Below are 111,177 nucleotides of genomic sequence, written 5' to 3'. Positions count from 1 at the left end.
TGCGGGTGAACAGCTCAGGCTGCACGTTGGCGCAGCAGGTAGTGCGCGTGCCTCACAGCAAGAAGGTCACAGGTTCGATTCCCGGGTCGGGCCCTTCTGTGTGAAGTTTGCATGTTCCTCCCGTGCATGCGTGGGTTCTCTCCGGGTACTCTGGCTTCCTCCCACAGACCAAAAACATGCTCATTAGGTTAATTGGTGACTCTAAATTGCCCCTAGGTGTGAGTGTGTATATATTGCCCCGGCGACCAGTCCAGGGTGTACCCCGCCTCTGCCTCTCGTCCGTTGACAGCTGGGATAGGCTCCAGCCCCCCCGCGACCCCAAAGGGGATAAGCGGCATAGAAAATGGATTGGATGATGGATGATGAACAGCTCAAATATTAACAGTAATGGACACTGGCTAATGGTTAAAATAGCTCAAATCAACAGATAAGCAGTGAGGTAAAATAAAAAACACTGGATCAACTGTTGTTATGTTATGTTATGTTATGTTATGTTGAAAAATAAAGGCATTTCAAAGGTGATCATCTTGTCTGTTCAAAAGCAGAGCAGCAGATATTAATATATGTTTCCTCAGTGGATGTAAAATAAAAGTATGGAGTGAAACACTTGCATTGTGCTTGATATGATGCTGTCTGGTATCTGGCCCTGAAACGCTTCCACATATGAGCAAAAGGGGGAGCAGTGAGCAGCTGTAAAACACACCATGCCCTGTGCTCAGGGAGAACTTCCAACACACACTGATGCCCTGAAATCTGAAGTGACAGCTGCTTTCAAAGCGAACAGGATGGGAGTTCAACTTCCACCGAGAAAGTTTTTATTGGATTTTGTGACGAGCTGACATGTCGATGCAGTGGCCTGCTCGTTCTCCTGCTTATATTTTCACATCAGCTGAACAGGTACGTGGTGAAATGCGCCTAATCGCCTGAAGAGCTGGGCGCTCAGTAGCCAAGTGAACGATTGGCACGGACTTCAGACGCTGTCCTACTCTCTTACTCTGCTGTCCAATAAAGCAGAAATGTCCAAGACCATTAAAATCTTTGAAAATCCCTGAAGAGCTGCTTCCAAAGACTGGTGATGATTAATTATTCATCTCACTTCGTGTGTGTTTTGAGTTCAGCGCGTTATTTATTCATATCCCAGGTGAAGTGTCAAATCCCTTGTTTGTGTATACTTGTCAGTTAAGTGGATGCATCTTATTCAGCCGAATGTTTTGACTGAACACAGCTCCATCTTGTTTCTTTCTGGTCAGAAAGGGTTAAAAACTCACACAAAACTTTGGCAGGAAAATATTTCATAATCAGTATATCTTGCCATATCCCTATATTTAATTTGGCACACTTTCCTCCAGAGAGAGCTTTTTAAACACTGAGGTGAAAAAATACCATTGGCATTTAATACATGAGTCATTTAATCTCACAAAATAGCCATACGGGCATGCAGGTTGAAACAGCCAGCCTCCATTTCTCAGGGCTCTTCTCAAACAGGCCACACCTGGAACACTTTATTTGTCGGTGTATACTGTTCACACCTCCTACAAAGAGCACAGATACATCTTGAGGAAGTAACCCAACCCTCAAAGAATCTGCTCCTCCTTTAACTACAGGCCTTTAATATTGCTCAAGCACACCAGGGCCCTGTACTACACACACACATACACACACCCGCACACAACTATAGTATATTCTCATTCTAGTGTGTGCTCTGAATGGATGGTGCGAGTCATTCAAATGACTGCAAAGCTGACTTTTCCTACCTGTATTGGTCTATTAACTGCTAAAAGTCAAAGCTGGAGTTTTCCATATTTAGAGCCATTCATCAGCCCACTGTAAGAGTCAGTAGGTGTATACCTGTAAATACATGCAGGGACAAAGGAGAGAGAGAGAGAGAGTGAGAGAGAGTGAGAAAGACTGGAACATGTACGTGCTTGTGCGTATGCAAAGAAGTAAATGCATGCACTTCTGCAGGCTAGCAAGACACTTAGCAACCGTATTGTTAAATTGAAATGTTTGAATCTTAAGTGACACTACAGGAAGCACAACATTGACTCTCAGTATCAAACAGCATGCATATAGCCTATAGTCCAATAAGTGGCTGTGAATTGAAACGCTCCATTTGCGTCTCCATTCAAATATCAAAGTCCATTCACCACCAGACGCTGTCTCTTCATTTCTATGCATCCAGGCCATGAATGTAATGCAAGCCTCCTGGCACACAGGGCAGCCTACCTCTCTGTCTCTTTGTTTGGTACGCATGTGACAAGGGCACAATAGGGTGCTGGACAATAGGCCACTTATTGAGTGACTGGCAGGGAGTGGGATACATCCCAGATCGTCTGTCACTCTGCAGCCTCGTGCAGCCTACGGCTCATGGTCAGTGTCAGGTTGCGCTCTCCTGTGACGAAGGGGCAAAGGCCCTTGCTGCCATGTTGGAAATCTGGGAGAGGTCACAGAGGTTAAGATTATAAAGAAATACATACATACTGAAAATAGATGGGAGGGGTTAACTAGGTATTTACATGCTTTTCTAATGTTGACTTTATGAGATGATTTTAATACTTTTACTTTTAAGCAACAATATCTCGAGTTTATCTTTGACTGATTTTACGGTTCCTCTGAGTTTCGGTTCACACAGTAATGACACGTCGTGTCGAGAAAACTGTTAAAGCTCCCAGGTTTTTTAAAACTGACAACTATGTGACGGAGCCAATTGAATTTGTCAGCTTTAAGTGAATTAGCAATAAGTGAATCACGTCATGAGTAAAGAAATGCCATCAACATGTTTCCTAGTATTACTCTGTGATTGTGTGTGTGTGTGTGTGTGTGTGTGAGTGAAAACAGTTGCTATCGGCAGCAGAGATTTTCCACCTTGTCACCGTCAGCTGACTGTCAGTCATTGCCTTAAGCTGAGCTGATTTTCTCTGAGATCGCGAAGTCTCTGCGTCGAATGGCTGCCATGACCTTCTGGTCTGCTGACAGCAGCTCTCGAAGAAAAATCAGAGGGTTAATTTACAATCAAATGCAAATATGGCATGGTATGCCCGCCATGTGATATTAAACATAAGACCGAACTCATGGAATAAACAATAGCCACCAGTGTTTCAAAAATGATATGAATGCAGACTGTATTAATTTTGTTCATCTCATAGAGTCAGCTTTGTTTTCCACGGTCGAAAATTGCTGTGTAATTGTGATATTTTAGAAGACAGTTTATGGTACATTTTTAAGTGTATATAATAGTATTCTGTCTTTTTAAGGTTACTTATACTTGCCTCTTCGCTTTACCCTTTTACTAGCTATGACTTTATTACGACAGGCCTGAAAATTTTGGTGCTCTGCACTGCTGCACTTCTTTTAAAATGTCGTATTTTACTTTGTGCATTCTAAATACTATATTTTTAACTTAATTTTACTACTATTATTAAGTGGGTTTTATTTCCTCTTTTATGTTTTGCCTTCTTTCTATTCTATATTCACCCCTCATCTTATTTTTCTTATTATTGTTAAGTGGGTTTTATTCTCCTTCTTATTTCACATTAATTTTCTCTCCCAGTTTTTACATTTAGTCTGTCTTTTTTAAATGTGAGGCACTTGCTGCGTGTGATTTCTTTGCAATATGAGCTGCATTCCCGGGCATGACAGGTGCTACACAAATAAAGCTTATTATCACTATTATTTTATTATGACTGCTGGGTAGTTTAATGTATAGTATTACATCACATTGTCTAAACTGATCATATGTTCTGCATGTAAAATCTTGACCTACAATGACAGACGCACCGCTGCACTCTATAGCTGCTGTTTGGGCTACTTTTTGAATGAGGTTTGGTTATGAAACCTCTATGGATATCTTGATTAAAATTATAAATAAAAAAATATATTATTTAAACAGGCCTTTTATTCCTCTCTTTCTGCCTCTCTCTCTCTCTCTCTCTCTCTCTCTCTCTCTCTCTCTCTCTCTCTCTCTCTCTCTCTCACACACACACACACACACACACACACACACACACACACACACACACACACACACACACACACACCTCTGGAATTTGCTGTGCTTTGGATATATCCAAACACACTTGAACTAATGACAGCATGTAGCGCAGCGCACTGTGTATTCTCACGCCCCGGCACTGTCAATGAACTTCCCTTGTAATTCTGTCTCTGTGTGCTCTGCTCCTCTCATATTTTTGCATGAGTAGCTTACAAACTGCTCCATTTTTGAACTTCTCTCTCTCTCTCTCTCTCTCTCTCTCTCTCTCTCTCTCTCCCCCTCTCCCTCTCTCTGAAGGTGGGGGCAGAGAGCTGTTAGCTGTGCGCTGCGAACATCATCGGGAGGGGAGACGCTTTCCACCGTCAGCGCCGGAGCAGAGCAGGGGAGCCCTGGCAACAAGGAGAGACACAAACTCAGCAGCCCGTTACACCCAACAGTAAGTCACACAAAACTGTTCATTCAATACCCGTTTGGCCAACCTGTCATTGCTTCCACCGTGCCACTTTTCTCCTCGGGAGCCGTGAGGAGAAAATGGCTGGAAGAACTGGGCAGGGTGGCGCTGACGCTCCGGTTTACTTCAAAGGCTTGGAAAATGTTTACTTCGCCCTCTGACCCATTTTTAAGTGACCGAACAGCGCGGGGTCGTGTGGGGTTTGAGTGCGTACACTTGTCATTTCGGGACGTAAATGCAAAGTAGTGTTTAAGTGCGGCGAAAGAGAGCGGAGGTTCGGCCGGAATGTGACCGAGCGAGGAGCGCGTCCGCCGGCGGAGCTGGTGTCGGGCAGGCGCTGCACTTCCACTAACTGCGCCACTCGACCTCGGCTCCAACATTTGCTGTTTGCACACTATTTCTCAGCGCCTAACATTAACACACACTGCAAAATAACGTCGCTTCAAGCCGTACGTGCTTTCTTTTCAACTCTTTTCTTACTGACAAGGACTGTCAAAGGCAAGCGTTACATTTTTATCTACGCTTCACCATCGCGGAAGTATTTTCTCTACACGAAAAGAGACGAAGAACAACTAAGCACAGTCCACATAATTTGTCCAGTGTTTGCGAAGACGTGCTTACACCTATTTTCCATGTTCCGACCGTGTATTGAAAAGTGTTGCGTATGTATTATGTTACTACACAGTGTTTTACATCGCCAGCTGGTTGTAAAGGACATAGGGTTTGTGATTGCTGGACTACCCGTGATGTCATTCATCCGAGCTTGGACCATTATATAACGGGACTGTAGGGAAGCCTGTGATAGCAGGCTATTTTTACTCTGTTTACACCTCGGAGTTGCACTCTGGGTAGGCTTTGCGTCCCAAGTGGTAGCCTGTGCTTTTCCCCTCACACTATGAATTGAACATGGCATCCAAATGACACCAAGTGTATGGACAGATGCATGTGATAGAGGTGAAAAGCCGCAGCAGCACCCCCCCAACCCCCCAGCTGCACTGATGCTTTCAAGTGTTCCCCTTTTCTGCTCGTGTCAGTGTAATTATTTGCAATTTGAACTCCAAACTCGCCCAGTTTTACTTGTTGATTTTGTGTCTTCTCATGTTTGAGGTGTGTCCCGTAGTGTACTGAGTTGACTAGCTTTAAGCAATGAATGAACTTCTCATCTTGTACAAATACCTCATCAAAAGCTATGCTCACACTCATGACAGTATATGATAGTAATATATCTGAATATATTAAGATCGTTGCTTACCATTGGATAGAATAAACAGCCCACAGGGAGATGTTTAACTGACAGAGGTTTATAGTTAATAAGAGGATTTGATTGATACTTTTGGTATCAGCTTCTCACCTTTTATCTGCTGCTGCACAAACCAGTTGGTAAAAACTTTTAAAATTTCCTGTGCCACATATTTCAACTCTCAGGTGCTGCTTGTGCCTTAAACACATGTAATTTTGCCAAGATATTGCTTTAAACCATTGTTGACCAGTCATATTTGATCATATTTATTCAGCAGAATTTTGGTAAAACATTTAAGACCTAATGAGCATAAATATCAATATGTTTTTGATGATGCTGTTGGAGTAATTTCATAAGGTTTTGCACATTAACAAACACCTTTTTTTTTTTAACCCCAATCCTCATCCAGTTCTTTTAGAATTGAGTGTCTGCCAAGACAGTATTTATGCAATACATTATACTTGAAACAAGTGGCTCTTCTCGCTGATTGCTGACATATTCAGGCTGTTCAGATATTAAAAGATACTGCGAGTTGCTGTTTGTTTGTTCCTCCTGCTTTGTGACATAATTGTGAATTATAGGGAACATTTGCAGCGTTTGAACATGCATTGGAGCACTTTTTCTATAGCCTGCTGCTCAGTTATGAAAAGCCTTGATCAGCTTCACCTTCAGCTTTCATGTTTAGGTTTTGGAAATGTCTGTTTTTGAATGGGTCACCAGTCAGTATCACGATAACAGGAATGGATACCGCTTTAAGGTTATGGGAGTAACTTATGAATTGACTTGGTTACTTGCTTGGCTCTATCCTGTAAACACAATGTTTTATGATAATCAGTGTTTGACATGACGATAACATTTTTTTGTGAAGGAGTGTGTGGGTGATGACGGTGTAGTTTGCTGCATGTATTATTTGCCATAGGTCTTGTGCACTTCTTTGGATGAGTTTTCGTGCGTAGGTCTGTTTGGCAGAAGAAATCCTCACTCATTTCATTTCATACAGCCTCCTGAATAGTTTAATAGTATAGTGTGTTTTGTATGAGCTGACCAAAAATGTAAAGATGTGTATGAATAATTTCATTTAGATCACAGCGATGGATGATCTTTCATGTTTAATCGTATGCCTGATCTTTAATGTTTAAAGATATTCATGGCCTATATATTGCAAATGCAGAAAAGCATTGCTTCTGTCTTTCCACCTCAATGTACTATATCTACATGGTCCAAGGTGAGTGCAGAATTTGTAGTGATTATATACCACAGCGTGAGAACATCAATAACAACAACAACAATGGGGAGGGGCGCAAGTCCATGGAGTCTTTTTAATTCTATATTACAGTGACAAGTGACAAGGAGGTGACTGTTAAGGGTTGGGTGATATAATGGCGTATATGATGTGACGGCACAAATGTGTCCACCGATAGAAACCTGGCAATAGCCTTTAAACTGCAGGGGCTATCCTTTAGCGTCTCTACTATATATCCGAGGCAGGCTTTGCAAATCGGGGCTGGATTCTCAGGTGATCTTGCGTGATTTGGGCAACAGGACTGCTTTCCATGTTCTCATGTGCAACAGTTGGTGGTGGTAATGCACTTCTGAGCTGGTTTGCCAATCACTGCAGAAGAGGAGAATGACAAGAAAACATGGAGGAGTAGACTGAAATTGTAAGAACAGGGAAGGTGGCGTCCCAACCAACCCAAGACGAGGAATCCATCGCTTACTACCATGAGATAAAATTACATATACCGTGATAGAAGATTTTAGCCGTAACGCCCACTCCTATGGCTGTTGTTGAGTATTTTTCTGATAACCTGGTGCATGGAAGCAGAGAGGGAACTGTGAGCAGCTGTGAGAGATATTCAAATCATGGTATTTGTTATAGTATATAGTATACTATAACAAATACCATACTAGTAGTTATATTTGGGGAATATTTGAAGAATTTCAGTTGGGTTTCTGTTTCGTTTACATAGACTTTGGCGCATTTGCTTCTTTGTGTTGTAGATTCATGTAATTTACAATGTGCAATATTGGTATTTCCTCTGTTCCATGGTGTAAACTTGAAAACCCTATATACAATATATATAGTGTTACCACTCCCATATTTTACATTTCCCCACATTAGATTGCTAGTTTCTGTATTTCCACTTGCTTAAATTGTTCATATTTTTCAGTATTCCTTGTTTATATTGCTTGTTTGCTATTTAATGTCTTTTTACTGACGCTCTCTATTTTTTGCTATCCACTTTGCTGCTGTAGTACTGGAAATTTCCCCACTGTGGGACTAATAACGGAATATCTTATCTTATCTTATCTTATCTTATCTTATCTTATCTTATCTTATCTTATCTGGTTGGAGAAAGAAGAGAGGTTGTAATCAAAGGGTTAAATAGTTAATAATAAGTTATAGCTGAGCATCAAATTTGTAACCGGGGGTTCCTTGGGGAGGTGGTAGATGATAAAGCGAAGGGCACCCAGTGTTAATCCCTGTGGAACACCATGAGGAGGTCTTTGAGATCTTGGTCTTAATGGAGACAAACTCATCTTCTTAATTGAACAACCAAAGATGTGCAACATTGGTTGACTTAATGAGATGCCATATTAAAAGCTTGTAGTATTATACATCAAGTGGTTATTGCCTCGCAGGTCTGAGTTAAGCTGAGTGGAAAAAGTACATTCCAGGACTGATTTTAGAAAAGAATTTCAGGGTTGGGATGGAACAAAAGTTAAACTCAGTTGTTCCGGATGGGGGTTGACAGCTAAAGCCTGCAAGTCTTAAGGGTGGTGAATACATGGCAAGAGGAGAGTTGTAATACAAAGGGCGGAGAGTGAAAGCAGACATGCTTGTACACGGTAGGTAAACAGAGGGTCTAGTAGGGATTTAGGTAGTGAGGTAAGGATTAACCAGATGCTGAGCTTGTCCAAAACTGACATGAAGAAATGCTAAAATGCATTCTAGCTGTTCAGGGAACAGTAGAGGGAGTAGTTGTAGTTGGTCACCAGTTGAGAGTCCAAGGAGTTTCAGATTGGAGCAGAGAAGGATTTGATTATGTCTGGCAGAGTAGCAGGTTCAGTATTCTTCAGGTTTGTTAAGGCTTTGTGATAGGGAAACACCAAACTATAGTGCTCTATTGTGCAGATGCCACTGTGAAGCAGGCGTGCTGTTCCACCCACATAAACCCCCCTGCCACAGACACACTCACACTCACACACACACACGCACAAACACACACATACTTACCACTGCCACCATAGCCTTTGATTCCAGCCGCCACTCACTTTCAAATGGTAATGAGAGGCAATTAGAAGCCAATGTGTCCTAATCACAAGCCATTTAAGTGAGCTTGGCTCATTTGTCAGGGCCATATGTGCGCACCGACCCACACACCCAAACACACATGAGCACACACATCTGCTAGATCATGCTAGACGTCCTGGCTTTGTCTGTAATATGCTGTATTTGAGAGGGAAAAGATGAAAATTGTGTGTTGGTGAGTGTGTGTGTTTGAGAGAGGCAGCGAGAGATTTCCAGGTAATGATTGGGCGGAGGTTTCACAGCTGAGTGAATAAGTGACAGAAATGGCTCTATGCTCCACCCGACACATACAGGAAGAGTGAATGATGGGGAGGTGGGGCAAATGGATTGACCAATGGCTGAAACAGGTGTTTGTGGAAATAAGTTAGAACAGCAGTACTTGCTCTCATCATTTCTTTACAGAATAACTTTGACAAGTTACACATGACGGGAAGAGGTGCAGTGAAGTGTGAACACGCAAGCGGAAAATCCTGAAATAGCATTTACCCATATCCCGTGATTACTCGCCGTTCTGGCATGCGTTGTGCTCTGCCAGATCGTGGTGTCTTCACGTAAGCATAGATAATAACAAAGAAGCTTTAGGTGGTATTGGGGCAGGGCAATCAGGCATCCAAATGTATGTAAATCATGCTGCAACAAATATAATGTGTTGAATAGAACTTCAATAAGAAGCTTTCAGCTCTTATGTGCAGCCAAAGTTTTCTCCATGTACCATTTGCCCGTACTGCCCTGGCTGCAAACTCTCTGTGCTGCAAGCAGTCACAACAAACATAAGCACTTGTTATAATAATGTAAACATACACAGCAAAATATTTACCTGCTCTGTCTTCACAAGAGGTCTGTGCGCTGAAAAGAGACAAAGCAATTCAGTCAAACAAACTGAACACAAATTATAGGGCAAGCCACGATGTTCAGCATATTGATTAGATATTGTTCTGTTTCCTTCCTCCCTTCTGTTCTTAATATCTCTTTATACCGTTGTCACACACAAAAGCATTGTACTTGATGCAGGATGCTGAAAATGATGTCAACCCCTGTTTGCTGCATTCACTCCAGACTGCTGTCACAGGTTAATCCCTGGTCGTCTCCTTTTACACAAGAAGCTACATGAGCTGCACAGCAGTGTAGGTAGGAGCGGATCGAAGTGGGAGGAAAAGCAGAGAGAGTGTGTGTGTGTGTGTGTGTGTGTGTGTGTGTGTGTGTGTGTGTGTGTGTGTGTGTGTGTGTGTGTGTGTGTGTGTGTGTGTGTGTGTGTGAGAAAAATGATTTGGGAAAAAAATAAAGAGTGGTGGGCGTGGGTGGGGGCAGATCAAGAGATTGAGCTGTCTGGTTGAACCATGCAGTGCGCTCAGACCTTTTCAGCTTTTCCTTTCATCCTCCTCTATTCATGAGCGCACCGAGTATACGTGCATGCACACAAGAGAAAGGACACACTCGCACAGAGAATACTGCTTTTAAAGTGGATCAATGAGAGGTTTTTTTTGTTGGATTTTGTGTGAAAGAACATTCCACCGTTTGCTATCGTGTGTGGCTTTATTGCGTAGTGCGCAGTCTTGTGTTTCTTAGAGTGCTGTCTGTATGGGACAGCAATAGCAATTCAGTCAAAGTGCATTACAATTCACCTAGTCAGAGTGAAAACATGTCACTGGTAATATAGGGGTCAATGAGAACACTTGTTGAAGCTCTTAACCTTGTTTAAATGTATGCGTCAATCAAAACATGCATTATAATATTCAGAGGAGGTTGTTGTTCTGTTGCGGATTTATACTTTGTGTGCGAACATTAGAGTGCCTGTATGAATTTGCAGCCTTTATGACCCCGTTTTCTTGCTTACCATCTTTATTTTGAAGTGGAAATCTAATCAATAGCAATCTTCTGAATGGCCAAGGTAATCCCATTGTTTGAATGAGAGAGAGAGCGACAGAGGGTGAGAGGACTGAAGCCATCCGACAAACTTGTGTTACAGTGTCGGGTCGATAAGCCACTGCATGGCTCAATAACCATGTGAAAAAGGGAAGCTGGCTTTGGGACTCAGTTCAGCCATGTGTTGGCTTTGGCTCTGTAATGGCTGCCACTGTGGCTGACATGATATACAGTCGTCTATATACCAGACTAGTAGCTGCAAAAGGCTAACCTGGGCTGAACTACAGAGTGTATAGTGTCTAAGTGACAAAAAATGTTTAGGCTACAAATTTAAGTTCCTGTAACAATTCTAGTCATCAAAATCAGTTAAAATCCTCAGAGCAGCTTCATAAACTCTCTCTAGAATACTATACATCAAATGAGATGTCTCATGTAAGTCATCATGCAATATTTGATTCGGAGTGTTGCTCTTTTGATTTTCTCTGCCTTGATTCATATTTGATCCTACTCTAAGCAGAACCTTGGTGAGAGGAAATGGTTTTAAGCACTGGCCTTGTGAGGGCCAAGTTAAATGAGGGAAAACTTAACTGATAACAGCTCACTCTTTATAGGACATCCAAATGTGGTTGGAGTTATTTTCTCTATGTATAATGGCATTATACATCACAGAGCAATGGCTCTAAGCTCTTTCAGCTGTGGCTCACTCAATGACAAAGCCACAAAACTTTTTTTTCAGGGGAGGTTGAATCTGGGGTTGTTGCTTAAATGGTTATTCTTCAAGTCCCTTTTCTAAATAATATGTCCACTCATCACATCCCAAACCCCCCCTATTGTCTCATTTAACCTCAGCCTCTGTCTTCCACGTCTCTGTGTCTTCTTGCAGCATTTTACATGCTCTTCTCTTCTCTTCTCTTCTCTTCTCTTCTCTTCTCTTCTCTTCTCTTCTCTTCTCTTCTCTTCTCTTCTCTTCTCTTCTCTTCTCTTCTCTTCTCTTCTCTTCTGCTAGCCTAGTCTTCTCTGCCTTATCCTTATCGGAGGCAGTAGAGGATTACAGTGGGGAGTTGACACTGACTGGCAGTCAGACAGCTCCTGCAGACTCTTCTCTCCCCCATAGAGCTCTAGGCCTGGGACTGGGATAAGCTGACAACCTGGGACACAGCCAGATAGATAGTGATGAAGAAGCGAGATGAAAGAAGAATGCTTGGAATTGGGGTCATGTACGTATATTGGAGCACAAATGTAATGATTTCTATTACCCGAACATTAGCATCACATTTACAGGTTTTGAAATAAAAGTGCGGCTAATTAATTTTCCCACTGATTCAAACTGTAAATGTATTAATTGAATAATGGTTGCATTTGAAAGCTGACCTTAAACAGACAATCTTGATCTAAAATGGATCACATTAGGCATTTTAGTAATATTTATTCCACATGAGCATTTAAGTCCAAAACTCTCTATAGTCTTAATCATGTTTAGCCCAAACAGGCAAAGGAAGTGTGAATTGCACCATGCCATCCATACTCATCATAAACTTAAGCTTTAAGTTGGATCAAAATGTTTTCATGGGGACTGAAGAGGCTAAATCTGGAAAAAATAAAATCTACATTCAGTTAAAAATATAGTCTTCATGTACCTGCACCTGTTTTTTTGTCGGTGCTTCTACCTCAGTTGTTGGGAGAGAAGCCTCCAGCCCTTCAGCTGCAAGGTGGGTGTGTAGGTATCAACAATGACTCAAGTCTGAGCCAGGAGGATATGCATTTAGAGAGAGGAATTCAATAACAGGAAAATGGCCAGTGATAGAAACAATCCCTGGAATACCAAAACCCACCCTTCACCAGTGCTGTTCTTGGCACAAGCTTGCTTTCCATTACTACTGTTTACTCCCCAGGATGCTGATGCCAAGTACAAAGCATCCTCAAACATCTAATTTCATTGATGGTTTCATGATGTGGCATGTGCAGCGAAGTCCTGAATTCCAGTCTGTCTACGGCCAGTTGTTATCATCGTCTCCCTCTTGCTGACATTGCATCGGCGTATGAAAACACTGGACTGGGGTCTCCATATGGTAAGGGGCACATATGGGTGGGCACTGGAGGACAGGTTTTGACAAGCCTGTGCTACCAAACCACAGGCAGTATTTAAAACAGTGTCTGTAAGGCTGAAACTATTTCCTCTCGGACAGAGCTGTGGTGTGGTTTGAAGAGAGCAAGTTGCTGGATTGCCGGCTTTCTCTGCCTGTCTGTCTGTCTGTCCTGCTGGCCGGCCGGCTGGTAGTTATGGCTTGGCCAGTTCATCTTTTTTACTGGATGGCCGTGGATCAGCCTCATCTGGCTGGACATTTGACTGGATGCTTGGCTGCAGGATAGCTAGCTGACAAGCTTTCTGGATACCCGTCTGGATGACTGACTCGCTGGCTGCCTGACTGACTGGCTGTTATTTCTGGCCCTTCCTTTAGCAATGTAGTAAGCTCATGACACTGGAACAGGGACATTTGGCTATGACAGTCAGGGAGGTGTGCTAAAACACTGCTGACAGAGATAAGACCTAGTGAGCCAGGATGTTCCCTGCCTACCCATGAGCCCCATGAGTCCATCACCAATTACAGTATCAGGACCTCTTTAGAGACTATCCCTTTCTCTATTTTTCTTTCAGCATCCATGACTCGAATCTTTGAAAATATTATATTTTCAAATTTCTCCAGTGGCCTGCTGCTACTGCGTGATGAGCTCCAAAGCATCCCTTGAAGGTAACAGGATTATATACATTGTTGGCTGAGGAGAGCCAACTTAATTGGAGCTATAAATTACACAGACATGTTCTAAGATTGCGGCATTACTCCTGCTTTGAGCGTAGTGACAAAAGCAGAGAGAAAGACAAATACGGCCGTATATGGAAGTCATTTTTGTAGTGTTGTGCATTGTACTGGACTGATAACATAAAGAAAAAAACAGGATTGTCCTGCGCTTTAATAGTTGAAGGCAAAAATGTAGGATGCTATTTCACACATTTCATTAGCTGCATAGGATTGCTTGAAGCCAGAACTTGTGTTGAGGGATAGGAAAGCTGGTCTTAACTACGCACGCACATGTGTGCAGCATGTGTTTGTGTTTGCATCTGTCTATGACTGTGTGTAGCTGTGTGTGTGTGTGTGTGCATTAAATCAGGCATTTTATTTTGTGTGTGCATGCATGTGTTTTTGCCAGTGTGTTCATCAGAGAGTGAGCGTGTAGCAGGGTCAGGTGACGAGCTACGGCACGGATAAATGAGGTTAATGTGGGGTTTCGCTGCAGCCTGGGCAGGTCTGCTTTCCTGACACTGTCATCTTCTATCAGCTGCTACAGTGGGAGAGGTAACTTGGCTGCAAAATGGCTCACTGTTGTGCCTGCCCTGGATGAGCCACATTTGTACACAGTCACGCACACATGCACAGCAGACAGACAACAAAAGAAATGTGTCCGTGTAGACTCTCACATTTGACATCAATCTCACACACGACTTACATAATATACAGACAGTCATAGCAGATATTGCCGTGGACGCACAACTCATAAACACACGCACTCGGTGCAGCTGTGCTTATGTTAGTGTACACACCCATTGCAGGGGCTTGCCCAGGGAAAATACCTGTGGTAGGAGAAGAAAGTTGACCTAATGGGAAATTACTAGGCATCCTCATCAGACCAAAATAATTCTTACATTCCATAACTTTAATAGCTGTGACGGGAAGTTTTAAACTTCAGATCTCATTGAGCCACAGTTTGAGTATCAGGTGATTTTGGAGTCATCGTCATCATAGAACAAACAGGCATCTTTTAAACATGTAACGACAGGAGAAACTGGAGGTCCAATGAAAGGAAGCGTATGACTGTGACTGCCAACAGTGTCCAAAACACGTTTTATACTGTATGTAATAAACACGCTTGCACTGTGTGCATTATGTTTGATTGATGGTCTGACAGCCTGCAGGGCGAACCACACCACATCTGATGATCACGATGTGTCACCCTTATTTATTCAAGCCATATCGAGGTTTTAATTCAGATGTTCTCAGCAGAAGGTCGAAGGTTTTAGATGCAGTTTCCATTTCGTAGCAGTGTGGATACTGAGAAGTGCAGTAAGACCATAATAGTGATTAAGGGCCCGACAAGTAAATTGACTGGACGTAACTTTTATTGTCAGTCGTTGAGGTTGCTTCTGCGCTCTCCACTGTTTTCCTCTGATAGCATGTCCCATAAATGTCACAGCAGTGCAGCTCAGATAAAAAGAAATTGTGAGTTCCCATGCCGCCTTTACTGCACTGTGTGATCGGTAATGTGTTCTGAAAGTGTAATATTTCCCACAGCACTTAAAGACATCCTGCACCAAGACAGATTTTCAATGGGCTCCTACTACGCCTGCCTGTCAGATGTGTAGCGTTAACCACTAACCTCAAAAAAAAAAAAAAAAAAAAAGCAGCAGAACTCTCCGCCTCCTATCAAGCCGCTCACCACCAATTAGCCTCAAAACCCAAGACAACAGACAACGTTTTTGAGTGAAGAGATGCTTTTCTCTCCCTTCCACTTTCAGGCCATTGCTTTTGTTTTTGAGGCGAGCACCCAGTCAGCTTGGTTTAATTCTACATAACGTGCCATTAGCTCTGCCAGCGCTTTGCCCCCACACTACCTCTAGCGTGGCTGCCTGAGATGGATAGCTGAGTGCATTTGCAACCTGACAGGACACGCTACCTAACTGCTGAAAGGGTCGGGGGGGGGGTGTTGTAGAGGTAGCATAACCCTTTTAGGAGGCACTTCATGGATACCATTTACACTTACTTAAGGCAAGAGGACGGGTGTTTGGGGAGGGAAGAGAGAATTTCTGTGTGCATGTGGGTCAAGGGTGGGGGACATTATGAGTACGAGCATCCAAAATTCATGTTGTTTCAGGGCATCAAACCTGGACAAAATGCACCTGTCATAACTGCAATCACTGATGAAGCACATGTAGACTCACTATATTTGAATTTTAGGGTATGCATATTTTGTGGAATTGTACTGTACTGAGATAACAAGCAAACTACATCATTCAGCTACCACATCAGTGACCCCAACAGCTGGTTGTGTGATTGTAGCTTAACTCTCAAGTACCTGCCCACTCTCTTCGTGATTGATCAGATGTGAAGGGGAAAGAATGTTTGCAGCACTAGTAGTAGTGGCTGAGACTAGATTGTATAAAGGCCTTGAATTTAATATTGTCTTAAAGACTTTCAAAAGGCACTTTTCTGAGACATCAACGTAGCAGGTGAATGGAAAGTTTGGTGGTTCGCTACCTCCACAATTGGATGCTGTTTAGTAGATTGCCTCGTTTAAGATCCGACATATTTTCTCCCGTGTCCATTCACCTTGATAAACTCAAGGTAAGGTAAATGAAATAGTTGTTTGCTTGGTTTGTAAGTGCTTTGGCTCCAACACTCGCACCACTTGAGATATTATCTTACCCACCAAACTGTAGAGAAACCCAATGTGCATCCTAGGTACAAGGCTCTCCATTTCGTTGAATAATGATAGTGAAACTTCAAGGCGACTTGCTGCAGCCACTCTATTCTTGGACATGAGACAATGCAAGTTCTTTCTACAGAAAAGGGCAAACCGGCTTTTCTTGGCTACTGGCAAAAACCCAGCGGCAACACACACACTCACAAACACACACACTGTTAGATTTGAGGTTTGGTCAAACTGACCTGAACTCCATGACCTTTGCCTCAGAGCCAGAGTGACCCTCAACCATGTGAGGGATGCTGTGATTCACTGTGACACTGAGCATCCGTTAGCGTCTGCTAATACCCTCCTGGTGGATTAAGAGCAGCATAAACTGTGGACTGGTTTGAACTCACCGCTGTTGATCATTCTGTTTCTAATGCAATCTTCAAGAACCATTCTGTGGATTAGGATCTGTTTTTTTAAAGCCAGATCCTCCACATGATTCAGGCCTAATAGGTTCACCCCTGTTTGTTTGCATTACACATTTTCTAGCGTGTGATGGCTGCTATGAATATGCACCTCTTTGTATGGCAGGACACGACAGACTCGTTGACATGTTAGCGACTGTGCGAGACGAACTGTCATGTCAATAGCAGATGTTGTCATTGCACATGAGCACAAGGCAGGTGTTTGTTTTGGAGGTGAGCTGTACATTTGCGTTTTAGTATGAGCTAGTTGATGCTGTTTTGCAGCTTGGTTACTAGTGTTGATATTGTTAATGACATAATTATAGATGTCATGCATACCTAAGAAAGAGGCTTGCAAAATACTATTCAGAGAGGGTGTGTCAGCCTGTGCCTTTAATTAGGTCTGAATGTATTAGAGACATGACTAAGTAAGAGTTTCAGTGTTTGCATTGCTTACTGCGTGTGCTTTTTTTGTAAAATGCAGGCATTGACAGGCATATTAGAATGTGTGCAAGTGTGACTGTGTTTGACTTCGTATCTGCTGACTTGCAACAAGTCTAGGCTTTATCAGCATGACCCACAGGCTATCTGCATTTCATAAAAGCTTCTCTTGGAAGTGATCATTTGCGGTGTGGCACTTTTTCTGTGTATCTGGTGGCGATGTTGTAACAGAAGCATCCCTTTTCAGCTAAATGATCAATCAAAAACTGGACGAATCCACAAGTTCAAAGATTCACGTTGCAAAAGTGTCCTTTCAACCCCCAAATCACAACAGAGAGACTCAAGTCCCCTCCACCACAAACACCCTGTGATCTGGTTCTGGGAAACCTTGCACAAGGCTGCTAAGAAGCTGCTGGATTTGCAGGTTTCTATTTGAACTTTTTGCAAAGGTTTTTCTCTGTCCTAAGTGTGTTTGCCAAGCGCAACACATGATTAGAGTCCACCAATAGTAATGCTGCTCAGTCCCCTCTGGTTCAGCTTTGGAGGAGAGATTTGTAGGGTTTATATTGTTGTTGTTTACTTCTAATCTTTGAAAACTGAGGCACAGTTTCATAATGCCTCGTAAAAGTAGTGAGCTTGTGTCCTGAACTGCTTTATACGATTTTTCTGTTCGTAAGCCCCACAAGACGTGAAAAGAGAGGTTTTTGACCAGATGTGGCTCAGCTCAGACTGTCTAGTTTTCTCTGAGAATTATCTTCTGCTGCGCACACAACTCATGTCAGTTCCTTTTAGGTGAACAGAGGGCGTTGTGTTTTGGTAAACTGACATATATGTTAAAGCTGTGAGCCATGTTTCTCCATTTCTGTTGTGGTACATGTGGAATTCATCATTTAGTGAAAACATGATGTAAATCCTACAGTACTTCTTAGACACCACTTCTTGTAAATCCATGTAACTGAACATAACCAAAGTCATTTCAGCCCTGTCTCCAGACCTGTGAGTCATGGTAGATTCCCAGCCTGATTCTCAACATTTGTGGATGACTCAGTGTGAGCTTGACCTGGCGAAAATATGTCTGTGTCTGACCATCTATAAGAGAGAGAGAGAGATCTGAGGTCCAGTTGAGGGTTGTTAAGTTTTGTACCTGCAGCTGATCAGTTTCTTTTATTAAAGACTGAGCAGCACAACACTTTAAAGGATCTCATGGGTATTTGCTTTGCCCTGTCAAGTGTGAAAGTAGAAACTGTTGACTGTTCACTCTTATCCAAATTTAAAAAAGTATGATCAGATAATCTGTTCGTGGTTACTGTGAATGCAAACTGTCATCTGAATTCTGAGAGCTCTTTTAGAGATGTTATTTCCTGTGAAAAATTAAGAGGTCACAAACTAAACATATGGATGATCCCTTAACAGCGAAGATTAAAAAGTCAAAAAAATCTCTTCTTGTTTGGAATATCGTAGCGGTGCACGTCCTCCTGCACCGTGTTCGTCCATGCTGTTTCCAAATAATATCTCAGGGAGCAGCATTTTTGTGTGCATCAACAGCAAGACAAGCATCATGACCACTGATTTGACTTTAATGAGGCCTTTCAATTCCCTGGGCTGTTTTTTTTAATCCTTTAAATTGATCGTTTAATTTGCGCTCAGCTGAAAAGCTTTCTGTAAGCCACTTTTGAAATATGCAATACTGTACAGTGAAGCCAGCTTCTATTCACAGCTAACTGCTTTAAATTAAAATCTGATATGCAGTTCACAAAGATTTCATAGACCCTATTCACATACTCTGAGGGACGTGAGGGCCTGTGCACTCCCGCTCAGTCCTTGGTGAGGAGCGTAATGTCTAATATGAGGACTGTTACAGAACGCTGTTATGAAATAATAATGTCCACCATCCTGTCAAGTGCATAACACCAGGAAAACATTAGCTCAGCAGGTAGATGAATGGAAGCGAATCACTGATATTTACAAAATCTTTTCATCTCTTGTTTGGCCTGCACCGATAACTGGGTGGCTCTTTGGCTCCCCTCTCCCCTGCTGCTTCATCGGGGGAATCACTCAATTATTGAACTAATGCTATGTAGGCTGTGTGAGTGTGTGCATGTAACCGTGCAAGCTTGCTGGACATAGAGCTTGTTGGATGTGTGTGTGTGTGTGTGTGTGTGTGTGTGTGTGTGTGTGTGTGTGTGTGCGTGTTTGAGGTGGGCTGAAAGGAACTGCAGTAATTTCACTAGAGCTGGAACTGTGTGCCTGCCCCACTTTCACTCTCTTAATCATGTATAGACACTCGGGGCACTCCTGTGTGTGTTTTTGTGTGTTTGTCCGTGTGCGCACGGGTGTGTGTGTGTGTACTGTATCCATGTTAATCCGTGAGTGTGAGAGAGGGTTTTGGTGTCAGAGGAGATTGCACTTAGAACTCCGTGACCGGAGACTGTGTGTGTGTGTGTGTGTGTGTGTGTGTGTGTGTGTGTGTGTGTGTGTGTGTGTGTGTGTGTGTGTGTGTGTGAGTCTGTGTGTGCTTTCTAATGCATATGTCTTTCCTTCTGTATAGAAAGTCAGAATTGGCCAGCACACTGTCCTGATTTCAACTTTTGGGCTGCAACCAGCTTTGTTGGCAGCGATTCATCGGATTGAACTTTGTTAAGATGACATTTATTTTTTGAGTTGTTGAAGTAAACGGGCAGAATATAAGAGCTAAGTGGGATATTTGTATGAGTTATTCAGTACATTCAGAATTCAGTATACATAATTTCTTAATTTCGGTATACTTAATTTATGTAAACAATTCAGTATACATAATTTCTTAATTTCAGTATACTTAATTTATGTAAACAATTCAGTATACATAATTTCTTAATTTCAGTATACTTAATTTATGTAAACAATTCAGTATACTTAATTTCCTGCTTCATATGTCATTTGGATTTGGAAATTTACATGTCAAATAAAATTATGTAGCAGCGGCCATCAGCAGCTAACTACCATCTCTCTGCGACAGCGTGTGTCTGTGTTTGTGTGAGTGCACGTTTGGTTTGCTGGAATGTAATCTCAGTATGACCTTGTAGCAGTTTGCAGCCCCTCGGTGCCCATCCCTGTGACTAACACCCAGTCTAACAAGCAGCCTCAAGCAACGGCGCTATTGTACTTGAAAAGAACACAATGTAATATATAGCTGGACGGCAAAGCTTCAGCAAACCTCCCCTTTGTGTGGAGCAGTGTGTTGGATTTAGTGATATATAGATAGGTGGCAGAAGTGCTTAATGCTTTGAATTAGATATTTTTACTTAAGAGTGATACAGTGTCTCAGTGCTCACCATTGTTGCCTGAAGGTAGCGATCATCTTTAAAAATAGAGCAGTATTTAGTCCTAAAGCCATGGAAGTGTTTTAGCCGTGGCAGAACAGTCGGCACTGAAAGATGAGTGAAGGACAGGGGGTAGTGCCTTGCAAGACACAATGCACTAAAATAAATAAATATTTAAATATTGTGTGTCGTTTGGCTCGGGGGGATCTTACTCTTACTGTTTCTCCCCTCATGTGCCATACAGTATAAACAAAGCATCTGTCCATCGGCTGATCATAGGAATAAAACAAAAAAATGCTAGAGGATGCAAAACATGGCTCAAACTTTATTGGCCTGATTTAATTAGGTTGTCAATTACTGTTTGTTTTCTCTCACTACAACCCGCCTGCCATATTTTTCCAGTGTCTTGTTGCTCTTTTTGTGACTGCAGGGAGAGGAGAGGTCACAGTCGACGTGTTCAGGCCTGGCCCGTGGAGCCAGGACAGCAGTGCTGTACATCTCCAGCCTGTCAAGTATTGACAGTGCAGCTCACTATGGAATGCTAACAGCCAGGCAGGGTGTGGCCACGCCGCTCTGACACTGTGACCTCGGTTATATAACTAATTGTCAGTCTTTCTGTAGGGGGGAGAGATAACAGCGCTTCCTGATGCGTTGTGCTGCTCACATGACTTGACACGACAGTGACGTAACCTGAAGTCACAAGAACCAGCTATGTTGACCTGAAGTGCCACATTGCTCTCTAAGTTATCTGAGTTTCACATTTCTGACAGTGCACACGTATTTTTTTTCTCCCCTGGCCTTGTTCTTTGATGATGTTGCAGATTTAAATGAGCACCTATGTTGTTACTTTGTCAAAGGCCGTCAAGGGCACGGTACAGGAACACACACATATGCACATAATACACACACAGCACTAGCAGTCAAGGTTAAACAAAGATAACTGGACTTTATTTGGGTTAAGGGCAGTGCAGCATGTTGGAAGTGAGCCTGACACACACACACATACTACACACACCTGTCAGTGTTGGCGTCTGCTCAGTCCTCTTTCTTGTAGTCTCTCTCTGTTCCTTCGTCCTCTCTGTCTTGGTCATCAGACCTTGTAGCGGGATCTCAAGGGACAGCTGGTGGGGCAGTGTGAGCACCTGCACGATGTGTGTGTGCATCTTTATGTGTGTGGTTATGTACATCAGTGGGGTTGGGAGGGGGGTACCTGCAGTGTTTTGGCCAAGTGTCTGTGTATGTGTGTGAGTGTGTGTTAAGTGTGTGCATGTGAGCACCTGTGCTGCCAGCAGGAACCTGCCACAGCCGTGGTGCTTCATGACGTATGCTGGTGACTTCCTAAGGTCGTGCTGTGAACCCCATAATAACTACTGTTTTCTTAAAGTCAACTGGCCTTAGTGTCCAGAGAAGGATGTGAAGGTATTACAGATACATGATCGATACAAATACGCACACAAAAGCACAAATCTTTGTAATCAGCGTTGTCAAACAGGGTTGTTTGTAATATTTAATTTCCTTTAAGGTTAATTATTCTCCCACCGTTCATTCCACCTTATCTACTCTAAACTGCCAAATATATTAGATTTGCCTTCAAACAAAGAAGAATTTTTTTGTGTTTCATTTTCAGTTTTTGAGTTTCCCCTCAGATCCAAAAATATACCGTATGCGTGTGGTTTCCCTTTGGTTTTTACATCGGTTTCACTTTTCTGGAAGGTGCCTCATCAAACCACGATTGCAGGACGTTTTCATTCCTTCACCTGTGAACTTGTAACTTTGATTTCTAGAAGCATTAAAGCCATCAAACAGAAAGAGCTCTCGCCACAGTGAAAAGCATGACAGGCAAGAAAAAGAGGGCAGGTTGACTTGTCATTCAGCACGTTCTGACACTAACGAAAGTATGGGGGCGAGTTAGACTAAAGGTTTGTGTCAAAGAGTAGAATGAGGTCTCATGAAACCTGCTCTTACAGCAGCAGCTTGTCTCCCGCTGCTGTAATACGGTGGTAGAGCGTCCGTAATCCGGCCATTATACCTGCCGTCTGCTTCACTGTCAGATTACTGCTGGAGTGCAGGCCTGCCGCATTAAGGACTGTTTGCTTTATATTTAAAACATTTTAATACCGATTTCTAATTGGATGGTTGGTTAATTTTACTTCTTGACTTCTTTGTGAGTGGAGTTGGGTTCACATGATGTTTTTGTTGGTGGGCTGCAAAGTATGCATGTTTGAGCGCATTGAAGAGAGAAGATTTGCTTTGTGGAAAGATGACATTAAGTGATATTAATGTTTTTTAGATTGGGTGCACGTGTGTGTGTTTGTGCTGCATGTACAGTTGTGAGTGATAGAGGGAGAAAGGGGCTTGGGAGAGGATCAAAAGCAGTGGGTTATTACTATGCATGCGTGGGCAGCATATATGTCTTTTGAATGTGTGGAAAGATGTAAGTTGAAGACCGCAGTTTGTGTGTGCATGTATACATCTTTGAAGATGTGATTGTGTGTGCGCGCGCGCATGTGTGTTCCCTGAAGGCCCCCCTCCCAGCACATTCCCCGTATCCCAGTGTTGGGATCTTAGGGGACCGATCAAAGCCGGGCTCCCTGCGACTCCCGCGTCTCCAGGCCCTCGGCGCTAACGCGGCTCGACTGAGGAATGCTGAGTAATTCCCTCAGGTGGCAGCTTGTGCTCTGATGTTCAGTGTTAGCACACTCTGTCAGTCTCACTTACACATGTTAGCTCCTCACACACGTGTGTGTTCAGTGGTGAATACTGTACACACCTGCACACATACAGAAGTAGCAATGGATTTCCACTTCATTTCCTGTTCACTTTTACTTTTCTCTTCTTTTTGTCTCTTTCACACACGTTGCACGCAGTGTGAAGCGTGTGTGTGTGTTACTGCTCTGTATTTTATTCCCCCTCGCTCACATCTCTGTCACGTGTCATGGTGATGTTGTTATGCTGTGATGCGTTGCCCTGGAGAATACTAGTGTCACAGAGGAGGGATGAGGAAATGAAAAGGAGGAGAGTAGAGATGTGAGACCTTAGGAGAGAAAAGAGGAAGGCAAAGGGAGAGAAGAAGAAACGAGAACGTTGGATTCGATTAAAACCTTGGTTAGCCTACATTAAAATCCTCTGGTTTAAGGGCGCAGCAGCAGATAAGAAATGCACTGCCACTTATAGCTCCTTTCTCACTGCTGAACTTCGCTCTGAATTTACTTCAACTCGAAGAGTGAAAGCCTTTCGCAACACAAAAAACACAACCTTGATAGTTTCGCGTCAAGCTGACCTTGTAAATTCCTGTGTGAAGTAATGCGATCACACCGTGGCATTACACAGCTGCTATTATATCATGAGAAGTTTAATGACATCAGAAGATGCTCAGTTAACATCCCCACCTGTGAAGGCCGAACAGAGGAGAGCGAGCGCATGCTCTCAGTCTGAACCTCTGCAGCAGTTCTTGATGATGTGTCAATACTGTGGTTTTATCTTCATGCTTCTCTGTACATTAGTCTGCCTTATCTAAGCCGTAGCCTACACAGCGTGTTTCTTGTCTATTTTTGCTGCACCACTATCTATACTATCTTAGTTGCAAGGCACAGCATTGCATTGTGCATGCAAGCATACTGCATGAATGACAGTAGAGACGTTTACTACCGTTTAGTTTATCAGCAGGACAAAGTGTGATCATCCGGTACACAGAAGCACATTTGTGCAGCTTTTAAAAGTGCTGAACTTTAACCTGCAGTGATAGTGCTGTGGCTCAGAGAGGGAGAGAGTTGCACAACTAAGAGGTAGTTCATGTTTCTGTCTGTGTCTCACTGTATGGGTCCGTCCTCTTTTCTCTCTTTACCTCTCACTGCTTTTCTCAATTTCAGTTTATTGAGCTTCACTGGTGTAATAGTTCACAAATGGTATTACCAAGCAGTTGCATATAATTGATAGAGATAATAACGAGGCCTGGTTTATGTTTGAACGTGTGTCTGCAAGAAAACTGAAGGAACAGATGAGAGAATGATCAAAACAGGAAACAGATATGCAGATGTTGAGAATTATTGCAAACAGTTTGTGTCATAATATTGAGTTATATCTTGCAACATTAAGCTTAGCTAGTTGAGGAGATGATTGTCTAATAGTGTGTTTCACACTTTGATCTGTGATACATTAACCACAGACAGTCATCATGGATGTGGAATATACTGTAGGTTTATTTCTTACTCATTTATGTGAATTGTTCTCATGTAAGCTAATGTATTATGATTAGTTGGTGCTTTATGGAAAGAGGTGCCTCAATGCTTGTATGTGTCTCTGGTAATTTGGGTGATAATTATTCCCCTTCACATACACAAAGCGATGTAAGATGGTGATGGGTTTTGTTCAGCTAAACAGCCTATTATTGCCCAGTTAGTTGCTTGTCTTGTTGTCTGCAGCCAGTGAACCAAGAGCCTGCAGTGCAATCCAAGAACTTTGCAATGCTGCACTTTCCTCAGTCCTTGGAAGCCAACACTTATGACGCATTTTAAACCAGAAAAACAGCTTGTTTGTTGCACTGTATCTTTTTGCAGACTAGCCAAGTAAAAGTCAGTTTCAGTGGAATTCCCTTCTGAGGCCAGTTGCCTTCTGGTGCGTTTGGTCTATTCCTTTTATTCGAAGGTTTATTAATTTTTTTTCATCTACATACAAAGATACAAATAAAGCACAAAGGCAGCATAAGGGAGGACATGCTTATGGAGCCAAACAAGCCCACAAGGGAGCATGGACTGTCCTCCACGCCTCCTGGGAAAGATTTGAATGAATTTAATCAGAGAATTAGGAGCAAGAAAAGAAGAACATGTGAAAACAGAAGCTGGTGTGACATGAAATGTGACCGAGGTGTATAAATAAAACTTTGATATCAAAGAAAAAGTGAAAGACATAATATACCGCGCTCTAAATAGCTGCAGAGTCGAGCTTCTGGTGTTCCTCTCTGTCGTGCAGACGTGTAGATGTTGTCGATTGTAACAGAAGCATTTGCTAGACAAGCTAGGTCAGGGTGTGATCCTGCAAGAGATACTGCTCTGCTCCTCATTACACACACACACACACACACACACACACACACACACACACACACACACACACACACACACACACACTCGCCCCACCTATGGCTCTGTGCTCTTTGTTGACAGCTGTGCTTGCTGCGTCTCTGGGTGTGTGCGTGTAATGTGTGTGTGGGTGCGTGCATATGTGTCCAACCCTGTGTGTGACAGAGGGACAGCAGGCAGGGGACCAATAGAAAAGCAGATTGAAAGGGGCAGGGCACGGTTTCATAGGTGCACATGGAGATGCGCACGCACACAGACAAACACACACATGCAGGCTGCCAGTATTGTTGAGTGTGTTGTGCGACAGGCAGGGAACTGAATCCTTGCCTGCTGAGTCGGAGAAAAAACTTGCAGTTTGCGTGTGTGTGTGTGTGTGTGTGTGTGTGTGTGTGTGTGTGTGTGCATGAGTGTGTGTGGACCACTCTTTTCCACGAAACAGATGAGGTGAATCCAGGTGAAAGCTCTGTCCCCATATCCTTTCTGCCCTGAAATCGATCAGATTTATATTGATTTATGGATTTCTAACACGGTGACACCAATGAAATATAACATGGAAAGAGAGAAGTAATAATTTTATTGGTGGTTGTAATTTTTTTAATGCGGTAAAATGTAATAATAAAGGTAATGACTTCCTGATTGGCTCGTTTCCAAGAAGCACATAGTTAATGTGCTTCACGTACGGTCATGTTCAGTGCTTTCTGTTGTAAAAAATTGGAGTTGTGTGTTTTCAAGCTCTCTACACATTTGTACCATTTGCTCCACGTCAGCTCTCGGGGTTGTGCCTGTATATGCGCTCACCTTCTACCTAACAAGCTAACAGCAGCTAGTAACTAGGCAAGGCAAGGCAAGGCAAATTTATTTGTATAATTCATACACTAGGCAATTGAAAGTGCTTTACAGAAGCATAAAATACATTAAAATCATACATTTCAAAGAAAGAAAGAAAGAGAGATTAGAAGAGAATAGAAAATAAAAATAAAATACAATTAAGGGAAAATTAATCTAGTAACCCGTAGATAGCTACAGCAAAGACAATAGTTTGCACTGCTACCCTGCTAAACCACAATGCTTTGTACCGTACTTTTCCACTCTTTTGTTGATATCGTGGTTACGATCAAATACATGTAGTATTGATATCAACGCAAAAACATCAACAGTCCTCGTCCTGCCCCCTTTACCCAAGCGCCACCCTTCGCGCAAACCCGTATAGAATATTTCCAGTAAGTCAGAACGTGTCAGATACAGACAGATGTGCTACATGTGAGACAACGCGACTCTGGACAATGTCTTGACCTTATTCTTTGGTCATTGTCCAGAGTTCATATGAGAAAGCAGCTTCTGTACGGTATATTCGGGGCGGGCAGCACGCTGCAGCTGTTCAGCTGGCAGAGCCACAGTCAGTGGTGAAAATGCACCTAATAATCAAATGTGATGACGTATGGCACTTTTTCGTTATTTTAAACCATTTCTCACTCAAATTTACATAACAGTAAGTACGGAAGTAAGCTGTTACTCTCGTGAAATGCTGCCCCCTGTTTGTTTGGAGGTGCTCTTGACAGGTGGCCAGTTCTTACACATTGCACCTTACATCAAAACTTGGATAATTTTAGAATATTTCAAGTCAAAGTTAAAGTAGATGATGTGTACCAGACAGCAGTGCTCTCAGCTTACTGTACATAGACTCTTCAATAACAGTATGTTCAACCATTAGTATGGTACCTTTGCTAAAGCTGGACTTTAGCAAGCTGGGTGTTTGTCTCTTGTACAAGTGTTTCTGGAGTTGTGGGTTTCTCAGTGTGGGTACGTGACTCTAAATATTGCATGTGTTTACTTTCATGTGTAAACCAGGTGTTTTACAGGTTTTACACGCCTGCATATTCCTGCGATTGTAAGTTTGTTGAGTTTGTGACAACTTAGCACAACCAAGAAAAACTGCTTTATTATCACTTTCTGTCCCCTGGGCCTCGCTGTCACATGATCGGCTGACCTGATTTTGCGTTGCCAAGGCGATGGCGTGTTTCAGGGTTCAACTTAACGCTGAGCTCCACCCCGTGACCTTGGGACATGTCTTTGTCGCCATGGTAACAGCCTCCAGGGTTACTGTAAATGAGACGGGCGTGCTGGATGGGTGCACAGAGTGTTTCTCTCTGTGCTCGTGCATCAAATTAGGCACTTTACTACGTTTACTGTCCCGGGGAAGATTAACTCTTTAACACTTTTCAGGAACACTCTGCAACACTTTCATAAAGCTGCATTCACACCTGGGTGAAACACAAGACAGTTGTAACAGTTGTTGACAGGGTGTAATTGTTGCATACATTACCGGGCACAAACGCATCACACTAATATGTTTATTATGGTGTCAAACATCTGTTTCTATGACGGAGCTTTAAGAAATCAGAGTGTATTCAGTCACATAAATATTTGTAGCATGAAATTATATTAACATTTTAACAACGCTATCAGGCTATGACCCAAACAATGAGACAACCAACAAACAAACAACATTATGTTTCCACAGAAGCACCAGTTTTATTATCAGCTCTCCATTTCATCATAATAGCGCCCGCTTTACCAGAGGCATTTGGTCAAAGTGAAACTTTGTCCACCACAAAGCGAGCCAAGCTCATGAAAGAGGCCTAAATGCCTCCAAATAACTGTGTTTTCATTTCAACAAAAAAAGGGAGGACACATGCCTCAAACCAGTGTCTCATGCGGGTAAACAAAGCGTGGTTGCCATGCCGATGGGGCGTCGGTGTATAAATAGCACGGGTGTTTGTTCTGAATACTCCTGAGAGAGAGCGAGAGGGAGACGGCGATAGCCAGCGTGTGAAAACACGAGCACAGATATTTACATATGCACATGGTCTGCAGTTTTGCAGATTTTTTGGCTCTAAAATACGGCAAATAACGCCACATAAATGTTGTTTTTATATCGCTTTTCAAGTTTTATTTTAGGACAATTTTGTTGATTGTGTTTTAGTAGTTTAAGTAAGTGCTGAAAGATTAGTTGGCTGTCTTGCTGACTTTGGAGAGCAAATCAGAAAGATCAATAAAATTGTGGATGCAAGCGTTTAAGTGAGCAAGTTGTTTGTAGTTAGAGTGTCCCGACGCCTCAGAAGCGTCGCTGAGTTTATCATCCTGCTCTGCAAAGCCGCCGTTACAAACTGAAAGCAAATCGTTTTGTGGAAATGAACACTGGGCTGAAAGGTTAAACTGATGATTGTAATTGCATAGCAGGTAATTTGGTGATTATGCAGTGATAATTGAGCTCGAACAAGAAATAATCATATCAGGAGAAATATCATTTCCTGCTGATGTGTAGAATGAGAATGAAGAACGCTTTGAAAGTGGCGTTAGCGCTCTCTCTGTGTGTCCCTGTAGGGAATGGTGACAGCACCTGCAGACAGACAGACGTGGACAGACGGCGCAGGCTCCCGGAACGCTTCCCTCCCATTGGTGGAGAGATCCAGACTTCACACCAGGAACTGTAGCTCCAGTCAGTCGTCAGCTCTCAACTGAGCAGACTCCACCCACTCTGCCCAAGTCGCTCTGCCTCCTCTGCTCAGGTAGGTCAGAGGTCAAACCAACTGCGCCAAAGAGAGAACAGATATGTGATTTTAGCATGAATTCAAACACCGAACTGCTGTTAAACCCATCGGGAGACTGTGAACTGTAGAACAAAACTGTTTTCCAGGCCTGGAAATGGTAGAATTCATATAATTGGAAAAGAATATTTTGAATATGCATGTTTTTGACAGCACATGTGGTACACATTGGTGCACACAACGGGTGGTGAGTAAAGTTAGCAAGCGCTAGCAATTTGCTCATCCGCAAAAATGCCTATTTACTGATGTATGGCTTTCGAATGACACATATAAGAGAGAGGCAACCAGCTGTGAAAGCAACCTAAGAGAGAAGCAGGCTTAACAAACTCTATTTCATGATAAGATAATGACAGTAATAATGTGTCGTTATGACGTTGTTATTGAAACTCTTGCATTGCATGCAATGCATTAGATTGGTGGTTCCCAACATTTTTGTCTTGTGATTCGTAACAAGTTACGTGAATATGAGTTGTGACCCGTTTCTAATCAGCTAATCAGCACTTTTCCCCTGCGTTTTGAGACATTTTTGGCCTCTTTGGTTGCAGAGAGTTGACGGGTAAGAGGGAATGAGAGGAGACCTCACTCACAGGTCTCTGACATTACATGGTCAGCGTCTCAAACCTCTACCCAACCAGGTTTAAAAAGCCCAAAAGTGTCAGAGAAAAGGCAGAAAAACAGACCTATGTGTGTGCAACAGAACTATATATTTTTCCTTTTTATACCTTTAATAATCTTGCTGCTCCTCACATTTATTTTGGGACCACTTTGGGACCTGGCTTGTGTTGCCCTCTGTTTGTTGCTGATAGAGTATTTTGTCAGTATTACAGTTGTAACATAGAACAGGCAGAAGATCTGATGTGCTTATGTGTGTTTGGGTTTATGTATATTTCTGTGACCCAGAGGATAAACTTTTCTGGGCCCCTCTGAGCTCCTATTCTCCTTCCTCCTTCCTCTCTCCTCTTCTCTTTGTGATATGTCTTTTGATTACAGTCTTTGCTTTCTTATTCTTCACAGTGACCCTCCCACTGATGTCTCTCGGCTCAGATTTGCCGTCTCCTCTCCCTCCCTCCTCTTTTTTCCTCTTTTCTGTGTCCTCGCCCTCCGCTGTATCTATTGAAGCCCCTCTGCTGGTCCTTTATCTGCGTCTCACCAGCTGTGTGTTGAAGCTCCATTCTCTCCTATGAGGGAGAGCCGAATGAATAGAAGGGCTTACAGTGAGAAAGCCAATCCCTGCCTTTGGTCTCATTGAACACATCTCTTTACTTCTCTCCTCTCCTCCGTCCTCTCCTGTCCTCTCCTCTGTCCTAAGACTCTGCTGTGACCAATCCCGTCTCCTCCGCCTCCTGCTGTTTGCTGCTTCCACTGTCTCAGTTGGGCTGTTATTTTTAAGGAACATGTGTTCCAGCACAGAAAGGGAGCACAACCAAAGTACAGACTGGATTATTTGGCACAATTTTCAATGAAACTACAAACAGTCAGAATTTTAATTAGGTGGAAAAAAAATCACAAAACCCAAAGAGAACTGCCTTCTGAGTCTCATCCCAGTGGCAGCATACCTCCTGACTTTTTACTAAACAGTTTTTTGTTTATCACCCTTCAGCGATATACAGTTATGCTTGACTCACCAACAGCATCATTAGATTTTGCTGTGAGGTACTTCGCGGTGCTTGGGGACTTGCTTCATAACTATACAAATATGTTTTGAAGTGCAGACTAATTAGTTTATTAATTTAACTTTGTACCAATTCAGAGAGGAGTAGCGAGGAGGGGGTAAAAGAAGTAGAGCTTCTGAGAGGAAAAAATATAAAGGAAAGGTAAGATTTAGATGAAACAGATGCAAGAAAAGCACATAATTAAACAAACTGCTGCCTATAAAGAAGTTGATTTTCTGTTTCTTTCTCACTCACAAAGATTCAACCTCTCCCTGCCCTTCGTTCCCTCCCTCTTCTCTCTCCTCCCTGTCTCCTCCTTTCTTTACCCATCAGTCTCGCTGAATGGAAATTACACATTTCACTCCCATGCTTCTTTCTGCTTCCTCTCTCTTTTGTAAACTCGCTGTTGACAGTTGCCTTTCTCCGAGCAGAAAGCCTCAGAAATGAGCAGATGGAGGGCTGACAGTCTAGAAGCTCAAACAATGACGCTGGGCGGCAAGTCGTGGTGATCAACACGTCAGAAAATAGCTGTTAATGGGGGAACCTTATACAGTCTGTCAGTCATCTGTATATAAGGGATGGACCCATTTTTGTCTTCCTGCCTGCTGAGGATGTCGAGTCCAATCACCTAAGACTTGACATGTGTGTTCAGATGTTTGACACGTGCCTTATGCTGCATCCTGCTTGGCTTACAGAGAGTTCAACGGTGGAGCAAGCTGATGTTACTAGACAGCTAACATTGCATGTCATGAATAATACACTTTTTATGGATGTGGGTTGTTAAGGTGGTGCTAATGAGGCTCCTGGTTTGCTTGTGAGTGCTAAGAATGTCTATTTTTTTGAGTTTATGTTGAGTCTGCTGCAGGTGTTTGGAAAAACGGGTGTGGAAAAGAAGACATGGGGTTGTTTTTGACAGATCTAAGCTATTTAATTTGTCTGTTTTTGAGAAAAAAAAAGACCATGTTAGTTTCTATTTAGAGCAGGGAGATATGAAAAACAAGATATCACATTAGCAGAAGAATTTCTAGCAATGTCTGTGTAGTTTTGGAGAATCACATGTCAGGGTGTATTATTGACTGCTGTTTTCTCCAGTTAGAGAATATCACTAGTTTAAGTATTTGAGGATACAGCAGTCAGTGTGCTACTGTAAGTCAGTACTCTGCTGCTGAGTAACAGGTTTGCTCAGACAGAATGGCCAGAAATAATGACGGAAATGTATATTTTATGGTAATGCCTTAACTTTCCTGGTAAATTCTTAATAATTTCTTTATAATTTCCTTGCAAGTTTCCTAGAAATAACAATACAATGTGGTACATAACCAATGAGTCTTTTAGTCAAGGCACAGTAGATCAGCAAAACATGCAAAAATATGAAATTTGTCTTCAGAAAACAGCTCGGTTCATATGAGAGATAATGTTTGTAACAATAATTGAATAAGGAATATATACTCATGTGGGTTTTTTCATACAGTTAGTCCCAGATTACATCGTTCTTTCAAGGAAACTTCCCTGGAATTTAAGATTACATTGCAGACATGTACAGGTGACTTGGTGACTGTGGCCCTGTACAGAATCCACAGACATCAGGAGCAAGATCAGCCTTTTCTCTGCCGTTACTGGAAGTGTCACATTGATCCACTCATTAAGTTTCTTACATTGCGGAAAGGCTGTAACTTTAAATCCAGATAATACCTGGGGCACTTTTGCAAATTATGCTTGGCTTTTACTTCAGCATTCAGCAGGGCCGTGCTGTGATATTTTATATGCCAAGAGAAAGCGTAAACTTCTCTTGCCGGGGCGATCTGATTGCTTTATATTAACTTTATATTTTCAGAGATTGATTTTTCTTTTCCATTTGAAACTGAAATGACTCCCACCCACTCTCTCATGGTTAGACTCAGTACAGCCTGCAGCAACAGCTCACAGTAATCTCAAAGACGTCAAATTACCAATTAACCCAGCAATGCTCCCTATAATAAAGCTTCAGAGGAGCCTCAAGATGTCCAGCAATGCCAGGGGTTATCAGTCCAAGTGCTGTGTATTAAGTGAACTGTTCTTGTTGTGTGACATTAGACTGCACAGGCAAGGGGGTTAAAGTATATATTGTTTGTTTTAGCCTGCTGAAGGTTAGCATAAATGCCATTTCAATGTCACATATGCAAGAAATTCAGTTTCCTGTTGTAAGAAACCTGTTACATTTTGTGCAGCCTGCTTCCTTCAGAGGGTTAAATAACCTGAGTAAATGGAGAGGTCCCCCCTTCGTCTCCCTGTGTGTGAGCATGGATTTCCCCTTCTCTGTTTTCTTGTAATAGCTGCGCTCTGCTTTATTTGATCTGGGCCCCCGCTTTCATAGTAGGATTGAATTGGGTCTGGAGAGCAAGGGAAACACACACTCGCATACACACACACCTGAGACTGCCAACTGCTACAGCAGCTGCCCCAGAATGAAGGAGGGAGAGAGATATAGAGGAGGGGGAAGGAGGGAGGGAGAGAGGGAGGTGGAGGAGGGCCAGCAGGAGAGTAGTAAGATACACAAGAATAGAAGAGGTGGTGAGAAAGGAAAGAAAGGGAGAGCCAGCTAATAAGAAGAAGAATGTGGATTGTTGGAATGAGCCATGCCAGAAAATTAGCATCTGAAAATGAAAGCATCATCCAATGTGGTGCAGGCCACAGACAAGCACAGGGAATTAATTAAATCAAGACACTTTTAATCTGTATCTCTCTTTCTTCCTTGTATCTTCTGTCCTCTACCACCGCTCGCCTCCCGACTGTCTCGCTCACACTCACTTTTGTCTCGCCGTGCCTCCCGTCTCCGCACACACGCTGTCCGATATACACGCATCCTGTGGCTGTCTCTGCACACTAAGCAATTAGTTAATTACCTCGCCCAGCGTTGCAGAGTCCGTCCACACTGATTTTTCTTTCTGAGTTACTAAGAGGAGAAGAGAGAGGAGAGGAGGCAGGCAAATGAGGAGTGGAGGAATGAATGAAAAGAGAGGCATTCTTAATGGGAAGGGCTGACCTGAGACTGACGATTGTGCAGGTACTAGAAACTCTTGGCAAGAGAGAAGACCACAATGAAGTGCTTTTGAACACAATTTGTTTGAAAGTATCAACCCATGCTCATAAAACCGTATCATATCTTTGTTAAGACACTTGTAAGAATATTTCCTTAAGAGTCGAGTTCTGCACAAGCCCACATGAAAACATCTGAAAGCACCTGACAGCACACTCAGATCTGCATGTGGAGAGAAAAGGCATGCATGATCCCTCTGTCTTGCTCTGCCCGACAGAGCCGTTATGTCACAGTATTGATAAAAATAGCCTTTTGTGCTCGGTGGATACAGTCATAAAAGGTAGTTTCAGGGAATGATATCTGCTCTTTCAGTTCTGAGAAGCACAAAATAAAAATCAATTGAAGCAGAATAGCTTCTGCAGCAGCTCCGTATGTTCCACACAGCCTGTTTGCAGAGCAGACATGTTGAGTCCGTGCTGGAGAAAGACCATTTTTCCATCTCTCCTCCTTCACAATGTGCTTACACCTTAGCCACATTAACCGTCCCTCTCGCTCCGTCCGTCTTCCTCTCGTCCTGTGCACCAGCACAAACGCCACCTGTTGCTGATTGGCTGGAATAGTGTTGTTCGTTGTTTGTTTCCCATTGACAGAGCCAGGGCTGTGTACAGAAACCGGATTTATTTTTCAGTGCACACACAGAACAGACAGACCATGAGGAGATATTCACTGAATCTCAAACTCACTGAATATCAACAATCCATAGGAGCTAATCAGCATGCGCTTGTCTGCTTGACTCGACCACCGTGTTCCATTACTCTGTCCTGATAAACATCACTGTGCCGCCTCTGCAAGCGTTCGTGATTCAGAGTGTTTGTTAATACGGCATATCTGCGTGTGCGTACACTGTGCGTGGATGTGCGTGCGCTGCGGACTCAGCCTTCAGTAGTTTGTGTTTGCAAACCACAACATGCTGAAACGCATGTGTAAGTGAAATGTGAAATGTCATGTGGACCTGTGGGGTATTGACTGGAATTCAGCCATCAGCATGGAAAAACATGTTGCTGTAGGTCGTTACTAATGAGCCATACATGAGCTGGAACATTATGTGTGTGTGTGTGTGTGTGTGTGTGTGTGTGTGTGTGTGTGTGTGTGTGTGTGTGTGTGTGTGTGTGTGTGGATGGGTGCGTGGGAATGGGGGTGGATGCCTGCGTCTGCATTTTTGTGGTGTGTACTGTATCTTTGTGACTTAGTACATCGAAGCATTTACTCTTAAATTCGTGTTTAGGAGGCAGACAAAGTGTGTGTTTTAAGAACTTAAGAATTGTGTGTGTGTGTGTGTGTGTGTGTGTGTGTGTGTGTGTAATTCCACTCTGTGTGGGTGCCATTATTCACAGAAGAGTGCTTGTCTGCCTTCGGCGTGATTAATCCACTGTCCTTCCTAACTCCGACCCACTTTTGTTGCTCTTTCCTTTGTTTGCTCTTGATTCCCTTCTGCTTTATAGCATTAAGCAATGAGTAATGATGACTGACATCATCTCTGGCTAGGCTAGTGCCGACTAATTGGCCAGAGCGATCTGATTGTATTAGATGTTATTCCTTTAGGGTATTCCCTGTCCTCCGCCCCCGCCTTGAAAGATATCCCTCATTGTTTGCATGGAGCCGCATATTGCTTTTGTGTGGCCTTTGTTTCGGTGTTATTGTATTAATAGTGGAAATGTATTAATTGTTTAAAAGGCTTTGTGCATTTAAAAGTGAATAATGTTAAAAGCTGTGATTTCTGACGAGCTTTGTCTGGTCTAGTTAATTGCCATCACTGACAATGCACAGTCTCAGGACACTTGAAGGATATTACAAACGCGCTACGGGGACAATAATATACCACTGGAATGTCTTTGGTTATTGTGTGGGTGCTCTGGGTGCTCATGTGAGAAAGCAATAAAGGTTGAAAAATGAAGTTGCGCCTAGATTTACTAACAGCCCTGAGAGGCTTTTTCCTCCACTCAGATCTCTCTCTTGTCTTCTCCGTCTTCTTCCTTTCACAGCAGCCGCTCTAAAAGCCACCTTTTCAAGAGAGGTAAAATGATTACAGTAATGGATGCCCCCCACTTCAACCTTTCTCTTGCTCTCCTTCACAGTCACTACTCTGTACATTCTGTTCTGTGCATTAGTGTGGCCCCGGGAATGCCCTTACTCTCCGCGGCTTAATGCAATCACACCTCCAGTGCGAGTGCACCGAGAGGGAGACGGTGGAGAGGAGAGATGAGAATATATAGGAGGACGCAGAAGGGGGACTGGCAGGTGGCGACAGGCAGGAGTGATCACATCAGAGGATGATAGTTACCTGGAGACAGGACAGAGAAGTCATGCAAATTAGATAATTTACAGGTTCTCCCGTCAGTCGAGTGCCTGTGTAGTTTCCTGGCATAAATGTCATCTGTACAATCATGGAACCACTAATTTGTGTCTAAGTTTTCAAGGCTGGAATGCAGGAACGTCTGTGAATACCAGTCATGAAGCGCTGCAATGGATGAGCTGAAACGGTGGTTTGAAATACCCAAGACAATTATTTCACTTTTTATTTTTTATTTTCGTTTGCCCTACAAATTCACTGAATCCATAAGAAAGCTTCATACAATCAAAGGAAAGTTCTGCATGAGATTGTGGAACTGTTTTGTGTATTTTCACATTAAAATGATGGGAGGATAAAAAGCAGCGCAGAAGAAAAAAAAGCACCTCAGAAGCAACAAATGAAATTGGTTCCCGGATGTTTTTATTCATTGTACGCCTGGATGTTCTGAAATAGTCAGGAGTTCATGATGACAAACACTTTTCCCCCAGGAGGAGTTGAGCTCGCTTCAGCAACTTCAGCTTTTAGTAAGATGAATGAGGATGGCCTTTGTGGTGCCTGTGAAGTCCTTATGCTGAGACCTATAGAGGACTTATTGCTTTTACAACCAGGCTTTATGATAAAGTGCCACCTCTCTGACCACCCACTCTCTCCCACCTACCGTTGGCTCTCCATATCTTGCTGTCTCTCTGTGTGTTACTCTGTCTGCGCACCTTGTTGCTTCTGTTGTCTTGTTCTTTTTTCATCCTCTCATTTTTCCCCCTTTCATCTCGCTGTGTGTCATTTCCCTGTCAGTTTCCCTCTTCTCTTCTCTCTATCTCCCTGTTGCTGACTTTGCCACCCTCTCCTCTTGCCCCCTCCCCTTGATAGTTAGCAGCCGCTCCTTTTTAATGTCATTTATGTCAGTTTCCTTTTTCTCAAGTGGTTGGCATGGCTGAGCAGACGCTGAGTGGTGTGTCTAATTGGCAAATTGGTCCATGTTCGTGATCTGATGATATGATACCTGAGCTGTTAGCTCCAATCACTGCCTCCCACCCTCGGTGATAATTACCTTGAGAAAACCAGTCAAGTTGGCATGACAGGAGCCGGGGAGGCAAAAAGACTGGGTTTGTGCCTGCTGGTGATGATGAAGATACCTTGTTTTACAGTTGTACACACAAACACATCAGCATTAATTCTTTAGAAGTATGTAATATGTCTGTGGTACTTTTCTTTTTAATTATCTATAAAACAAACATTTTGCGGTGGATTCTGGTTGCCAGTCTCAAAAAGTCACAGCATCATTCTTGTGCTGCGTTGTGCTGTATACACCAGACCTTCCTACCATCACACAGTTGTCAGCAGAGTCTGCACAGCAGAGTTGATGGATGGCCACTTACCAGTATCCCTATATACTATCCACTTATGCTCCTCTGCTCAATCCTTTTATGTGAGGAGAGGTGTGGGCTAATAGCCCATTGAGCTAAACTAGTTTTCCTTCACTCGGAGGAACAGAGTGAACTTTGGGCTAATGTAGAGCCCTGTGGTTTCCTCAGTGGTATAACAATGGCACTCGGCTTCGGTTGAGGGATTTTAATGAAACAGTCCAGGGTGATAGCCAGCAGACATTATTCAACGTGGACACCTGAGAGATTTTCAAAGTTGCAGTGTATGTTGGTACACCTCTAAAAAAAAAAAAAAACAATAAGTAGCCTCAGTAAAAGTGCTGCTTTCCATCAGAAACCTGTTTTTCTGCTTGTCACAGTCTTGAGTTTTTCTCAAGATGCTGTTTTCCATTTTCTTTTTTTCTTTTTTCAAGTCACGGCTTCATCCTTTGTGTTCAAAAATAAAATCCCAGAAAATAGGAAAGAAAATGCTGATCACAGTTTCCTGGAGCTCAAAGAGAGGCCTTCAAATTGCTTGTTTTGTCCAACTAACAGTCCAGTAAGTATGCTATCACACAGGACAAAGAAAATTTACTTGATTACCAAAATGGTTGCCAATTACTTTTGTGATGATGGACTAATTGATTAATTGAGTAACCGCTGTAGCTTTAGCTCCACTCCCTTCACATATCTATATGTAACATAAGTGCAGTGTCTCAACTCTGTTGGGACTTATTTGCTAGAATATATGATTTAGCCTCAATTCAGCCACATTCAACAACAGTAGATGAATTACAGTTGTGCATAAATCTTTCCAGGCCTGCACATATTTTCACCAGAAAAATGAATAAAATCACATTGTTGGACTGAATTCCCCTGATCATGAGTGCATTTGAACACCATGGCCCCTCTCAGGCAATAATCCAGTGGTGTGGTGCTACACTCTGGTGGGACTTCGTACAGTATTGTGATAGTCTTCCATAGGGAACGTGCTGTACGCATCACACAACAGCACAATGCCACTGTACATAACTGTAGGCTGTGTTGACTGTTGTGTGGGAGGTTACATAAACATACGCAGCGAGGGAGGGAAGAGCTGCCATAATGTCACATTCATGAATATGTGCAAAAAAAAGGCAAGTCTGTGTTTGAAAGAGGACATAAATCAAAAACATGTCTGAGTGAAGTTCTGTTTCTGGACTGCCGGGAGTATAATGGGGGGTCCTCACAGGTTTTTACTAAACATGATTTCTAAAAGCAGCCTAATGGTGAGCCTGTGCATTGCTCTGAGAAAGCTTCAGTGGATTTTGATTGATCCCTAAAAATCACTGAAGCACTATCACAAATGGTGACGTGAGCAGAGCAGACCTCAGACTTGAACCATTAATTAAGCTAGTTAGTTATTTACCTGCTGCAGGAGGGATGAACGCTCCGGTCTTGATTGTGCTGAGATAGCACGCAGGGTTTTCTCACCACGACTCGAGAATAACCTCTGAGCTGTTAGAAGGCGCTAGCAGGTGTGTGTGTGTGTGTGTGTGTGTGTGTGTGTGTGTGTGTGTGTGTACGTGTGTGTACAGTACACGTGTGTGCATGTGCGGAGGTGTGTGTGAATGCCTTTGACAGCAAGTATTACATAACAGAGATGCCTGCTGCTGCAGGTCACCGTGAATGACAGGAGCAGACACACACACACAGGCACACATGTAACTCATTACAAATACAAATGTGTCGTAGCTGCACACACACACAAAAACACACACACACACACACCTCCTCCTGTACGCCTTTAGTGTGTTTGCTCTCTCTCTTTCTCTTATCGTTCCATCTGGTCTATTTGATCTGGAGCCTGATTAGCTGAAAGATTTTTTTATATTCACTGTATATGAAGAAATCTTTATCCACAAAACAGTAAGATTCCTCTGCTTGACATCGTCAGCTGGTTTATCTTTCGAACAGTGGCTTTCAGAGAACTGCGTTTGTTTCCCTCCCAGTGTCTTTTTGCGTTTTGAAGTGAACCTGCGCAATTCCTGGACAGTGTGCACGCAAATGTGCATGAGCACACGTGCAGACATGCTTCTCAACTGCAGAGAGGCAAACACACACTCGCAAACAGACATACGCAGTCCACCTACACACACACAGGGATCCATCTGTCTGTTTCTATGTGTAGGACTATTGACTTATGTTGCTACTCACACACACACACACACACACACACACACACACACACACACACACACACACACACACACACACACACACACTGGAGCCATGGAGTTGCCAGCTTTGTGGAAGTATTTTTAGACTGTGTTGGTAGTAGTGTTTTTTGCACTCAGGCGCCGAACAAGCTGGACTCTGTAAACTTGAAAAAGACTCCTGATGTAAACATGTAATGCAGACCGTTCCTCAGCCCTCTCCTCCCACTGCACCAGCTGTACTAATGAATCTGCATTACTCCTTTAATAGAAACCCATGCCTGCAGAGCTGCCCTCATCCTTTTACAAGCCCTCTCACCAATGCACACGTACAGAAGAGGCACAGCATTTATGAGTGGATGACGTGCCATGTGTGCAGGACGCACGGGTCCGGTTTGGGCACTGATTCTATTCTAAATGAAGCAGGAGTTTGTGAATTATTGAAGCGCCTGTCCTCTTTCTCTGCTCCCTCTCCATCTCTTTCTCTCTTCTCTCCCTCTTTAGATCTAATTTTTCTCACACACACACACACACACACACACACTCTTATCTTCCCTTGCCCCTTCCTTCCTTCTATTTTCCTCTTTTAGTCTCCTCTATTAGATAAGCAGGAAGGAGGGTCAGCTTTATTTGTGAACCGGTAGTTCAGTATGTGTGTGTGTGTGTACATTTGTGTGATTTGAGTGATGTTGGTTAATCCAGTGTAGTCTTCGGGGACAGATTTGGCCCATATTACAGCCTGCTATTACTGCATCTAAAACCTCCTGTGCATTGAGACAGTCATTATTTACTGCCATGCGTCGCCCCAACTCCCTCACAAGCATTTTTCTTTCATAAGGCTCCACCCTGCTCTGCAACAGCAAATACAGCCAGACAGAGTTGAGATTTAATAAAAAATACTTTCACATTCAGTTACAGTACATTGGCGAAATGCCCACTCTATCAATACAAACCAATTCAGGCTATCATCATTATTTAAAGAGGAAATAGCACCTTCAACATAGTAAATCTTATTAAGTATTTATATCTTTTATTTTACAGCCTTTACACCACTCCTCGATGATAAATTGCCGGTTTTGCCTTCAGAAAAACGGAGCTTCTTCTTCTTTTTTTCCAATAGAAGAAACAAAAATAACTTAATTGCCTCCTTGTGGTTGTATCCCTCCCCCAAGCAGCCAAGTTGCAGTTACATCCATGTCTGTCCAGATACAGACAGAGACAGTGCAGTGAAGACCTTGAAGGAGTTCTTCAATGCAGCACACAAGATCTATTCAGTCACCACAGTTTCAAGATGGACATCCAAGATTAGTGTCACCAATTCAGGTTCTGACCAACTGTGTCCCCTACTGTTCCTGAGTTATGCCGTTGTGTTTTTGAACAACATTATGACGTCACAGTGAAGATGACCTTTGACCTTGTGTATTCTTGAGTTATGAGGTTACAGTCACCTTTGACCTTTGGCCATCAAACTCTAACAAGTTCATCCTGGAGTCCAAGTGGACGTTTGGGCCAGATTTGAAGAAATTCCCTCAAGATGTACTCGACCTTGGTGAGAATGGGACAGATGGACAACCTGAAACATAATGCCTCTGGACACAGCTGGCACTTTAAAGAGACTGAAAGTTCATTTTTGACCTTGAAATCAGCAGGTGACAAAATGAATCTCACCACGAGGTCCGTTTAAAAGCTGCTCATGACCAACAATCAAGAACACTACGCGCTATATACTGGCACAAAACACAAGCACAGGCTCATAAAACATGCTCAGCAGCATTTACCTCTGATGTAACGTTCTATGTGATTCATTACTATTACTGTTATTACTGTGTGGTTTGTTCAAGCACAGACAGAAAGAGAAAAAGGTGGTAATTAAAGACTGAGGGCATGATTAAACACAGTATTAACACTTATCTATGTAGTGTGACATGCACATGCAGTCCCACCATCAAACATTCAGAAGAGGTCAGATTACTACACCATGCACCACCCACTGATAATAACTGATCAGCAGTCACAGACATGTAGGAACCAGTGGGAAAATACTTGAACATATATACCCCTCTCACCCCTGTCGTTTATCACCCAGCGCTTATCGCTGACAGCGGCCGTGCCCTCTGCGCTCCCTCCCTGCTTCTCATACACACCTCCGGATAAGACAGAAGGTAGTTGTGCTTTCTCTTTGTATAGATTTGGTGTCGCGTATCAGTTGTTGGAAATGAATATTCATGTGGGGTAGCGCCGTGGCTCAGTGTTGGCAGGTCTCCATCCTGTTTTTATGACAGCCCTTGATGAATGGCGCACTAATAACCAGCACACTCCGCAGGGAACACATGCTACGTTGAGCATGTCAAATAGCTGCACTCGTGTCTTTTTTTGCTGATGTTTTATCTTAAAAGAAAGAGATGGCAGCCGGGGTGGATACAAAGGGAGGTTTGCACACAGACGTGCATGGGTGACCTTTTAAAGACTGTTTCATTACATTCTAGTCGCATTATAGGCTCTGCTACAAACGATGCATTCAAGGAAATCAGATTGTGTATCAACATATCCCAAATTTAGCACTTTGTTTAACGGCTGAATATTGATTTGCCATCAAACTAATGTGCTGGTTTCTGCAGGTCAGCGCGTAGACATCGAAGTACAATTGTCCTGTAATGTGGAGCTGAGATGATTGGTAGATCAATTGATTAATCAGCAGCAGTTTTGAGCAAACAATCAATCGATTAATCCAAAAATCTACCATCTAATGATTTGTGTCGGTATTCTTGAGTGTGTCTTTGGATTGCTGATATGGATTTCTCTCCCTCCACTCCATCTTTGTCCCTCAGTGTCTCTTCTGCCTCTCTTCCACTGCTTCCTCTGTCCTTCTCTGCTCTTCAGTATTGATATGAGCTGTCATTGGTCCAGTTATTTATGAGGCCCCTCCCTGGTATTTTTCCATTGGCTCGGGCTCTACAGTAAAATTCTTCTCTAGTCAAATCTAATCCAGAGCAGCCTGATCTTCACTTGTACAACACCCTGGCAGAGTCAGAAACAGAATGTGCCGTTCAGCGGATATGAAAAAAAATGACTGGTATGTTTTCAGCTCATGTACACGTATGAATGTTCCACAGCCTGTTTGCTCTCTATTTCTTGCTTTCTCTTGTTTTCTTCTCCTGCTCTTTCGCTCCTGCCCTCCCAGAATTGCAGCCAAAGACTCTTTCCCATAACCTTTTTGGACCTGTGTGTGTATGTCTGCGTGTGTTTCTGCACAGATCGAAACGCGTGCAGGCCTACACACACTCGTGTACAGTACAGGCCTCATTACACAGGCCTCAGGGATTTGTGTTATAGCTATTTCCTGTTTGGGGCTAGGGAGAAAGGGGAAGTAGTGAGGATGAAACATGACGTAACAACAGCGGTGGTCTTCCTGTGTGCTCTACTAGGACCTGGGTGTTACCCAGTGTTTAGTTTCATTAATTTCACCATGTGTGCAGCTGCCAGTAGCCCAGCAAAGTCAGCCATCCTTGGGCCTGTTCGACAAAAGCTATTTGAGCTTTTTGCAAAGTGTTACAGATGAATTTGGGAGTCCCGTTGCGTGCTCGAGCGTAACATTTTAATTAGCGAAACGTCTGAGTTTGAGCATAATGCAAATTGCGGCTTGCATGTTGCAAATGTGGTGAAACAGACCACAGGTCCACTGCATGTTATGAAGTTGGCCGGCTTGTTATGAAAAGGCTGAGAGGCCTAGTTGTTCTCAGCTCAAGACATGAGTGCACTCAATTTATTCAAATGTTAATATTCGTAGGCAGTGTTCATGTGACTCCTCCTGTATGACTGAATGTCAAAGTATCAACTAAAATGTGTCCATAGTTGAGATTTCAAAATAAAAGCTAGTCCTATTTGACAACATATAGAGTCTGATAAATGTGTTTACAGCCTTTTGCTTTTGTGTTATAATTTAGATATTGCCTGTTCTTTGTGCTGTTGTCTGCGGCTCTCCGAGGTTTGCATTTGTGCGTGTGTACATGTAAACACATGAAAACAGCTTTTTTGTGCTTCAGCATGTGAGGGCTTGAGAAAGGTAGTGAGGTGACACATTTCCTCTTTGTGGACTGCATAACTTCATGCTGAGGGCAATTATTTTTATTCATTATTTAAGTCCACATATTTCACACTTTTCCTGCTTTTCAGCACCGTGGGTGGTTCCTACCTGACATGCAGGAGAAATAAAATTAGCATCTCTAACACCTGAACCTTGGAACCTTGGACCCATTAGAGTCCGTGTTTTGATCCTTTTTGTGGTTTTCAAGCCAGCTGAAATCAGTTCTGCTTCATTCTGCTTATATTAAAATGCACTGTTTTTCAGCTGTCATTAAGACAGTTGTCCAGGGCCTTAACCACACTGGTTCCCATTGAAGGTTTAATGATGAAGCAGCTGCAAAAACAGTGTCACCTTGCAGCATAATATCCCTTGTGCAGTATTTTTGTAGACATCTGAAACTGAATAAATCAAATGAGTGTCAGTATTTTTTTAAACAACTATACACACATGTAAGATTACACCCAGACGTAAGAGTGTCAGAAAAAGTTAGAAATTCAGAAAATAATTATCAGCAATGGGGAAAAGCTGGGTTTCACAGTCGCAGCGTGCAGGATGTAAACTCCAATGACTTCCTCTTCGGGTGTGAAGTCATCTGCTAAAAACAGAGGCAATTTAACACCTTGCTTACGGCGTGGATCTTACACATTCACCTTGAAACAAAAAATACAGGAACACGCGCGCACTCGTGTGTGTGCACGTACGACGCTGCCGTCTGCAAAACCAAAGTGAACGAAAAGTTATCACAGACACCAGAGAGGTGCTTTTTAGCCTGAGTTGTACTGGGCATTATTATTACTTCTCAATAAAAGGTTTGATGTTTGAAAGGAGGCAGGAACAGCATGTGCATACTTCCCTAACCTGTAACGGAGACAAAAGTCATCTTATTGTGATCATATTTTAGCACATACTCTGGTCTAATTTGGACATGTTGCTTTTTGATTTGCAGTGAGATTTCTTGCTTTTTGCTGGACTTATTAGTAGCAGCAGGGAGGACGCATACTGTAAGCAAGCCTGGTAATTAAAAAGCACCTCACAGCTTCTGTATGGTGGAGTGGCAGTGCTTTCTATCATGGTGCATTTGACTCTGATATATGCAGTGAAAAAAAAAAAAAACAAGTAACACTGGTTACCTTAAAATAGACCGGAAAGCCATGCTTTTCCTCTCCATAGCAACAGTTCACTGTTGAGCCCTGACTTGGTGTTGATGGAGTGGATTCTCTCAGCACCTTATTTACTCTGTCTGCGTTGGTGTGTTCTCCTTTATGTGCATGCGTGTGTGTGTGTCTGTGTGTGCACTGTATGTCTTCCTCTGAGCGTGTCTTTGTTTATTTCTTTGACTTCCAAGACGTTGTTTGTTTGGTTGAGTCCATCTCTGAGGAAACCCAGAGCGAGAGAGGAGAGAAACAGCACTGGCAGACTTTGGCTCCAGCTAAGCCAGATAATGAAGTCGTCACTTTTTGTTGTCAAAACCCCCAGAAGACATGGCCACATAGGTATGATGATGAATTTATGTGTATACAACCGTCAATACATCTGTTTTTTTTGCAGTAATATATTTTGAACAGTTATCAAGATGAACAGTCTTGGTATGAAAAGCAAAACATGAACTCAGATACCTCCCTTTAATTCACCATGTACATGAACCCAGGAACCTAACTGCCGTAGAAGACGCTTTGTCTATTTGTAGCTGCAGGGTAGACACATGCACACACACACATGCGCACACAAACACACACACACACAGTGTGTAGTGTCAGGCACAGCAGGGGTTGCATCTCTCCAGATGGCGGAGCCGCCCACACACTGCCAGTTGTTATACAATATGTATTGTATAACAGCAGAGAGCAACAGGCCCCCTCCCGGTGCATGGAGAGGCAACACACACACACACACACACACACACACACACACACACACACACACACACACACACACACACACACACACACACACACACACACACACACAGTCATTCACTTACAGAGACAGGTGGTAAACACATAGCAGCAGTGTGGCTCTGTGCTCACACACGTACATAAAAACCTGGTATCCTCTTCAGAGACACTTTTCACAGTGTGCGCCATATTAGCCACCAGCCAAACAGCCTGTCAGCCACCAGGCATGTCAGTAATGCAGGCATTTAGTCGCTAGCACAGTCCTCTTGCTATGAAGTCATTCACATCTCCAGTCAGCAAACTTCCAGGCAGCCAGTTTCATCAGTCAGCAAGACAGCTGTTCAGTAAGCAGCCAGCCAGCCAGTGAGACGGATAATCAATTTGTCTGTTTGCCAGTCTTACAGCTGTGCAGCGAGTCAGCCAGCTGTTCAGATAACCAGGCCGTCAGCCTTTCAAACAGCTGTGCAGTCAGTTAGCCAGTCAGACACATATTCACTCACTTAGTAAGTATTATGTGTAACACTCGTTTGCAGTGTTAGAGAGTTAAGTGACTTTTTATGTTGGAGTATACTTCTTACTGACATTTATTAGCAAGCATTGGGCCTTTATTGCATTTCGGACCAGTGATTGACAGCATGTCCTCAGCATTGTTAAACGAGAGGAAGCATGAAAAGAGAAACTTTTGAGTCCAGTTGCTCTTGAATAGTAACTCAGGTCACTTATGAAATGTACACATTTCTATAGTGCTGTGTGGTTTTGCCAGTTCACCTGACAGCTGCACACACAGATATGGAGGAAACATGTTGTGAGCTGACTTTCTGTTGCTTTCGTCCGTCTTTCTGTCTGCCTTTGACTCAGCTTCACACACTGGCTCCTCTGCTTTATCTCAGCTTCACTTTGTTTTTTTCTGTCTGTGTCCCTTGTGTCTTTGAGTCACTATGCATTTCTCTCTTTCTGTCTGTCTGTCTGTCTGTCTGTCTGTCTGTCTGTCTGTCTGTCTGTCTGTCTGTCTGTCTGTCTGTCTGTCTGTCTTTCATTCATTCATCCATTACCGATTCAGCTTTTAGTTTGAGTACAATGGATGTATTGTTTTTATGTCACCTTCATCCTCTCTATCTAAGTCACTCCCTCTCTGTCCTCCTTTCTTTTACAAGCTTACTTTGTCTCTTTGTCTTACCTCCTCTTTAAATTCCCTCTTTCTCTCTCTCTTCCCTCCCTTCATCCATCTTTCTTTCTCCCGCCTTGTTCTCTCCTCCTCTTCTGTCTGCCGCTCCTCTTCCTCTTTTCAAGCGTTAACACAGTCGTATTGAAAAGGTATTATAAAAGCTCTTTGAGAGTCAACCAGTGTGCCCTTGCAATCACATGACTTCATTACAATATATCCACACTGACACATACACACAAACACACCCCCCCCCGTATTACCAACTTGCGTGTGTGTGTATGTGTGTGTGTGCGCCTTTGTGTGTGTCTTTTTGTGTGAGCAAGCCCAGAGTACCATGTGATGATGTAATGAGAAACTAAGCTGAGCAAGCTGTGGATTCCCCTACAACACACACGCATGCACACACACATGCACACATTTAAAGACACACATACTGAGGTTGTTATACTAAGAGTGAATGGAGCATATAGGGAAGTCCCTCTGGTCAAACACTGAGTTTTCTCATTGATTTACTGCAATGAATTCTTGTAGTGACTCCCCTCTGTGCTCCAGAGTTCAGCCCACACACACACACACACACACACACACACACACACACACACACACACACACACACACACACACACACACACACACACTGCTAACTCCCTCACATACACCCTGTGCATTATCTCTGGGTGTGTTTCTCCCCAGCACTATAAGCCTGAATGACAGCAGTGCTGGCTTTATGATCACACTGTTTATGCTCAAACAGAGTGTCTGTGTGTGTGGAGACTTTATGACAGTAACTGGGATTATCTCACCCACCTACTGAACGACACACAGCAAAGGAAATCGGGGTGGATGGAAGGTGTGAGGTGCAGCTACGGGGAGGTGAAGGACAGTCAGCAGATGGGGGAAGGGAGGGAGGGAAGAACGCAGGAAAAGGGACAAGCGGGGCTTTGAAAGGGGAGTGAATGGAGAGAGAGGGGAGCGAGAGGAAGGCAGATAGATATTTATGCTGAGACTGAGATAAGAGGAAGAATTTAGCAGGGGTTAAAAGGAGGGAGTCAAGGAGGAAGAAATGAGAAGATGACTATGTTCTCTCTCTGCCTGACATGAATCAGGAACATTTGTGTTGATTTAGGTGGTAAATTAGGTGTTATTATTGGTAAAGTAATATATTGCTGTATTTCCTAATCTGAGAGGTTGATATTGATTCATTTTTTGGCATGCAGTATGAAATTGAGTAGGTTGCAAGTAAACGGAAGAGGGTGTAAGAAAAAGGGGGATGGTTGGACAAAATCAAAGAGAGGAATCAGGAAGAGGCGCCTTCGTGACGTGTTGACTTTAATGCAGAGACTGTGTGGGTGTATGTTATGTTTATGAACTCAATAAAATACCCCGCTATCCCAATGAAGAGGCCAGAATACACACACGCGCACACACACACACACACACACACACACACACACACACACACACACACACACACACACACACACACACACACACACACACACGGTGGTGTTCACACTCACAAATGTCTCAAAGAGCTCATGGCAGCAAGCCATAATGACCTTCCACCGGCCAGCGCCCAGTCATAGTAATGATGTCATCCTCTCTCTCTCTCTCTCTCTCTCTCTCTCTCTCACACACACACACACACACACACACAGAAACCAAAGCGTTCTGTCTTTCACAACACTCCTCAGACATTTAACAGAACTGTGCACTATCCTTTGATAAACAAGGGATTAACTTTGCGAGAGCATCTTCACTGAAAGGTTTTACAAGGTCATTCTTATAATTGAAGTCACGCACAGTTGATGTGGCTTCAAATAGGGAATAGCTGGGATGTATATGTATGCATACAATTGTGCATGCATGCGGCAGACTTTTTGGCGTATGATCGAAGGAAAAGCAAACAGTATATCTGTAGGGATGAGCGATTTCATTCTAAGCTGCTCCACATAAGCTGACAAGTACATGCTGTATATGTGTTTTTTGTATGTATGAACATTATACTGTATAATACTCCTACACTGAACGCATAGAAATACATGTTGAACATGCAATCTAACAGGCTTTTTATCTGAGATTTTGACATGTCAAAGTCAAAAGCACTGGTGCACACAGTAAAATGAAAGGTGGCTGAATTCCATTTCGCTGCTACAGTTTCAAGGTCCTGGTGTTGTGCATGCTGGCTCACTGTCGCACTGTCATGGCTTACTGGGACATTTGAATAGAAGAGAGGCATCATCACTGTTAACACCTGTGCAAAAACCCCATCGTGCATGCTTGCTCACTAGCGTGACTTAATGTGGCGCTTAAAGTCAAAATGTGTGGCAAAAGGTGTAAAGTTTACTTTTACTTGCTATTTACTCTTTATCTTAGTGCACTAACGGCAGTTACAGACAAATATGTGTGCCTGAACATACCCTAAGTACGCACACACGCGCCTCTGAACTGCACTTTCATGTCAAGTAGCACCATACATTTACTGTCAGAGAGACGCCAAACCACACACACACGACCACATGCTGCAGAAAAAGCATGTCGGTATGAATCAGCGTGAGTGCCCGAATGCAAATGTGTGCGTGAGAATGCATACATGTGGACATCTATGGATGTGTGTGTATGCACAGCGCCCATGTAAATGTAGGCTCAAAGACAGCAGGGTTATAAATAGATGTGGCTCCGTGTGTGACTGCTGAAAAGAACCAACACTCTTAAAGGAATATGACGCCCATTCGCCCGCTTCTGTGCGCTCCTCTGCATTCAACCTTAACTGCAAAGTGCGACCAGAGTCAGATGCTGGTGGAGTTTCAGTAAGTTGAAAAACTCACACCTTATTTGTTTATGCTGGTTTGTCCTCATATCTGTTCCACCCTCTCTTTCCTTCTAGCTTCATCACCCTTATTTCTCTTTTGAATTTTTCCTCTTTCACCTACTTTTTACTGGAAAAAGTACCTTATTAAAGTCTAGTAGACCGGTTTATTTTTCCACTTTTTTTTTTTTTTTTTGCATATTCACAGGTACCAGAAATCTTTTGAAAACCTACTTTAAAATGATTGCGCTGCTACCCGAAAGTGAAACATCCTTGTAATGCAATGCAATAACCTCAGACTGTTATTGTATTTGTGCAGTAACTTAGAGCATTGTCACCATCAACATGCTGGTTCTCATCAAAACGCTCTGTCAGTTAACCAACCGAGCGTGGAATTGAGCTGTGTGTAAAACATCCTTCGAGTGCTGATTTGACAAGTGTGTTCAGCATGCCACAGGCCACACATGAGTAAACTGACTCAGGGGGCCACAGTATTGTGCAACCTGTATGTGTGGGGAGCGGAGGGTGAGGGAGAGACGAGAGCCGGAAGGTCAAATGAGGGAGAGTGAAATGTGCCTCCAGCCACAGTGAGGAACAAAGTGATAGAGTGTGAAAAACAACAATGAAAAAGGCGGCGAGGGAGACGGGAATTAGGCGTTTTGTGGAGAGAAAGACGGAGACAAAGAGAAACTGCGGGCGGTTGAGAGAGCTGAAGAGAAACAGAGTTAACAAGGCGTGCAAGAATATTATTTCCCCAGACCAGGCAGCCCCAGTAACAACCACAGCAAATAATGAGTCCGACTTTATCAGCCGTGCAGATTGGTGATAAAGCCATGTACAGCACACATTTTCACGCTGCACACTGTAAGACTCATCTTCTAAGCTGTGAGAGGAGAGACAGTGATGTCAGGTTAGGTTGAGAGTGATCTCCTGGGGCAGAGATGCAGATAAAAAGCAACCTATGACAGCTGTCTGGAGAAGGCAGACTTCTCTGTTTTATTGCTTTGATTCCTGTTATGTTTCAGTTGAAAATAACAGGAATTATTGTCATTATGAAAACAATGTCAGTAAAATTGTCATCGGCGCTAGCTTGTTGTTGCCATCATTCAACCATGTAGATGCATGTACCGATCAATCACTGGGGGCCACCAGATGAATTGAATTCTCTCGTTATAGCTTGGTTTTGGTCTCCACCAACTCCTGATGGAAATATCTGATTCTTTAGCTGCTAAATGCTCCATGATTTTCACCATTTTGCTGCTGAACGGGTCGTGTACAGAGACTTCTGTGCAGAAAACAGCAGCTTTAATTATTATCTTGATGATATGGTAATTAGGTCAGATCACATCATTTTTCAGTTTTTCCTGAATGCTCAAATGACAGTATTGTTTTCAATACATTTTGTCTAATTTCTTCCTCTTTCCTTTTTTCCCCTCTCTCACTCAGCCTCTTTTTCTCCCTTCATCTGTCTGTCTGAATTTCTAGTGTATCATTACTTTGGTTCAGAGGAGGGTAGCACAGAGCTTGTCTCCCAGCAGGGTGTACTGTGCGTGCGTGTGTGTGTGCGTGTGCATGTGTGTGTGTGTGTGTGTGTCACCAGTGTTGGTAGCAGTGTCTCAGGAGTGTTGCATTAGTCTTTGAACATCTTAGAAGGAAAGACAGAGAGAGACACACACGAGTTCCTCTTTCTTTTATTACGCTCAGCTCGGCTTCTTCGTTTCTTCTTTTGTGTTCCGTCTCCTCCTTTTGTTCATCCCCTCCGTTATCACCCCACACTCATCTGCTACTGCATTTTTCTTTTATTTTGTCTCCTTTTTTTTTTTTTTTTTTTTTGATCGTCTTGGGTTCAAAGATGCTCTGTTTTCATTCTGCAGCGGCGCAGTGTTTTTAAGTCTGGGTTTAACTGCTTTTGATAATCTCACTTCTTGCGCAGACAGAAAGCGACTTGGGCTGCCATCCACATTATTAAATACTCATTGATAAAATGCGACCCACCACACAGCCAGTAACCCTGCTTTACATTTTATCTGAAAAACAGTGTGACTTGCCTTAATGGAGCAGTGCTCTTTCACTGAAGGACACATTAACCTGTGACCCTCCCCTATGAGATGGTCAGACTAACCATGAGGCTGCACTGCTGCCCCATATATAAATTGGGCCACAATCAGCAAGAGGTTTCATACTATTACCTACTAGATTTTTCATCTTGTAATATGCGATCTCAGTGGAAATAAAACCCCCTAACCTTGGCGGTGAAATGTTTTATTCATTGAGCTATACAATGACTACCTGAGGCACACTACTGTAGACATATCTATCATTTTCTCAGCAGTGGTGCACAATTACAGCATTTTCTTTTCAGCCACATGCAACCAACCATCAGATCATTGTTGTCATCATCAAAACACCTTTTCTTGTTTCCCTGTTCTTCAAAGGCACAAATAAGACACGGAGCAGCATTCCTGTTGTAATCTGTTTAGAAAGCTAGCAGAGTTAGTGTGTGTGTTTACAGTATTGTTAATAGAGCTGCGGCATGAGAGGGCCTCCAGCTGTGGTGAGTGCTTCCCAACACTTGGTCGCTTTATATCTGGGCTCCAAATCCTCTAGAGGCTGAAATAACGCGTGTTTCCTCTTCTGCCATAGCCACGATAGAACAGATGTTTGCAGTTGGGATATAATGCGAGTTTTCTCTGATACATTTGATCTTATCAAAAGTGCTTGATTTTTTTGTAGCTCTTTTAGCTCCTGTATAATCATTGTTAGTTCCCGCTGAAGAGCCTGATAAGTTTCAGTGGCTCGGGTGACATCAGAGCAGCTCGAGCCACAATGTGATGTTAGTGTGTCTCCTCTGTTTGCTTCTCAATGAGCGGCCATCTGAGAAGGTGTGCATGCGTGTGACTGTGCGTGATTGGTAAACTGATAGCGCACATGTGAGAGGTTGAACGGGCTAAGTCCTTACAAGTCTGTCAAAGAAAAGTCCTCAGAAATGTGTCTGCAGACAGGAAGGTAACCGCCTGTATTGCAAATAGGAAAAGAGAGCTGTGAAATCCTGAAGCAACTTCTCCCAAAGTGATCCAGACTCTGACCCAAAGAGAGTTTTCATATGGAACAACATAACCCAGAGAGTGACCCGCTCCTTCAGCTGGCTCACAAAAACCAGCTCAACCTTTTTTCGCCACCCAAAGTCTCATAACCCAAAGAAGTGGACTTCAATATTAAACTGTTTGTTGATTTTAAATTGCTACCAGGAAGTCATGGCTGCAGACAAGAGAGGAGCAAAGGGTCAATTAGGACACGCATGCAACAAACAGCGTGTTTTTATACAACTGCGAAAATACACTTGATGCAATTACAGAAATACATTCGAGAATGTTAGTCTGGGCCATGCTTGTTGAAAGTACAGGCACGCCTATTTGCAGCCTCACCTGCCATCACCTCAGTGAGACAATAGCTCTGTATCCAATGCATAGTTCATCTTTCATCGTGTGTTTGCCTGTAGATGCATTCATTGTATGTATATCAGTATGTACAGTAAGTCTGTGCTGTGTATATAAGCATACAGAGGTTTCTGGATATTTTCCATTGGAGCTATTATTGTCATTTATCTATAGTTAGAATAATGAATGTTTTGACAGCATCCATCTTTCATTGCCACTTATGGTTATTGTTGTTATTGCTTTTGCAACATTTGCTAATAACCATTCATGCAAATAAAACTAATTTTAATTTGAGAGGGAAAAGAGAGACGAGAGGAAACACGGGGGAAACTGCAGCTAAAAATACCTCAAGAATTATGATGAATTAATCCTTCCTATTGAATACTTCACGCAACACACAATAATTGTGTGATAATCACACACTTTAGATAATCGCTGTTCTAATGCCAAATGTGTAAGACTAGTCAACTATGTTGCAGCATTAGAAGCAGTAATTAGGCAGCAGTGTCTGCTACTTAGTAGTCAAGATGAGAGCCAGACTGTCTAGTTACTTGTGTGTGTGTGTGTGTGTGTGTGTGTGTGTGTGTGTCATCTCTTTGATTATCTGTAAAGCAGAACAGAATGCGGATATCTACGTGTGTGGACTACAGTACATGTACACGTGTATCTGCATGGGACAAGTGTGTGTGTGTGTGCGTGTGTGTGTGTGTGTGTGTGTGTGTGTGTGTGTGTGTGTGTTGCTGTTATGTGTGTGCATTCGTTTTTCAGATCTCACACACACACACACACACACACACACACACACACACACACACACACACACACACACACACACACACACACACGGTGGCAAGGACCAATTGTCTGGTTGCTGGGCAATGAGCTCACGGCAGTCGACCATAACAACCTCTCTCTCCATCAATCAGCTATTGAGTGCTCTGCTCTAGTAATGATGTCATCACACACACACGCAAACACACACATGCGCATACACACACACACACACTTATCTCATCCTCTTTGTTTTGACCTTGGTTTGCTCCTAGATGTGTGTGTCTGTGCTTGTCTGAGTGTGTGTTAGTGTGAGCAGGGTGGTGATTGTAATTGCCTTGCAGAGGAGAGGAGAGGATTCAGTCTGTTTATGACACAAACACACCTTGTTGCACAGACTAGATGTTCCTCTGGAAATCAATTGCAAAGTCTTTTAAACTATAATCGAACCCTGAGCTCTGAAGTGTATTTTTTATTATTTATTTCTTTTGGTTAACCAAGATACTTTGCAGCACACTCATGTAGGAAATGTTGTGCTCTGTGCGAAATCACTAAAAAGATCAGATTAGAGTTACACACAGTGTCAGCCGCACAGTACTAGTGCACGACACTTGAGATGTTTTCTCAAACGACGAGACCCCAGTGTGTGACTTCATCCAGAGTTTGAGGAGTCTGACCATGAAGCTGAGCCTCCTTCTATTACACGCACGCAAACATGAGCAAAGGTGAAGTGTGTTTGTTGAAATGTCACCTTCCTCTCCCGACACACACATGCGCAGACACACTCACTCGTGAAACAAATTACTTCAGGATGTCACACACACTACCACACACTCATGCACACATTCTCCAGGTCCAGCTGTGTCTCTGCCAGGCTTAAGGGCAGGGGGCCAGCACGGTGAGGTGAAGAGAGTGGCAAGAACACTAACTGGTAAATCAGTGGCCAATTAAAAATGCTCAGCGCTGTGTGTGTGTGTGTGTGTGTGTGTGTGTGTGTGTGTGTGTGTGTGTGTGTGTGTGTGTGTGTGTGTGTGTGTGTGTGTGTGTGTGTGTGTGTGCGAGTGTGTGTGGGTGTGTGTGTGTGAGAGTGTCCTTGTTTGACTGCCAAGGAGAGGGTTGGCACAGAAAGCATGCTTCCTATTCTCTCAGCATGCCCTCTTAACGCAGAAGCCTACACACACACACACACACACACACACACACACAAACCGACAGCCTTGGATTTGTCCTACCGCATTGTCTTTATGTGGGACAAATGAATGCATGTCTATTCTCTATGTTTGTGTGTGTCATGGGTGTACAGTCTGTGGGGGGACTGTTGGTACGATCAGTGTAATGTTAGCTAGGAAGCTAGCTGAACTAGCGAGCTAGCTGCCCCTAAATACAGATCCAGATGAGGAAAACACAGCCTAATTACATTTTTACATTACATTTATTTTTACATTTTTGTCGATGGGTTGACCTTCCTTTTGTTTGAACAAAACTATGTGCAAGGAATCTGTCAAAGGACAACCTATAGTCCTAGCAGTCACCATGCACGACACTCACTCACTGAAGATGAGATGCAGTCTGGGAAATACAGTCCAATGTCAAGCAAATGTGTCAGGATGAAGCAAACCATCATTTCTCAAATTCCCACTTAGTTTAGTCTATGCAGTGGTATGAAAAAGCCCATAATAAGGTCAGTTATTTAAGAGGTCAGGTGAGGAGTATGACATCTATGAGTAAAACTACAGTATACTGTATGCAGTGCACCACTGGGCTGTAGATCTCTCACTTGAAATAGCAACATTCCTTGTTATGTTGTGGTTTAATTGCAATTAACCCCGACTGTCAATCGCATGAGTTTTTAGGATGGTTACGAAAGCGGGGGATGGCTATAGATGGCGTTTGATTGCAAAGTGGAGGGAGAAGGAGCAGGAGAGCATTGTAAACCTGGATATGCTGACCTTTCTTTTATGTTTGTCTTTGCTGAATGATTTGTGCTCGCTTCCTGGCTTGTGATCTTGCTTTCTTCTCTCCTTCCTTCCAACAGCCTTCCTTGTAAAACTGGATATTAAAAATAGTTCAGGTCGGCAAGAGGAATTTCTGTTATGGCTCTGAACCTCACACAGTTGCCACGTATGCACTTCCACCAACACAGCAAGAGAGTGCAGTAGATAAATGATGATGATAAGTGAAGGACACTGGTCTTTCCAGACATGTGTGCGCCCAAGATAACATTCCTCCCTGCTTGGAGCACCTTGAACCTTCACAGGGCTGATTCCTCACTTGTGGTGTGGCAGATATGTTAGAGTCTAGGAAAATGAGGTTGTGGTTGAGGAAGGCATTTCCCTTACATTACAGTGATGGTCAGTCACTTGCTCCACGCGCGAGCACACACTCACACACTCACACATGTGCACGCTCAAAAAGATCGCTGCATTCTTCTGCCTCAACCAACCAAACAGCTGTCAGACACTACGTCAGCTCCCAAAGTATTCGGTCTATGTGTGTGTGTGTGTTTCGGTGTGTCAGTGTGCGTGTGTGTTCCTGTGAGTGTGATTGTCATATTTATGATAAAGCATGAGCTGTGTACCACAGCACGTGTAGTTGGCCTCAGCAAGTGGAAAGAGAATCTGAAGGCTTCAGGCTCTGAGATGTTTCCACGTTCGTCTCTGTGAGCATTCATTTAGAAAAAGCTGAATTATTTAAAAAAATATATATATACAAACCTCAAGTCTCAAGCAGGGGCTGCACGGTGGCGCAGCAGGTAGTGTGCGTGCCTCACAGCAAGACGGTTGCTGGTTCGATCCCCGGGTCAGGCGGGGCCTTTCTGTGTGAAGTTTGCATGTTCTTCCCGTGCATGCGTGGGTTCTCTCCGGGTACTCCGGCTTCCTCCCACAGACCAAAAACATGCTCATTAGGTTAATTGATGACTCTAAATTGTCCGTAGGTGTGAGTGTGAATGGTTGTTTGTCCTTGCATGTGGCCCTGCAATCGGCTGGCGACCGGCTCAGGGTGTACCCCGCCTCTCGCCCATTGTAGCTGGGATAGGCTCCGGCCCCCCGCAACCCCGAAAGGGATAGGCGGTACAGATAATGGATGGATGGATGGAAGTCTCAAAAAGTGAAAGTGGTTCATTCATTATCACATTTCTGTAATCTGCAGTTTTAGCGTAACCTTTAACTTTACATTTATCCAGCAAGAGTTTAGCATTCAGCTCTGTGTTTAATGCAGCCTTCAGAGGCATTGTTGGATAAATCTTTTGCTGATGTGAGCCCTTGAACTCGGTGCTTGTGGTTCCAGTTTACAACCATGTAAAACATGCACAGTAGGCAAAGGATTTGGTGATTGTGGGTGGACAATGGACTTTTTTTTTTGGGGGGGGGCGACCACTCAAAACAGATGAAGTGATGGAGAGTGAGGGAGTGAGTGGATGTAAGTGCTCATGGTGTAATCACGGCAGCATGTAGTCAAGTACAGAGAAACACTCACACAGAGGACACTTGTCAGACATGTTGAGAATCGTCGCCTTTTGATCTGTTTCACCACAGACACACGCATAAACGACCAAAAACTGTGACAATATTTAGCCACTGTGGCAGAATGCAGCAGCGGGACATGCACACAAAAGGCTGCACTTTTGTCCTTTTGCCACTCATTCAGTCACTTGAACACTGCGTCCAACGTTCAGCTGCACTGGCGAAACACCCTGAGAAAGACACCAAACGCTCGCCTGTGAAGTCACTGTGAGTTCCTCTGTGGCCGGCAGATGCAGAAAACTCTTCTTTCCCCTCTTTGTTTCACGGAGTTAGGACAGAGAACATTTTCTGCCGCCCTGAACGTGCTCCTGGTTGTTTGTCTGGAGGTTGGATGCGCTTATTGTACATCACTTTGGACAGAAGCGTCTGCTAAATGAATGTAATGATATGTACTGACAAAACCTCAAAGCGTGCACACACACTCAGCTATCTGCAGGTCCCGGCTGCGTGTGTGCGTGCACACACACTCAGCTCTCTGCAGGTCCCGGCTGCTCCACTGTGCTTTGCAATTCAATCAGCCGTTCGCTTAATGTGGTTTACACTGAACCATTCCTGACTAATTTAGCCTGCCTGATCTCTGGATTGGACATGATGGATTGAGACAAAGTGTTGTGTGTGTGTGTGTGCGGGTGCGTGTGTGTGACAGGAAGTGTGCACTGTTGGCTGGTGTGTGTTTGATGTAAAGAAAGGCTTCTTATCAGGCTGAAAAGCACTTATATTGCATTAATATCAGGTCATGTCATTTTTACTGTACATTTTTCTTTGAAGCAAACAAAAGTAGCACAAGGCCTGGCTGTGCATGTTAAACCATGTATTTTACAATCCTCACAACATTACCTTCATGATAATAAAGACTTTTTTCTTTCATTATATTTGAAAAGAGCTGGAGGCTTGCTTATGTAAGACCTGCCCCATCCTGACAGTCTGGAGGCTCCCTCTCCCCTGGCACCACCTTGTGTTAAGTTTCTGATTTTCTGTACAGTTTATTTAGTTTCATCTCCGTTAGCCTGGCGGTGTGTTCCCCTGCTGCTCTCATTTGTTAGAATCAACATTTTTGTCGCGTTTGTTAGCTGAATTAACCTCGTCCTTTCAGTTAATCCCTCGCATGCGCTTCCTGTATTTGCCGTGATGCAGCCCAGAACAGGTGGCATAGTGAAACTTCTTTTTAAGACAGGTGTCGTTGTATTTTCCCTAAAAGTTGGTTTAGGTTTGGAATGGAGCCCTGCCTCTCCGTCCTGCTCTGCCCTCCCTCTCACTATCCTCCTCCTCCCTTTTCCGCTGACATTTTTCAGCTTTCCATACTCCCCGCTGAGCCTCGCTGGCTGTGCCAGTGTTGTCCTCCCAGTGAGTTTGTATCTGCCTCTTCTCTGTCGCCATCTGTTTCTCTCTCTTTCTCTCTCTCTCTCTGCCTTCCTATCTCTCTTTCTCTCTGTCTGCTTTACCTCATTGTCCTTTCTATTCTCTTCCATCTGTCTTCCTTCCTGTTGCCTCTGGATCTCTCCTACTTCTCTGCCTTTTTAAACTTTTGCCATTTCTCACTCTTTGTTGCGGTCTCCTCCTCTGTCTTCTTTGCCTTTTTAGTACCATATGATGGATTCCTTTGCCAGTTGGTGTCTGCTAACCCCTGCCCTCAGCCCACATCTATTTTTTCTTTCTGCCTTACATACACATATTACAAACATCGTTAGTGCACACAAACCCTACTGCCTTCTGTATGCGACCAGTTTAACGTGTGTTTGCTTAGATGCTCAACTTAAAGCTTAACACTATACTATTGCCCCCCGTGGAAGCCTATTGATTTTCCCATGTCTGCCATACCAGACATTCCTCTATTTCTTTGTCTCGTTATGCATCAGCCTCGCTGTCCCATTATCATATCTCATTTGCACTGTTTCTCTCAATTCCCTGTAGAATCGAGTCACTCTGCATAACATAAAAAGTGTGTATGGAATGATATACATAACCATTACTAATGTAAAGCACAAACAAAACCAGCCACATACTGTAATTCCCCTTTCTGTCATCCTGCAGTAAAACACTCTTCCACAGCAACACACACACAAACACACTCCTACCCACCTCTTTCGTTGTCTTTAGACATGTAAGAAGTGGGTCAGTAGGATGTTTGACGTCCCACACACTTTCATGTACACACACACACACACACCGCAGCTGACTAACAGCAGGGAACATGTCTCTCGCATCCCCGTAACATCCCCATCATTCCACCACAACCCTCCTAATTAGTCCCAGAGAGTGTGTGCGCACGCTGTCGACAATCAGCCAGTCTGTCTCTGATGCCGATGTGTGGGTGTCTGCTTAAGTCAGCTTGTTGCACATTAGATGTCTTTAAAGATGCACTGCAGTATTTTTTTCCCCCTCTATGAATATGTCAGGTCCTTTTTTATAATGATGACCTGTATTTGCATTGCTTTTTTTTAAGATAGTAAAACACTTTGCAAGAAAAGATGCAAGGGGGAAAATGTCAGACAAGAGCAAGGTTGTAAAGGGCTGAAACAGCATTTCACAGGAAGAATGAGCAGAATAAAAATAGATGTTTTCATTAGTCTTTCTCTAAATGTTTGAAGAACGTTTGTCCTCAAGCTGTGACCCATTTCATTTTACTGTGCACATGCACAGACATCTTTCATTCAGAGAAATTCTTTATGTATGGATTATTTATGTGCACGAAAGTCTTCTCTTCACTCATTCAGATTCACCACCACCACCACCACCACCACCATCATCATCATCATCAGTATGCGTCGTTGTAGTGCTTCTGTTGTGCTGCGAGACTGTTGGCATGTGAAAGACAAATGTTTTGCAGCCGCAGCTCTATTTGAAGTGAGATGTGAGAATCCTGTCTCTTTGTTTATGCTTAAGGATCAAAGTTACATGTGTTGCTGTGTTCGATCAACCTTGCAATGCATGATGAGTTGCGTATCCTGCTCGTGTTTGCAACACGGCGTATCGCGACGGGACAGTGTGTCCACGTTATAACGGAGACATGACGCTCAGAGATTGCCAGGAATGTAAAAAAGTCCTTTTGTTGTTTTCCTCCACCAGGGAGTGCTGAGTCCCTGAGTCGACACACTGCATTCTGGGATAGTCTGGAACCCTCTCCATGGGCTGTACCACCTGCTGACAAACCAGGGGGGTCTGGAGGAGCTGTGTTAAATGAGGTGAGACTGTCCCTGCTCTTAACATGTGCCATGCCTGCATCCTCACACTTCAATAAATTCATCTGTTTTTGCTACATAAGCTCATTTTGTTAATCAAACACTACCCAAGTCTTCCAACTGGGCTTGTGCTCAATAAGCTAGAAGACACTTTTTCACTGTGTCCACCCTAAAAGCTGGGAGTCTGACTGTCATGTTTAATTTGATGTCTTTGGTTGCGACATCAAGGACTTTCCAGCCCCGTGTTTTCTCCGTAGCCGAGAGCCTCGTTTTGCCGATAAACCTGTCACCCTGGTCGTAGCACAGATGCTGTAGAGTAAAGTAAAGTGCCTTTGGTTTGAATGTGAGCACGGAGGCAGCGCGTCACGTGCGCAGCTCGCAGTGAATGAACCGAGGTTTTCCTCTCTGTTGCTCTGAGCCAGGGCACGTTGCAAATGTATGGCTCGGTTCAAATCGGTGGCTTACTCTCTTAATCCTCCTCCTCTGTCATGCGGTATAATGAGTTTACCAAACCCATATGGTAGATGATTCCTCTGTGTAGAGGTTAAAGAACAGTCAGACAGATAAGAAGGCATCTTTCAGCTGCTGAAATGAAACCAGTGGGCCTCGGCTTGCTTAGTTTGCCTCCTGCCTACGTTGCCATTGGAGGAGAGGCATTTTGAGGGCAAGGTAAAGTAGTCTGCCTAGTGACAGTGTGTTTGGTTATGAGGCTGCATTTGAGTTCTCTGTTGGAGCAGCAGTGTATTTTCTTGCATAACACCGTCAGGAACCAGTTAGTGAGAGGTCTTCCTGTGAGGATGGAGGTCTTATTGGCAGTGCTGCGGGTGTGAGAAACACCCTATAATAATATCTCTGTGAGGCATCAGGAAGGAGGAATGTATTGTAGTTTATTGCTTTGTTTATGTTTATTACTTAGGTGTGTTTGGGTACGGCTTGTTCATTGATGAATGTCTATATGAACAATACATTCTTTGAATCACTATGAACCACAGGCTGTAACTGCCTTGCTTTTTCTGTGAATCACTCGCAGCTCAAATGCGGTCTTTTTTTGTGCTAATATTGATCCCCAGGGAAGAAATTCTCCTTTCACTTTCTCCCCTTCCACATAGGAAGTAAGACCACAGGGTCAGCTGCAGAATATCACCTTTGGAGCTGCTGGTGATTATCTGGCTCGCAGACATTTCAGCAGAGCAAATGCTTGAGGTCGAGGATTTGAACTCGGGCTTTCTGGTTGATGGATAGTCTCTGTACTTGCTATTTTTACATTTTTTTCCAGTGAGTCAAAGAAAATCAGTATGAAGAAACATTAAAGCAAAGTTTTGCAAGTTCTCTCACCCAGATTGCTTTGCAAGTTTGGAGATGAGTGTTATTTTCCACTCGCCTCTCCTTCCCTGAGGGATACTCTGCGTGTCTTTTTACTGCTGTCGTGAGCAATAAGCAATGGACACGGGTGACTTTAGTAACAAACACTAAGCGACCTCCACCAGGAGTCTGTGCACATAGTGGAAGATTAATGTTTGAATTTACAAGAGTGTCGGGATACTAATTGGCAGGTTAAGTCTCAAGGCAGCGCTGATCTGTCCAGCTATGAGCTAATAATATGCATCACAAACTAATTAAAAACATTTCATTATTGCACCGTACAGGCACCAACAGCGCAGACATTAAAAAGTAATACTGGACAGCCCTGAGTGTTCTGAGCTACAGCCTCAGCTGTGGAGAAAATCTACAGCACAAGGTCACTGCTAAAAGTTTTTTTTTTTTTTTTGCATCATTTGTTGCTTTAAGTCCTTTGAGATGCAGATTTCTGACAGAGAGATGAGTCATTCATACTTAAACCTGCAGTACACGACTTTTACATAGACATGAACGTCCTCTACATTCAAGCCAAAACAACACACGAACAACGCTGATAATCACCAACAGGCACATCTGCCTGTATTTCGCCGTGTATCAGAGCTTTTAAACCTGGAGTCTGCGATGACATCCCTGCACTGCTGCACCGATAGTGATGCATTTTATGTCAACCAGCAATTACTGGTTTGCCAGAGCTGAGAGGTGGAGCTGCCATAGCGACAGAGTAGGCTACAGCAGCGAGGAGAGTGGCGAAGCCTAGAAAGGTTTCTGATGGTCCAGATAAGAAAGAAACTATTGGTAGCAAGCCTACCTGTCGATATGCATCATAATCATGCATCAGCAGTGTTTGTGTAACTACTCTCACAGCCAGATGGGGGAGACAAACCTTCAGCACTGCAGGTTTAAACACTTTTTAAGATAAAAATTGTCTAAAACGTCCTCATTCTTTGTGGCGCAGAAAGTACTTCTTGTACAGTATTTCCACGCTCTTGGAATAGAAACCGTGTCGCTGCCTGTTGTTCTGTTGCCTCAACATCTGGCGACTCGCAGTGGGAGAATGAAGTGCACTCTGGTCTTCGTCTTAAACAGGCTTGCTTAAGTGTACACACACATACCCACATTCACAGAGAGAGAGAGCGAGCACTCTCATTTACCCCACAGGGAGCAGACAGTGTGGAGAGAGCTGCAGTTTCTCTGCTGGAATCTCTGTCTCTATGCTGTATGCTGATCTCTCCCTCTCTCACTGCCTCCATCTCTCCCTCTGAGTTCATTTCAGTTCAATTAAGTGGAGCTTTATTAGCGCGACATTTTGACCGAAAACATGCCACTAAAGCGCATGTTTGACCAGAGAGTCGTTCAGTGTTTCACTGTCTTCTCAAAGTCTCAAATGTCCTTTACTGGCATAAACATATGTAGAGTATTTCCAAAGCGTGCTGTACAAGCGTTCCAATGTTAGTATGATTCAGAAAATGAGCCTCTTTTTTCTCTTTCTGCCTCTTTCACTGTGCTGATTGAAGTGTGTGAGGCTGTGCTTCCCTCCTTCACACTATCACACTCTTTCTCGTTGAATCCAAAGAGCAAAGAGTGTGAGTGCTTGTGTGTGTCTGTGTGTGTGCGTGTGTGGGTGATACAGAGAGAGAGAGAGAGAGAGAGAGAGAGCGAGAGAGTCGGTGCTATTCTTGGCTGGTTGGGGAAGTCTTGGCTCTCTGGCGTATGGGAAAAGTGCTCTTGGCAAGTCTTGAACTGAGGCATTCCTTTATGCTGTCCTCTTGAAACAATCACACGCAGAGATAGATACACAAACTTGTTTTTGTCCCTCAGGAGGACATTGCGTTGACTTGTATTCTTCCCCTGGAGACTAAACCTAAACCTTACATTAACCAAAACCAAGACTTTACCCTCAAATTTAATGGTTTTCCTTGTGTGAGCAGGAGCCACAACATGAGCACACACACAGAGACACACATCAATGTCTGCATGCATGCTCACTCACACGCACACTGACAGGAGAAAGACTAAGTGCAGTCTCAAAAGAGAGACTTCTAGTAGTACTACATTATGCCCCAAGGCCCAAAGCCAGAGTTTCACTGTCACTCACTCTCATACACTCTCTCTCTCTCTCTCTCTCTCTCTCTCTCTCTCTCTCTCTCTCTCTCTCTCACACACACACACACACACACACACCACAGTATCCTTGAATCAATTGGAGGAGTGGGAGGTTGTCTGCATGGCTTCTATCAGCTAATAGATCTCCTACGCCTCTTTCTCGTTGTCCGTTTCTCTCTCTCTCTCTCTCTCTCTCTCTCTTTGTCCCGCTCACTGCGGTGCCACTACAGTGTGACATCACTGTCTCTCTCCATCTTTTTCCTGCTCCTCTGTCATCTTCTTGTTATTTTATCCTGCCCTTCCTCTCCTCCTCCTCCTCCTCCTCTCCTCATTCCTCTCCTCACTCCTCTCGTCTTTTCATCTGCCCCTCCCTCCTTTGTTCCTCACGCTTTTTTTTTTTTCCCTTTTCTCCTTTCCACTGCGAATTCTTACATAACCACCGTCAAACTATGAACACGCACAGTGTCAGTGGTCTTCAAGGCAGGAGTTGAGTTTGGCCATGAAATTGTGTCAGGGTCAGAGGGTTTGTGTGTTTGCAAGGATACATACAAGCAGTCTCAAGACAGCTGTGTGTGTGTGTGCGCGCGTGCTTGTGTGTGTGTGCTACTGCCACAGCTTTTAAAACATGTTATTTTCAGTTCATGAGACAGCTGCATGCATGCAGAAGAATTTTGCACATAAAAAAGCCTTTTTTTTGGTAACAGCATGTGGACACACACACACACGTGCGCGCACACACATGCACGCGCACACACACATACGCACACGCACACACAAAGCACTCACTGGTCCTTCCTTAGTTTGAAAAGGCCCACCCAGAGAATGTCACTGAGATGGAATTTCCTTTCATCTGTGTTTGTGTGTGCAATGTGTGTGTGTGTGTGTGTGTGTGTGTGTGTGTGTGTGTGTGTGTGTGCCTGCATGAAAACTACTGAAAATAATGCTGTTGAAAGAAAGTGAAAGACTAGTTGGAAAAGTGAGACAAGCAGTGCGACGCCTGTGCAGTTAGTCAGTCTGTCTCTCTGCAAACTCACTCAAATGCTGTGAAGCTGCTCTTCCTCCACTCTCGCGTGGCCAGTGTGAGTGTGTACTTGAAAACTTCAACAGTAGCCTCCAAATGTAAACTGGTTTGTTAAGTCAGGAGACTCTGGAAAGCACAAACGGAAACTTGAGATCAAGTTACTGACGGCATTGTGTAAATAAGATACAAATAATGAGAAGTATGGGTATTAGAGTCCAATCAACATTATATTGACAAAGAGGGGTATTCAGTTGGTTGCTGTCTGCAACCTCACTGCTAGATGCTCCTCACTCCTACACACTGGACCTTTAAGGCTCTTTCCCCACTTTGTTTTTATATGTTGTAAACATTGGTCCTTTGTTAACAGCACACACAAAACATACTTCACTCTGGAGAAATTGCCCAATTGACTAGAGCCATTTTCCCTTCTGGGAGTCTGACAGCAATCAGCAAAATTCTATACATTTGATTGTATAGAGTGAATGGACATGCATGGGTTTGTCTATTTAATCAAAGTCTATTGTTGTGTTCACCAGGCAGCTTTTGGCCTGAGGAGCAGATGCACTGCTGGGCAGCATGCAGATACCTGTGGAGTGTGTGTGCGTGTGTCTGCCTCTGGAGATTGTTCGTGTGGATGATGGCTGAGTTCTGTATGGCCACGGTGTGTACTGCACGTGTGTCCTGTTGAGTGTCAGGGGTGTTGGATGTGTGTTTGTGTTGAGCAGCCGAGGCCTTTGATGATCCGTGTGAGTGTGCATGCTCAACCAGCGCCGCTGCCTGTCTGACATTTTTGTGCGTACACCTTTTGAAAAGGTGGAACACATTATTCACCGACGAGGACACATGCCGAGCAGTCGCCCACCTCCTCTTCATCCACACAATGCCCGCTGCCATGCCCATTCATGCCAATTAGTGCCAGTCTGCCTGCCTATGCCCATTACAGCAGCGCAGTTCACTTTCAGCGCACACAACAGTAGGGTTCTCTGTCCTAGATGTGGACGCATGTGGACAAAAAAAAGTCTTTTTCTTCTGTTCTGATGTGCAGGTGTGCGTGTGTGCTGACAAGCAAATACAGCAGTGTTAGCCGACAGATGTGTGCATATTACCGTTTGCCCCCACAGGCGTCCTGTTTGGCGCCACGCTCCCTGCAGCCCCTCAGAGTCGCACATCCCACACCTGCCATCCTCAACCCGACTTCAGCTAAGAAGCGATCACACTCACGTCATCTGAGTCCGATTGGCCGCTTGCATTTCTCACCATGTCCCACTCACATGAATAGATCATGGGAGCACAAAGATGAGGTGTGATAAATGTTAAAGAGGATTTGCTTTAAATTAGCATTGCTAATTGACTTTTGGTGTGAATAGTGAAGAAGAAAAATCCATTACAAAAACAGTGTGCTCTGTCAGTAACTGACACGCTATGTATGAAATGTATGTGCGTGTTGCATATGGTGTATAATAAGGCTGCATTTTAAGATTCAAATGTGAGGCATATTTCCAAGGTAAGAGGTGTAGACTTAGAAAATTCCCAACTTTGCATGGTCGTATGAAGACAACAATGTGACCTGAGGACACTTAGATGATGAATAGGCTAAAAGTATAACTGAAACAGTTAGTCAACTACTTAAAAACAGAAACTTATTCAATAAATCAGTAATAGCTTCTTTTTTATTCCTCTGTGGAAATAAATTGAAGAACTTTTGGACTGTTGGTCGCACAAAACAACTGAAATGTGTCCCATTAGAGCAATAAATATATCAATACAATCAATCAATATTAAGTTCAACTTTTACTTTATTATCCAGAAAGGAAATTCATTCGTGCAGAATCTGTAAGATATTGAACTTCCTGTTTGGAGGCGTTTTGTGGTTAGTTTTCCATCTACTCTTACTTAAAATAACCAATGAAAAGCCAGATTAAGTCGATGTAGTAGTAGCCTGTTTACAGCTTCTTTAATGCTAATTGAGTTGTCGTAGTTCATAATAAAAACAGGCTTGAAAATCTCTATATTCCAGTTTCCAAAGTGAGCGACATTCTTTTTTAATATTTGTTCAGGTCTTGTGTTGAAGGGCCGGACAAAGGAGCGATCGTTGTGTGGGTAGAATGAATGAATGGATGGTGTGAGGATGAATGGAGTTTGAATTACATTTATCTGTCCCTTTTCTCTCAATCCTCTTTTCTGCCTTTTACTTTTCTCTTTTCTCTCTGCAACTGCCTCCCCTCCTACATTTCTCCCTTACTCTCTTTGTGCTGCAGCACACATTCTCTGAACAGGATTATGCATTGTCTCTGAAATCATATTTGGGTGTTTATGTCTGTGTTTGCCCTTGAATGAGTGTGTTGGACATTTGCCTGCATATCTGTGCGTCTGAGTGTCTGTGATGACTGCTACTGTTTGCGTGTGTGTGGGTGTGTGCAAATTTGTGCTTTGTGTGTGTGTGTGAGAATGAGAGAGCGAGGGAGCATCAGTTCATGTTTTGCGCATGTGCGCGTCTGAAGCTGAATGTTTTTCATATTTACGCATCTGTGCATCTGCGTGTGTGTGTGTGTGTGTGTGTGAGTGAGTGAGTGTACTCAGTGGGATTATACAGCAATAGAGGGGCTTAGCAGTGATTTGGCCATCCATTCCAGTCCCTCCCTAATCCTGCACGCACACACACACACGCCACATGCGTGCATGTGTGTGTGTGTGTGTGTGTGTGTGTGTGTGTGCGTGTGTGTGTGTGTGTGTGACAAGCAGGGATCTAATACAGTGTGGATTAGTAGGTTTGTGAATGGGATGTGGCTTGGGCTGAAGCAGCACACTACACTGCCAGCAAGTTAACACAGGACTGGCAGAGGGGTTGTGAGCAAGATGAAGGGATACGGAAAGTGAAAGATATTTGTAGAGTGTGTAGACGGCCCACAGTTCAGAGGGTTCGCTGTTAACATGGTTATGTAATGATTACAAAAGGTTACGAATAATAGATTATGAAGAGAACACTGGTATGATATGATTAAGATGTTGTAATAAGGGCGCGCCTTCATAAAGCCAGCCTCGCAGTGATCGTTTGTGTGTGTGTGCGCGTGTTTGGTGTGTGACCATTAGATGGCTCTGCACCTGCTGTCTCACAAGCTCTTGCGCACACACACACACACACACACACACACTCATACACACAGAGACAGATGGAAAGACATGGATAAACAAGAGAGTGTTCACCGACAGAGACTAAGGAGGGATGGATGGTTGAAGAGAGTGTAGGAAGTGTGTGTGTGTGTGTGTGTGTGTGTGTGTGTGTGTGTGTGTGTGTGTGTGTGTGTGTGTGTGTGTGTGTGTGTGTGAAGTTTGCGGGGGCGACTGACAGAGTAAGAGTCAGTATGTGTGGGTGACGGAGAGAGAGCAGGGACGTCTGTGATATGTATATACTGTAGGTGTGTGTGTGTGTGTGTGTGTGTGTGTGTGTGTGTGTGTGTGTGTGTGTGTGTGTGTGTGCGTGTGTATATATAGAAGCTTTTCATCAGTTTCCTTAGTGACTGGCTCTGACTGAGACTGTTCTCCACTCCACTGAAACACAGAAGAAATGAAAGAGCAGTAATATTTTACTGCACTTAACATTACATTGACTCTTATGATGAAGTGGTATTGACTGAGTTAGTTAGGAAGAATCCGTTGCCTGTGTCTTGATTCAAACTTTGCCTCAAAGGGACACTTCACCATGAAATCAATATTTTCTTTTCCTCCCACCTGTAGTGATATTTAACGCTGAGAGATATGGGCTGCAGAGATGTCTGCCTCCTCTGGACTATAATGAGACTGGATGACACTGTGCTTGTGCTGCTCAAAGTGTCCAAAAAAAAAAAAAAAAACTCAAAAGCAATCTCTCTTTCCAGAAATCACGACCCGTTGTCTCAAGATAATCCACAGACCTTGTCGTGAGCAGTTTCATGGAGGAACTATCTTCTTTCTACCGAGCTACACCTGCCAGCTGTATCACTGTGCAGAAGAAGGTGCAGTTACTCATGGCCTGAGGCTCGTGTTCGTGACAGTGCGGGATGGAAACATTAACAGCATCCTCCTCAGCTGAGCTGTAATGTTAGCTAGCAGTATCGATCGAGGGCCATCTAAGTTGCATCATATTCCAGAGGTGGCAGACATTTGTACAACAGTCTATATAAATAAACAGCACGACAGGTACAGTTAGAGAAAACATGTGTCTTTCATTTTGGGGTGAACTGTCCCTTTAATCAATCCTGACACATTCCAATAGTCAAGTTACTTCTAAAAATTAAGAGTCTAATGAAATCATAAAGGAAAAAATTACAGGTCAAGAGAACTGCGTGCTGCTTACTACAAGTGAATTTCAATTTGTATTTATGAAAAACAGAATAGAGTTGGAATGTCTGCGTGTTCAGAAACATTTTACAAGCTCCCCAGCTGTGTGAAATAGCTAAGAGACCTCAGTGATTTCATGTAATACCCATAAAATCCATCAGTCACAGAGTGGAGTTGTAAATTGCGAGGAGGTGACAGGTTTATGAAGAGATTTTTAAGCTCGGGGAAAATAAAACACGGATTCTGCCGAAGGAGAGACACTGGATATTAGCAAGTTATGATCAAGTGGTGATACTCTGGATATTTAGCGATGGTCTCCAGTTGTTGTTAACATCCAACCAAAACAGGCTTCCTGGTCAGTGGATGACGGAGAAAAATGAAATTTGAAGAAAATGGATATTTATGTGGGTCTAGAGGCTGGGTTTGGAGGTTTGTGTGTTCGAAGGCCGTTGGTGCGTGGCTGCGCTGTAGCTGACCAGCCGAACAAAGACTGAACTAAAAAACAAAAAGAGAGAGAAATCTCTCATGATTGATTCTCCGTTTCCCTTGGCAGCATATTGTACACAAACCCACACAAATGAATTATGATTAAAGGCAAAGAGGGTCCAATTAGCTGCCAAGGCAACAGGTGAGTTCAGCCGTGCCATTGAGGTCACCTGACAAAAGAGAAGGGACTCTGAGACAGACACAGTAAGTCTGGTTTCCTCTCAGTCTCTGCTGACTTGGCCTTCTGTCTGTGTCTCACTCTTATATATTTTTTCAGTCTCTCTTTATTTTCTTTACTGTTGTCCTTGTCATCCTGCTCTCTCACTGTGAGCTGTAACATTTTCTTCTGTCAGATTATTTTCTTTTAGAACTCAATAGTGATATTAAAGACGGCAGAGTGAAAACACACACTTTCATTATGTAAGAATTTCCAATGGTTCGCCAAAAAACCCCAAAAGTTCCAAAAGTAGGTGGTTTCATTTCAAAACAGGAAGGAAATTTTGCGATTTGTGGGCACTGGGTTATAACAAATCAGGAACTATATCTTAAACATGAGCAAAAACAACTAACAACCGAGCAAAAACTGAAGAGTATCTACAGAAAGTGCACAGCAGACTGAACCCCAGACGAAACATCATCAGCATCATTGCTTGATTGACACACAATGTCAAAAATAAATATAAAACATCATAGCTCTTAGTGCTTGTCACTAAAAATACACCCCAAAGTGAAATAAAAAAGAAATTTCAGATCACCACTTGTCAATCCGCTTACACAGCCGAGCCTCTCTGGGCACATCGTGTATGTTCTTTTAGTCCTCTTTCCCACATTAATAGTAATCTTTGACATGTCTGCCTTGCAATAGTTAAACACTCCATGAATATCCAATGTTAAACATTAGGATTGATATCAAGCTAACAGGAAGACCAACCAACACAAACAGGATGTGCTTTTTTGGTGCATGTTTAGACCCATTGAGTCTAGTGGGAATCATTACATTTCTGCTTGTGTGTGTGTGAGAGTGTGTGTGTGTTAATGTCTTATAAGTGAGTGCTCACTTCTCTCCTGTGCGTGCTACATCTCTTAGCATTGAGGAGCACATTTCATCTATATTTACTTTCAAATGGTCTTTTATCTAGGTCAGCTAACTAACCGAAATAGACTGCTGCACGCTGTCAGAGAGGTAATCAGGCATGACATCTAGTGGTGGAAAGAAGGAAGTGCAGCCTTTTGAGCTGAGCACAAAAACTACTGTATATTAGCAAATGTAGGAAAGTACAGAAGATGTTGCCTTCAGGTTTGAGCATTTAAATCACACGAGAGTGTATTTGTAAATGTTAGGCTGGATGATTTAGTGTATTTACCTGTATGTAGGTAAATATATCTTTGTCTATATATATATATATGTATACAAATGCATATATAAATGCACGTGTATTGATGACACCTCATTCTCAAAGGATTTGTCGATGAATTCTCTGCTTCCAGCTTCTCAAATGTGAGGATTTGCTGCTTTTCTCTGTTTTATATCATTTTAAATTGAATATCTGGCTTTTAGTGCTGTTTGCTGGATAAAAGAAACTTGAAAGCCTTCAATAAATGTAAGAGACAAACGGCGGATCAATCGTAGTCTCAGCCTGACATACATGCATATCTGTATGTGTACATGAGCTGTCCATGTGTCACTCTCTCATGTACTCTCTCGCTCTAATCTCTACTGCTCACTCCCTCCCTCCCACACTCCCCCCCTCTGCCCTTTTCACTGAAACAGCCTCCCACCCTCTCTCTCTCTCTCTCCCCCCCTCGTTCTCTTTCGCTGCTTGTAAGCGGTCTCTGGGCGTGCAGCCAGCTGGCGTGTGTGTGTTTTTTGAATGAATACCTGATGAAGTTGGCCGAGCGAACTGTGGGAGGGGCCCTATGTGTTTGTGTGTGTGTGTGTGTGTTTGTGTGTGTGTGTGTGTGTGTGTGTGTGTGTGTGTGTGTGTGTGTGTGTGTACGGCAGACAGTGTGAGAGCTCTGGCTCGCGTTCAGCCCCTTGCATAATACACGTTGGAGCTCTGTATGCGGGACTCCCTCCCTGTGGGCGTGTGCAAGTGTGTGCTACCAATTTTGTGTGTGCGTGAGTGTGTGTGTGTGAGATCACCTGAGTGCTGTGTATCAGTGGTAGTGAGGGAGCTTCCTGCCCCGCTGTCAAGATTTAGGAGAGGGCTGTTAGCTGTGTGTGTGTGTGTGTGTGTCTGCGGTGTGTGTGTTTGGGGGGGGTGAGAAAGGCCGAGAGCAGTTTGTAGCACAAGTGCGCTGAATCTGCTCGGGATTTTCAGCTTGAGGGGGAGAGAGAGAGAGACTCAAAGTGCTGTACGAGGGATACAGCAGAAGAGAGGAAGAGAAGAGAGAAGTTAAGGGAGGACAGGAATGAGAAGGGGGGAGAGAGAGCATGCTGCAGAAGTGGGCTACTCCTGCTAACCTGGTAAGTACACTTCACATAGTTTTGAGTTCGCTCTGAATGAAGAGTGCGTGTGTGTGTGTGTGTGTGTGTGTGTGTGTGTGTGTGTGTGTGTGTGTGTGTTAGAGAGTCAGCGTGTGTGTGTGTGTGTGTGTGTGTGTGTGTGTGTGTGTGTGTGTGTGTGTGTGTTCCGAACGCTTGTCTTGTTGTATCACAGTATGTCATTTGTAAGTGCGTACTGCGTCTGCCCTAGTTTTTCCTACAATCGACGTCGCTTCTGTCTCCCATTCGGCCGCCGTCCTGAAGTGTTTCCCCTCTTCTCTTCTCTTCTCTTCTCTTCTCTTCTCTTCTCTTCTCTTCTCTTCTCTTCTCTTCTCTTCTCTTCTCTTCTCTTCTCTTCCTCACTTCCCTCTGACTCTTTCCTTTCTCAGGCTCTCCCTGTCTGTCTACCCCTCACCAACCCCCCACCCCCCCCACCCTCTCAACCTCAGGGTTGTCGAGGGGTGAGAAAGTGCAAGTCATGCAACGCTGCCTGAGTGTTTGTTTTCTGAAAGAGGCTCTGTCTTTTTCTCACAGTCGTTTGTTTCTCTCCATCTCCGTCTCTCTTTGTTTGTGTAACTCTTAGCCACTCTTTCCCTCTCCCTCGCTCTTGCTTCTCTTTTTCTCCGTCACCCCCTCCCTCCTCTCCTCCCCTGCTTCTCTCTCTAACTCTGTCTCCATCTGTCCTCCATTACTCCCTCACTATCTGACCATACTCCTGTGTGTATGTGTGTGTGTGTGTGTGTGTGTGTGTGTGTGTGTGTGTGTGTGTGTGTTTGTTGTTGTTTGTGTGTAATCACTAGTGGAGAGTGGCAGCCTTGTCAGAGTTCCCGGTCTGGCAAGGGTCCCTGTAATGTGCACACACATGCACGCACATATGCAAACACACGCGCAAACACACACCCACACTAATGAAAAACCACATAGGCAAAAGCTACAGAAGGACATAGAGGAAGAAATAGAGAAGTAGAGAGAGACAGAGAAGTATAAGCCTGCAGCAACACTGTACTTTCCAGTTGAACTATATTTAGCAGTGAGATAACACATCACGTTGGACTTATCCCTTTGATCATGATTATGATTATGGCTGGGCAATCACGCACACACACGCGCACACACAGACCCAAATGCAACAGACATATGCAGCCCATGCACACTAGTTTTTATATTAACGTTGCATTTATCTAAATGCTTTTGCAGGCAAAATAGTTGGTTAGTTGTTGGCAAAACAACACAGTTATTATTTCATATCCTGAATTATATTAAAGTACCCATATTTATCATCAACTAGCTGCTAATTAGCATACATATTAGTGGCATATTGGCTCTTTATTAGTTTACTAATGCCTCATTCCCCACGACCATGTTCTGCAACTACTCAGCCATTGACTAGGAGTTTTTGTTTTGTTCTAGTTACACACAAGCACAGGACACGAGTCAGTACATTCCGTAACCGGCTGTCCCTTCGAAAAACATAACAAAAAGCATTTCCAGTGATCACTCCGGCTCACTGCAAACAGTCACCACTGAAGCTGGACGTGATGAGCCATTTTTAAAGTATTGCCGTGCACTGCTCGCCTTCACATCCTGAGCTAAAATGCAAAGTTGAGCAGTTGAGCAGAGATTCTCGTTTTGAGGGGTGTTTTTTAAGTGGATTTTGTTTACAGAGTGGACATACCAGCATATAATTGTAGATCGTGCTGTTGCTGCTAACAGCTGAAGCTGAATGCAGCAGAGCTGATAGCACCAACCAAACAACAAAATTAGAGTTTAACGCTGTGTTAATTAAATGGAAAAGCGACGTGATTATTGCAGATATGGCTGCATGTGATAATATCTCATATCTCATGTTCCTAAGAGTGTACTCTATAGAGGCCAATGGGACAGACACAATACATTCTTAAGATGCAAATCTTTTAGACTTGTTTGCATTGTTTGGTGAAGTATAGGAAGTAGCTCAGAGTCGTGCTGCAGAACTGTGTGCTCGTGTCTTTGAATGTCTGTCGTAAACATTGTTGTAACTGACCACAGTTACAGTATTGTCAGCCATAGTACTGCAGCAGTGGCGCCATAACCACAAAGCACTCCATTACTGCTCAAGTAAACTAGAAGGATTTATAAATTATAGATTGTCATATAAGTTAAATGCATCAATTAGACAGTATGGTTTAATGTGTGTTACTGTAACATGTCATTTTTATACATAATTGATACATGAAAGATCAGTTTAATTCTGTCTCCCTGCAGGGTTGTAATCACCAACATCAGACAGTCTGAGGACTTTATAATTCATCCATGAATCCATATGTTTGGGTTTTTTTCTGGTGCCACATACAGCTGCAGCTTAAACTTGACTTGGTTTTATATGTGTGGTAGAAATAAGTATGGTGCATGTGTGTGTGTGTGTGGGTGTGGGTGTGTTTAAGTGTGAAAGAAAGGAAGGGTGACATATACACACCTTCGCTTTTTTTTTACCATAGAAGGACAATAGTATGGTGCATGAGTGAATGATTCAGGTTACTGACTCACACACACATACTTTTCTAAGGTGGATCATTGTGTTTGTGAATGCGTGTGAGTGTGAGTGTGTGTGTGTGTGTGTGTGTGTGTGTGTGTGTGTGTGTGTGTGTGTGTGTGTGTGTGTGTGTGTGTGTGTGTGTGTGTGTGTGTGTGTGTGAGAGAGAGAGAGAGAGACTAAAGCACATGGAGGACAGACGGCTTGGGTTACCGGTCATCTGATACCCACACACACACGTTCACTCACACACACACACACACACACACGTTGACGCTGCAAGCTCAGCAAGATTCAGGTGACATAGCTTTTCAGTGAATGTGTGTCTGAGTGTCAGTTTCACTGAAGCAGTACTCTCTTTTTGTAATGTAGGTCAGTTGCCTCTCAGTTTCTCTCTCCCATGCGTCCCATGCCTTTCCTCACACTCACACCCCCGTTCTCCCATCTTCCTCGCCTCTCTTTATCCCTCCCTCAAATCCCTTCGTCAATCCTCCTTGTGCTCTCCTTTCATTAATTGTTGCTGTAGTTTTTTTTTGTTACAAAATACCAAAATTTCCCAGCCTGCGTGCTGGAAGGGTTAATAAGAGGGGAATGTAGCCCTCAGCGGAGTCTCAGCTGAGGAGTTTACAGCAAGAATGAGTCTTTTTCTCTACTTTCACTGCTTCTCCTTCCTCACTCTCAGCACAGTATTTCTCTCTCTTCAGCTCTTTCGCTAACACTGCAGGACAAACTAGAAGAGAACGGACCCAAAGCTTCAGGATTCAACTTTTTCCCCAGGATTATTCTGTGCATGCACGGTATCTCGCCGTCTGTCCCTGCAGAGTTAAAGCTGCTCTGATCAGGATTTTCACATTAGCCATGAATCAAATGACTGTGTGTAATGCGAAAGGTGTTGCTTATAGTGACAAACCCACAGAGAATTATCACCTAACTCTGCCACATTGAGCGTTTTTGCATCTTTCCTCCAACTGTTTTGGTTTTTCAGCCCACAGCATAACTGTTCACTCTCACCTGTGTCATTTCCATAAACAGCAGGCAGCTGCTTTCAGCAAAAAAGTTCTAAAATCCCACTTTAGCTACCTGCACAGCAACAAACAGCTGACTGCAAACATAGCAATTAACGGGTGAAGGTATTTCCTTCAGGATTTGGTGGAGACCAAAATAAAGCCGAAAGGAGAGTGAATATTGTTTAAGTTTTAAGTTCCTATATTCATACAGTGTAACATCTGAAGATTATTGTATAACTCAGCAAATAAAGCAAGATGACAAACCACTTTTCTAGTAATTTACATCCCTTCATTTGCTGCATCAGTCTTATTGTGATGTGTTGTTTGCCTGAGCACACATAACTCTCAAGCACAAGCTGCTCAGCCCATGCAGCTGCATACGACGCCTTATACACACACAGTATGGAACAGTGGTACAATATATCCCATTACGCAATGCATACAATATTTCTCCTGGAATACTCAGAAACCTTTTCCACATGCCAGAGTTACAGTAGAAATGACGCGCCTCGCTCTGAAGATAAAAGCCCTCATAGATGTCAGCATGAACAGATCTGCTGCTGGATGTACAGACATTGTCAGTGTTTGATGTGACAGCTGATATGAAATGTCTCTAATCTGACAGCTCTCAGACGCGTAATATTCCTCTTATCTCGAAGTTTTCTTTTGAGCAGGAGCTTGTTGAATATACCGACTATATTTTATGACACAGAAGCGCAGCGAATGAGGCGCAGTACAGTCGAGAGGAGATTCATGGGAAAGGATGCCAAGAGACAAGAAGCGGAGACATTAGGAGACAGAGGATTAAGAGCATAAAACCATTAGGTGGAAGAATGATAATTGAGAATGGAGTTATGAAGAAGGAGAGGTGGGCCGGCTGAGGCTGAGTCGAGTGGAGGTAGAGTGAAGGAGGGAGAGGCAGAGAAGATTGCATCTCAGTGCTAAAACCTCACCGATCAACAATACCTCTCAGCACACCTCTGAGTCATGCCTGCTTGATTGAACAGATGGTGTGCGCTTGAGAAAGTGTGCGCGTGTGTGTGCTCACTAGCATAACACACTGTATGTGTGCACGCACGGGTACTCTTCTACTGTATGCGCATGTGAACGTGTATTTGATTGCATTGCACTCCTACGCCCGTCTCTGCAGTTGTGTGGTAGTAGCACTGCGACACTTCTTAAATCACACGCATCTGCTTGAGATGCAAGATGTCCCTTGTCCTACAGAATGCACACACATACACACACGCATACACACAGTGGGTGCAGTTAGTATCACTCTGCAGGAATTAGCAAATAAGCCTTAGGACGTCTGGGTGGTGTTGACCCAGTCATTCTGGTCGAAAGTTTAAATCTTTTGTGGTTTGGCAACTACAGAGGTCAGCTAGTCGGGGTCATCTCCAACACAAGAGGCTGTGTGACGGGGTCTGATGTGAGTATAGTCAGCAACAATTGGGGTCTTTTATTTAGTGATGATACCAAATCAGTTGCCTGTTACATGCTTTTGTCACTCTGCTCTACGTCTGCAGATCAGATTGTCAGTGTTCCCAAATGCTCAATAATAAATGCTTCAATCTTGGGTAATGATGTCGAGTGAGAGGCTTCCATTGTTACGTGAAGTGTGTCTGCCACAATTCAAGGGATCATTTTTTGCAAGATTGATATTGTTTTTGCCTTTCTTGTCTTACTAATATAATATTTCATGACATAAACTCAAGTGGATTTCCACATTTTCAGTCTACCATTGTCTTCTGGATGATATTTGGATGTGGTTTAGAAAGGCCTTCTAAAGGTAATTCTATAGGCTGGATTTTACATGCTGTAGATGGTTGAAGACCTTTCCAAGTGTTTATTATTATACGACTGTTTGAGAGTTTCATTTATGTTATTTTATTCATTTACAGTAATAGAGCCAAACACTCCATTTGTTACCGTTTTATTAATCTCCTTAGTGCAGTCATTCTTGCAGAAAACACACTCGGCCCTTGACAAAGTAAACTCCCTGACTTTGCGAACTCTTAACTGAGGAAGTAAATTGACACACCTTGTGTTGCAGTCAATGTGTTGTTGCTATAGCAACACTTGTGCTAGCTGTGCATTTTTAGTTGCAAGTTTGCGGTGTGTTGGTCAACCGATACTCGGCCCACCTTCAAGTGTGCAAATGTGAAGTCTTTCAGTTGTAGAAACACTTGAGGCTGTGCATGTGCTGCTTTTGTGGTTGGTAAAGGGGGTGTCTGTTTGTGTGTGAACTTGTGCTGTGTGTCAGGAGAAGAACATGTGTCAGCATAATTGAATATGCCCAGGTGTCAGTGTTTGAGTAAGCAGGATGGTTGTGTATGTGTGGGTGGGTGCATGTGCTTTAAATACTTGTACATTATTTATGAAATTCACACCAAGTTTTCCATCTTTTGCAGCGGGGGGTCCTCTCTAACAGATGGCACACACACACACACACACACACACACACACACACACACACACACACACACACACACACACACACACACACACACATGTGGTACACACTCTCACACTCTGTTGAGTACGGCACATTGTCATTGTCAGAGGTCCAAGCACAGCAGGTGCTGGAAACTTCTTGGAATTGTTTAGATTATTATTATTAAGGCCGCAATCTTCTGGAAATCCAATAGGAACTGCTTGGATTATTTTTATTCAGCTTCAATTCTTCCGCTCACCTGCTGTTGAGGCACTAAAAAAACCTTTTTAAAGGTTGTGGGAAGCTTTTCTGCAAAAGCAGTGTCCAAACTGCAAATTACTGAATGGATTTTTGACCCTGCCTGCTGTTTGGCCACAGTTTGTTAGTATTTAACGTCATTTTTGTGTATGTATGCTCTCTTTTATATAAAACTGCCATTACCCATGAATGAATGGTGTAGTAACCACATTTAATGCACATTTTTACATACGAGCTCTCTCTTTTCACGCTCCCTTGTTTCTTGTTGTCTTTGTGAGAGTCCATGGCCTCGTTTAGTTACGGAGCTTGTTGTTGGGTTACTGAGTTCATTGGCTCATGGCCTGTTTGTCGACCTTCATGGCAGTAAACGTATAGCTCATCTGTTTTATTGTACTCCTGAATCTCTTGGTGCATCATTTCGCTCCCTTATGCCTTGTTTTTCCATTTTCACATCCCGTGTTTACTGGAACCATGTGTCGTCTTTCTCAGTCCTTGATTTGAATTTGCGACTGGTTGCGAAACAAGATCCAGGAAGGTTTAAGTCAGTATATTGTGATTAATTAATGGTTAGAACCAAATACAAGTTTACATTTACATTTACACTGAAAAGTAAGTAAAGAAACAAACAAAGCACCATAACCAATGGTCAGTAAGTAATCATTTTTCCATTTTTTCCTTGAGAATGCCTTGTGGCTGCACCCAGACCATAGTTACTTACTCAGTGATGCGGTGTATTGGGTAACTTGCAGTGTGTCATCTTATTTCATTTGTCATTGAAAAACAATTAGTTGATGCACTTGTTTTGTGTTGGGAGGAAGAAATTTGAGCATTGGCCATTCATTGTGTTTGCTGTTTAGGTGAAAACAAACTGCAAACATTAAAAAAAAGATGAAAATGACCTCAAATTTGTGTGCTCATTTGTGAGATTCACACCTTTGTCTAACAGTCTGCCCACCTCTCTCTTCTACAGGATTGTGCTGGGTGTCAGCAGGCTTGCTTTTGCAGGGAAATGATTCCGCATGAAGTGCGACGCACTCGGCCCCCCGTCGTGCTCGGCGGCAGCAGCAGGTGTGACGTCGTGACACTCTCCCTCACCACACTGAGCTCACCTTTCAGCCGCTAAAGACCCCTGGACCAAACAGATCGCTCTACCCTTCCCCTCTAACCACCCCTCCATATCTTCATCTCCATCTTTAATCCTTCCTCACCTGCTTGTTAGGACCTGGATTTTCTTTGTCATCAAGAAAAAGCCCTGATTCTACGGCCTTGGGTGAACTGGATAGGGAGTGAAAGAGAGAAAAGATTGGGAAAGATAATTCATAGCTAATTAACCTGACAAGGGACAGATCATTAAACGTGGAAAAAAAGAGACAAGAAACAGAAAGTTAGGGAAAGAAGGAACAAAAAAAAAAGATACAGAAGTCCAAAAGTTAAGGAAACGCAAGTACTGTTGAGGGACGTGAGGCGAAGTCAGCATGAAGTCCAACCAGGAACGCAGTAATGAATGTCTGCCCCCTAAGAAGAGGGAGATCCCCTCGAGTACATTACCATCTGAAAATCGCTCACCCATCATGCCGCCTGCCAGTGACAGCCAACGCACAGAGAACATGGCCTGGCTTGCCAGTGTGGCTGGTGGGAATGAGAGTGGCGTGGGTGGCCATTGTAGCTCCAGCCAGTCTGACGGGCCTCACTACAAATCCCTCTTCTCCACATCAGACTCTTCATCCTCCTCTTCCTCACTGAGGCTAGTCTCATCTCTTCCTACAGTGTATACGTCCCCCCTGTCACAGTCCACAGTTGGAGGAACTGTCCATTACACCCAACTGCCACCCAACCTACAGTTTATAGCCTCACCCTACACCACCCCATACACAGGCTACATCTCCCCCCAACTGCTTCCACCTCCTCCTCCACCTCCCCCCCTCTCCTCCTCCTCTTTGGCTGCACAGAGACCCTCACACACAGAGACAGTCTGTGCTCCTTCGCAGGCCTCCAAACATGACCAGCAGAGAGCATCCACAGGGTGTACCTCCATGCCTCCGCCTCCGTCAGACCCTGCCCCTCACCATGTTCAAATCTCAACCTCCCACCGGACTGTGCCGTCGCCTCATCACCAAGGAGGTGTTCACCTTCCTCCCCAGTCACTGCACCCCCACCACACTTTGGGACATGGGATGTCCCAGGTTGTGGTGCAGTACACGGACGGACCCACCAGGAAAGACGAAGTTAGCTCCAGACCCAGAGAGCTCCACAATGGAGAGCTGGAAAGGGGCAGGAGATTCGGAGCGTCCCCAGAGTCCAGCCTCTCCAAGCTGGGGAGCAAATCACGAGACACCACTTCTTCTTTGTCCTCATATGAGGCCCGCCAGCTGGTTCTGCCATCAGAGTATTCTACTCATGATCCCTCAGGGCTGAGAACCTCTGTCATGCTTATGCCCAACAGCCATGTGGACCACCAGCTGGTACCACCCAGAGCCAGCCCAGAGAAGTTGGCAACCTCTGTCCCCACACACATGGAGAAAGGTGGCATCATCCTGGGCAAGCCTGTCAATCGCACACCCTCCTCCTCCAACACCACCTCCTCTTTCACGTTTCCACCCCCATTAAGTGTCAACAGCCTGAAAGCCGCTGTCAGCACACTGTCGCCTCAGACCGTTATCCAGACCACCCACAACCATACAGAGTCACTGTCAATGGGGCTCCCCTCCACAAGTATTTACCCTCAGCCACCTATCATTGGTTACATTGCAGGGGGCAATGGGAGCCAGCATACGCCAATCAGCTACCACACCAGCCTACAACAACACTTACTCATTCCTGCCACCCAACCGGTCATTATCCCTGTCAGCGGAGGTGGAGTCACCACATTGGAACCTGTAACCTCTCACGTAACATCATCCACCCAGGCCACATTTCCTACCACACTCCCTCACACATACATTGCTGCCACTGCCCCCAAAGGAGAGACTCTGGAAACCTCCAGCGGCTCATATCACCAGGCCGCTTCAGGTGCAGTGGTCCAAGCCCAGCTTCATCTCCCCATTGTTCCTGCTCCGCCGGGGCTGGTCGCCCCTTCTGGTCCTCCTCCTCCATCCAGTACGGTGGTGCCACCCTCACTCCCCCCATATTTCATCAAGGGCTCCATCATCCAGCTGGCCGATGGGGAGCTGAAACGTGTGGAGGACCTCAAGACGGAGGACTTCATCCAGAGTGCTGAGATCAGCAGTGAGCTGAAGATCGACTCGTCCACAGTGGAGCGGATCGAAGGGAGCCACACCTCACCCAACTTTGCTGTGGTTCAGTTTTCTGTTGGTGAGCACCGTGCACAGGTGAGAGACAGGAAGCCAAATTGTATCAAGGAATAGTTTGACATTTGGGAAAACACTTTGCCACTCTCTGAGTTCATGAACAATATAGCTAATTAGCGATTAGCATATCTTGGCATAAACAGCATTTGAGAAATATGACTAGTTTCTTAATAGCTCACTAACTAACAATTTTTAATCTTGTTTGTTAAATGCACACACAAACCAAAATTGAAATATGACAAATTGTGGTTCTACAGGTTTACGCCGTGAAACTACAATGCTATAACTTCCTGGAGAACTTGTTGGGTGGTGTATCGATGTTCCCCATGCTCCTCAGTTCAATATTCTGTTAACACACAGTAACCCTCCTATTGTGTTTGGGTTAAATAACCCAACTCTAGAGCTGGGAACAAAGGAATATTTTTTACATTTTCTTTACTGAACGATTAGTGATGCAGCATGTTAATTTTTAAGATTTAGAGATGGAAGTTGCTAGCTAGTAGTACTAGTGTACTTCACAAATTTGGAGCCTGCTTCCACTCTTTGTGCTAAGCTAAGCTAATTGACTCAGTGCTGTCTCCATTGTTAATGCGCTGACATGAGATTGTTATTGACCATCTCGTCTAACTCTCTGCAAGAAAAGTGTAACTATCCTGCAGTGCTTGTTCTTGATATGTTTTAACATGATAATGACTGACAATCATTATGACTGATGCCAAAACCTTTTGTCGATTTAAAAGATGAGTAGAACATCAGAAAATTGACTGACGGCAATTTAAGAATCGGTTAATTTAACTCTTCTATTAAGTATTTTACTGATGTTTTACATGTTTTCCGGTCTTGTGATGCAGCGCCAGGCTGTTCATCCCAGTTGTAACAGTTTTAACAAGATCCTTATGAACTCTTTTAAATATGCTCTCAACTGGTGTTATAAATGCTGAATGACAAGCGTTGAGCTGCTCCCTTATTAATGAATCTATAATGGTGAATCTCACAGGACTCTGCTGTTCCCTCTGTAATTAAGTTCAATGTACTCGGCTGGCACTCATGTAACAAACATGTCCTGATAATGAACTGTGGAGAAAGTTCAAAGAGTTGGAATCTACTCATCAGGTTTTCATGAGTGCACTGATACAGCACCACATTTCTACTGCTATATGTAATATCTGAGGTGCGTTGGAGGATTTTTTTCTGATATGTGACTTAAGTCTGTGAAATACCTGAAGTACTGATTTAAAATTAGGCTCAGGTTACATGCTTGATTCCCAGATAATGCTCTGACACGGAAGTCTCACTCCTAACATCCAATACTATGCTACAATTTATCCTTCTATTTTCTTTCTCTGGTTCTCCTTCAAACACACTTGCACACACACTCTCACACACTCATGCACCCTTCTCACTGTCTTTGAGGGTGTGCGTTAAAGCCAGTTAATCTATTTCATCTGTCCACGCTGTGACTCGTCCACCCACGCAGCACATCTCTAACCATCTCTCCCGCCCCCGGCTGCTCTTTGATACTGTACCCCACAAAAGCTGACAATCTTTCAAAGACTTGTATTTCTCTCTTGTACTCCATCAGTGGCTCTTCTTATTTTTTTTTTTTTTTTCCTCTGAGTGGTGGTGGTAGCAGCTTTGAGTCCACGCTCAGAGGACTTACTCGGAGAAGTCAAAAATTATATAATACAGGAGGGAAAATATTGCCTGACGTTTGCTTTTAGAGGGTGTTTGATACATCTTACGCTTCCATCGTTCTTGACATTGTTCCCTTTCACACTCACTTCCTCACTCCTCTTCTGTTCAACCTACCCTCGCTCTGTAATCTCTCCTTTTTCATCTCCATCTCAGCAACTTTCTCCGCTCCCACTTTCTCATTCTCCATGCTCTTTACAATATTTCAGTCATTCCTTGACTTCATCTCCTTTCTCTTCCTGTTCATTTTCTTCCTCGCTCTACCCGTTGTATCTCAAAGCCTTCCATGAAGAATCTCTTCACTCTGTCAGACATATAAATGGCAATGCAGACCCCAAAGTACAGAATTTAATCCAAAATTCAGACAGTTGCAGCTTCTTTACATGAATATGTTCCCTCCTCTTCATTGATTTGGTGTAACTAAACACAAGGCTTCATTTTTGGATTGATATCTGGTCACACAGACATTTCTTCGTAGAAGCTATGCTAACAATATCCAGCTGTGTCTCTAACAAACCAATCACAGTAGTTACATAATTGTCATGCTGATTTTAAGGATGTTCTGAAAGACTTTTCACTCAGATAAAACACTTAAGTCCTTGTAGTTTTTGACAAGCAGCCACTTTTACATCGTTATGCATGAATATGAACACATGAGCAGCTTTGTGTATTTAACATGAAAAATGCTTCCAAGAACCAGTCAGGATTTAGCAGATTTTGGGCGTAAAGAAGCGTCGTGTTTAAGACACATACGATATAACTGCAACATCCTCTCTTCCCGTGTTTCCTGTCTGCCTTCAACACTCACTGTCCAATAAAGGCCAGAAAAATCTTCTTTAAAAAGATATTTGAATCAGAATGTGATGATATTTGGTGGACTGTCAACCAAATCTCATCGACCACACCCATCTGGGGAAATACTTTGGATTTAACACCAATTTTTTACCTCTTTAAAGTGTCTTTGTGTTAATGTGTCTTTCCCTCTCCTCCAGGTGAGTGTGGAGGTCTTGGTGGAGTACCCCTTCTTCGTCTTTGGCCAAGGCTGGTCTTCATGCTGCCCTGATCGGACCACCCAGCTTCTGGAGCTGCCATGCACCAAGCTTTCTGTGGGCGATGTCTGTATTTCACTCACCCTCAAGAACCTGAGGAACGGATCTCTAAAGAAGGCTCAGCCCCTGGAGCTGGCCACCCCTGCCTCTGTCTCGGCCTCCAGCCACGGGCACCTCAAACCCCACAGAGCTGTCCTAGACCCTCCCCAAAGCTGCAGTGGAGGAGGCTCCAGGCACAGCGAGCGGGAGAACGGCATCGGCCAGCGAGGGGAGGTTGGACGCGGGAATGGGAGTGGAGGGGGCACCAATGTAGAAAATGGAGAGCTCGTGTTTGGGGAAAGAGGGTCGGTCTCTAAAGGTCAGGTTGCCAGCAGCGCGGAAGCTGGCTCCAGTAAGCCATCAGGAGGCAGGAAGCGGAGGTGGTCTGCCCCTGAAGGTCGAAAGGTAGAAAAATCCGAGGAGGAGCCGCCCTTGACGCTGCCCAAACCTTCCTTCATCCCTCATGAGGTGAAAGTCAGCATTGAGGGAAGGTCGAATATTGGCAAGTGAAGGCCAGCCGGACTGTTAGATAACCATTGGGATTTGAAAGAAAAAAAACACACAAAAAAAACGGAAAAGGATTCTACAAAAAACTGCCCACATTAATGTTTCATCTGTCTTGGTTTTAAAGTTTTGTTTTCTGTTTTTATTTTTCTATCTTGAATACTGTACTGTAGAGGTAAACTTACCCTACATGGTATCACCTTACATTAAGTCCATGAAGTTTATAACACACTTTTTTTATAGATAGATTTGATATCACACAAGCAATTGGTGCCGTTTTGGTGGCTTTCATGAGATGACTTCTGGGGAGGGATTTGTGAAGCGTGCTAAATGTTTATTGGTGGCTGTGTGGCACACGGGAGTAAGGCTTGATGGCTCTTCTTGGCTGGCTACGCATTACACATTCTGCAAATCCCAAATTGAGTTAGCTCACCGTTAGCTTCTTGACAGTGATTTCACTCCCTTTGCACTGCTCGTGGAGCTGGATGACAACACTTTTCCACCACCTTTTGCCACACCAGTGGTTTTACACCGGGCCACAGGAGTGATATAATGTCAGCTGATCCTGAGCATGAAGGATTTGTGGCTAGATCATGAAATTTTTTTGCCGAATTAGAGTTGGGAGAACATCATCCTCTATGTCTTGTAGTCTCAGTGTACCATGTTATTCAGTGACATCAGGGTGTGCCAGACCTGACCAGTGATGTCATCAGGTGGTGCCAGTGTGCCACACAATGGAGAGGGAACAACTCGTGCTCTGTTCAGTTTGATGACGGTGGAGTCTTTCCTTTCATCTTGAGCATTTTAATTTTCTTTTTTTTTTCCTTAAACCCCTCATCTTCTATCTCACCCGATAGTTTTTTTCAATGATTGTCAAAAACTTTAATCAGGGGTCATTTTAGTCCTAGATTGAACCTAGGTGGGTCAATGTTAATGTATAAATGTGAGATACCCTAACCTAATACATACAAGTGCAAACACACTGGGTTGGCGGACTTCACTTTGAAAGAAAATGTTAAGAGGAAGGCTTCATACAATCCTCATCGTTTTTTGATGAATTTCTTTATATTTTTTTACGGAGAGCGGCTGTGTGAGAGTAACTGAGAGAATCTGCATGTCAGTTCTGAGAGGGTCAAGATGTTTCAAAGCACTTAACACGCCTGTCACAGTCACCACACAGCCGACAAAGTTTTGTTGTCTCTTTATTTACGCAGTACTGTATGTTTTTTTTTAGATTTTTTTCTATTTAGACGAGGGTAGAAAGTAGCAACAGCACTTTGGAAAGGTGAAGCTTTTGGAATAGTGAAGAGGTTGTTTGGTGACGTGGGGGCGGATGTGCCATGGGATCACAAAGAAAGGGACGTTTGTGACAGGTGTTGGAGAATATTCCAGTCCGTAGATGGTTAGAGGAAAACTCATGGTGATAAAAGGAATTAGAAGAATCATGGTTTTCAGCCTGCGCACTCGTACAGCCAGCCGGCCATGTAAAAGTCAGAGGAAAAGTATTGGAATGTGTTCTGAAAGTTTAGGATCTGGCATGAGGATTTACAAGGAAAAGGCTTTGAAATATCCCAACAATGTTCTGAGAGCATTGGTTAGAAACTCACGCCACAGAATTTTGAAGGGTGTCATATATTTGTAGTGTGCGTGCTGGAGTGTGCGTGATGCTGGTCCTTGTCTATCCATACACACACACATGCTAACACAAACACAAAACAGTACAGACCATCCTAAAACTCAATGACCTATAATGTGTACTGTATTTGTTAATAAGCATTTAGATGAATGCAGATGCTTCTTGGTGCATACTGTCCCTCCTGCAAAGACACTAGTTGACTGACATTGGATTAATGCACACTGCTAACAGTACAGTTGTACAGAAAGTGCTCTGTGGTGTGTTTGTGTATGTGTGTGAGTTTGTGTATGAGTGTATGTATACTGTGTATAGGAAAAGGATGTACTCATTTGATATATAGACAGTGCTAAATGTCCAGTGTTTCTACTTGGAGTTGTACTTAAGAGAATCTTGCAATTTGCACATTAGGAGGAGGGAGAAAGGTGGAGACCTAATTTTTAACGGCCCTGTCCTGAAATGAGCCCTAGACCACGTAACACACTGGAGGAGACCAGGGTTTTTGTTCCTCAATAGGCACTTGTCACGTTGTAGAGGAAAAGTTTCTACAGTTAAGGTCAAATTACATTTGAGTCTTTTTACGAACATAACCACAGCTGTAAACCAGAATTTTAACACGTGCCTGCCTACTGAATTTACTGACTTTAGTTAAAGATATACCAGTTATAGCGTGTGAAGGAAAGCTGAGACTTTTTTGTCCACTTTTCCTGCTGTTGAAACCAGGGTGTAGGGGCTAGGGTTCAGTTTTGAACACGGCCTGTGCTTTCAGCCAGCTGAAACCCTATTAAGATGTAGCAGTTACCTCAACAGATGTGCTTGCTTGGTTGTCCCAACATTTAGAGCTTTTCAAGCAACATCCTCACAGACTTGTTGCTTGCGAATGAAAGTCCAAGTCTTCTATTTCTAATCTTGGTTATTTGAGGTGTAATGTAAAGTGTGTACCACCTGGGGATTATTTTATTATACGGCATACCAAAAGATTTTGTCTGTATTTTCCCCTAACATCAATCTAAATGAAATACGCTGATGTTTTATATTTCCATTTTGACATGAAGAAAATCTAAATGAAATTGGATGTGATGGTGGACACGTCGCCAGGGGTTCAGTATGTTCTGATTGTTTGGTGCCATTCTGCATATTCGACATGTAACTCATGCTGTGTTGAAAATGCAGTATGATCATGCACAGTACTCGGATTAACGTGCAGATATTAGTGTTGTTGTGGAGGTGGAGAAGAGGTGGCTTCCTGCAGGCATGTCTGTTGAGCTTTCTACTCAACCTCTGTATTTAGGTGTTGCTATACGGCAGAGATATTTTTTAGCTGGCAGCGTCATTTGTTGCCTCTAAGAAGTGGATCAGTCGTATTCTCATCCCACTGATTATTTAGGTTTAGCTGTGTGGGGCAACGCTGTTTCGGGTGGTGGGTTTTTACCAGGGCGATGGCAGGATGGATGTGTGCTCGGAACGACGAGGAACGGATGGATAGGTGGTTGAATAAATGGGCAGATGGGTGGTGATGGTGAGTGAATGAGAAGACCCCGTATGAGATTTGAAAATGCTTTATTTTTTATAATAAAACAGGGTTTCTCAGATCAACACCACCACAATAGTGCATTTTAATTTCCTCCTTTTCCTATTGAAACGTCATGATCATTACTAGTACAAATAGTGGAGTGTGTGTGCATGTTTTCCACTCTGTGCGTGTGTGGCTGTGTGTTTTGTAGCTGTGTATGCAATTTTTTTTTTTTTTGTCCAACCCTCTCTCCTAATAAATAAAAAAGCAGAACCACAACATCTTATCAAAGTTATCAGCCACTCAGACCATCAAAACTTTTACTGTCAGGTTAAAAACAAAGACATTTTTAGCCAAAGCCACGTGATGCTTTTGTTGCTTTGGTTACTTTGGAAAGCAATAGTTCGACAATATTCAGGCACTCTGCTCGTGTATGAGTGGAACACACACACGCACACACACAGAGTCATTCCACTCAAATCTCTGCAATAAACATTAAATGATAATCCTCTAGCATTACAACCAAAACAACTCCTCCTTTCTTCCCATAGGAAAATACAACATTCTGGAAAAAGTTTATGGAATCTGATGCACCTGAACTTCAGTTAACACTATTCCCCTCGTCATGAAGTCCATTTAAACATAGGAATTACAGTTGCAACACCAGTTGCTAGTTTTTCAGGGAAGTGTCTCGTATATGCAGTAACTGAACATAACCCCCGAAACCTCCACCCTCCCTGCTGGTCAGAGTCATAAACTCTGTGGTCAAGCTGCAGGCTGACACCTGAAGTAACCAGCAGACGTTTTGACCCCGCCCAGGTCTGCCTCGTTGCCACGACTCCCGTAGTGACCTCGTTAACTTTGTTTCAGGTACCCGAGCATAGCCAGCCAGCCTCACAAGCACCTCCTCCTGAGGCAAAGCAATCGATTAACCCTCAACAACCGTTAGCTACCTGTCAGTGTGGCCTGGCCTGGATAGAGCAAGGCTGGCCTGGACTGCCTGTTCCCCTCGTAACATCATCTTTTGATATTCGGTCCCCTTCTCACAACTAGCGTATACAGGTCATTGTGTTTGAAGTGGAAATGCATGCTTAATAATAGACTATGAAACAAAGCAATCTGAAATGTAGACACATTGTGAATGCAGGAGAGGGAACATTGGTTTGGTGTAGTTTTAATTTTGTTAAGATAATCCCAAGTGTAACCTTTTTATCCCCTTGAAATGTACCACAATGTGCAATACTTACATTTTGTCCCCCCTCCGCACCCCCCTTTGCTGTGCCAAGTGTATGTAGCATAGTCCTACTCCAGTGTCCTTCCTTGTTAATGGCTTGTGTATTTTACTGTCTGTTGATGTGTGTGTCACATCTGTAAAACAAGAGTCAGGATGTTTGTGAAGAGAAATGAAACCAATGGAGAGTTGATCTGCGCCTCTCTTTCCCTTTGTCTTTGCGGCCTTCCTAAATTTGAGTGCGTGAGAGACTGTGTCATGTCTCGTTGTTGCGTGCGTGTGTATCTGCACCATATGTCGTGTGTAGTATGCGTGCTTGTGTACACCTGGTGTTCAAATGTGTATGAACGTGTGACGCATGTGTGTGTAACGGAGTGTTTTCTCCTCTAATTGTCTGTGAGATCATAAACCCTGACCCTCGACGGTTCACGGTGAGACCCGCAGAAAAAAGAAACCTCATTGCTAGTGGGGACCACTTTTTGTAAAAAAGAGAAAAAAAAGAAAAGAAAAAAAAAACAACCAACCAACAGAGATGCACATGTAAGTAGATGTAAAAGACTTGATAATGTTTCAGCACTTTCTAATCCTAGGATGGGCTTGGTCTAACCCCTCTGTCTCAGACCGATACCTTCCCTAGGGGTAACATTCATTCAAAACAGACAGAGAGAATGAGAATGAAAAAAAGGGGGTGAATAAGGATGAAAAAGAGAGATGGCTCAGTTTAGGTTTTTGCACATCACCTTGCCGTAACCTTGTGTTAATCTGTCTGTGCTCCATCTCGCTTGGCGCCCGGCGCGTTCTTGGGTCCAACGGGCCGAGGTGTTAGGTGGTTCCTTGGTTCTTTTCTACTAGGAAAACCTTTTCTCATGGAATGCATCCCTTCTTTTGTTGTGTTCGGGTTTGTTTGGAATCTTTTCCGCCGCGCTCCAACCAGGCTGTGCCGGTTTTGTTTCGTTCACATTTTGAGTTCTAATTTGGCGGATACGTTTGTAAGGAGCTCGGCACGGCTCGGTCGGGCGGTGTGAAAACGGTGCGTGCAAACCTTTGCTTTGTTTGCGTTATCATTGGTGCAGGAGCTTTTTCTGTGTTTTTGGTCCCCTTGTAGCACTCAATATAATGTCAGGGGACTTAAAACTATGTAGAGAATGTGTCATTGTTGAGTTTTTATGACAAGCTTCCTCACTGGAGGAACACTGCTAATGTCGTCTTTATTATTATTTTTTTTTTTCTAAATTGGCTTCTTGCACAATTTTACAAATAAAATGAATGTTGGTGTGTGAGCTTTGACTTTTCGATCAGAAAAATAAGGCATGTGTGCTCTTTGTTTCTTGATGTTTGTACTTTCATTTTGCAAAAAGGATGTGTTTTTGGCACTTTGTTGTGTTTTAAAAGTGAACAGAATTCGATCAGGATTCCTTTTTTTTTTTCATTCTTTTTTTTTTTTTGTATGACGTCGTCAATGTCCATAGCGCTGGATAACCAACTCAGGCAGAAAGAAAAAAAAAAAAAAACTTGTAGAGGCCCACTTAACAGTGTAGTTTCACCCCAATCAATTTGCATAGTGGGCTGTTTCATATGGGTTATAAGATATGTAAATTTATTACATACAGTATAATTTGATATGATTAACAAATGTCATTATTGACAATTAACTATGAACTATTATTATGATATTACGTGTATTATGCTGGAGATGGCTTGGATTACTCTTCAGTGTACTGAACGTCTTTGCTCTGCCTCTGTGCAAGGCGACAAACACTTCAGCAGGGGACAGGCTGTACGGCTCATGACCTCTGACCCTGCCCACTGCCACGGATGGGGTGGAGCTTATCTATCAGCTGTGGCTCATTTGATTCCTCCCCCTGTTCTGAACACTCAGCCCTGAGGCTTGCAACCAGTCTGTCTAGATGTTTCTCTGCTGACCTGTGACACCACGTACTGAACTGAAACTTGGCCCATGAGTCGGTGGCAGAGAACCGGACATCAGCACAGACCTGCACGGACAGTCTGGCCTGCGGGGGGCTGCAGCAGTTCCCAGCCAACTTGTTTGTACTATATTGTACTCACCAAGTCCCTGTGTCTCACCACCCCTTTCCTCTATAGCAATGGAGAAACCCTGTCGGTGTATGTATTTGACAACTGTACAAATGCACCTCTTTGAAAAAGAAATGAAACCTTGACATATCTGGAATAAATGGGCATCTCGTGTGTTTATTTGAATGCCATTGCTTACACACACAAACACCCCATGTAAATCCTTGTTAGCTGTGACATTTTTCTTCCATTGATTTGGATTTAGTGCTGAAATTGAGCAGGAAATAGCTCCATCTAGTGTACAATAGCCTGAGTGACAAGACATCAAGTATTGTATGATCTCAAGCATCTGATCAGGTAGCTCATATGAGAGCTTTATTCCTCATTTTTCTGATTCAGTTGTCTTTGACGGTTTTACTCTGCTGTCAAGTCAAGAAATGTAATCTTAAATCTCAGAATAAAATTCAACATGGGTTAAAAAATCAATTGCACTGCAGAATGGTCGATGACTAACGGGCACTTGAGTGCAAGAAAACAGCACATTGTGTTGTTTTTTAAGAAGAGCCCCAAAACATACAGATTCTATCATTTTGTTGCTCCATTTTGCAGTACAGTCAAAAATGTGAAGGCATGCACGGTAAGGTCCTTCAAATAATTTTTTATTTTAAACGATGTATAAAATCTATCTGTTCTCATTGATATTGTGTCCAAAAACACTTCTTTAGTTGAGAATGAACACAGCAGACATTAAAACAAGGGGTGGTTTATGTGATTGATGGGGCAGAATAGCCTGAGTAGATAATCACCTACTGTGTTAACAACTCCTATCACTGTAGATAGTTACTGACTCTAAAATAGACTTGTTTCTGTTTGTTTCTGTTTGATTCATTCTCAGTACGTCTTTATCATGGCTCGTTATACATAGCCACATCTCCCTGAAAGGAAGTGCCCGCAAAGACATGGGAAACTGGTGCAATAAAAGAATCTTAAAACAGGAGACCAACACGTCCTTCCGAGTGGTCCATGAACGCAACATAACGTAACCGTTGATATCACATCAACGCATCATGGCGACTGTCAAGACAACGGAAGTAGAGGCGGAGTTACGCGCTTTCCAAGAAAAATGTACAAACGGTAATGTTTTTGTTGAAGAGAAAGACGTGGCAGTGGGACAAAGTTAGTTTGTAGTAACGCAGTGAGGAAGAAAGCGAATCTTTAGCGTTTTTACAGCTACAAACATGCTAAACTGGCTTACTACACGGACAGGTGAGAAAGTTAACGCTCTCCGCGGAGTTTGGATGTCCAACAAGGAGCTTTCAAGTGTCCACATCACGACAGAGACGTTGCTATGGAATTTTGTGGTGAGCTAACAGTTAGCCTAGTTAGCCGTTAGCCTAGGCAGTAACTGGAAAACCTAGGAGAATATGAGTTCCTTGTTGCTGCTGTGGAGCTGCTTTACAACGTTAAGTTGTTCCAGAGTGTCAGTTTGTCTGGATAATTCATAGAAATGAAGGAAAACCTGAACTCAGTGATAGCAAGTGTCTGTGTGATTTGGCCTTCATGGTGGACACCTGCAGCTCCGGACAGCTCTCTGCTTTCAAAAATCACTATGAAGTGAATTGAAAGCTGTCAGGAGTCCAACTGGAAAGAGGAAACACTGCATGTTCCTGCTCTGCGAGAACAAAAGCCTGCTGACATGAGTGTGAAAACTCCCTCAGGGACTCGGTGACAGGTTCCAGGACGTGAGAGGGAAACAAAAGGAGCTGAAGGTGTGTGCTGTTTAATGTGGAACCAGCTGATGTGCCCCACAACCTACGACATGAAACCATTGCAAAGCAACGATCTGCTACTGAGAGCAGCTCGGCTCAGTTTTGTTCACCAAACCTGGAAAACTAGCTGCGTGTTCCATCATCATCATCATCATCATCATCATCATCATCATCATCATCAGACGCCTCACCAAAGACCAACAGTTCCACTCAGTGCAGAGGTTAGTGTGATATATGTTCAATAATTAAACATGACCCTCGAAGGCTGTTATAAATCGAGTGTCTTGTCCAGGAAGAGGAATCACACTGACCATTCACTGATCGTTTGGGTTTATTGACACAATTTTCTGCCCTCTTTGCAGTAACTGTGAAACTGGGTGAGTGCTGCTGTCCCAGGATATAGTTTAGAGTTAGAAATTTCCGCTAACAGTGTTTAATTGTGTTATCACTCAGTGTGACTTTCCCCCGAAGTTCCTTGCTTGAAGTACAAGAGAGCAACTCTTCAATGCGGCAGAAGCCACAAATCTCCAGACACCCTTGATCTAAAATGTCAGGCACAGTGGAGGCAATGAAAGAAGCCTTAAACGTGACTGTTTCCACGCACAGCAGGGTGCATCAAGTGTTTCCCAAATATGTCGAATGAGTCGGAATAGATAAACCGCCATGTTCGTCTGGCTGAGTGTAATCTTCCTCACACGGCCAAAACACATGCACACAGACACTAAGGAGACATGTACACACATGATGTTGTCTGGAAAATTCACAGAATGATCAACACCTCTGAGGGAATTAGCAGAAGGCCCTGCATGCAATTTATTGCAACACGATTCCTCCAGTGACAGTTAAAGGGTGACGTCTCGGAGTCTTGCATATTGATTTTTCACATTCATTCCAACACACGGCTTCCCCAAATGATCTTAGCACGAGTATCAGCCTCCTCCTGCTGAGTGTGTTTACATGTGATGCGTCAGCTGACGGTTCTGTTTATTTCGTGATATGCTGTTCATCTAGAAATATCCTGACTAGCCTGCTGTAAATGCACAAGTGTTTTGACAGATCAGATCTGAAGGACACACGCCTCAGCAGTCTGAGTGTCTTATTCCCCTTCCCCAAAACTGAGAAGTAATCCAGGCTGTTGGAACTGCAACATTTGTGCGTGCCCATTCGAAAATGAAATCTGGTACATTCAGTAGCATATTTTGGTGTCCGTAAGCCTGTAAACGCACTCGCTGCAGGGTTAAGTTGATTAGAGTGCTGTGATTCTTCTGGGAGAAGAAGTCAAACTTTGAGTTAATTTTAATCACAACCTGCAGGAAACTAACAACTTTCTGACAGCAGATATCCTGAGAGAAACAGGTTGGGCGATCATACTGTATGTGTGTGTGGGTGTCTGTGCCTCTTTTTCTGGCACGTATTACGCCGCTGTCCTCCTGTTGCACATCTAAACTCTGCACAATACACATACAATGCATATCATGCATCCTGTGTGCACTGCACGTGTGTGTGGGAGTGTGTCCGCCCCACTAAGTGAACATTTGGCTGGACTGCTGTGTGACGCGGATGAAGGTGGTTCTTCTGCTCAGCTCTTTGAGCTTGGCGGCACCCACGTAGGTGCAGGTGGAGCGGAGGCCCCCCAGCACGTCACGGATGGTGTTCTCCACATCTCCTCTGTAGGGCACCTCCACTGTTCTCCCCTCAGATGCCCTGAGAGCGGAGGCCAGAGGAGTAAGACATTTTGTAGATAAAACAGAAATCACTTTATGGCACCTCTACTAGCCAGTATGCAGATTTCTACATATATGTGGCTCAACAGGAAAAAAAAACATCTGGGTTATTGAACTGAACACAGAAAAAGTTAGATCAAAGAGAACAGGAATCCTTAGCAGCATAGTTTTGGTTTCTAAATTTATGAACTCAGTAATTATTATGCACCTCCTGATATCAGTTTCTCACCTATACTCAGCAACTCCACCCACGTATTTCTTCATGGCGGTGTCGGAGCTCATGCCGTAGAAGAGTTTGTATTTCTTCCCGTTCTTCTCGATGACCTCCCCAGAACACTGGTCGTGGCCTGCGAGCATTCCTCCCATCATTACGAAGTCAGCCCCTGCGCCTGAGGAGCGAAGTCACGGTGATTAGACTTGTTGAACAGTACAACACAGTCATACATGACCCCCAACACGTGACTCGTTTCAGTGTGAAAAGAGCAAGGATTGCTGCTTGAATACTTACCAAAGGCTTTAGCTACATCTCCCGGGCAACTGCAGCCACCATCCTGGACAGAGGAAAGATACACGTCATTCATTCGGCCTCACACTGAATCACAGGTCAGAGCAGTTTTCTTATTATGCCTTTGAAGGCTGAGGGTGCCCTCTGCTGGCTGCAACATAGCATCAACATTACAATCTTTCTGCAACAAGATGTTATCAGTAGAATAAAATAGCTTTGACAGGCTACGCTAAACACTTCTTATGGTATATCCTCCCCATAATACTAACTTCAGCAACTGTTGTTATTTGCTGTTTCCCTTGTTATTTCTTTCTGCCGTTACTTACAGAGATGATATGTCCTTTGAGACCATGGGCTGAGTCTGCACACTCTATCACAGCACTGAGTTGTGGATAGCCCACTCCTGTCTTGATCCTTGTCGTGCACACAGACCCTGCAACACACAGTGCACAACTTAGAGGAGTCCATGTTCATGTAGTGATGCCTGTCTTGTTAAAGTTGTAAGTTTTTCGTAGTTTTGCTGCACTGACAAAGGATAATCTACAGGTAATAATAATATTTTACTCTTTTTATAATATAATAATATTTTACTCTTTTTACAACAATCTATTTTATTAATATAACAATTTAACTTAAATCCAGCAAGTGGACCATGCAGCACTGGCTCTATGCATGAGGGGCACATACAGTAAATACCATAACATGCAGTAAAAACTACTACAAGACAAACCTGCTGTTTAAGGTATTCAAATAACATGTCTCAGTTGTGTGTGTGCTTGTATATGAGGCCATCGTTGTGTTTATTATTTGGGAGGGAGCACATTCCTCAGACAGCTGTACCCACCCACCTGGCCCGATACCCACTTTGATGATGTCGGCGCCGGAGAGGATGAGCTCCTCCACCATCTCCCCTGTTACCACGTTGCCAGCCTGCAAGGCAGACAGCATCAGCCCTAAGGCACAATCTTACAGCACATCCCACAACCGCCAGCCAAGGTGGCGCGCCATCTCTCTTACCATGATGGTGTGTTTCGGGAACTTTCCTCTGACCGTCTTGACAAACTCCACAAAGTACTCAGAGTAGCCGTTGGCCACGTCCAGACAGATGTACTTGAGGGTGGGGATGGCTTCCAAGATGGCACACAGCTTCTCCAGATCTGCAGTGCCGCTGCCTGAGCTGGCAGCTACATGCTGTGGAGAAAAGCCGCCAGTGCATGAGCGGAGGAGATGCTTACAAAATGAGGAATAGCCTACTTAGTAAAGGCGAGGTGAAGATATTACCTCTAAGCAGTCTGGATGATTAGTAGCAAAGTTTTTCCACTCGTCGACAGTGTAGTGTTTATGAATGGCTGTGAAGAGGGTGTGCTGAAGAGAGAGAAAGAACCAGAGAGGGAATGCACAAATATATACTGATGCAAATTTAGCAAACATCAAAATCCACATTGCAGTTTTGGTCTATTCATTTGTGATATTTCTTCCTATTACTCATCATGATTTTCTGAGTCAGTAGGCGCTACAAAAGAAAGACATCCCAGAAGCTAGCAGACGTCTCACTGCTTCTAGGCCAAGGTTGTTAAATCATGTATATTCCCCAAGGCCTCCCGCGGCATCCTGGTTTTTGTTTTGTGATTCTGTGTCAAATAGAGATGTTGACAGGACAAATGCAGGACAAATGCACAAACAGAGGGGTGCTGGTATTTATTTTTCATCCATTCAGCCCTGTTCACTCACTTTGCTGAGGACTTGTGCCATCTCAAACGTTCCTGTGGTGTCCATGTTGGCGGCGATGATGGGGATGCCGGTGTAGGTCTGTTTGGAGTTGCGGAATGTGAAGGTCCTCTGAAGGTCCACCTGAGGGGGGCGAGACATGAGGAATTCTGGAGATGTGTTATATAACCATAGTTAATAAGGAAAGTCTTCTATGTGACTGATTTTATTATATTTGTCTCTAAATCTCGTGAAGGGACCCTGCAGATTGTCTTGAAAATGGGAGCAGCTCATGTGGCTCGTGTTCTGGGCCTGTGTGGTCCTTATGGGGATGCACTGAATCATTTAGATGCAACGGTTAACTTCGCCGGGGCTGCTGTAATGTGATAAGCTAGGGTTCATTGTGACACACTAGCAGCGCCTTTTACAGGAAAGAATCTGCACTGACAGTGCAAGCTATGATTTCTCCCAGACAGATCTAGAAATAAATCTTTAGCTGGCTTTAGACATAAATGTGGTGTGTTCCTTAATGTGACTCACAAAGGAGAAATAACGTTCTTTTTAAAAGAATGAAAAGTTGAATTCAGAGGCAATAAAACACACCTCAATTCAGGATGTTCAGAGTTTTTTTATTGCTACAACTGCACTCAGCTGGTCTACCACTAGCTTATGGTGGCTAATGTTAGCTTGTGTTAGCGAACTGAAGATTCGCTAACTGACACATTACTGAGTCAGTGCTTTGATACTGTGACTCTTTTGTGTGTGTAATGTGCTAGTGTTTATCATGTTACCATGCTGGGAACTTAATATTTTGAGCTATTATGCCAAACTGGACACACACATTCACTACAGGGAAGATAGATGATAGATAGATGGTTATATTAAACAGTGTAACTTGTTTAGTGTTTAAAACACATTTTAAGAGTTCAGATAGATCCTGCAGTCTCACGGTGCTGAATGCTTTTGCTGAGGAGATCCAAGACATCTATTATGCAAAACTACTGCAGCTGTGGAAATAGGCTAACAGTAGTGTGCCACAACCTTCACGGCAGAATAATTTTCAGTGTCACAGCAAAAATGAGGCTTTAACTCATAACGGTTGGAGAAAGGGGAAAGAGGTGAAAGAAGTGTGGATGAGAGGGGAGGAGCGTCAAGTCGTGCATATCCGTCGTCGTGCTGCAGAAAATCAATACAGGCCCCTTCTTTAAATACGGCACACTGACTCAGGATTTTCCAGTTGATTCACCAGTAAATCAAGTATGACACATGGATCCAGTGGCCTCAGTTATGAACCATTCTCTCGACTATGAATTGGACCATTTAAAATAACAGAATTACAACATTTTATGTATATTTTTTGTTTTTTGCAGTTGGATTCTAAAAAACATCTGGCTAAGCTGATACAGATGTGCAGCCATGCAATTTGAAGGACCTAAACACAGTACTGTATCTATTTATTGGTGAGCTGCAGGTGTTGTTGTTGTAACAGTGCACTCAAAATTCACATTAACCGTGCAAGCGTCTGCAGAAAATTCCCTAAAGTCCAGACTGAAGGGACGCGTTTCTGCTCGGTGGTGGTGCCGCATTAGTGCTTTATTGCCGACCAGCTCGCCGTGTGGCCTCTTGTTATTGATGCAGTTTATCTTCCATGATGCTCGCATACCCTCCCGTCCTCTAAACAACAGTGGTGGATGTCTGGTAAGCTTAGCTTTGGCAGGTGGATTTCTGCCCCTGCTAAATGCAGCAATAACTCAAACAAGAACAGTCAGGATGTCAACAGATGGAAGCTTTCAGACTGCATGGGCCATTAGATTAGCCTGCAGTACACTAGCTGCAGTATGTGCTGCAGTGAAGGCATATTGTGTAGACTACTGAAGTCTGTGTGTCTGAAGTGAAATTATGTCAGTTAATTGAGGTGTTTTCTTGATTATTTAGTAACTGTAGGAAAAGAGAATGTGGTGGGATGTCGAGAATAAGGTGACAAAATACAAAATTGGCTTTCACTGCTTTCACTCAGTACACATCAGTGCTCATGTACGAGGTGTTCTCTGTGCTGTTATCTGTGTCAGTGTATATATCTTATGTTATCCTGATAGCTCTGTGCCATATGGAATGTGTTCTGGTTGACTGTAACAGGCTGTACTATTTTTAAACATGTTTTCTGAGAAGTCTCCTGCGTCTCATGTTGCTTGCCACTTGTCAGACCAAAACTCAGACTCCCACCCACTGCCACCTTCCACCCCAGATCTGGTGCCACCGCACCAGTATCATGATCTTGGGCCGGCACCAATCCCTGATCTAGTGACACACAACTAAGCTAAGGAAGCTGTGAGGATGAGACAACAAGGAGAGGGTTGTGTTGTCCCAGAGAGACAAATCAGCAAACACTGTGGCCTGCTTTACCTGCTCACAGTGGCAATGATTGATGACAGAATCAAGTCCATTCTGATCAAAATCTTCTTTTTGGTGTTTTTTTTTTTCAGTCTCTGACTCTGTTCTCCTTCCTCTGTTGTTTGCAGACACTTATTGTTTCACAGCCTCTGTCTGGCACAGTCTAGCCTTGTTTTCTGTCACCTTTCAGAAGGTCACTCCACTGTTATATTCTCCTTCAGGGTAGCTTTTATTTTGCTCACCAAAGTGCAAAGGCAGTGCACACCTACTGGCTTACACAAAACAAAAGGCACAAATATAGAATTACACGGAGTGTGCTTTTTTCAGCTTTAGTGAGACATCCTTTCAAGATATGGGGTTAATTAATGTGAGTGCTGCTGCTGCTCTGCAAATAACTATGTCCGGTTTTCATCTTTAATCATGATGATAATTAAAGAAAACAAGGTTAGTACTGGAGGCCCAAACATTAGTCGCCCTCCACTGTCCTCCCCATGTATGAATAGCTAACATACCCCTATTACGTCACCTCGAGGCATTAAGTGTGCTTCCTGAGTGCAACAGTCAACAGATTCCACTCCTCCTGAGAAGTGTCCTGGTCTGATGGTCGATTGAACTGTAGCTGTAATATCTGGACTACATTATCAGAGTACAACTCATTAACAGCACTGACCTCTGAGCGACTCTTCAGGCTGCTCCTCTTAGGTCTGAAGAGGACATCCTTAAAGTCCAGCTTGAGGTCCACGTCCACGCGAGGCATCTTGGATGCCCAGAACACTGATGACCAGGATGAGGATGATGAGTATGCGGAGGAGAATCCCCTGAGGAAGGCTGCTGCTGCAGTGGTGGCCACTGGTCCCAAGCCCCAACCACCAAACCCGAACCTCCAGGCGGCCAGCGTATTTATAGCAAAAGGGGGCCCAGCCCAGCCCCGGCCCCCATGGCTTTATTTGGGCCTGGACTCCCTCTCTCTCTCTCTGTCTCTCTATCCCCCTTGCTCCCTTTCTCCCTCCACTCCTCCAGCGTCCTCTCTCTCCCCCCTCTCCTTCAGCAGAGTGGCAGTAGCAGCAGTGGCCAAGCTGGCAGGCAAGCCTGACGCATATATACACACACACACACACACACACACACACACACACACACACACACACACACACACACACACACACACACACACACACTCTTGCACACGCAGACATGGTAGCACTGCAGTGTGCTGTGTGCTGCAGTGCGAAAGAGCACACCTGCTGTCCAGTTGGGGCATTGCTCCCTAAGATATTGGCAGACAGGATGGGGGGGGCAGAGGGAGAGTGGCAGCAAAGAAACGAGAGAGACGTGGAGACACAGAAGAAGACAGACTGAAGTGCACTGATAAGCACGCTGAAGTGGAAAAGTTGTTTGGTAGTCGTGGTGGACAGTGTGCAGGAGGGAGCACGATGCTTTGTTCTTTCTTTGTACATGTGTTTTTGTATTTATCAAGCGTGTTCCACTTAAATTGTTCATCTGTTGATGGTTCTTTCCTGGTGTCAACTGTGCATGGAAGAAGAGAAAAAGACTGGAACGCTTTGGCCTTGAAATACCACTCTAGTTGAGCGCATCAGAGTTTAACCCTTTGATGCACCAACAACTCTGATCCCTTCTGCTGGATAAAGTCTAAAAGCTTAAAATGCATCATACACACTGTTCTTGCATCCAGTCAAACATTTGGCTTCTTGTTATTTCACTTGGGTGTTTGAGCTTCACAGAGCAGAATGATGTACAGAGTTTGACACTCAATCTCTGTTTCACATTCATCTGCTGAAGAGGAAAAGCACAATTATTAACTGTTATGTTGTATGCTCTACGTGAAAATGTAAACCCATATAAAGACAATACAGTAGAATATAAATTAAAACTCACTCAAGCTAGTCCTGAAAAGTCATTATAAAGATCACCATAGTTAAACCGGACAGCTGCTGTGCAGCCACATCCCAGAAGAATCAATGAATCTGTCAACTTTAAGTCAATGCTTTCAAGTTATATAGCAATTATTCTTATTCAAAATATCTCCAATATGCATTCTTTTCATAGCAGCAGATCACAGAAAGCCATAGTTGTGTACGTGAGCATCATTTTCCCAGCATGCGTTGTTTGTACAAAAAGAGACCAGTAGATGTCAGCATAGCTGAAGAAAGCGGCTGTTAAATGATGAGAAGAATGAGCACCAGGGTCAGAGCTCTTGTAATAGTGTTTCCTGGCAACAAGAGGTGCCTTTACGATATTTATGTGTCTGTCTGTTGTGTATTTGTTCCTGTCTTCACAGCACTGTTTGAGTGCTTCTAACTGCGGCTTCTTTGTGTTCGGTCCATAGAGGAAGCAGTTATTCCTGAAAGCATGAAAATTGTGAAAATGAACTTCTTTCACTAGCGTTCTCTCATTTCCTGCACTGCGAGCCTTTAACAAAGAGAGACAGAGAATGGGTTTACTCACCAGAAGATTTCGCTGTGAACTCTGCTTTTCCACTGGAAGAAAGGAAGTGAAGTAAACGTAATGTGATTTGTAACACTGAGTAGAAATTGGAAAACTGGATGGACAATAAAGTGACTGATTTGATTGATTGAATTATGCCTGACAATAATACTTGGTGGTTATTTACATTTTCAATGCAGAAGCTAAAAAGTGCTAAAAAATATATATATAAAGCTTGAACTAAGAATGCAAACATCATGCACTGCAACCACTGATATCTAACCTCATGCCTCATTTTGATATACTGATGACATCAGACTAATCCACAGGTTCAGCAGCTGCAATAAACCCACTGCTCTTTAACCCCCCGTACATGTCACACTGAACGGCATTGATAAGAAGGTGCTGAATACGGTGTGCCTTTTAAAGCCTTCTAAGGCAGTAAACTGATAAGAAGAGGACAGTCTGCCTTTAACTCTGTGTACTCCATGTATCTTGTGTCAGCCTGCCGCGGTCACAGCTGGAGTCTCAGGTGTTTGCCTGACTTACAGGCAGAGGAAGAAAGTGGGTGAAAGTGCAGCAAGTAGCTGTCTCTCTATATACATGTAGGTTACTGCCTGTATGGCATGAGTCACTCTGACTGTGTCAACTAATATACAATATCCGTAATGATGACTCAATGTCCAGGAGTCCCATGTCCCACCTGTGTTATTAAATCACGGCAGTCTGTTGATCCACCCCATAGATTAGATGGAAATATCTCCACAACTGTTGAATGGATTGAATTTTGTATGTTAATGGCTCCCAGATTATTAATCCTTCCCTGATCCCCTGCCTTTCCCAGTAACACCACCATCATGCCCACGTGCTAATCATATTCTCATCAGCTTCACTTGTCCTTGATGTTTAGTGAATGTGCACATGTTAGCATGCTAAACAACATGGTACATCTTATATATCAAGGCATTGTCATTTATATCATGGTTATATCTGCTAAACATCGGTGTGTTAGCGTTGCCATTGTGAGCATGTCAGTAGGCTAGCATTAGCACTCAGATCAAAACAGTGCTGTGTGTTTCACAGAGCTGCTAACGAGGCCGCATGTGTACATGTTTTTACAGTATTTATTCAACAATCATCTCGTTCTTGACCCATCAATTACACAGGTCTGTAAAAAACATTATCGTCTTACTCACAAGAAAGTGGTATCTAGCATTGCAGATATTTTAAACAGCGTTCGTCCCCATAAAGAAGGTGAGACCCACAATGTGACTGTATGAACAGATTTATGTCCCCACAAAATGAGTAACACATGTAAACATGCACAAACACAGAGACCAGAGACTGGCTCACCCTTTATCCAGTTACCAGCTGATGATGCCATCCAGAGGTGGGCTCTGTTTGCCTTGAGGAAGCTTCCCTTGAACACAGTTCAGAGCAGCTCATTCTCCCCTGGCAGTGTGTCGCTGGGCCGAGCATATGTGAAAACCACGTGGCGGTGGGTGGGAGAAGTTGGTGAGCATCTTTGATGTTCTTTTCCTGGCGTGACTTGAAATGATAAGAGCTTAAAAATTCTATTTGTTTTCGATGCGAGTGGCTCAGGTAACGAGGACGAAGACGAATCCTTTCCCTGGGGGAATATGCAGCGCTTTGTGTCGCGCGGTTTGAAGTGATGAACTAGAATTTGAAGCCCGGAGACGAGCTTAATGTGCAGTGCTTCCTCTTTCTCGGTAGGCCCTGGCTTCTGCATGGCCTGCACCTGAACAGGCGTTAAGTGTAAAATAACAATAGCAAGCTCAAGCCCAGAGAAATAGGTCAAATGGCATTCTGGGTTAACAAGAAAGCATGACAAGCCTTCAGAGACACTGTGACAAGCAGAGGGATGGAGCAGACTTGCTTACATCTTATTTTGCTCTCCTCTCCTTCGTGCCTCACGTCTTGTCTATTAAAAGGAATATTATATAATTGGACTCGACATGCTTAACCTAATTCTGTGGACTGTTTCTACTGTCATACACAAGCTCCAAACCTTTAGCCATCGTGCAGTGCAGTCAGAGTTGGTCAAGGCCCAAGCTTGAGATTGCCTGTCAACACACTGCAGCATACTTCTGTCTGAATTGGTAGAAATCAAAGTGAAATTTTGAGGCTCACTGAGTCCCAAATTGATCTCCCATTTGTCAGCGGCATGTGGAACACAGGCCGAGCAGTCAGCCATCAATGCAGCAGATGTTTCTGCGGCGTTCGGTCTCAGCGTGCGACTGAAGTAATTGAGCACTGGTGGCAGCAGTGCAGGCCGGTGGAAAACCTCCCCGCCTGGGTTTGACAGTGCACGTGAAGGAAATGCACTGCACAGGCCGCTAAATCCACAGGGAGCTAGCAGTGCAAATTGTGAGATATGGATCTGTTATGACATCAAGAGTAGGTTGGGATTTCATAAATTACCACATTTACAACAGGGGATTTATTTAAAGGCGATGACTGGTGGTGCCTGCGCTGTCACTGCACTCTCCTTCCAGCTACAAATCATATCCCGCCTGATACGCCTTCTTTCTGTGTCTTCTCCAGCTTGTGCTTTAAATTATGCTGTTTGCCGTCGTTTATATTCACACACACACACCTTAACAGCAGTGACAAAATACACCGGAGCTCCCCGTACAGTACAGTCAGACATGTCTGTGTGTGTTCTCCTGATGAAAATGTGTCACAAAGCACGCCTCTATCAGGATTTATCGACTGTTGCTCTTGGCTGCATCCACACTAGAAAAGAGGCATTTGCAAAATAAAGCCGGTAAAACCCGACACAGTAGAAGGAATGTTTTTGTTTTTTTTTGTTTTTTTTTTTGGCCAACATGTGAAGATAGATCTGAATCTCTTGTGAGCTCTCTGGTTTTTAAGAGATTTACATGTGTTTTTTAGAAAAATGGCAAACCTATCCTTTAATTGTTTAGGGAAAAATCATTAAAATGGCTGTAAAGGTCCTACATGCCATGACTTTTTATTGAAATAGTACAACATAAATATGCAGCAGATTAGGCAAATCCAAAATCCACGGTCTCCAATGAAACCGTTAAGCCCTTTTAGTTTCCCCTCTCTATTTTTCTCTGACACTGGCTCCACACGTCACCTCCCACTGCAAAATCCATATTTTGTTGGAAATTCCTCAACAAGAGCTTAATGCACTTCTGGATTAGTGTGACAAAAGATTTTCACGTTTCAAAGGGTTTAACATCTTTCTGTGTTTTTTCTGCCGCTTTCTTTCGCCGTATCTCCTAATATTGTCGGCTTAACCACCGTTTTCCTGACATTTTTCCAGACATTTCCTGCCGCTTCTCCTGTTTGTGCCAGTGGGTGTGGGCACAGCAGCACTGCATGTTTGTGATCTGTGTCAAGAACGCAGACAGTAGGAAGAACAGTGTTTTTCTTCTCATGTCATTGTATCTCGAGGTTAAAGTTTTACTGGAAGTTAAACAGTCAGGTAGTTTTCCCCGTGATGCTAGTTATTGTGTTTCCAATCTGCAGTAACAGATTGGAAATCTGCAGAGGTCGGCGCGGCTGCCTGTCTGGAAATCACAACGCTCTTCCTCGTCTCCCTCCCTGCTGTCAGCGGCGTCCTTGGAGTTTGTTTAATGGCAGTGATGCCTGAGAGCAAATAAAAAAAGACCAAAGATTGGAGAGAAAAGAGAGAAGCGTTCTCATCCAGAGGTGTTCAGAGAGGGAGAGGGTTGGAGTTGCGGAGGGTCGGACAAATCAATATAGCTCCTGCACTTCAGTCTTACTTGCAGACTTCATAATCACAGTCCAGTGGAGCTTGTCATTTCTCATCAACACAGAGAGCCTCTTTGTACCAGACTGTGCAACTCTCAAATCCCCTTCCTCGTCTGACAATGACAAATGACGCGTTGACCTTTTGGTGTACGACACACCTGGGGTGCTGCAGAAGTGACGACTGAAAAGTCATGGCAGGTATTCGTTCCACACAGCAGGCCAGAAGCCCGTTTTTGCCCTTTCTCGTCTCACGATGTCTCTTCTGCGATCTCCAGGGTTTGATTGTTTCGAGACAGCGGGTTTACCGTTTGACCTTTGTGACTTCGCTGAGTAAAACCAAGAACAGGTCTCATGAATGATGTTAACGGTTTAATCTGAGGGAATTCCTGGTTATGTTACCTATTCGTATGTGTGCCTTTAAGACCAAAGCCTGAATGTGAAAGTGTCACGAGGAAGATGACTGGTCAGCCTAACGCAGCTTGGTTTCCCCTCATCACAGATCATGACCTTAGCGGACATGATTTATGAGCAGTTCAATCAACCAAAGACAGATTTGCCCTTCTCTGATATCTTGTTTGAAGGATTTTTGGAGTCCTGAAGAGTTGAAAGTATTCAGTATTTCGGAAGGAAAGGCAAAGATTTAAGGAAGTTTGATCATCTAGTGAGCACTTAGATTTATTTTCTGGCCTTTGGCCTCCACCTTGGGAACCAATGACCTAGTGGTTCCCCTGTTGAAACCATTGGTGCAACATATGTTCAGTCCAATTTACAGCGCAGTCTGAATTACAATTCCTGAAGTTAGACAACAGTGAAACCAAAAATGTAACTAAGTGCTTTCAGTTAAACACAAACCCAGACTGTTTGTTTTTAAAAAACAACTTTATTAATACTTTTTCTTTTGTTAAAAACAGAATATATAAAATGATTTCATTCTAAGAGTTATTTTACAGAGCATAGTGGCTTTTGCTTCAGAAAACAGAAACAAATTGCTACTTGTACAATGTGAAAAATAAAAGTCCTTCCCCTGCAGTGACCGAGCTTAAATCGAGTCAGCATTAAAGAAATTCAGTTTTCCTTTTCTTACCAGAAAAAAGGTCTGTGGAAAGTTTATTATAAACACGATGTTGCTGCTACATTAAGGCCAAACCCCCTACAGACGTGTGGAAAACTTCCTTGGTAAAGTGACAATGTAGGTTTTTTTTCTCCTTTTAAATATAGTCTTTGAAATTAAATAAAACTTAAATGAAAAGCTTTTCAAAAAGCAAGCAAGTATTGCACAGAAAGATCTCCTAGTACCCTTTAAAAATATAAAAAGGAACTCACTAGTATACCCCAGAGAAGAAATTTATAGCTGAGGTCTTCAGAGGAAGCAGCTGCTGCTGGACAAATTCCTTTTTTCAAACACACATATATCCACAGCATAGAACCTTGTGGTTCTTTGTCGAGTAGAAGAGCATTTTGTGCTCTTATTTTGTAACCGTTTGTTGGCATGGAGATAAAAATTTCAAGATGCAGCAGTGTTGGGCTTGTTGTTTTGGACGAGTGGCAGTTAATCAACAAGACCCGTTTCGAGGTGAAGGAGGTTGTGGGAGTGTCTGCGAAATACTGCATTTCACGGTCATAGTTTTGGTGGGCGAGACGAGCCTCCGTTTAACCCACAGATCGCCAGAACAGGACCCTGGTGGTGTGTCTTAGTAGTATGCAGTGCTGTAGCTGGAGCAGTGCTGCTTAGCCTCTAAATACCCACTGAATTGGCATGGAAAACATGGAACATGAAAAACAAGTGAGAAATAATATATAAAACAATGCATTTCACTCTGTTCTCAAATCAAAAACAGAGGAGCTTCAAAATGTCAGGAAGCATATATATATATAAAAAAAAACAAAAACACACATTATGTACAGTGTTCAGCCGTTCAAGACGCATACGTTCATCATGTGGTTCAAGTTCTGGGGCTAGGAGCCTGATATGGGCCAAAGAAAAACAACCAGCACACAAATTCAAAGCGGAATTTTTCTATTCTGTATCAGGTCAACTGATGCAATAATTTAAGGAAAATAAGAGCCTAATCTAAAATCATGTGGAGGCAGGGGACAGACATACAAGGTTTGGACAGAATGACAACTAAATAACAACAATACTAAGGACAGACCAGACAAAGTCAGTCAGTTCAAAGGGACGTGAAAGTGAAATAATAAAACACATGCGCACACACACTAGTTGAGGGAGTGGTTCTGAGGGTGTCGATCTTTGATTTTCCTCTGGAGTTTCTATGTGTTTGGTAGCTGATGGAGTCCAGGCAGGAGACGCAGTTGGTCAGGAAATGCTCCTTCTGAATGAAACGTTCATCTGGCTGGTACAGATTCAAAGTGTTCATTGTGGAGTTTGGTGGCTTTTCCGTGGAGTTGTCTTCATGTGTGGTAGATCTTGTGTTCGTACTCTGTGGCAGAGCAGCTGCGAGGAGAAGCCATTTCTCTGTGGATGGGCGCCGGGATGTTGCCGCTGCTGCTGCTGCGATGTTGGTGGTTGTCGGTCATGGTCAGATTGAGCAGGCTGGTGCAGGTGGGCAGGTAGATGTGCTGCACGTGCTCCACCTCCGACCGACACACAGGACACAGCTGAGGGAAAGGAAAGAGAGGTCTTAGACGCCAAGTTTATTTTTTCATATTGAGCTTGTGTGCAGATGTCAGTGGTTAAAGAGGGGAGTTTACACGCTTCAGGTCGGACATGATTCATGGCTTACTATTGCATTACACTTGTGAACCCAAGAAGTGTCAACACCAGTGAAACAAAAAGGTGCAAGCAAGGAGAAACTGCAACCACAATCAGGCTGAGTCTCAGAAACCTGCATGAGTTGGTGAGAGTACTGCTACCACTCAAGTCATCAGACCAACATCTGTGATCAAACTGAAGGATGTGACAAATGTCTTCCAGGAAAGGTCAAGAGAAGCTAAACCATGGCCCCGTTTCCTGGATTGCTACAAGTGAAAACTGTTTCTACTCATGCTGAAGCAGTGGAACTTCTCTCATCTTAAGTTTCTACTGACTCATTTGGACGTCTATTAGCTGGGTCACGTTTCGTAGTTGAGTTAATGGAAGTAAGACTTGGCTGGCTGCTATAATCCCTTTATAAGACAAACGCACTCTCTCTCTCTCACATGCACACACCATCTGCTTCCTCAAAGAAGGGCAACATTTAGCTGATTAAGAAGGGGGGGGGGGCAATCAGGTCAGCAGTGTGTAAGCAAAGCTTTGAATGTTGTGTAAAGGACCATGAAAAGGATCAAAAGTTTGAAGCAAAATATAATTAAAGAGCTTTTGGCAAAAGTGGAAACTTAAAGTAGACCAAGGAGCCTTGAGCCAAGGCCAAAAAACAAAGCGATTGTTGCCTTGTTGTCTAGTTGACTTGTATAAAGTGCTACTTTTAAGGCGACATCAGCTTTTGCAGTATAGCAAATGCCTGTGGCTGATAAACAAACCCTTCCATAGAAAACTCCGGAGACATTTCCACAATGAGCGAAGAGGAGTCTCACCTGAAGCTGACTGGCGCAGGTCTGGCAGCACACCATGTGGCCACAGGGGCAGAACGCGGCATCTATCTCCTCCTCGCAGCACAGCATGCACAGCAGAGCCTCTCTGAGCTTCTGCAGCCGCTCCTGCAGGGCCCGGCTCTGCTGGCAGCTGCCACAGTCCAGCCCCTCGTCCTGCTGGTTGTCTCTGCTCGGGGAGCGTGAAGGAGAGGAGCGCTCGCCGCTGCCAGAGCGGGACACCAGGTCCACAACGCCGGAGTTGTATAGGGCACGGCGGGCGTGGTCGTACACTTCCTTGGAGGTGCGCCGGATGTCAAAGACGTACTTCTTGCCCAGGTTGATGTTTTCATTGAGGAAAAGTGAAGCTAGGTGGCCTTTAAAGTCTCTGCTGTACTGCATCATCACTGCATTAGTGACCGTGTCGCACCTAGAAATGAAATTAAGACATGATCACTAATGTCAGAGAACTCAGAGCATTTGACCCAAGCTACCAGTTCCAGTAAATAATACCAATAAATAATCTGCAGTAAGACCAACATCTACCTCACAATCTCTTCTCCACAGGATATTGTTTACTTAATATCCTCCCTGCACTGCATAGTTAAGCATCCTGCTCTAATGCCATATTCACCACTGTGAGTTTAACACTTGCACACTTGTTTCTGAGCACACAGGATGAAGACATGCCTGCAAAAATGAAAAAATAAAAACCTGCAGACTCTGAGCTAAACCCCATCCCTGAAACAAAAGGACAGGGCTGTCTTTTGTACCTTTGTACTATTGTGACAGTACAATTTCATAGCTCAGCCATTTGAATTGTCCCTGCTCACTGCAAAACACACACACACACACACACACACACACACACACACACACACACACACACACACACACACACACACACACACACACACACACACACACACACACACACACACACACACACACACACACACACACACACACACACTCTATGGGAAGGAAAAATTCTGTCTTTACTGAAGATTGTCCTGTGCACTCTACATTTCCATCCACTCCCATTTGGGTCAAGGACATGTTTTATGTGGCTACATGTGACTCTACATGTATTTACACCATAATACAGGGTTAAAAGGGAAAGGGGAGTCAATGTGTACAAATGTGGGAGAATGTGTACTCAGGACAGTGCATGCCAAATAGGGCAGAACAAGATTTTACAATGCATGTTTTAATGGCTAAATCATGTACTAGTGTAGTGAAGGATAGTTAACAATGAACTTCTGCTGTCACAGTGAGTAGGAAATTGTTCTAATGCAGGTCAGATTCGTGAATGGCTAACATCTGCAGGACGGACTGCTGACAGACACTCATACAGCAACATAAAACTCCACTGAGCAGCAGAGCTTCAAAATAATTTGAATCGTTATCTTGGCTCACCACGAGGTGAGCTTCAGTCTGCTGCTAATAATTCAAGGCAATATTGACTTGGAATAAGTTATTAAAAGTACTGAATCTACTTCTATTAAAATCGGACTGCACCGCTAAATAGCTGCAGGGAATGTGTATGTGTGAGTTATTGATCTGGGCTTAAGTCAGCATGTTTTTAGCTCTCACCTGTAGAAGGCGTGTGTCTCTGTGATGGCCCGGTAAAGGCCACTGGCTGCACGGTTACTGATGAGCTTGAACAGAAGCACCACACTGTCGCTTGTGTCCTTGGTTACTGT

The 111,177-nt window shown here is 43.6% G+C and overlaps 3 protein-coding genes across 4 annotated transcripts in view; 1 reads left to right on the top strand and 2 right to left on the bottom strand.

Moving 5' to 3' along the window:
• Positions 1-4,296: 4,296 nt before the first annotated feature.
• On the top strand, positions 4,297-90,122 carry atxn1a (ataxin 1a). 2 transcript variants are annotated; one of them, XM_070984141.1, is made up of 5 exons: positions 4,297-4,427; positions 28,988-29,172; positions 60,537-60,652; positions 79,605-81,963; positions 84,627-90,122. In XM_070984141.1, the coding sequence occupies exons 4-5, from the start codon at positions 80,110-80,112 to the stop codon at positions 85,230-85,232; spliced, it is 2,460 nt and encodes an 819-aa protein (XP_070840242.1). In that variant the 5' UTR covers positions 4,297-4,427; positions 28,988-29,172; positions 60,537-60,652; positions 79,605-80,109; the 3' UTR covers positions 85,233-90,122. The 2 variants fall into 2 exon arrangements, with proteins under 2 accessions (XP_070840242.1, XP_070840243.1); XM_070984142.1 differs by lacking the exons at positions 4,297-4,427; positions 28,988-29,172; positions 60,537-60,652 and adding an exon at positions 71,997-72,402.
• A 4,065-nt stretch (positions 90,123-94,187) lies between these two features.
• Positions 94,188-100,938, bottom strand: gmpr (guanosine monophosphate reductase). The gene is made up of 9 exons (XM_070984143.1): positions 100,404-100,938; positions 97,367-97,486; positions 96,917-97,000; positions 96,653-96,826; positions 96,484-96,565; positions 95,962-96,068; positions 95,639-95,681; positions 95,360-95,519; positions 94,188-95,110 (listed from the first exon to the last, which is right to left on the bottom strand). Exons 1-9 carry the CDS (start codon positions 100,488-100,490, stop codon positions 94,930-94,932), a joined length of 1,038 nt encoding a protein of 345 aa, XP_070840244.1. The 5' UTR covers positions 100,491-100,938; the 3' UTR covers positions 94,188-94,929.
• A 5,874-nt stretch (positions 100,939-106,812) lies between these two features.
• Positions 106,813-111,177, bottom strand: part of mylipa (myosin regulatory light chain interacting protein a) — a 17,273-nt gene continuing 12,908 nt past the window's right edge. Inside the window, exons 5-7 of the mRNA XM_070984975.1 lie at positions 111,068-111,177; positions 109,478-109,901; positions 106,813-108,562 (exon numbers count right to left, since the gene is read on the bottom strand). The exon at positions 111,068-111,177 is cut by the window's right edge and continues 55 nt beyond it. Of these exons, the coding sequence (XP_070841076.1) occupies positions 108,356-108,562; positions 109,478-109,901; positions 111,068-111,177 (741 nt within the window). The 3' untranslated portion in view covers positions 106,813-108,355. The remainder of the gene's footprint in view (positions 108,563-109,477; positions 109,902-111,067) is intronic.

Source organism: Chaetodon trifascialis, chromosome 17 (genome assembly GCF_039877785.1).
Source record: "Chaetodon trifascialis isolate fChaTrf1 chromosome 17, fChaTrf1.hap1, whole genome shotgun sequence".
Taxonomy (NCBI): Eukaryota; Metazoa; Chordata; class Actinopteri; order Chaetodontiformes; family Chaetodontidae; genus Chaetodon; species Chaetodon trifascialis.
Note: the sequence above shows the minus strand (reverse complement) of the source record. Positions and strands in the feature narration are given on the sequence as shown.

Excerpts from the sequence above, each read along its gene's own strand:
- atxn1a (XM_070984141.1), top strand. The coding sequence starts at position 80,110 with ATGAAGTCCAACCAGGAACGCAGTAATGAATGTCTGCCCCCTAAGAAG. Across the intron at positions 81,964-84,626 it reads TTGGTGAGCACCGTGCACAG|GTGAGTGTGGAGGTCTTGGT; the intron begins GTGAGAGACAGG and ends CCTCTCCTCCAG.
- gmpr (XM_070984143.1), bottom strand. The coding sequence starts at position 100,490 with ATGCCTCGCGTGGACGTGGACCTCAAGCTGGACTTTAAGGATGTCCTC. Across the intron at positions 95,682-95,961 it reads TCAAAGGACATATCATCTCT|GATGGTGGCTGCAGTTGCCC; the intron begins GTAAGTAACGGC and ends TCCTCTGTCCAG. Across the intron at positions 95,520-95,638 it reads AGATGTAGCTAAAGCCTTTG|GCGCAGGGGCTGACTTCGTA; the intron begins GTAAGTATTCAA and ends TTCGCTCCTCAG.